This window comes from Sceloporus occidentalis, unplaced genomic scaffold (genome assembly GCF_023333645.1).
Source record: "Sceloporus occidentalis isolate IW3139 unplaced genomic scaffold, rSceOcc1.0.p SCAF_145, whole genome shotgun sequence".
Lineage (NCBI taxonomy): Eukaryota > Metazoa > Chordata > Lepidosauria > Squamata > Phrynosomatidae > Sceloporus > Sceloporus occidentalis.
The window spans coordinates 162,198-276,426 of NW_028317125.1; the positions used below are offsets into that span (position 1 = coordinate 162,198).

Sequence of the window (114,229 nt, forward strand, 5' to 3'; positions counted from 1 at the left end):
CCACATAGTCAATTCTTGGTTTGCAAATGCAACACAAATCGTCTCCTGCATGTGTGTTGCACCCAGGCCTTTCTAGGATTAATCAAATTGTGAAACCTGGTCCTGTCCTGGTTTATAGTATTTCAGAATTGTGGCTTCTGCCTTTGACTGCTTTATGGACTCCAATGTTGTTTGCTGTAGCTCCGTCCATTCCCATAGTGCATCTTTGTTTGTCAGCTGATGTAGAGGTTCACACGTGTTACAAATGACTGCAAAACTTTACCATGCCCAGGAAGTGCTAGACCCCACGCACATCTATAGGTGAGGGCATTTTGTTTGCCTTGACTTTTTTCTGGGTCCTCTTTTAATCCCTGAAATGCTAAGAAATATCCAATGTATGGTACTTCCGTAAACTTAAATCTCAATTTTCTGAAAAATTTAGTTTGATATTGTGTTTCCTACATATTTCTAAAAATTGTCAATTTCCATCATGATCCTATATTGCAGACTCCATATGTTCACTTTCTATCACCAGTATATAATCTACTGTTTTATTCATGGAAGTCCCTCCAGAGCTTGGTTGAGCTTCTACTGAAACAGTTCAGGAGCTGAACTTATTCCCATGGACATTTAAAGCCACCTATATTGCCCAAATGGTACAACTAATGTAACTCTATATGATAACAATCCATTTTTGACGTCACAGATAGAATTTATTTTAGCCTTTGAAATATCATCAATTGTAGACAGCTGTTTATCCAATCTGTGCTTTGTTTTAATAGTGCTCTTTTGTTAATTTTGTATGTTCAATGCTATTATTAATTTTCAGTTGTATAATCTACCTTCCACATGTTCATCTCCCTCAAACACATCTGAGAATCTTGCTTGTAAGGTATGAAAAGCAATTGGCCCTGTGTGACAATCCATTGCCATAATGTTGAGAAACTGCAGTTGTATTAAAGTCATTGCCAGGACAGCTTTTATTCCAAGCAGAGGAACATGATCACCCTATATTACCACTCTAAATTCAATCCTAAAACTTTTGTTGTTACGTAGGCTTAAGAATTCTTTTTTTGTACATCATTAGGACTTGATCTGTAGATTGCATGTCTGGTCTTATTCAGCAGATGTGATGGAATAACCTTGCAGTTTGCTCCACAGTCCAGTTGAAAATGAATGGGCTTTTTATCCAGCATCATAGCGGCAAAGAGCTGGGTTGCTCTGTTTGCAACTGGTAATGTGGATTCAACAACATCGTCACAACTCTTTTTCTGTGTCCTCTGAGACTGCGTGTACTTTCATGCATTTAATGTTTTCAGCTTACACAGTGTAGAAAAATGATTGATTTGCCACAACCCCTGCATGTCTGTCCATAAGCTGGGCATTTCTCTCATGTCCTTTCCCACAGTTTTTACACAGCAGTAGATATCCTGGACTCTAACTTGCATTAATGTGTACCTTTCTTATGGTTTTGGAACATCTTCTGTGATATAATCAGTAAGCATACTTCAGCATTCTCTGCTGTACACTAGTCTGCTACTTAGGCTTCACAGTGTTCTGGAGGCCTCTTTGTGTCAAGCTATGTATTGCTGAAATACATTTCTTTTGCAGTTTGGAAATTCAGCATTACTCATGTACTGCTGCCACCATGTATGGGTTCCTCCTATGCGTAGATTGATGCATTCTCCGTTTAAGGTTAGACAGACTTATTTATTATGCAGAGCTTCAAAACACATGACCACCATGCTCCTTAGCTCTATGTCTAATGGCTGAGGCTCACGCTGAACTCTATAGCACCCTCTGCAGGTTGCCTGTATAACATTGCTACAAGGTGAACCGTCTCCCTATCCCAAACGTGTTTCAGTTGCCTGAAGCAAACTCTGGTCACTCCAGATTTAAAAGAAAATTAATTGTAATCTACTTTAATGGTACTTTTCATCGAAGAAACAAAAATATGGACTAATTTTACAAGGCACAGAAGACACTCTACTGAAGAAACCACCTATCAGTATTTAACGCAGAAAATTAAGTATTTCTGTATTTAGATTGTTTTTGTGATTTCCACATCTTCTAGTGTTTGGGCACTCAATTTTTCTTCTGATTTCTTTTATAACAACCATAATCTAATATGTGTGTGTGTATATATAATATATATATTTCTCCTACTACCTCTGCTTCAGGTATCATATCAATATCATATCCAGTTGAACGTTAGCCCTCGCCGGCCCGTTCGGAGCTCTAGCTTTTTTTTTTTTTTTTTTTACTTAACACTGTTGAAGCTGCAATATTTTATGTTTCCTTGAATTTGCTTTTTACTAAAGGTGGTTATCTGCATGGTGCATGTACTTGAAGTAACTAGTTTCTTTCAAACATCCTACATAATGTAAAGTTAGATTATGGATGGTAGTCATGACCATGTAAAATTGGATGCTTCCTGGAAATGTCAATAAAGTTTACTGCTCACTCCTGGTTTTCATTTTAGGTTTAGTATTAGGTGTTACCTTTATAATGCTTTAACTGTTTTGTCTCCCATATAAAACAGTGAAACAAGACTGATCCTAAAGCTCACATGATCCTCTTTGACCAGATGACAACGCCCTCAATAGTTTTGGTCTGAACACTTTCGGCGGCCTCCCACCATTTTGTATTATATATATCAGGGGCGTCCAACCTGCGGCCCTCCAGCTGCTGCAGGACTACATCTCCCATAATGCTCTTTCAGCTAAGGTGCTGGCTGAGGAGTATGGGAGATGTAGTTCTGGAGCAGCTGGAGTGCCGCAGGTTGGACACCCCTGTTATATATTATGTATACTGATATGTTGCTGTGACATACGGGAATAGTGGATGATAATAATAATCCATTGTATTAACAACTAACCATTCAAGTATCAACTAAATGAAAATGCAGACGCAAACAAAGTGAGGTAATCTCAGTGTAGCCTCTTAACGGAAGAGAGGAAATTGAAACATTTAATTTGCTTTAGTTTAATGAGCTGTACATTAGCTTCTAGAGAAGAAGTAAAGACTATTCATTGGCTACTATGTCATTGATACAGAAATAGTGCTTGACAGAAATCTAAGAAATACTCATGAATAAAAAAATAATTACATTACAGTTTTCCCTGCTTAAAGGGACAGGATGGTTAAATATATATACATATATATATGTACAGTGGATGTAAAAAGTCTACACACTCCTGTTAAAATGCCAGGTTCTTGTGATTTTAAAGAATGAGACAAAGATAAATCATGTCAGAACTTTTTCCACTTTTTAATGTGCCCTATAACATGAACAATTAAACTGAAATCTTTGAGGGGGGTTAAAAAAAACCTCACAATAACCTGGTTGCATAAGTGTGCACACTCTTAAACTAATACTTTGTTGAAGCACCTTTTGATTTTATTACAGCAATCAGTCTTTTTGGATGTCATGCTGAAAGGTGAACGTCCTCTCCATAACTTCTAACTGACGCCTGAACACATTTTCCCACGTGCTTTTGGGGGACTTGATGTTTGTGTTTGTAAACTTCAGCCGGACTTAGATGTTTCTCTTTGAAAAAAAAGGCTTCTGTCTTGCCACCCCCTCTGGTGTGACTACCCCCTTTTTACACCAACAAGGATTACTCCCTGCTATTGAGATCAGAGTGCCAGGTTGACAGCCTACTCTGACAGCGAGGGTCACAATTTGTAGTCCTGAGCTGTGAGATTGAATGTAACAATGCTCAAAACAATGCGCCTTTACAATCAAATGTCAATGTAATTTCAGAGGTTGCCAAGGGATCCTTGATTAGGATCATATTATAATGTGGAGTTAGTCAATGTACAGTTGTGCTCAAAAGTGTGCATAAACTGGCAGAAATTGTGAAATGTTGGCATTGATTTTGCAAATATGACTGATCATGTAAAAGAAAATCAATTCTCCAGAGTTATGAAAACCTTTGATCACAACTGTATGTTCCTGTATGCTGCAATTACAATGTCATGGGATTGCAATCAGTAAAATAATAAACAAAAAATTCTAATTGCCGTACAGTAGAACCCTACTGGTGATGTAATCTGTGATATCACATGGGGTTTTCCTGTGCCAGTTGAGATGCCAGGGTAGATAGTTAAAAAGTAAATAAAAAGGTGCCACTACATAATGAGTGCTGGGGTGGTATGAGGGGGTCAATAGGGAAGGGAGTGACAGTCTACAGCAGATCCATCTACATACATGTCATTGCTTCTACAGCCAATCACGTGCAAAGATACAGTCAGACGACAAAGACCCGTGATCGTAACCTAAATATTGGATTGTGAGCTGAATTTTTTTTAATTATTATTATTTTACCTGACTCAGTTTTATTTTATTGAGAGACTGGTATAGAAATGAAATAGCATCAGATTAGAAGTGGTAGAGGTTAATACGGTAAGGCAATTTAAACATGCATGTGATCGGCATAAAGCTATCCTGAATCTTAGACAAGACTGTACTTAGAAACAGAATGTGACAGCATATAAGATCTATGGTCTATGGTGGGGGTTCGTTAGTGAGGAATTAGGGTTTGGTAGGGGTTAAAAAAAGAAATAAAAAAAATAATAAAAGGAAAAAAATTGAAAACATAATTTTTTTTTAATTATGTACAAATATAGGGTGTTTTTAAAATCAGGGCAAGTAATGAAAATAGTCTTGGTATTTTTCCCATTTCCACTAGATGGGGATAATTTATATACCTGAATATTTTTTTAAATGTCTTACGTATGAATATGGTTTAAAAGACGAACAAGACTTAGTTGAAAAAATATATAATTTGTGTAGGTAGACTAAATGAGAAAGAAGGAAATAATGGTTAAAAAAAGATAAAAATTGCCATATACCGTATTGGCTCGGATATAGGCCGCACCCGCATATAGGCCGCACCCTAAAAGTTTGGTGCTTTTTTAAAGAAAAAGCTTTGTAATAGATATGCTGCCACTCTGTCCCCCCCACGACCGAGATATTCTGCCACTCTGCCCTCCCCCCCGTGATATGCTGCCACTCTGCCCTCCTCCTCCCCGAGATATGCTGCCACTCTGTCCCCCCCTCGAGATATGCTGCCACTCTGCCGCCCCCTCGAGATATGCTGCCACTCTGTCCTCCCCCCCTCGAGATATGCTGCCACTCTGTCCCCCTCCCTCGAGATATGCTGCCACTCTGCCGCCCCTTCGAGATATGCTGCCACTCTGTCCCCCTCCCTCGAGATATGCTGCCACTCTGCCGCCCCCTCGAGATATGCTGCCACTCTGTCCCCCCCCATCGAGATATGCTGCCACTCTGTCGCCCCCCCCCCCGACTTACCAGAGCAGACTCCCGATTGTCTTGCGGGGCCGGCGGGGGACATCTACGTAATACGCGTATACAACTTCCGGTGCCGGCACTCAGCGGAAGTGTCTGCTCTGGTAAGTCTCGGGGGCAGAGGTAAAACGCATTGTGTGGATGTTCACCAGCTGCGTCGATGCGCGGAAACGACCTCCGCTGCCGGCACGTCTGCACGAAGTGCTTTAACAATCTCCCTTGCCGGGACTCCCCTTGTGGGCATTCCCGGCAAGGGAGATTGTTAAAACACATCCTGTAGACGTGCTGGCAGCAGAGGTTGTTTACGCGTGCATCGCCACAGCCGGTGAACGTCTGCACGATGCGCGTAGACAATCTCCGTGGTGGCACGGTACATAAATGGTGCTACTGCTCAGTGCTGCCGCCTACTTCATAGAAGAAATCCTACACGAAATTACAAAGTGTTTTTCAATTTTAGGTTAGTTACATATTTGTCCTAAGGGCTGAGATCTGAACTTTCAAAGTAGCAGGCTTTAGGCCCGAGTGAAAGCCCTGCTGGAGAAAGTACAAGATGAGATGGACAGTGAGCCGTACAGTCTGATGGGAATGGCACCAAGGGGAGAAAACCTTCCGGTGTTTGATTAAGGTTAAAGGTTTCCTGCTGGAAAACACAGTTTGGATAACAGGGGATGAAAGACCTCGTCAGGATGTGCCTCTCAATAGCCAAGCAGTCAGTTTCCATGAGGCCGGATTTAGATGCAGGAGGGGACCCTGAGACAGAAGATACTCCCTGTCTGGCAGATGAAGAGGGCCATCTATCGCAAGCTCCAAGGTTGAGAAAGAGCACCGAGCCCCAGTGGCTGACTGGTAGGGGAGAGAGAGAACTTCTCCACTATCTTGTTCTGATTGGAGGCTGGTCTATGTCAAGCCAATCCCATCTGTCTGCGATGGAGCAAAAAACTTCCTAATGATGACTCTACTTCCCGCGAAAGACCGACTGTCAACTAAGGTAATGGGCTTGTACATTGGAGGATCCCCAAACACGAACAGCCGACAGGTGCAACAAGTGAACTTCTGCCCATGTGCAGATCCACAGCATGAGGGATTTCAAATGCTTGCTTCTTGTTTCACCTTGTTTGTTCACAAAGGCCACCACAGTCGTGTTGTCCAATAGACTGCGGATGGCTTTGTATTGAAGAGTGCCAGAAGGACCAGACCCCCTACACAAACTTGTTTCCCGCAGAGGCCTCACAACCGCTCCAGCTGCTTACTGACCACGCTTCGCAATTTTCCTCCAAATTCTGGAGATCCTTCTGTAAATTATTACAATACCTATGATGTTTTACTCTCCATCTACAGTCAGACTGGTGCTCAATATAATGAATGCTTTTACAAAAGAAACGCCATTCTTTTTATTATGTTGGTACCACCCCACCCCCATTTGCCAACACTTATCCCACCTGTAGCTGTACCTGAGCCAAAGAAAATATGTTCCCTGAAAAAAGCTCTACGATCAGCCAGAGCCAATATATTACTGACTGAACAAGCAGATAAACAAAGACGTGCAAATCCCGTCATCCAGTGTGGCTGTCCACACAATATATGCATTTAGTGATACCTTCCCTAAAGTTAGGAACTCTATATAGATCCTTTTCCAATTACTCACATTATCAATCTTGTAACATTGTTTTGCCTTGCCATCATCCCTAAAAGTCCATCCGGTCTTTCATACTTCATTGCCAAACCTGTAGCGACCAGTCGTTTTACCAGACGTACCTCAATGCCACCTTTACTTGTCATCCGGTCTTTCATACTTCATTGCCAAACCTGTAGCGACCAGTCATTTTACCAGACGTACCTCAATACCACCTTTACTTGTCAAAATTGGAGGTCACCAAGAATACATTGTACATGACATCCTTGACTCCCGTTTTTGTTGATGGCTGACTATAAGCTGATAGACTGGAAAGCTTACAGGCCCATTCTTGGAAAAATGATTCCAGACATCACCCTACCAAACCTGGTCCCATCGGCTTCCAGAGGCTGCCATTAGGGGGGGACTACGGTCAAATGCACTCTTCCTGCGCTGAATGGAGAATCAGTCACGTCTCCACCCTTCTCCTGCTCGCAGACACAGAAGCCAGCAGGGTTACAATGGTGACGCAGCTATGCTGATGGAAGCCAGCAAGGAGATGTTTTTCCAAATTTTATTGAGAAAAATGCAAATCAATTTATAACTTATTTGAAATGCATTATTCTGGATTTTTTGGTTGTTGTTCTGTCTCTCACTGTTCAAATAAACCTACCATTAAAATTATAGACTGATCATATCTTTGTCAGTGGGCAAAAGTACAAAATCAGCAGGGGACTAAATAATTTTTCCCTTCACTGTATGTGCCGAAATTTGTTGATAAGCCAAGCAAAACTATATTCTTTCTGGATCCTGAGGAGGACTTGAGACAATGGAACAGTGAGGAGGAAAAGCAAGTAGTTCTAGGGCATACGCCAAACAAATTAGACATAGAGTCCATGGATCTGAAGTAATCTTGGCCCATTTTTGGAGAATTGCCACAGAATCTTTAGGAAAACATAGGAAAATGAATTGGGTGCCAAAAACAGACATTTCTCCACCAGGACTCAGGTTCCTAGGAAAATCAAGTCAATAACCACCAAGAAAAGAAGAGGACAGTGAACAGTCATTCTGGATAGACAACACAGTCCAGCCACGGTCTTCCATTCAAATTCGTGCTTAAACTGATGAAAAGTTATAAAGGGCTTTGGTGCAATTCTAGTTGGATGTTGTAGAGTAGAGAGGCATTGGACATCAGTTTTATAAGTAGCTGCTTTGAGTTATTTACTTTGAAAATTAAAGGTGCATCCAGTGAGAAACCAATTAATGGCATGCCTTCAACCCAAAGGCTTGGAAATGCAAAATGTGAAAAAGAATCCAGGGCATTGCATATCTTTTAAGTGTCAGAGCTCATAATGTCATCACTGGGCGTCTGCATTTTGTTCTCGGGGGGATTCTATAATGAAAGTTCTATTATTAAACCTGAGAGCTAGATCCTGAAAGAGTCCTCTGCATGTGGCTTCTTAGAGTAACTTAGTGAATAGATGCTGGGCTGATATGAAGCCAAATGGAGTAAGCCTGGAATTGCGGATGTATCCTTATGATTGAAGGAACCACTATACACAAAACCTCTGAGATTCTCTTCTTAAGTGGTAGGCAAATCCAAGGTGGCCAGATAGCAAAAAGTTTGAGCAGACTTTATGGACTCTGTCTTGAACCTGTAACAACAAAGGAATTGAATTAGGAATCTCAGGTCATCTATTAGTTTGAGGCTTATAGAATGGCAAAGACCAGAGAACAGATGCTATTTTGCTTCTGAGATGATGGTACAGGAACCAATATCACATTCTATATATAGCCTTTTATGGGGCATACTTTTCTAGGAAGTTTCATTAGTACCTTTAAAGCCCACACGATTTGGGGGAAGACCAGCAAGCTCCACATTCTTGCCCCTGGAAATGACCTCAAGAACCCATCCATCTGAGGTGACAACGGCATAATCCTGCAGGAAGCCCCTAGCCCCCTCAATGATGCCCCCACCATTAGGTCCTCCAGGCAGTAGTGTTTACCTTAACCCTGGTTTTCTGAAACATGGAATAAGGCTTGTCCCAAACCCAGAGCGAAGAAGTGGATGCATCTTGAGACTTAGTGGCCCTAAATGGAATGAACCGATTGTGCAGGAGCAGCTTTGTTAGGGTCAAAAATTGTCAACACCCCTGTGGCCCTCTCAAGAAGCCAAATTCTTAACTGATTGGGAAACCAGGGCATGCTACAATACACAGCTTAAACATAGCAACTGCTCCTTCAATTATCTTTGGTGCTCCTTTAGCTTTATTGTCCATAAGACACAATAAGTAAGAGGAATTTTAAGGGTGAGTGGCCAATCTCCTGTTAGCTCTGGCCACGGGAGCACTGATCCTGGGTGTGCTACATAATTCAAAAAGTTCACCCTCCTAGCGGTTGCAAACCTCTGGAGTAAACCACTGCTCCGTAGTGTACAAAGAGCTCCATATCCTGACAGAGTCCTGTATAAATAAGTTCACAGTCGGTAACTGCAATGTATCTGTATTTCATTGCTGGAATAATCCAACAACTTGCTTCTAGCACCTGGAAGGTGGTGGCTTCCTTCAATTCTCCTTCCTCTTCAGATGGAAACTAGCTCCAAAGCTGATTAACAAAAATATTTTCACAAAGGATTACTAAAGTAGGGGCCTGCAAGCTTTGCTCCAAAAAAAAGAAGTTAGGGCTTAAGTAGACAAACATTTCCATTCTTTTATATCAGTGTATGTTTCTTGTATCACTCTGAGACAAATAGAGTATAGCTTTCTGCCAGAGTCGGATAATGTAGCTTTGCAGTTTCAGAAAGCCAGGAAAATTAAGGTATGTCTGAGGAAAGTCAACAAAGCATGACAAATAAGTGTAGACCAGCAACGCGATATACAGGAGACAAAGAGGAAACCAGGAACCTACTTTGGCACATTACAACAGAAAGCACATGGAAAAACTCACAAGTTCATCAGCAAGACTACAAATTCGTCCAGAAACACTTTGCCCTATATGCATTCCCTACACAGGTGGTGGTAATGTCAGCCTGGTAATTCTCTGCAATTCGGAGGTCTTCAAGGACTAGTGCCTTCTGTCACCGGCCAAGTCTACTTAGAAACCATAATGCATATCCTCATGTATAGTCATTATATGCATTCGGGAGCAGGTCTTCCACCCGAGTGGGAGCTAGCAAGCCAAGGTACATGAAAGCTCGCTCAAGGGCTGCTATTTTAATAATTAAAAAAATAAAAAAAAAAACACCTCACGAAACACCCAAGGATTAGATACAGGCTCCTTTTATCGACCTGATCTCCCAAGAGCTATGGTCTCTTCTTGCGGGGGATGACATGAAAATAGAGAGTGGTGGCAGGCACCTACATGTACCCTCAGATAGTATACATATAAGTAACTATTTTCAGTATTGCAATGGACACTCTGCTCCCACTAACATCAATGGGAATGCTATAGATCATTTGCATTAAGAGTAAACAAGTATGCTGTTTTCAGGACAGGAGAAAAGCAGGAAAGTCCAATGCCAGTGACAAAATGTACATTAATAAAAAATAAAAAAAAAGGCATTTTGAAAGCCTGTCCATTTAACATAACCATCGTTTGCAGTTTAATGTATAGAAGTAAACAGGAAAAAGTATTTGAAAAAGTGAAAGTGTAATAAAATCAAGAAAAAAATACTAAAATTACGTAGCATGTCTGTTGTAATTGTTTGAAGAGGCGGTTTCATTATATTTAATTTACTCAGCACTTCCTACACTATATACTTAAGGGCTATGACATACATTAGGTAGAGAGGACCCCGACTGCAAACTTACACTCTAGGAGCAAATTTCTCCACAAAAGGCATCTTCATTATTTTCAAAATTGTAAGTTTGATAATTATCTTTTGCTTCATCAGAGTACTATTTGTGGGGGTTTTTTGGTCCCATTTTATAATAGATGGGATCTTCAGGCACTTAGAACAGACTGGCTAGATCATATTTTCTTTCACTGCTTCTTTAACATATCTTTTATTTATATAGCACCAACAATTTACACAGCGCTTAATAAAATACATATATTCAAGGCGTATGACATATGCTGTGTTTCATGAGGTCCGTTTTGTGCATGGGGGACCCTGCAGAATGTCTTCTTCCAACCGCCAGCTAAATACCCTACTGGGGAACATATTGTGCCACCCGTGATGTACTCTCCTCCATTGCTTCCTATTGATTTCAGTGGGAGGGCTTCCCTACGACTGACTGCTTTAAAATTGGATCACGGAAGTAGTAATGTCTATGTTAGGTTAGTGCTTAATTTTTTGGAAGAATGCATATTAAAGAAGAATTTAATACGCATTGGTTTATATTAGGAGTTCCGGGAGAATTAGTCTAAGCATTTAGAAAGGATATATTGGGAGACACTAGTATGGCTCACACTAATGACTAGAAATAATCAAGCATTTCTCTTAAAATCTTTTCAATTCCTTTGGCACTGAAAGAGGATACATAATATTACAAAAACAGGTTAAAAATTACAAGCCAAGCTATTTCCCAGGAAAGCACCACCCTTTACCTGTTTAAGTCCCAATCTCCAGACCAGCAAAGATTTCCCCCTCTCTCTCTATCTTCCTTCGATCACAAATCATTTAAATAAATTTTTAACCAGTTTGACCAAGTTGGCCGTCTTTAAGCTTAGATATCACAAAATCCCGGCTGAAGATCGGAGCCTGAGTACCTTCATACAACGCTACTTATTGTTTACGTGGAGTGTGGGTTTAAGGGGCAAGAGAATCACCATATACAAAACAGCAGGAAAATAAAGACAACAGTCAGGTAGGCTTAGTTATTTATTAATATTATTCAGATGCGTTCTGGCCAGTGTGATTAAATAGAAACGGCTAGGTCTATCAAAGATGGGGCATCCCAGATCTCCTACACACTCTGGCAGGCACACACTATTCTTTTCCCACAAAGTCAAAATACGGCACCCCTAAAAGATAGATGTGCAATCAAAAAATGCACTCTAGGATTAGTCCTCTTGCAAAAAGTAAGGAAGAGTACTGTTGAGGGTGTAATAACGTGAATATAATTCTTCCTTCCTGAACAGGACCTCCCCAATGTAACGTACAGAGAATGTCAGCTAAGAAAAAATGCCCCCCAGATTGATTTTATTATTATTAGGCTATGAAACTTGGATCTAAAAGGAAGCTCTGGTTTTGCCAAACGGGCCGATTCCCATAATTAAAAGGCGAGGGTTTTGTGTTTTTGGTTTTTTTTTTTACGAAAAGGAAAGAACAGGAAAAAAAGTGGCATGGTTTCTTGCAACGTAAAAAATAAAAAAAATATATATATCAAAGTGTATAGATTATATCTATAGGTACACGTATCAATCTCTGAGCAGCCACAGGAATGCAAACTTGCACAGAAAAATTGATTACCTATAAAATATTGGATGTTGCCTACATAGACACCAATACCTGGGGACTATAGTGAATATACAAAATAAACAGGAAGAAAAAGTGGCATATTTGAGTGGGGGGGGCAACTCATATTCATTTTTCTACTACTGAATGCAGCCCCTACAATGATGGAATGGGAAAATAAAAAAACAAACAAAAAAAAAAAAGCTTTTTTCACACAATGTTTTCTTCCACACAAAGGGGGGGGAAGTTTAAATTCAAGGGCTTTAATGCAACAGAAAGAAAAAACCCTGCCAACCCACAAATAAAAATAAGCCTTAGACCTATACAACGGCATATCAAACATATCTAACATTTATATCCACAAACATGTAGGAAAGAAAATAATAAAAAAAAAAAAAAAAAAAAAAAGGATTAAAACGAACATTTGTAAGGGAGGCGAGGATTTCATAGTTTATTAACTTTAATTTTTCAATCCTTCATCTCCCACTGCCTTAAATAGCAACGTGATTTTGCAAAGAGAAAGAAAGGTGAATTGTCAGAAAATGGAACAGCAGAATACAATGATGCAAGGGATAGGAGGAAAATTTAAGAGAGTGTCCCCGATTTACCTATTCTTTTACTATGCAATGATTCAATGCACACTGAACAGAGAAATTGGGGGAGCTGCACAAGAGACTTTGAAAACCAAATTCTGTAATAATGCAGCATTTTATCTAAAGAGGAGGTTTAATGTAGCAACTCTCCCCACCACCATGTTAGTTAAACCTTCACAAATATGTCCAATGAAAATTATGCATAACAAGTTTTAGAAGAGATACTGAACTTATATTTCTTGATTGCAATATCCTTCTTCATGTCTCAAATGCCATCACTTCACAGTCCTTAGAAAAGGCCAGGATGGGTAATAAACTTTGTATGTATATATTTATATATTTATATATCTGCATCTATAACTGTTACTTCCAACAAATGCTTTTTCCGACCAGGCTTGTGCCAACAAGGTCGGATGTGGACCTGATTTGTGTAACCATGCAGGGGAGGTAAAAAAACAAAAAAAACAAACCCATCAACACTCAATCCTGTTACACCATCAGAACTGTGCTGTGAAATGGGAGAGCTTGGTGACACTTCCAATGGAACTGAAAGGGGGCAAAGCACTGTCTTTTTTAAGGGGCATAACATTATGAAGCAGGAAAAAAATGCATGTTTATAGATGTGAAGAACACATCTTTTAAACCATAGGAGAGGAGGATAAACAGCCGTCTGCCTTCTTCCTGCACACTTTTTCCTCGGAAACGCCACACCAGTAAATCTGCTGCCCAGATACCCATCTTGCGACAAACTGGTGGTAGAAAAAGAAGCAGGACTGGGAGAGTGGTAGAATAGGACCATCCTTCATTGCACAGTTATAGATGGAGGACAGTGCATTGAGGTGGCCCATTTGTTACTCTCACGTTCTATAGGTCTGCTTAGGTTATTCGTGTGTCTGATTATTCTGTCATTTCTGGGTCCTGCATTCATTATTTCCACGTTGATGACTGAGTAATAGAACGAGAAGGAATCATATCTAGGAGGTATTCCCGTTGACGGTCCACAGCTGACGACTTGTGCACAGTGAGGCCAGGATTCACAAAGGTTAAAGTTCCTCCTAGGAAATGGAGGGTAATACTTGTTAGTGATAGCTTTCAAAATTAGAACGTAAACAACCTGTAAATGTTATCTGCAAAGGGGGGAACCAAACTATATCCAATACAACAGACATTTGAGTACATAAAAGCATTATGGGCCGTCTATCCATTGTACAGCGCTAAGAAATACGATGGCACTATATAAAATAACCATGTTTCAGTTTAAACCGCAATGCGACAAGCTTATAGACAGGACTCTAATACAAGAGCAAGGAACTATCAAGGTCTGAGCCTAAAAGAAGGAAAAATTAGTACATCGGAAAATTAAAAGCCTCTATATAATATTTGTTGCAAAAGTGTCTCATGAACGGGAACTTTGTAATTCTTATGAATCCTCACACAAGCTATGTATTGAAACGATGCTGGAACATACGCTAGTTCCAAGTGTGACCAGTCCGCTTTTTAGATGCTGCACTTATACTGTTCTTTATAACTAACCCTCGTTGTTGCAGTTTAGAAAAATACTAAGAGCTAGCAGAGAGGAGACAAATGGGGCGAGGTATTGATCTCAGGCACTTCGTTGTCCAGGGACAGGTGGTTCTGATGTGCTTAATCAGTAAAAGCAGTGGTTACATGTTTCAATTCACACAAAAGACCTTAGCGGATAAACCAGACATAGGAAAAAGGCCCAATTCTCAAAAAAAGTTTTTTGGTATTTTTGAGGATAGGAGGATAGGATTCATTACCTGCATTAATCTGGGTCTTTTTCCAGTTTCCTGATGCCATGTTGCCCTTGTTCATAGAACGTTCTCCAGGTTTAACCGACCGATTGGCATGGGTGGCAGCATTCTGCACCTTGGTCGTAGGGGGGAAAGTGTGCAAAACACCTCGGGTGGTCCCTGATAATCCACGTGAGATTGGTGTTGTACTCTAGGAGAGAAGAGTTTAAAAGAAATATTTTTTTGTGTGCTTACCAAAGATCATAGCAAGAGAAAAATGCTTGTTTACCACATAGGCGGGGGGGGGGGGGACAAAGATGTGGGGGAAATACATCAGGGATGTACAAAAAGTACACTGGTCTATAGTGCTTTCTCTACACAATACAAATTCATCTGCAAACATCTAGCTACAGCTTATTCTCAGAACAGTTTTAGCTGCCCCTCTGCTCACCTGTTTCAAAGAGTGGTGCTGCACAGTGTGCTCCGCCTTGGTTTGCGCAGGGGATGAGCTCTGCTGCAATATCCGCTGCTCGATCTCCTGCTCCTGCTGTAGAGCCTTGACAAAGGCCGCCTTCAGTCGGTTTGTGTGTTCTGCTTTCAATGCCTTCTTCTGGTTGGTGGTCATGCACACCTCACACATGATGGTCCCGTTCTTCTCCTGCCTCCAGCGGCTAGTGAAGTCAGTCTTGCACTGGGCACAGCTGTAAGGCTCACGGGAGGAAGGTGCCGGCACCGTTTTACCTGTCAGGGTGAGGCTTTCATTAAGCACAGGCTGAACAACACAAGTTCTACTAAACAAAACAAGTAGTAATTACATATTTTTACAGCCTTCATGAGCTAAAGGTGTGATGGAAATACAAGACCTATTAGCAGAAAGACTTTAAAAGTGCCTAATAAAGATTTTAACTATTTAAGATGCACCCTCCCTCTGTTACTCCTAAATGTCATTGTGCATTTCATGTCCTCTGTTCAAGGTCACCTTGGGTCTCCAGCAGATTCTGCACCACCTCTTCCAGCCCCACCAGGTAGATGAACTCATTGTTAGCCGCACTTGGCAGAAAGTTTAGTTCAGGCGCCGGAGGCTTCGGGGGAGGGATTTCAAGCAAGGTCTTTTCCAACTGCTTGCGAAGGGCTAGCTTAGCAGCAGCTTGCCGGCTGGCAGGGGAATCGTTTGATGAAACGCTAGCAGAGATGCTGTTGCCTGTCGACCCTTTCAAAGACGTTGGGGATGCCTATGTAAGGAATGCATTAAACTCAGGTAAGGTATTGGTATAGAACATCTATTAGGTATAAGAAATGCATTAACACACGAGACTGGCATCAGCAATGACTCCAGCAGCACACCTTTCAGATAGACAAGACTGGATTTGGACATCAAGGAAAGGGGCAGTATACACACATCCTGTTGTGCACGCAAGACAACTCGAAAGACTTCGAATTAGGGAAAACAGTGTGCTTTAATGCAGTGTAACAGTAGCACTTTCATTAGACATTTTCTAACCCTTACAGGCACTATTTTCACTCACCTGCGGTATGTTGACTAAAAGGCTTGTGTTTGGTACATTGGCCACACGGATTAAACCTTGCTGGATTATTCTTTGACCTTGCATCTGGACACTGGGTACAGATGCCCGAGGGGCCAGCAGTAGTGGAGGAGGTCCAGTGCTTGGGTGTTGTCTGATATTGTGAATCTGGTGGGGAGATACAGAGATGGGCTGATGGTAGGAGGGAGGGTGCAGTGGAAAGAGGAAATCATGAATGGGAAAAGGAGTAATCAGAATGAGGGTAGTGCCAGCTTCAGTTTTTGTCTATATTGTTAAACACATCATGCTGCAGACAAGAGAGGACTAACACTAAATTTAAAAATCTTGTGTAATGAAATATCAAAGCCCGTATAAACAATATTATGAGGTCTCCAAACAGAAAAATGCATGACAGAAACCATAAGTCACACTTTGGAGGTGGAGGGTGAAATGATCACCCACATGAGTGTGACTGCCCTCAAACAATGGGGACAAAACGTCTTGTGACCAAGCTGAATGTGTGTGCCACATACAATTCAACATTCCTGCTATATTCAGGTTGTCCTTACTCATTAACACTGAAGAACTGCTTGTCTGCTGCCAATATAGGAAAGGACACAGTTTCATAACCAAACAATATAATTACATAGGTACTGTGTATGTATATATATACATACATACATACACACACACACAGTACCTATGTAACAGCAGATCAACTACTTCTGTGCAACGATAACAATTTGTTCAATTTTCATAGGCTATGCACAGGGTTCCTAACAAAACTGTAGCTTTATTAACTGCAAATTGCGGCAACCCCCATGTTTTAAGAGTAAAGCTTTGCAGTGCCTATAAACTCAGGCTTAAATTCTCTACCCTCGTCAAAAGTTCTTGGCCCGTAGCACGTACGGTGTTCATTTTAAATGTAATGCATCGGATATATCTAGTATATGCATGACTTATTTTGCCACCATGACATAAGGAGGAAAGGGATAAGAAGTTTACCTGTGCTCCTCTAACAAGAGTTGGCATTACAATCTGCGTTGACTGCTTGGAAGGTGCCTGCTGTACTCCTCGGACCAAGGGGGGAGGAATAACTGTGCCTGAAATCCGTGAGGTTACCTTGATACAGGACAGAAAAATATGTAAGACCTATAATACAAACAAAACACCTACAGGATTTCCCTTTGTGCAAAAGAAACAGTTACTGCTTACCTTCTGAGGGGCAGTCTCCTTCTGGATCTGGCTTTGTCGAAGTTTCTTCAGCAGAACCAGTTTCGCTTCCTCTAACCGTAACTCCTCCTTAAGTTGCTTAATTATTCTGTCCCGCTCCTCTGGACTGCTCCTCTGCAATAACTAGGAGAGGCGATAAAAAATTAAATGTAAAAAGATCATAAACAGAAGCCTGGTAATGTAGCCGACAATAGCTCTACATCCAATATGCCAAGTTGCCAGTAGGTCTCCTAATCTTCTTTCTAGTATACGGCCACATCGACTAAATCTAAAAACAGAACACTTGCCAAATACCGTTTAACAAACTTACCAAGAAAGTCTCTGATTTGGGCTCTTTGGCTGACTTGGTCAAACCGTTCATCCGAGGACTGGAGGGCTCGTTATCAGATAATACAATGACATCTGGAGATGGGACCCTTTTTTCTCTCTTAATCTCACTAAAGAAAAAAAAATTGAACACTCTAAACCACAGGAAAAAAAAAAAAAAGTGACATGACTAAAATGTGAGAATGAAATCAAGCCAGGCCTTCCATTTGCCTTTCAGTGCAGATCTTGGTATTCCCAGCTTTCACATGCCGCGGAAATCATAATGGGAGCATAATGTATAGACGCCACTGCTACAGACATCTCTACTCATAGTACATTTAGCAGGCTCCATGAAAATCTCCCAAACATTTTACGCATTTGATCTGTGCTCTCAACAGTTTGGAGGCTGTGGGTACTGCTACTATCCAACATGACGCAGGAAACCTTAAAGTCAAACAAAGCTTTGAGCTGTTCATTCATTTAGATTACCTACCGCTTGTATCGCTTTGTCAGTTTGCTTTAAGCGGATGTATTTTGTTTACAGGTTTGGCACATGGTATTGCTTATTGTATGTACTGCTCAACAGCAGGACAGAAAAGTTTGTTTCATGTACAGAACAGTAAAATGTATTTGGAAGAGTGACAGAAGTTTTAAAGTATTTGAGTACTGTGATTTGTTCCTGTCTGGTGGTCCGCATGAAATGAGGCGCACTTAACAGGGGGAATTTGCATAGACAGATGGCCAGAAAAGCACTTGCTCATACTGCTGCTTTGTTGGCATTAGGGCTGCAACAACGAATCGATAAAATTGATAATAATCGATTATGAAAATCGTTGTTAACGATTTTCATAATCGATTAGTTGAATCGATTTTTATCGATTTATAAAATTATGTTTTTCAGAGCAAACGCTCTGAAAAACTCCCGTCCTTCTATAATCCGATCTCAAACCGAGATCGGATTATAACTGTAGAATCCAGACCCCCCGCAGAGCTGCAGGAGACCTGGATCCTCTCTGCCACCCGGTGAGGGTCTGTGCAAAACACACAGACATCCTCCGCTTCTCCCCTTCCGCTTCTCCCCTCCACTTCCGCCGGGGCTTCTATTACTGAACCCGGCGTCACGTGACCTTCCGGTGCGGCTTCCATCATGGAAGCCCCAACGGAAGCGGAGGGGAGAAGCGGCTGTCTGCGCGCATCACACAGACCCCTACCGGCTGCCGGAGAGGATCCAGGTCCCGTGCAGCGCCTGCAGGGGATTTGGATTTTAGTGCGCGATGTGCGCAACCTCCGGTACTTCATCTCGCTGCCACTTCCACCTGCCCCACCAGGGGTTAATATATCAACAGAAGAAAAACAGGACAAGTAAGCAGCACTGGGTAAGTATTATCTTTATTTTTATGCTCATTTGCCCTGTGTTTCTTCTGTTGATATATTAACCCCTGGTGGGGCAGGTAGAATTTTTGCGGGATCTATTAATTATGTGCATTTGTGGGTTTTTTTTATGTCTATAATATTTGATTTATTGTCCATATATTTATATATATTTATATTGTATTGTGTATTTTTTTTGTCTATATTTAATAAATATAAAAAACAATTTTAGTGATGTCAGTTTTTCTTATATCGGGGGGGGCATAAGACATATCAGGGGGCACAGTGGCATAAAGGGGCTATAAGGCATATCAGTGGGGACAGTGGCATAAAGGGGCTATAAGGTGTATCAGGGGGGACAGTGGCATGAAGGCGCTATAAAGTGTATCAGGGGGGACAGTGGCATGAAGGCGCTATAAAGTGTATCAGGGGGGACAGTGGCATGAAGGCGCTATAAGGTGTATCAGGGGGGACAGTGGCATAAAGGCGCTATAAGGTGTATCAGGGGGGACAGTGGCATAAAGGGGCTATAAGGCATATCAGGGGGGACAGTGGCATATCGGGGTAAAAGGCATATCGGGGCATGGTGGCATATCAAGGGTAAAGGTATATAGGGGGCTATAAGGCATATCAGGAGGGCACAGTGGTATATATGGGGCTATAAGGCATATCAGGGGGCACAGTGGCATATTAGGGGACAAAGTGGCATATCAGTGGCATATAGGGGGCTATAAGGCATATCAGGAGGGGTATAATGCATATCAGGGGACAGAGTGGCATATAGGAGGTATCCCCTTATACCTCCTATATGCCACTCTGTCCCCTGATATGCCTTATACCCCTCCTGATATGCATTTCTGGGACAGAGAGGCAAGCTGGGGGTGAGATGTGCATAACTGGGCAAAAATAGTTTACATGAATATTTACTAGTAAAGCTTTTTTTGGTATTTTTTGAGTTCTTGTTAAAATATAGCTTTAATTATTATGTCAGTAAAATAAGAAGGCGAATCGTGAAATGCCATTGTAAATTATACGTTTTTATTTAAAATAAACGAAAAATTTGCATATTTTTTTTTACCCGATTAATCGAAAAAATAATCGGCCAACTAATCGATTATGAAAATAATCGTTAGTTGCAGCCCTAGTTGGCATACTGTAACACCTAGCAAAAGGGGCAGTCTGGCATAGGAAGAATCTACCCCACTTCAAGTTGCATGTGTTTGGAAATCAGGACCTAGGAGACTCCTTTCATACATTGTACTTGCATGTGAACCTTGTCACCAGCAATAACACGTACGGCAGGTAAGGATACAGAAGTTACCAAAAACTCATCCAGTTACTAGAAACCAAAACTTTAACAGCAAACTTAGTTAACTAGGGCTGCAACAACAGATAATGAAAATCGTTGCCAACAATTCGATTTTATCAAATATAAGATGTGTTTTTCTATAGCAAATGCTCCGAAAAATACCCTTCGTTTTATAAATCGGGTATAAGGCATATCAGAGGGCACAGTCGCATATCTGGGGGTATGTGGCATATGTGGGGAGGACAGAGTGGCGTATCTGGGGGTATGTGGCATATCAGGGTATATAAGGCATACGTGGGAGGCAGTGTGGCAAGCCTGCGCTCAGGTGTGAATAACTTGAGGGGCAGGTTGGGAAATAAAAACAAATGCATTTTTCCCGAAGTTTTTTTTATTCTATTTGTTTTTAACATCCAGTTTGTTCTTTAAATTATCTTAAATCTATGAAAAATTTACATTTTATTTTCCGATTAATCGAAAACATAATCAGCCAGCTAATAGATCAAAAGGTGCAAGAACAATGATGCTAACTATGATGCTGCCACTAGATGGCGCACAAAGCCAGTAAATCTCACATTCTTAGCATTGCCAGCAGCTGCCAGAGACAGAGCAAATGTGTAAACCTGTACGGGTGCACTCAAAAGGGGGGGGTGCACTCACTTTTTTGCCAAGGTTTGAGGGGACAGCAAATTCACACTGTTATACAGGCTGTACACTCACTACTTTACATTGTAGCAGAGTGTCATTTCTTCAGTGTTGTCACATGAAAAGATATAAAATTTACAAAAATGTGAGGGGTGTACTCACTTTTGTGAGATACTGTACATCTAGACAGGGATCCATCAGCATCATATGCAGTTCGTTGCCTGTCAAACAAACCTCAGCACATGTGATATACACCTTACCGATGAGTCATTTGCTGCCACCGATTGGCTAGCTGCTATGTATTCACATTTAGGTGACAATCCTATACAAAGTTAAAGAGCTGGGAACAGGCCCTGCTGGAGGACAAAGTGTCAAACCCTGCGAATCACCCCAAAACAGGGTTCCCCTCTTCCTTTACACCCATTGGTAAGCTGGAAGCGTCTGGTTTTATACATGGCGGGTGCGTGTACAGTACCAGCTAGAATTACATGACTTATCCAAGGTCAGTTTCTAGCAAGATGAAACATTTCTCAGGTGACAAAATCCAGATGAAATTCTGCAGCCTTAGCTACCTGGATACACTAGTTACTAGGGCAGCAGGCGTTTAACAAAAGTAAGATAGAAGAGCAGATTAAAAGTGCTGTGCATATTTTGATCTGGCTGCAGTGTTCCCACGCGCATTTGCCCCTTTCCATACCACCCAGCACTACGCCATGCAGGTGAGGTGCTCAGGCCAACACATCGCCTTCCGTAAGATACACAGGCATCCATCCAGCTCCAGCACTGGCTCGACAAACACTGCACGCAGGTCCATGTACACGTGTAACTACTGATTTCAATAGGAGAACTTTCCTGTCACCAACAGGTCCTTTGTCTGCGCCATTACTGGGAGGCAGAAGCTTCCAGGAGTAAAGCAGCAGACTATGCGCACCGACAGAGCGGGCCATCGAGTGCTAAAGCATGCAACATGTGCAACGACAAGCGCTGGCTGGAGTGGGGTAGAGCTCGCCGCCACTGGACGCAAGCCCCTCAGTTCCAGTGAAGGGCGACATTAATGCCACAGCATACAGTCATTTTAGAAAACAGTATGCTTCCAACTATGCAACATTAGTTTGGGGAAGGCCCTTTCCTGATCCAGCAATGTCCATAAAATATGTGGTTTGAGCAGCTAGGAGTGGAGGAACATGTGTGGCTTTTAAACATGTCGTCCATCAGCACCTGAACTCACAAAGGCTTTTAGCTGGATGGGCGCAAATTCCCACAGACAAACGCTAAAGTCCTGTGTATAGCCTTCCTGGAAGAGGGCAGGCTGCTAATGTCCAACAAGCACATACAGGTGTGATGGCCATGTGTCCACACACTTTGAGAACATTTTAATCACAAGAGCCAAGCAGATGGCGAGATTACATTGTCTTGTTATAACGTTTAAGCAAACAGTTCTTAAAACAGATTCATAGCTAATGCCACAACTGCCCTAATAACAGCTAGCATTAACAATGCTAAACCACCCAAAGCTTGATTATTCAGTATGCCAATGAAGAGATTTCCACAAAAAAAAAAAAAAAAAAAAAGCTGAAACATTTCATTTTCAGATCAACACAAAATCTCACATGCTGACATTTTAAGATGCATTAGATCATGACATGTAATAAAATGTGAAGTACAAAATATGAGTGACAGGATATATTATATATACAGTATATATAAAATATATAGGTATATGCGTGCTTGCCTTTTAGTATTTTAAGTCTTATCGGGATTATAGGCCATTATCCGTTAAATTAGAGGTAAATCAGACCAAAATACTCTACTTAAGGCCAAGCATTGGGTTTGGCTCACCAAAAGGGTTAGGCACAACTAGTAAACTAAGAAGCATATGCACGTCAGTTTATTTAAATTACCGGTAAATCCATCATGATGAACAATACTATAGGGAATTTTGCCTACGGAAACATCACAAGCCTACAAGCCTTCACACACACACCATGGGGCAAATGTAAAAACTCCAAGAAACGTCCATATTACCGTAGCCCTTTCATAATCTCATTCTGGGTCTAGCGGGAAAATTAATACCACGCCAGTTATCTTAAAATACTTTATATAATCAACATTGAACAATTATTAAATCCGTTTACCTGGTCAACGCCTTCATTTTATTTATAACCCTTGTAGTGCCATACCTACAGTCATCAACAGTTCAGAACAAACAAGTCGGCGACAGGCTGCACACACTAGTAAGAGCTTTGTATGTAAAATAGTCTGGCCTCACAGGGAACACTAAATTAGTCCCATAAAAGCAGAGTATACAGGATTTTGATGCTTATGGGATATGAGCGGTTTTTAATATTTTTAAACACAGGTTGGATTTGATGTGACCGGTCTAACTTTGCAAGACTCAAGACATCCAGGAGAAGAGAAAGTGGATCACTACTTGTACACAAACATTAAGGACACTCAACAAAACAGCCACAGGGTGGCAGTGTGGTAACAGAAAAGGGACAGACACCAAGAGCTCATATCTACTTTCTGTTAAGGGGTAAAATATTTAGTGTATTAATCCATCCAATGGGAGACCAATATATTTTATATACAAAACAAAAAAAAATAAATATCAAGTTTTATGTATTGTATTAAGCGCTGCATAAATTTTGCCTATACTGTACTTACCACCTAATGCCCAGACTCTACACCTGCATATTTGAGGAGATTCTTAGAATTTAGCATGATTCAGTGTGTGATATATATGGTTTGTTGACACTGCATTCCATGTTGGGAGTCTGCATCAGATGACATCAGTGACTAACTCACCTGCCTTTTTCACTTTCTGTATCGAACCTTGGATTCTACTCACACAAAACAATAAATAATGACTGGGTGTATCAAGTCAAACTCTGACCCAGCATCACTTTAACTCTCCCTAAACAAAGCCACGTATGCATGAGACTTTTACAAGATTCACCTTTTTGAGGTGCTCATGTCCATCGGCTCATCTCCAGTCTGTACCTCCACTTTGATCGTGGCCTTCACTTCTCCTCCTTTCAGTAATCCAGGTACTTTGCCAGGTCCAGGGTCTGCCTTCACAAGGAGTTCCCCATCTCCGCTCATATCCAACAGTCCTTTTTCTAGTTTCAGCTTTTTACTGTCTACATCATTCTGGGTCACCTCTCTCTCCAGTGCTCGCTTTTGACTCCGTGTCCGACATGCTTCGTCTGTCATTGTGCCAATCTATCGGGAAGGAAAACATTTGCGTTAATGTGGACAACAGTGGACAGTTAGATGTTACCATTGTCAGGCTACAATTCTACACGTCACTGTGTAGGATTTATCCTATAGTTTCAACAACAACAAAAAATTACACAGGCGGTTAACCCTATACAAAAAATGTATCTGACAGTTTTACTACACTCACTCCAAAATATGAGCATTTACTGCAGTTTTGAAAGCAAAGAGCGGACCCCAGGTGGTATTGCGTCGTGACATCACAAGTCCCCACGTGACCCTACTCTTTATTTCCCAGGATGCTGTTGGAGACACAAAAGCACTTTCTGGAAAACCGGCCTGAACTGGTTCTAGACAACGAGCTGTGAGTGGCGTTAACCCCTTGCAGTGACACCAACACGACACCAACACCCGCCTGCTCCTGCTCTCCCCCACTGCACCCCCCCTTCCCCCAGGGCCAGCCTGCTGCTTCTGGCATTCCTGTACAGAGTCCAAGGGAGCATCACCCTTAAAGGGACAGTAACACGTTTCTGCAAAGCACAGGCAATGGAAGAATACTTCTAGACATTTTAGCCTTTGACTGCTGCTGTCAAAAGACGGACAACCATGAACTACCGTCACATAAGAGGGATGTTGTACAGCAGCCATCATTCAGGTGAATGCTATGTAAAATGGGTAAGATATACCTCATCAAGGCTTTTTGTAATGCAAAAGACCCTTGGACTTTCAAATCTCAAAATCCACATTAGAAGTGCGCTTGACGACGAATTAAATGGTAAACAAAAAAAAAAATCCATTTCACCAAGTGCACTGCATGCATACAGTAGAGCGGTATGAATGCCACATAACTTCTTGTGTTATAAGCCATATATCATTACAAGGGAGACACCCTCACTCTACACACAAAGTAACTACGCAATGAGCAGCTATTAGCAAAGATTAAAAGGAGCATTCATTCGGAAACCTTAAGAGATCTCCTTGTTTAAAAAGAGCAAATGGAACAGGATGTCCCCACCACAAATCAAAAGGGAAGACCCCTTGAATTGGAAGGTCGTTGACTTGGGTGTAATTGGTGCTTCAATAGGTACTTCACATAGAGTAGCCCTTACTTTCCTTTAACCAAGTTAATATCTTTTACATCCATGAATATATTGGGGTGTAGAGACCACCTGTCTGCAAATTCACCCCATACTTGACGTAAATTTCCTGTGGGGTATTTTGAATATGGTGACCTAGAACCTGACAAAAGTTCCCAGGTGCTCCATATGAGGTGATACACCACTTTTATAGAAAGCATCAGAACTGCAGTTTGGTTACTAAAATAGCTTCATATCGGTCCGGTAAGGAGTTAATTTCCTTGCATCATGCAACTGTGCATTGAATTGTATTAATGATGGTTACCACACCCCTCCCCGGGGAGAGGGGCGCATCTTGGCACAGTCCAACGTCATTATGTTGTCTTACAACAAGCAATATTAGTGACTCACGCTGAGGGGGCACCAAATGCATTCTGTACAGAAAGGACTAAATCATATTAAAGAGATAAAACACCAGCAGAGGTGTACTGATCCTGAAGAGCTTCATGAGCAAAATCAGAAAGATATACGAAAAGCTGCTACGAGCATTAATTCATCCTACATTACAGCTCGGAGGGGCTTGACAATGGTCAGTGCGACAACGTAGAAGGGATGAAACCAAATACCTTAGGTCACCGGTCATCATTAAATTATATATCTATATATCTGTCCACATTACCAAATACATCCTCTAGACTAGATCTGGCTTCTACATAGAATTTGAAAGCAGATAAGAACCATTAGGACCATCACGTTGTTGCTGATGATAGACTCAGATCTTAATCAGTCCTCCGTCTGTCTACATGTAGGTCCACAATAGCTTTCCCAAGTATGTTTAAGCTCCCCTACAGTTTAACTTCTACCACTTCTGATGGGAAACTGTCCCATTTATCTACAACTTCCTGGGTAAAGTGAAAATAACCAAGCAGTAGTGTTGCCAACCAATAAACATGTCAACAAACTCAGGATTTTCACACAACATAACCATAACCAAAAACAATTGTCAAGCAGATCCCCCTCTAAAGCATCGTGTTTGTGGGTGCTACACATTCCATTCCACAGGAAGAAACTTTGCAAAGTCCAAGGCGATATTCCTGGGCATTTAGTGTACACGTGTGCTTTCAGAATACCTGAATCTCGGTAAAGCATAAAAGGTTTCAAAGTGATAAATGATTGCTTTAAAGAGCCAAAGACACATCCAGAAGTCTATTATAATGCTTGTGCCAGCTCGACGCCGATGAATTTAGAGATTCCTAGCTCAAGCATACCCACGAGCACTACTGGCATATCGGATACCGATTCCATCGATAACCGTGTACACAGAAACACAAGTGACAGTTTAAGGGACGCCACTGTATTCCTCCACAGGGACCAATATATACTTCCTAAATATATCGGACCATCCATAGGCATTTTGAAAAGGGTTATTGGCTGTAGGGCTCATTTATAACTAGACTGTCACCTCTAACTGATTCAGAACCCCACCCCCACAACTTGGGCTCTCCCAAACATTAAGCAAGAGAATAGCCAAACAGAGTGGGGGGGGGGGGGGGGGGGGGGGGAGTCATAATGGTACAGCATCCATAAGTGAGTATATAGCATATATACACACACAAAAAAAAAAAAGCTAAAAATGATTTAGTTAGCTCTGTGTGTAGGTACATAGCTTTATGACGTGTTAAGTGGGCAAGGGAAATACAGTATACTTATGTAATAAAAACTGACGCTAAACCACATTTTGTATATTCAAATTACCGGAGACTAGAAAGGCAGTACAGATACCTACATAAACTAATAGAAACCAAAAGAAAAAAAAAACATTGAGAATATCAGGAAGGAAGCAGCAGGAGGAATTAAAATAATGAATTAGTGAAAGATACAGAATGAGGAGAAAAGCTTCACACATAACCCACGTTGTAAGAGGAATGTGCTGAGTGTAGCCAGCAGCGGGAGCAGCGCAAGGAGGAGCGATCCAGCAACACACACTAGCTCCTGAAGATCAAGCTGCTTACAAGATCTGCAGGAACACGAGGGGTTAAGCTCTGCCATTTTGGTGTCATTCACCGATATGTCCGTTAAGGGTGTTACAGAGCAAAATGGCAGTCGTTAACCATTCCCTGCAGCAGCCAAGTGAAAGAGGAAGTGGATTGCTTTCATACTGTAAAAGTTAATGTATTGTTCAACCACATGTACTATTTTTAAAGCAATTCCCAAAGAGGGATGATTAAGAGAATAGGCCGTTAACTGCAAAAAAAAGTTTACAAAACAAAAGCATAAACCCGCACAGTCTGCGGCAAAAAACATTACCGGATCCAGAATAAAAAAGTTAAGAGTAGAAAATCACGGTGTATGTAAAGTTACAGCTACAACAAAAGCGCTATTTATTAGGATTTATTTTGCTATAACTACTGAATGGAAATATATTCATAGCTGCAAATACTCTTATGCCCTCAAACCTGCCTGTACTATTTAATCCGTGTTCATTTATTGCAGAGAGGTATTTCTGCGCTACGTTACGAGACAACTACACACAAATGATTGTATTAGTCGACTGATAAATTGTCTGTGTATCCCAACAATACCATAATGATAACTGCCCAGATGCCACATGCCAATTATCACCGGGGTATTCTCCAAGTTCTCTACTTTTGGACCAAATCGCCAGAGTCCTGCTCAATACAAAGAAAACCTGTGCATAACGGCCGATGGGACCAGGGTAGCACAGGATCCACAAACCAATAGCCAGCGTGACCATCAGCCTTTTAAAAGCATCTTTTGTAACCAAACAGCCAAGACTATGAATAGGACTTTCTGAACAGACCCATAATAATTGTAACTATTTTAACAGGATTGCACAGTGGTTTTGTTAGGTTTAAATACACATATCTTGGGGGGGGGGGGTGAGTTAAGACAGATGATCACACAAGGGTAACAGTAACAAACAGCAGCAATCACATTCTAGCAAATTGGTCTCAACGTCATCTCCGGCAATATATATATATATTTTTATTTTTTTTCGTTACCCCATACACTAAACAAATCCTCCAAAACATGAACAGTAGAAAGTTAAAAAGGGAAAACTTTCTATAGGTCTGTACACTGGGTTTTGGAGAGTACAGCCAATGCCCAAAGTCTAATAAAACGGTCACCATACCAACGAATAAAATCGGACCATTATATTCAGAATTTCCACCCCAATCTCTTCCAAAAAGCCCTGAGGTTTTTGACCAAATAAATCTGTAGATGAACAAGTTATGAACAGTAATCTTGGGTTTGGTGACTGACAAAGAAAAACATAAACCAACACAATTATACTCCACATGTATGAATTCCTTCCAAAACAAGATTTGCAGGTGTGGCTTGTGGATCTAAGAAGTGGGTAGTCCCAGACGGTTTTACAAGTCCAGCTGCCGAGAGGAAGAGAAACTTCAGGTACGTGATGGAAGCGGATGCTGTTTATGCCAGGATGCAGATGGATCCACACACCAACCCAAAAAGAATTTCAATGCCCTAACAGGGTGGTGGTTATGGGGGAAGGGAGTATGTATACATCAGAAAGCTTTACCCCAAGGAAGTTAGAGAAGCACATTAAATGGCAACTGTGCCAACTCCATGTGGGTTTCCATTGATTGGTACAGTAATATTACATTGTGAGACGTATCCAGGCTGTCGACTTTCACCTACCTTGCCTGATGCACAAGGATGAAGCCATTTAAAGCTGTGCCTGCAATGCATATTCCACACAAAGTAAGAGAGAATCCAAGGATCAAGTCGCGAGTTCCATATAAAGGTCTATAGGTCTGTCACCACACACTTATCGTGCAAAGTGGCTCCCTGACAATGGCAAACCTAGCCTGCTTTCATCTATAGAAGAGACAATTCATTGGCACAAACTATGTATCCCGATCATTCAATACATCCCTACCAAATATCAGCATACAGCCCTTGAACTTCACTCATCTGATGAGCTGTAATTGCCATTTACCTTCAGTAATACACTGGCTAGGAGTGATGGGCAGCAGGGACCAATACATGTATGCAATCTAATGATGTATGTGGATTATAAACAGCCTACTGGATATAGTGCAGTCTGTGGCCTAGTGGATTAGTGTTTAACAGAATCATTTGAATAGAAAGTATTTCATTGACTTAAAATAAAACTAGGATGGTTAAAAGGCTACTACAGACAGTGGATTTTATCTATGTTCTCACTAATGACAGAAGATTATATTTCATATATATTTATCTTCAACACAAAGTAAATGTGTGCACAGAGCAAGGTTGGGGGGGTTCCTGGGCATCTGCGGCACATTTGGGGGCAGCTCACCCTACTGCTTTATAAACCCCAATCATCTATCCGCATCACTCCAAGAAATTAGAGTTCAACTTGATTACGCTCTATACACAGCAAGCCACCAAGCAGCGGTATAAAATGTTGGTGGTAGATCACAACAGGGGGTGCTGAAGCATACCAACAGCATTGTACCAAGACATCTGGCTCTCCTAGCCAGAAGAATAGTTTAACCCTTTTTCCCCCAGCGGCATTCCTTAAAGTCATCAATGGCCATACAGACCTTTAGCCCATCCCCCACAGCCCCATCAATCGCCATCACCATGGCCTTTGAAAGAAGCGCGAGTTCATCTGCTTAATTAGCCACATCATACCCAACTATAAGTAATAACACAACTGAAAGAGTCAAAGTACACTCATATTCCGTAGCACTGTACAATGGGTAGAAAGGACTTGGCAAGTAGTATATAAACATAAATTTGACAGGTGAGGGCGGCTTACTCTTACTATCTACAATCCTGTGTATAACACTAGCGGTAAAAGTGCCACTTTCTTGGATGGACCAAGTATTGTCCAAAGGCAGGAGAGGGGCTAGGAAAAGGGGAGATAAATAAAGATGCGGGGAAGTATGTTAACACCCAAGTCCGTACCCCATATATAAAGATAGACAGGTTCAATGCACACAATATCTAGAGCACCCCCCCCCCCCCCATGTACTACAGACATTACTAGTTTACTGTGAATTTATAATAGTGAGGGAGTGCGTACGTTATTTCATTTGTGTACTTAGAGAGATTCATGCTATGGTTTACACCTTCCTCAAATATAAATAAAAACACACAAAATATAGTCTAGTATTGTCATAAAGTTATGAATCAGCATACAACCAAAACACACCCTGCCCGAGGTTTTTAACTCACAAAAAGAGGTCTCAGTAGGACCCGGCTCTTGGGTTTCTCCATAGTATAAAGCACTGTATAGAGGCTACAACGTATATATATAGAAACATTGTTTCACCCGAGAGGTCAACAATATTCCATAACTGAGGAAGGGGTGCCCACTCTTTAAAATGTATTTGTATATATTTAAAACATTTTTTGTCCACAAACTCAGATATCCTCAGTGATCGTTAATTTTGCTGGAACGATTAAGAACTTTTAACCAGCACCGAGACAATACACAGCGTACTAGAGTCTAGGAACAGAAAATCCCAGGAATAATATTTAGGGGAACATGAAGGGGACCAGAAAGTTGCCTGAATTACACAGATATGCAGCCACAGAGAAACACAACCTGTGTTCATACAGACAGACAGACATACATACATACATACATCCGCAATGATTTCCATGACATGGACCCAAGCGTCTTCCTGCAGTCTCTGCTCCAAGTGGAAACCGTGAAGCTTCCACTCTAACATGAGACTACACAAAAAGAGCTTCTAATGGCCTGATGCTGCCACGTGACAAGTAAGATGAACTAACCATCATTGATCATATGCCAGAAATTGAGTTTGTGTGTATAAATATCCCCGCTACAAGACAATGATTCCAAGTATAAAGACGTGTCCCCCAGACGTGTACCAAGTAAGCAAGTCGGGGCCCCTTAGGGCAAGGGGTAAATCATCCTTTCCCCACCTTGATAATCCATTCCTAGTTTTGACATCCGGGTACATCCAATCTGTAAGTAGCATATACACCACTGGATAGGCTCAACAGATACAGTTGTCCAACTTTACATCAAAGGCTTGTCACCCATTACACAAAAGGTGAATTAATGCTTTCAAAAGGAAAGTGTTACAGTCAATAATGGGCATCCTTAAAAATAATATGATATAGTGATGCTTGCTCTTATACCGGCATCAGCGGGGCAAACTAATTAATGCCGAGCACAAGGATTGCTTCCCTGGAGACAGGACTTGGGGTTAAACCCTAGCAGCTCCCATCTGGCACAATGACACTGTTGCCTGATAGAGGAGCTGATAGTCTTCCTAAAAGTCTCCCAAGTCTGCAGTGTCGGCATACAAACAGTTTGTGGACCACAACTCCCAGCCTGTAGTCAGAAAAAATAAAAATGTTAGCGTGAGTATGTATGCGTGATCAAATGTTTTTAAGTAGTTTTTTCAGTCTGTTGAACAATAGGCTGTGCCTGCTTCTGTGTCACATGACAATTGGGGTTCCCAGCAAAAAAGGCGTGACAGATATACACACACTTGCTACCATCAGTAGCATATACTGATATCGGCCAGCATTTTCTTATTTAACTTTGTATAGATAGTAGAAGAAGCTGGCGATCAGTCACCTGAACCAGGAATTTTAGTTTCACATGATGCAAGAGGCAGCCATAAAGAGTTTAAAGCCAACCACTTACATGACTGCATGGTCCAGCATGAAAGGCAGTAGGGGTTAACCAAGCTATTCAACCTCCTCTACTGAATTAAGCACTTTTACAACTAAATAAAACATTCAAAACCCGATTCCTGGTACTGTTTTATGCCCTCCACAGAAATTCATTTCAAACCGTCTCACGCCTTTTTTGCCGGGAACCCCAATTGTCATGTGACACAGACGCAGACACAGACAGGCTATGGTAACAGACTGAAAAATCTTCTTAAAAACGTATTTGATCTTCAGGTTTATATGCTTTCATTGTACAGTTGTACGTAATGTTTTGTCCTAACAGAACAGCACCTTTAAAAGAAGAAGGTGCTGGGCAGATGAAATAGGACATCATATCAATCACTTTCTGTTGTATAGACTCCTCGATACAGAAGATATGGGCCACCAGGTAAATGCGACTCGACAGCTGAATTTCTAGAACAATTTATATTGCCATGTAAATAGTGAGCGGCTGCTTTCACCAAAGGAGGCACAATGGCGCCGGGACAAGCATGTTACATGCTTAAGAGCTCAAACATAATTTGCTAGCAGATAAAAGCAAATTGGCTAATCTAGCCTGTCCATCCGCCATATAAAATCACCGCGTAGACTTTGACCTAGTTACCTGCTCAGGCTAACATAATATTTATACCAGACATTTGATTTAGAGCTACATTCTAGCAATTATTAAAACGAGACCTCCAAATGCCAATCACCACTAGTGCTGGGACAAAAATTCTCAAACATTTGGGTTATGCGTATCACCCCGCAAAGGATCATACAGTGCCACAAAAGAAGAAAGCCGTGAGCTCGATTAGAAATGGGAGTCTGAAAAGTTCACCGGGATAGTTCAGATTTACCAATGAATGCATACCCAAGTACGTTGCTGATGCTTGGTACCAGCAAAGGGGCAAATGCATTTACAAGGGACGCCGCATTCTCAACTCCAACTACATTTCCTTATTGGAGGAAACATTAGCTGCGCGCTCAGGTATCTTAACCACACAGAACTTTTAAGATGTTGTTAACCTATCTGTGTCTGCTTTTGTGTTCCCGGCAAAAGCTTAACGAGACAGTTTTAGGTTATTAGAGAATGACTTTCCATGGAGGTTATTGAACAGTAACAGGAATGAGGTTTTGAACGCTGCATTTAGTTGTAAAACTGCTTCATTTCGCAGAGTAGGATGGATAGCTCCTTTAACCCCTTCCCATGCATTCATGAAAACGATTGGCTTCTAAACTCTTTAAGACGGCCTCCTACATAATTGACAAATCTAGTTTAAAACCTGTAAAGAGACACAGGCGAATATGCCTCCCTATCATCATCTAATATACAGGAGAGTATATGACAGTGTAGTATAGAGGGTGCATAAGCAATATGCAAACTGTGGGTCACACTGTATAAGGTACATTTCTTACATAGACCAATATCCGAGAGTAACGGAAGACTTTCTACCCCATGGCTGACATGTAATGCAAAGATTCATCCTCCAGGACATTTAAAGACATGAGTGATGAGCATAAGCCTCCCCAAACTGGAACGTGCATCTTTCGCATTCATGTCACCACGATTAACTGGCCTTCACAGCAGACCTCAGCGATGCTTGGGTGTCACGGTTCCTGAAAACTTTACCGACACTAACTCCAAAGCGGTTACACTCAGGCTCCAAAAGAGGAAACCCTGCCATGCAATTAAAAACTCCCTAGCATCATACGCTTCTAGTATGGACAGCGTATTTGGACACAATCTTTAAGACTACAAGAAACACGCCTCTAATTAGACGCTATATCATGTCATCCCAACCCTGTCTCGGTGAAGCATTTAACCCATTCATCGACAGACACTTCATATTGCTATGAATGGAAGACATCTAACCTATTTCTTCTTGAAGGGTTAACAGAGTATACAAGATACTATTATAGTTAAGGTTACCCAGCATCCCTTGCCCTCGCACAGGCCAGACCCAGCGTGTCCAGGAAGTGACACAGTACAGCCAGACAAGAGTAGGGGAGGGGGATGGGCAGAAGAATGGGGGTGGGGTACAGAAAGTACCCAGCAGCAGCTGGATTTAAGGGGAGGGAGGGAGTCTGCAATATGGATGACAGTGACGTTAGCTACACAAAATGATCATAACCGGCTCTGGCAGTGAAAGAGTTAACAGCTCGTAGCAATGTTTCCTGTGACCTACTGCAGCCACCGAGGGTGTATTTACAGATTTACAAAGCCATTTAAAGATGTTACCCGGTTCATGGAGGAGGTCAGCTTCCCCAAACACGACAATCCACAGACTAGGAGCAGAGGCAAATGACTGCATGTTCCCGACATCCCCACATGCTTTCTGTGACCATCATTCCAACACACTAGGAATGAGTGTAGACTGAAACCTACATTGTTCTGCATGCATTTCTTTGATTACATGACATCATGTACATGACATCAGCTTTGTTACTGGTGACAGTGGGAGTCAGCTAAACGTATCCATAAGCAATAACAGCTGGTGTCAGATGCATTGGTAGGCATATTACTTTGAATAGTTTTGCGTTTTTTGGGGGTTTTTTTTTTTATTAGTTCAACCCACCAACCATCAAGTGTTATCCAACATGGGAAACCCAAAATAAATGCCAAGACATCGCAAGCCTTGCACCATAACATGGCAATAAGGCATGGACACAAAATGTGCATTTGTAGAGATGTCACAGGTTGGCAATGCACATTTTAAAAGCAGGACAATGTGTAGGCAACATTACAGAATACGTTACACCAACATTAATCCAACACACATCAGCATCTTCCTAGAGATGCTGGCATTTGCAGGGCGACATCCATCGTGGTTCAGACGCATTACTACTACTTGTATATTATGCAAAAATGTGTAATCTGCATTCACACACTTTTGAACTTGGGAAGCTTTTAGAAGCACTACCAATGCAGGTTTGTTTTGGGAAACATCATTAACATATAAAAGGGAACATATACATGTAAACCAGAAGGCAGATGGTTTAACGTGCGCATGCCCCTCCCCCACCATTTGAACCCACTACACTTTCCTGTTCTGCTGCAGGTGTGCTCATCCATGCAATGGGTTAAACAGACATCGCTTTGTTGGAAATTGAGGCTAATCCCCAAGCGGCCACCATCACCACCCAGTCTGGCTCACCCCCCCCCCCCCCCAGCTTTATGACTCCTAATATCTCAGGAGAGAGTCAACCAAGAACCCCCCTCCATTGTTACTAAGCAACTACCTGAAAGGGACCTAGCAAGCAAAATGGTGTGCACCACGCTAGTGATGCCCGACATGTGGCCCTTATATAGGTCACATTTAAGTGTCTAAAGTCCCACTCCACTCACTCCTGAATCACAACACAGAAGTAATCCTTGAAAGAGCAACCCTACAGTTTTAAGAGTAAGAAGCTGCCTAACACTAAACTCTACGGGACCGCGCTTAGTGAAAAGCACAAAAGGCATTGACTGGCAATGAAACCTAATTCACCTAATTTAATTCTCACAAAAAAAAAAAAAAAAAAAAAAGATATGGGAACAGCTATGATGCTCCAAAAATAAGTAAATAACCAGTATAAGGGAGCATTTACAAAGTAACTGGCAGCAGAGATTCCAAAGGAGACTAAAGACAAAAACTGAATGAGACATTTATATCCAGCAAAAATAAAAAAAAAGTATCCAAAAATGTCGAAGCAAGAAGTATTATGGGACGAATGGCTTTCCTGCTGCAACTTTCTTCTATATCCAGTATTTTCTGCATCATGCACATTGTTAACTAGTTCACATAAGGCTTATCCCACGGCAGCCACATTAAGCAGCCCAGTTTTGACGCAAGCGCCACGACATTGCTTTTTAAATAAAGGGAGGGTTCAGATTCTCCACCACCGAGATACAAAACCTGCTAAGTATTGTTATCAATTCAGAACCTCTTCGTGGTTACAGATGCCTCAACTGTTGCAACGAAACCTGAATGAAAAGGTGACGGTGTTGTGAACCTCTGACTGACAGCACCGCACAACGTTACATCAAACATAGGAAGATACAACCCTTCAGAGCCACTAATCCTTAGATCGGGTGTAAGCGGAGGTCAGATTGTGCAAATCCACCCGAAAACTGATCGTTCTCAGCATGGAGAACTTACTAGTTAAATACTTTAACACAGAAATTACCTTAAAACATCTTTATTTGCAGGGGGGGGGGTAAAATTACCTTTCAACAGCCTAGGTCATCAAAATACTGTTTCTCAGCATAACTTGTATCTCAAGATATTTTTGTAGTATAGCTTTAGATGGTTGGCTTGTCAACTTACTTCTTAGCCAAAGGCTAGTAATGCAGCACATATTATACAATTTCATTACTTAGTACTGAAAGTTTTTAATCTATGTCCCTTTGAGTGCCCACTCTGAAATAACACAATGTACTCAATATACACATACATATACATACACAGCCGTCCTGCAAAGTTAACTTCGACAATTAACTCATGGAACTGCGGGCAAAATCCACTTTGATGCTTTAAAACAATGCCGGCTTTATGGCATCTACCAGGAACAAGAATGTTATTAAGAGCTGCTGTCAGATAGATCTACAAAGTTGGATCTGACAGCAAAATCAGGTCAGAACATTTAGGTCAAGAAAATTAACCATAAAGTGCACAAAACAATATGGCTAAACTTCTAACAAGTGTCAGTGGAAGAAGGAAGAGCTGTGTGATGGTAGACAGTCAGGACGCGCATGTCACCGTGGAACCGGCTGCGGCTACCCTTGGGCCTGAAACACCTAACAGCAGGAAGAACAAAAAAAAAAGGGGAGGGGGCGTAGAAAGACAGAGGCAGAGGATTCAGCATACAGGGTTAACAGGCACAGGAGGGAGCAAGCAAAATTAACCCCTACACATATTGTGATCTAAGAATACTGATCTCATACTACTCCCATTTATTCTTACCCCCAATAGGAGTAGCAAGTGACCCAGCGTAGGGAGGCATTACACCGGGGATGTCTCATGCCCTGGAAGCCTCTCGTTAACCCACTGTTACAGCGCTCTCGGCATCGTTCACCATGCCATGAGCTTTGCTGGGAAAGGGAATGCGGGTGAGGGAGACTCCATGTAACCTTTACTATTTTGCCCTTACAGTTTCTAATGAACTGATCTTAGGAAGCATTGCGCTCTGGTGTCATGAAAGGGTTAACGTGAAACAACACAGCCTGGCCTCTGCCCCTCGGCTAATGGTGATGTCTGAAGCCGGAGCCATTTTAACCCACTCCTGGATAATAAAACTTATTTCATGGAGGTCAGGCGGGGAGGGCTGGTGAGAAATAAGAGGAGACGCTTCAAAACTCCCTGGGCACTTCCCACCTCCCCTAGAGGCATCTTCTCCTTCCACAACACCCCCACCTACACACAATATCCCATCACCCACCCACTTTAACCCTTCCCGGGCTGCAACGTACTCCCCTCTCTCACCCCCGGGTGTTATAGGTCCGGATCAACGAAGATTCACTGTAACCCCCCTCCCCCTACAAAGACCCGTAACAGGGCAACAGGAAGACGGCATAAATGTACAACTGGGGGCTATCAGGCAAACGCCACCGACTTAACGAAAATACTACCCAAAAGGTTACATTTATACCAACCGGGATCCCGTACAAAACACCTGAAATTCTAAAGTAAAACACCGAACGCAAATAATGTGCGGTAGACAAACAATTAGGGGTCTCATACCTCATCCTCCACTTCCCTTCCCCCACCTACGAGGAGGAGCATCTGACTCATTAAATAAAATAATAATACTACAACTTTTTTGATTGACGCGCAAAGCAGACCCGGAATCTCAAAGTTTGCGCCCCTTTTCAAGTGTCCCGGACTTACGATGGGATTGGGGAGGCAGCCTGGGCCTGGCCGGGTTGAGGCCTCTTTCGCCGGGTCCCAGCACACACGGATCCCCGGTAGTCCTGGCCTCTGCTCACGTTGCCAAATAATGCGCCTCTTACACATGGAGGCTCCAGCCGCCTCCTGCAGCGCATGCGCAGCCGGCCCTTTAATCCTCCGTATACCCCCGAACAGGACTAAAAGGGTCTTAAAGGAGACAGCAGTTTGAGTGTGTAAGCAGAGTGTGAGTGTGCCAGGGAAATCATGTGGGCAGAGCCTCACTCCTCCCACCCAACCGGGAAAGATCATCGCGGCTCTGTGGGAAGGGGGAATAGTTACATTGTACCATGAGAAGATCAGAAAGAGCCACACAAGAACGATTCATGAAAAAGAATCACCCCGGTCATGTTTGCATGGCCCACTTCCAATTTACATATATTACAGACATTATGAAATACATAGGTGAGCATGAATGGTTCGCTGCTTGGTGTGCCTGCAGTTCATTCATCTTAACACTGATATGGTCTACAACACAATCCTCCTTCCTACAAGCTCACTCACAGATTTCAGTTGGACGCTTATGTGTAAACAATAATCCTCTCGGTTTCCATACTGGAAGGTCCCAGACGCCAAAGCAGATCACCTAACCCACAAGTCCCCCCCCCCCCACAGCACCTGTCCCCAAGGTGGCTCATTCACCACTGAGAGCTGCGACATCTCATCACACCAAGCCATCAGATCTACCAAGCTCAGCTTACACTAGCCAAACGAACGTCTGTGTCAATCATTAGACGAGACTGGGCCCACCGCCGCAGATCGCTTGAGCCGTTCTTCATGTTCAAGAAGAGGGCAACTAAACTGCCAATATCCGAAAAAGAACCAACTGGTAACAACCGGCAGAGCTAGGCAAGGTCGGTGTAAGCCAGGCTACAACGTGTCATGGCTTTCATATAGATCAAACAATGTCTTGAACTTTGTTTCCAACACCTTAAGTTGCATTACACCGAGTTTCAAGGTCAAAGACAAGTTTAAAATAATAATAAAAGTGGTGATGCCGACTAAATACATTTTTAAAACCAACCGCAAAATTCTTCGTGACCAAATGTTATTGTGACATTGGAAAGACATTTTAGCTTCCCAAACGACAAAACAGTTACCCCTGACACAGATACAGAACCCAATGTAACACAAGCTGCCTGATACATCACATTTAACAGCAAACACGGCCACGTGCTTACATGATGTCATAGAAATAACGTCCAATAGAAATAATGTCATAAAAAAAAGACATAGAAACAATCAGATCTGAAAAAGATTAACCCCAGCATACAGGCTACAAGGAGGACTTGTAACACGCATCACTCACTTATACGCAGCATATTACGAAAGGATTCTCTACCTACGACACATTCTAGAGGACAGGTCAGAACCAATACTTTGAAGCGGCCCATCTTGAAACATTAAATGGTATTTTGGAGATTCAGAAAGTGGCCAAATGGAGTAGTCCACGGTGAAAGCATCTTGGTTGTTGTACCAAGGAGAGTCAAGGCGATGCCTTTACTGTGCAACAGAGCAGAATTAGATTGCAAGCTTTCAGGGCAACTTAAGGCTCTGCTTCGGAACGTGCCGGCAGAGTCCCAAGTTGTCTTGAAAGCTTGAATTTGAACATTGTCTCAAATGGTCAATAATGTAGTCCTGTGATTCCATGGCTAACATAGCAGCGCTCTCCATGTGTCTCTGGTCCTGATGCTGTGCATCCCTAACATTACGCGGTGCAATACATAGAAGGAGATGAACACCGGGGAACAGCCCCCTTACACGCGACTTTAAAGATGGGATGCGAGACACATGACGGAGGTGAGGGTTCCGATATCATGTAAAAAAATAAAAATAAATAAAAACGATCAAAGAAGTTTGAGAAGCATCCTATAACATGTTCCAAGAATTCACAAGGGCCAACCCCATATAAAACTTTACAAACTTCCTCAATGACCCACAGGAAGAGGAAAGCCCAAACCGACTACACACGAATCACAGTGTCCATTAAAGTGGCTTTAACCCTTTCGAGACCAGAGAGGCTATTCCAAAGTGGCATACAACTCTCTCTCTCAGGTGAAGAAGGGTTAAAAGGAATGGTGCTCAGTGGCACACAAAAGGGGAGCGCTTCCATATGGCTCATGGCATAGGTGGGTGGGACAGAGTAAAGTAAGAGGCTGTTTAGGGCTGGGCCTTGCAGGAAGTACGTCTCCCACTTTGCCTCGCACAGTCAGCTGGCAGGGAACATCCTCTGTGACTATTTGTGCAGAAGCCACCTAGCTGTACTATAAGCACATTAACCCTTCTGACAGACGTCACTGGCTGCGGCCATTTTGTGAGCATCCGGCAATGCCAAACAACCTTTAACCCATTCATTGCCAGACGATGTTAAAACACCGGGGAGAAAAAAGCTCGTGCTTTGCCCCGATCCAGCAGTCATACCCTCAGAAGAGAAGCGCATGACTACTGCACTCTAATACACCGGCTACCACAATAACGCCTTGGAAATGGGTCCGACGACCTACTTTTGGAGGCGAGCCTCGGGTTTGGCGGTCATAGTTAAGTCCCATCTACTGAAGTAATACTAGGTGGAATCATACTAAGTGCAGAGTTACTGGTGAGCGCGAACGCACACATACAACACATAGTGTATGATTTACACCAGCACGCACATAAGGAAAAGCCCAAATCCCACACAATCCGATCTAATGGCATCACTTCCCGCTTATGATCTCAAAGAGTAACTTCATTATGAGATAAGACAACCAGCCCTGTCACCAAAACACACATAGCAAGAGTCCTGAGCAATGTCTGCAGTCATGTTTAGGGATCCCAACCTATGGATGCATAGGAAAGAGAGGGGGGGCTTCTAGATTGTAAGCTCCCAAGATCAGGGCCCTCTTCTCCTTTTGTACCAGTTTGTTAACTTGTGCAAGACTTCTCTAACTTCTTTATCGACTGTCGTAACAGCGCTACGGAATCTGCTGGTGCTATATAAATAAATGGAATTTCCGCTATTACTAAACAAGTCAATATCTTCCAAAAATAACTACGGGGAAGTCTTCCATTACATATAACTTTTTTTTTTTAGGGGAAAGTTTAATTGTCATATGAGGCACAAACATGGACCAATGGGCTTCTTAGAATTTTCACTGTAAAAGGATAAAAAAGTTTTACAAAGATTTGTTTTGCTTAACTTTGTGTATAGGGGAATAGCACTGTTAAAGGTGCAGTCCCACTTAGACAAAACATTGATTGCACTGCTCATCGCAATAAGACTATGGTGACAATCTGGTCCACATCTAAAAAAAAACACAATTGGAAATACTTTAAGTTTATTAAGGCTAACATTAAATCCTTTATGACAGGGGTCGTCAAACCAGAGCATATTCATTACAACGCAGCCTCGCCTCCCCCAAAAAGGGACTGCGAACACTTCAAACCAACTCTCAGACAAGTAGCAAAGCGAGCAGCATAGCCACTTTTGCAGCTCCTGGTGTAAATGAGACAAGGTCCCGGAGATCCGCACTAGCGAGGGGGTCCCGAGTACCATAAGCGTCTGGGGAAAGCGTCAAAACTATAATCAATCTGGGAACCGCATTTTCACCCTATTTATATATACATAAAATATTTTATATTTATATAACGACAACAATATTGTGTAGTTACCACACAATAACAAAAACACAGGAACATAAAGGCAAGTTAAATGGCACGGCAGTCTGCGAGGTGCCCGGCAGCAGTTACCCCATAATCACAATTTTTAAATTGCTTTCACACTGTGGCTTTTAATTTATTTTTTGTTATTTACAGTTATTGCCGCTTTCGGGAAACGCGGTCCTGTGCCCTCACAGACCATCAGGAGAGGGGCAGATAAGGCTGGGACCATATTTAATGCCATACCCTACAAACAATGACAGGGGCGATAATTACCTAGAAATAACAAGAGTGGGGGAGGGGATCAGCACACAAAACACCCATCGGCAACCAGCGTGTGTGCTATATAGACATACATACACACTAGATATATAGATATATATATATAGATATATATATATATATATGCGTGCCCGTGATAACCTTGCCTGGACACGTACACTTGTACAATTAAATTGCATGATACGGTCAAGTACACAGCGCTGGAACAAAGTATTACACACGTGTTTGTGTTAAAGCACAAAACTCAACAGACATACCGTTATAAGACGGCCTTATAACATTTTCACTCACTCACACACACACACATTTACAAACACAAGTCCGGGCCCTGATCCTCACCTCTGCCGGAGGAATCGGCTCCTCCCCCGGGTCTGACCGTAAGGACTCCGTCGTGAAGTCCGAGGCCTATCCAGCTAATAAGGCCTTGAGTGCCGGCGCCTACGGTGCCGCTCACAGCTCGGGTGCGGTGGGCTGAACTTCGCCCAGCGAGCGGGAAGCGGGATTCGGTGGCCCTGATATTACCGCTTTAAAGCCGGCTTCGTGGTTGCTAGGCAGACTGTAGCACCGGCTCCACGCTTCCGTGTAACCGCTCTTTGATTGACAAACGCACCGATCAACCAAAGGACCAGCGCAATGAAGGGAACACGGTGGTTTTTTCCAACTGTAATGATTCATGGACCAATGAGAAAATTCAAAGCTAGGGCTCTGTTCCAATCAAAATTATAAATAGGCGGGGTTTCAAAGCTGTTCAACGCGGTAGGCGGTCCACGGAGAGGGATGTCAATCATGAGCGAATGCTGCGCCCTCTTTGGTGACGTCGGAACCGAGGCGGAGACTATCTGGGGGATCAAGAGGGGTTCTTAAAGTGGCGATCAGGGGCTGTCCCATAATGCAACCTGAGGGTGTTATGACGTAACATGGGTGATGCTAATTTGGACAGAGTCCAAAACTCAGACATTTTGATTGTGTAGACGGTGATTTAACCCTTGGCGTGCCGTATATAGACCAACACACTGCAGCCATGAAGTTTAATAAAAATTAACAATTTGTTGCTCAGTTCTGGCTATTCTTAGGACAGCTTTTTTTTTTTTTTTTAAATTGTAACACTTTATTAATAACACCCTAGGCGCAGGCTGTGTTTGCCTCCAGCTGTCATTAGGAATTCAGCGCAGCTGTACAGCGTACAGTGTTTTTGAAAGCATAGATTTGATCCGTATGATGAAAAAAATGACGTTCCCTCTAACAAATGTGCGCTAACCCAAACATGATTAATAAAGCATTAACCCAATAGCCATGGACGTCCTTAAGGTGGGATAGTTGCCCCCTCCCTCCGCCCCGGACAACCCGTTTATGGAGGGGGCTAATAATTTGCCCCTCGTCAGAAAATTGTCTAGATAGCTGCCCAATAGTGTTCCTTTGTCTTCACCCCATTGCGTTAGATCTTAAAACCTGTTGGCATTGATTATGAAGAATGACTAACGTGACCTTGTTAATGGCAGGCTGGCTACAACACCTAAAGACCCACACATACTGTGGCATTAAAGCCTATTTTATGGGGTTAGGCGTAGCGAGGAACCTGGATCTTACTGGTGGGAGACTGGGAATGGTTCACAGGTTGTTGAGCCCATGATGAGTAATAAGACGAGGGCTGGAATGCGTGGCAATTATCCCCCAGATCCTCCTAATCTCGGGATTTTAGGCCATCTCTAGATTGTAAGATTCCGAACGGGGCCTTCTTCACCTAATTTGTCTTAGTCTGTCTGTTCTCGTCTTGTATTAAGCGCTGCGTAAATTGTTGGCGCTATATAAATAAAATATTTTTTATGTATTTTTGGCATGCACTTGCATTATCACATTTGTCCACTGGGGTGTCTAGAGTAACAATGGTTTTAGACAGCGTTTACTCCCTAACTGTATCATTTCTATGCTCCTTTTATGGACTTTCTATGCTGGAGTGTTTGTCAAAGGTGTTTAGTTGGGCTAGATTTTTAAAATTCCAAGTGCTTATTTGATGTCTTGAGCATTTCATAAGCTTTGCAGCTCAGTACAGTCCATGTTTAAGTATGCAATGCATATGTATCATCGCTCACCTTACATACCTCCCAGCCTTTTTGAATGACAATAGGGACTTTTTGCCATGTCATTAGCTACTTATGTAAATGACTAGGATAGTTATCAGTGTTCTTGTTATTATTGTATGTTTTATATAGCGCCATTATATTCCACATCTTTTTATATCTTTGTGGTGTATAACATTACAATTTGACTATAAAGGTAAGGTAGGTCCTGCTCAATCGAGCTTACTAATGTATTTTTATATGCATATTATTGTGACCTTTAACCCTTACAGAGCCAACCATTTACATGGTTTGAATGATGGGACTAAAATGGCAACCTGGCCCTTTGTCCCTCACTTGGTAATTGACATATGCACAGTACACAAGATGGCAGTGCACCTTGTCGACCACCGGAGGTGACGGTATGCTGTACCGCGACGTACCGTCACAAAAAAACCCTTGTAAGCGCACATAAGAAGAGGTTTCATTCTTCAATCATGCTAAAAGAAATACATTGTAGGTACAAAATACACATTTACAAGTGTGCCAACCTCATAAAGCCTTGTCTCAGCCACCAGAAAGGTGTCCCTCTGGCCATTTGAAATGTTCCAAGGAATGTAAGTGTATATAATAAATATACATTGCTTATTTGAATTAAAAAAAAAAATTGTGGACTACAACTCCCATAATCCGCACCCCATAATTATGATGCGAGTGATGGGAGCTGTAGCCCTCAAAAGAAGGTGCACCATAAGTAACTAAATAGTGGTATGCATGTAGACTTGTATTTTCTACCTACAGTCTATTTCTTTAGCATGATTGGGAATTTAAGCACTTTGTATGTGCACCTACGAGGCTTTTTTTGCGATGGGATGGTACACCACAGTACGGCATACTGCCACCTCAAGTGAACAGCAAGGGATCCATCTCTTTCTCCAGAGGTCGACTGGACTGCCTTCCACTGGAGTTGGGGAAATTATAGATCTCCCACCTAAGCGGCCCAAACTTAAGGGAGCGTGAGGTCTGTTCCTAGCTCTGTTTCACAGCTCCCCTGCTATGTGTACTGGTAGTTAATGCTGATCCCGATGTATGAGGTCATATCTCAGAGGTCAGCACTAAAGCCGTGCACACGACAATGGAGCACCGAAACAGAGGTCTGTAGGAACAGACCTTGCACTCCTACCACAGGAATTAGGACAGAAAAGAAGAGGAATAACGAGATAACGAGAATAAGAGATAACGAGAAGGAGAGATAGAGAAAGGAAGGAGAAATGGGAGCCAAAAAGATAAAGGAGATACACAGAAAGTGTATAAAGGCAATCCTGAATGTGTGTGTATATGGACAGGTATTTGCATGTGTGTTTGTCTCTGGGCATGTTTTTATATGTGTCTGTGAACATAAGCATGTGTGAGTATGTAAGTGTAAGTGTGAATGCTTGGATATATGTGTTAGTCTATTTAAATATGAATGTCTGTACGTGAATGTGTTAGTGTGTGTCCGGGTACATTAGCGTGCATGCCTGGATTCCCCAGTTCCAGGCCTGATGGCGGCCCTGTCAGGGAAGGAAAAATAAATTGTTCCTCCTGAAAAAGAACAATTGGAATGTGCCTAGAAGCAACTCCAGCCCTGGAGGGCTTCAAACAGGCAAGGATTCCGCTGCAGCTGGGATATCCAAAAAATGTTGTGATGTTTGAGAACTGCAGTTGTGTTAATGTTGCTAATAGTTGTTAATTAGTTCAGATAAGGATAAGTGAGGAGAACACTGAGAACTTCAGGACAGGGAATTCATTAGTTATGCTAGTTTGCCCAGCCTTTGGCACACATCACAGCTTCCAAGATCCACATTAGTGCCCCATACCTGAAAGTGTAGCTTTTTAGGAGGACAGTACCTCTTTTGGACTCGAAGCTCTCCAGGCCAATTTCCTCGCCTGATGTCTCTCTTTTCAAGGAGCACGGAATGTAAGAAGATAAAGGGTTATATGAAAGGCAGCCGTCCCTGAAATTATTGTTCAGGGGTCTCATATTACACCCCTGCTACTCCTCATCTGGGAAGCCCCTTGAGTGGCATCTCATGAAGACCTTATAATCAGACCCCAACTGAAAAAGCATCCAGATGCAAACACAAATCAATATTTATTTTCAAAAGACTTATTACTGGAAAGTAATTGGGAAAAGAGGGCAACAGAAAGAAAAATAGGGGGTATAATGCTTTAAGACATGGGTGCTGACATATTCAGTGATAAAGCTATAGGACTACTCCACCTGTATAACAGCAGTGATGGCAGGTGGGGTGGTGAGTAAGGATAGGAGTAGTAGTAGTAGAAGTAGACAAAAAAAAGGGGGAGCGCACCCTTTACCCCAAAAGAAAGGAGGCCTGCCGACTCACAACAAACTCTAACTCAGTAATACCATGTCTTTTGATAACACTCCACCTGCCCTTCTGCTGTAAGGGTCTGCTCTTCCATTACCCAGATCTGCTCCACCCTGTGGATCCATTCCCTGAATGGGGGGGGGGTCACCCCAGTGCAAGGAGATCAGAGCCTTAGCCACATAGAGGAGGCGACAAATCACAGATTTCTTGTATCGGGCAATTGGCATTGTGTTTACATGTAAGAAAAAAACTCTGTTGTGAACGGTGTAGGTGATTCAGCGAATTTGGAAAGGAGTGAATGTATATGTGACAAAATCCAATAATCTTTGGGCATAGCTACCAAGTATGCAGAAAGGAGCCGAGGAGTCTCCGCAGCTCCAGCTACAGTTTGTCAGGGCTGGAGGCATATTTTCAAGCAGTTCAAAAGGCTCTAATCTAAGTGAGGATGTGATGATGGTGTGATTTATGTGATAGAGTGTTAGTGTGTGTTTGCATGCTTGTGTGTTAGCATGAGTAGAGTTCTCCAACAAAATATGTAAGAAAGGTTTTTAACAATTACAACTTCCATTTTCTTTGTTATTTTTGTTTGATTTGTTCCCAAGGGGTAGATGTATAGGGATAGATTCATACTTTCCTCTGTTTCTGGTTCTGTGGCATGCCTGCCTACATTTGAAATGGCCAATAAGGAACACCTTTTTTTCTTTTGTTTGCTGCAGTTGTGGCTAGAGGGAATGGCTTTACTGGGTTAAATGTGAATTTTACAACATTGTTAGCTATGTATATAACCAATTAAGGCCCTAGAAGAAGAATACCACTGCATATACACAGATTATTGTGACTTTCAGTGCTGTAGAACACTGGGATAAACTGATAGACTGCAAACGTTATGTGCTCTTAGAAAAAATGAACATCAAGGGAGAAAAGAGGCAAAGAAGCATTTGGGTTCCAAAGAGGGACAATGATCTACTAAGTAGGCGTTGTTAAGCTATGTATTGGAGAACTCCTGCGTTAGGTGTTAACCCAATGATGAGGAATTTGGTCATCAGAAACGTACAGACTGACTTCACTATACACTACTGTGCAGGATTCCTGCCGAGTATTGTGTTGTACTTTGGTTTATGTCATCAGCACAACACATTTAAGGAACAAATGACTCTGCGCTGCTGATTATCTGCTTATTACATCACCCAGTAGCAACGTTAGAAAGGACAACACAACTAATGCAGTAGAACAGGTCCTGGGCTTAGGAGCATCAGAGTGACAATGTCCACAAGTCGGGCAGTGGAAGATCAATGCGTTACATAACAGGCCATAGCCTTCCAATTGTGCCTTCTTTTGTTCCTAAATATCATTAATGCATTAAAGTATAGAATATTGTTTCAAAAATTATTCCTTGCCTTATATCATGACAATTTTGTTGCACCCTCTCTGGTTCTGTGAAACTGACACTTTTTTTTTATAGTTTAGCAATATTAGTAGTACATATTCACATTAACAAATTAAATTCATCATGATTGAAGTCAGGACAGTTACAAATCGTATTGTGATATTCTAGAGCATATTTAAGAACTTTTTGTTCAAACTCAAAATAATGGCCACCATCTACGACCCTCAAGTCAGTGGAGTTCAGAGGAAATGTTTTTGTTAACTTAACAAGCTCTAGAGAAACCATCTGAAGTCGTAGGTATCTCTGGAGAGGTCACAGGGTAGAGGAAAGATACAATGAGCAAGGTCAACAGAAAACTAGAATCCCCAATTAAACCTAGACAGGGTTGCATGAAGCCCTCAAGTAAAATCATGAATACAGTTGGAACAAATCCTTGTTTGTTTTTAGCATTTGCAAGTTAGTAGAATAATTACCAAAATGATATTGTCACAGCATCTACTTGAACAGACTAAACCCGTGTTTACTTATGTTTAAAGGGTTTTATGGGTTTTTGAAAATTAGCATTTCCAGATAGCACAGACAGATACTGGTTGTATATCCATTACAATACACAAACATATGTAATATTAGATATTTACTGAAGTGCAATTAAATGACCTCGGAATGGAAATAGTATGGGAAGTTGTGCCTCTTAAAGATGAGTATCGTGAACACCCCCTTTGATTCCATTGAACTGGAATTATAAAAATGGCCCAAATCCTTCCTATAGGCACAATGCAAGGCACCGGCCAACTAGGTATTGTAATAAGCGCCTGCACAATATCCTATCTTGGATAATGAGCTAAAATTTCAAGTATCATCAGTTATTTCTTATTTCTTGAAGGTAACTATTATATAATTGTCTATTAAGCACGGTTTATGGTTTATTCGTCAGTGCTAAAGGTTTTAAAAAGTTAGCAACATTATTAGAAGACCATTTCCTGTTAAAGAATGGCATTGTGAGAGTGTCCACACCTTCTCGGTGAAGACAACAATGTCATACTGAGTAGTGACACCTGCTGGTCGAGGGTGGACAGCCGCTTGGGTTCATTTAGGTAACAAAAATTCATCAATTGACCACATTTCAGAAAATCATTTAAATGATACAAAACCAATAGTTCTGATAGATATTGAGCATCTTTGGTCTGAAGACCCAAAGATTCTCTGGTGAGTGGTCTACTTACCACAGGCCATTGGTCACCTGCCTGAACCAATATTTAAAAAGGACAGATAAAACGTTTTGGGACTGTTATTTGATTTATATGCTCTTGAAACGTAAAAAAAAAAAAAAGCAATATACTATTACTCTATTTTTTGAGCCTGGAGATTTTAAAGATGTCGTTCCACTTAGACTATTACTTGCACTCTCTAGGCTTAATCACATGGAAAGCAACATTTTACATTATTGTATTTTATTTAGAGAGCTACAGCTGATTTCATAGCAGTAAAGACAGAAGTCAAAATTAATTACATTAAAAATCAATATACAAAATATACAATAATATTAACATACTGTAAGACATACTGGTATAGAATGAAAAGAGGGCCGCACTCTTGCAAGCTTACAATGAAAAAAAAATATATATATCCGTTTTCATGGCAGCAATCTATCAGTGCCTGCTTTTGTCACATTATAACATTATCATTGGCAAAAATTACAAAGGAGATGAAATTAAAAAATGATTTCTGGTCACTTAGCAGTACTAGGCTAAGAGTGGTTTTATAGAGCGTATCAGGGGTAGCACTGACAGAAAGTGGATAAATAGTCTGTTTAGGCCCCCCTTTGGTCGTAGATGCCCTTTTAATGTTTGCAGGGGCTCATAAAAACTGACATTAATCTCTCCTAAACTTATACCAAAATTATTTTATTTTATTTTGCGACCATAAATATTGTACTCCTTAGTTAATGCACAATTATTATTTTTTCTTGCATAAATTGGAGCTAGAATAAACCTTTTCTGCTCATGGTCCCTCCAAACCCCAAAGATATCCCAAACCCTGCCACCGATACATGGCTATTTTCTTGGTTGACTTTCTCAAATGTCTCCTTTATTTGGTTTTGCAACCAAAAAACATACATAAACATTTACCAAGCCCTGCTTCCTGGGTACTGTATATGATAGTCAAGCACGGAGGTCTCATGCATTGGAGAGAGAAAAAAAGCTCTCCATCTGTGTAATGGCGATTTTAAAAGAGAAATTGTTACATAGTTTACAATAGGAACAAACTGTGGATTAATATATGTCCTAGCATGTCTAAGCCCAAAGGCAAAATGCGTTTAAAATATAAATAGGGCTGCTTTTAATAAAATTTAAAAAAAATAGTTAACTGTTAGAATCAATATAAAATCCCAACAGCCCGCGTAGCCATTTATTTTAAATACCTCCTTTGAACAATTGATCTAAAGCATTGAATATTAAACCGCATATCGGAGGCACAAATATACATAAACTGACGAGAAATTCAACAATCTGTGCTATTTACTAAAGCTTTTTGGGTGACCTAATGGCCTCTCTGAACACTGCTGCTTGCGAAATATGCATTATTCATGGCGGTAATGTTTTTATAGAGGCTTGTACTATATAGTTTTTCTATAGCGGTTCAGTTTGGCGCTCTTGTCTATATTTGTGGTATGTAGAGGTTAGGTGTTTAATGCGTATTCATATTTGTAAAGATCATGTTTGAACACTAGGTGGCAGCAGCAAGCAACAAGACCAGCCGGATTCCTGCTGTATCTAGCCAAATGTACTTCTCTTTCACATACACGCCAAAGGCTTTGTTGGCTCTCTATCACGGTAATTGTAGGCCACACTTGGAGTTGCAGTTGGTGGGATAATACAAGTTAGGCCTTACCTGCGTGACTGATGTAAGCATACGAGGATGTGGCAGGTGTACTGCTGCTGGTGGTGGTCAATTTACTAGACGTTGAAACCCTTAATGTTATTTTTGGCTTCAAAAGCCTTATTTCTTAGAATAATCTTCGTTACGTATTTACATTATTTGCTCACATTACAAACCTTTGCCGAAACTGCCGCTTCAAAACAACGTAAAAAGTCTTCTGCATGGCCGCCTTGCATTTCAGGCCTGTGCCCTTTCCGACAGATCTCGTTGACAGGGACTCAGTTTTGAGATGGATCTTTTCCTATAATCTTCTACAATAGCACAAAGACAAATCAATGGGGCAACTGCGGGTCTTGACTCCTTTCCGCTCCTGGTAAATTTCTGTCAACCTCCCCGTTCTTGGTCGGAGGCACCCCCCCCCCCCAAAAAAAACCCAAAAACTGCTTACCTCGGCAGCATTAAAGTGGGAAAAGAACATGTAAGAATAGCAACAAAATCAACCTACTGGTGGTATGTGAAAAGCTTTAACCAAGTTAACGCTCAATATAAAACTTTTAGATCTGGGGCCACCTGAAAACAGCGCGGCGGCTAGAATGTTGCTATAGCAAGACAGGCATTATATATACACGTTTCCAAAAAACATCTTCAATGCCAGCAGCAAAGCAACTTCAGCTCTTCCGCAGAAACAGAGCGCCCTTTATCTTTTATTTTTTGGCAGAACCACTTTAGGTTTGCTGTGCAGACACCTATGTGTTTCAAATGCGGTCGCTGCCGCCCCTGACTCCTTTCGCTCCCAAGAGGCCCATCCTAGGGAACCTTGGAATTACCAGAATTCACTCCCCAGTGAAGAGGGCTACATAAAACCATACATATTCTTTCTACATACATCAGGAAAAACACATGGGAAACAATATATGGCGAGGGGGTATTTATATATATATATATATATATATATATATATAATATATATAATATATAGAGAGGTTTCTTTCCTGGCCTATGTAGAAGAGTAGAGGGGGTCTGGTTGATGCCAGCGACAATAGCTGACCCAGGTCAGGTTCCTGTGCAGATTTTCAATTATGCGGGCCAAACATGCAAGAGAAATATTAAGATCTCTCTCTAAAGCCGCGTCTGGTCGGAGTAAAGAAAAATACTGTAAAATAGTCTTTTATGAACATGAAAAAGTAACAATTACTAAAAACGGTAGGTTTGGAACAAACCAGTGCTTTAACATGTAACTAATATGTATCCAATTTGTTAAAATCTAATTGCTATTAAAGGGATACTCGTAAACCAATGGATTATATCTGATTATATCTGTGCCAATAAAAGCAGCTGTCTTTACTTGCCACAGTAGTTGCTTGATTATTCTTCCCATTAACTTAATAGACCGCATTGAGCAGCCACAGGGCTAGAGTCAGAAAGTGTATCTATTACACCCTGCAATAGCCCATAATTCATTTACGGGCTTAAGTAAAAACATAGAACGGGTGAGACACAAAATGCAAAACTTATCAAGATTTGATGCACTTTTAACCGTTTCATTACCATTTACTAGTAGGCAACTAAAGCCTACTGAGAGTATTAAGGACAAAGGTGCATATTTCTTGTAGGTTTTTCCTTTTTTTATGGTCCTACAGCCATTAATTAAGCCCGACATATAATACATCGCACCCAATCCCAAAAATTCCCTTATTTAATATTTTATTAACACTGAATAACAAAATCCATAGGAAGGATGCCGAGTACCAGAAACAGATGTAATGGGTAATAAGACAGTATTATTTCTTTGCTCACCTGTTTATACCCACCTGTACTTTATAAGCTCCCTCTATAAATTATAGTCAAAGGCTTTGTGGAAGTCTTCACTGCCTTATTGCTGCAATATAATTAAAGGAATACTAATGTTTATATAGAAATATTTCCATTTTTGTATAGGAAAGCCGCTTCCTGGCAGAGGTGGCCTAGTGTTTAGGAGATACTTGTTCTGTGGTCACAATGAGACATGGAAGCCCTAAAGCTAAAGGGATTTAACTCCCTGTTACCTGGATGATATTACTGGCAACCCCAATGAGAGCATCTGAATACATTTTACGTTTTCTCACTTTGAAACGTGGGAGGGTTCAGTTCAAGTTTTTGTTTTGTAGGATTTTTTTTTTTTTTTTACATAAACACCGGTATTCCTTTAAAACATTATCACTCAGTCCTGGGGCTTTCATTTTTTCTTTTGCATGACCAAAGACAAAACAATTTATGAATTTTAGAGACGTATCCAACCACCACCAGCTTCAACGCTGCTTTTAAAATAGGAAGTCATAAAGTATTACCCAATGCATTGTCTGAATAGATTAGATATTTCCCTAATGTCTACAAAAACAAAAAATGACCCCCCCCAACAATGAGTTAATGGTAGATGTCGCCCTGTGATTTCGCACGTACCAAGTGGAGAATCACAAGGAACTGAAGCTCAAAGGATTTACAGAACAACTGAAGAGTTAAAAGGAAACCAACAAGAATTGCGAACATATAAGGGCTTCAAAAGTGACTTTAAAAATGATTCAGGTTACAATAAGTACATGAGTATTTTCATGATAAATAGAAAAGGTTTTTTTTTTTAAAAAATATTTCCTAATAATTAAAAAAAAGACAGACCCTTAATCTATTTACGCTACCGAGTATCCCACAGTGTTTTAGGGACAACTAATTAACCCTTTCTCTGCCACCAGCTGCTCTGGCAGCTAGGAAGCCAAGTGATACTTCTGCATATAATGAATCCCGTCTGAAGAGTCATTTCTCCAAACTACAAAACTATATCCAAACTGCAAAAAAAGTTTCTACCCCCCTGCAAATATTCCATTTGAATCCACACCAGAGAAGAGAGCAGGGGGGGCCAGGACAATATCAACCCCCCCCCCCTTTATAAAAACCGCATGTGTGCACAGAAAAGGCTAAACGTTGATAAAATTTAAGTATTTTATATATATATATTTATATTTTATGGATATAAAATCTAAAAAAATGCCCTTCTCACAAATCTATCGGGGAGGGGAGACAGAATGTTAAAGGCAGATATTAAATATGGCGCGACGTACTAATCCGGGATTTCCTCCTTCCAATTTCCTTAAATCCTTGTCCATGTTAATGCGGAGGTGCAAGCTTTTGAAAACGCACCACAAACTTAAAGATGGACATGGTGCCACGTTTGGGTGGGAGAGTACTGGAATTACGCGTCTCAGTTCCCAACGTCAGAGTGTTTAGAGCAGAAATGCCTTCTTAGCCGCACGTACGGAACGAAGTCTGCAGCTCATTATCCCGAGTACAGTATCCCTTCCTCCAAGGCTTGCATTAACCCAATCACACCAATGGTGGAAAACACAGAGGACTGGAGCAGTTTTAGGCTCTCTCTGTACTTCTGGATGCTTAACGGGGTGCAGACATTTCAGGGCTGGATCTGTCCATTAGGATATTAGCAAGGGTTTCACAAAAGGTTGGCCAAGCTTGTAGTGGGTCCGTTCTGAGCTTGAAACTGTACAGGAGGGGAGCCGTCCGTCCACTGCAAGAAATAACAAAATTACATATTTTGCACAATATAACCAAAAACTAAGTAACTGTTTACCTAAATCTACCAACTATGTACCATGTCGCTTCCTAGGCCTATGCTGTTTTTGTACTGAATAAATGCATTCATTAAACAGAATTGGATGCGGTCAATTAGTCGTTTCCTTATCTTCCCACGGTACCCATCCACTGGTGTGACAAAATTCTTGTTTTTTTGTACTTCCCATTTTATTTTCCCCTGCATCTGGAAACATTTCAAACCATCGATTGCGGGTTTTGTCTGACGGTAAGAACCACCGATCTAGACAGTATTACACTCTACAAAGTCTTATATGTTAAAAGGATCTCATTTTTTTCTCTCAAAACTGGTAAATTCTCTCCAGCTGGTAATTACACAAATACTATATGGCTCTACAAACAGGATAGATGCAGCAGGTTCTGGAATCATTACAATGAACTAAGAGACTGCTTCCAAATGCATGCGAGCGCAAAGTCGGCAACCTTGTAACTTTATGTCGCAAGCGGCTATATTTACCAAAACAGGTTTTTATTGTGCTGCGATTTCACGACCTGTGAGAAGTCCCTGACCACACACTCTAGAGGCTTATGGAGGCCGGGCAGAGCTTAGACTTATGCCTGAAGCACAAGAGGGTCTTTATACAATTCTATGAAATTACAAACCCGAGTTGTGTCAAATATAGATTTTTTTGCATTTAATCTAATTAACAAAAACTTGACAAAATCAACTCAGTCCACGTGTTCACGGACAAAAAGTACAAACGCTCAGATTTTGGGTGTCTACATAGGGCACTAAAGAAAGAATCAAAAGGAAAGACACATAGTTAAGTATGAGGAGATTGTCAGACACGCACCGTTATTAGATTGTGTTCAGGAAGACTGCATGCCTCAATGTGATCCTGGAGCAACTGCTGCGAGAAGTTCTGATGCATCTGGGCTGCCTCATGGGCATCAATCGTGTTCCCACAGGCCTTGTTTAGATCTGCGCATAAAGACGGAGCAGGTGTTTAAAAACCAAACACACAGTATTGCAGACAAAAAGCACAATCACACCTTTGCCGACTCAGGCAAAAAATATAAAGGGAATACGATTGCTCAGTTGGTAGCCATTACCATTCAACTCCCTTCACACAAATAGGTCATTGACTACTTGGCTGCAACAACATCAGGCAAACTGTTCAGCGCTTCCGACAATGAGGCAGACAGACAGCAAGCGTCACAAGTTTACACCATATGTCAGAAACACAAAAATGTATATATATATATATATAAGGCAGTGCTTTAAAAAAACACAACATAGGCAGCACATGCAAAAGCTACAAAACCTGATAGCTGGAGATCTGCTAATAAAAAATGCAAAGACGGAATAAGCGTGACTTTCTTTACCTCTTAGAAGAGCAGAGGACCACAGCTGCACAGACATATCTGGAATCTTGCTGGCCAACTGCATAGCTGGGACGACCATATTGTTGCTCTCCTGATAAAAGATTAAACAGGTTTGTCACCACCTTAGTGTCTTAAAAATATAAAGCAAAAAACATTTTCGCAAATGGGTGATTGTCTAAGTAATACTATTCGCAACCTTTTAGAGGTGTACACATGGACTACAACTTGGAAAGCCCCTTTCATTCCCTTTGCTGCTACACAGGGGATCAGGCCGACGACAGGCAGCCTGGGCTCTCGCCGCCGGCAGAAGCCATCATTGCCGTCTTCCTGCTGACTGATCGTTGTGTAACGGCACCCACCACAGGCCCCGGTACACTGTTATTCAAGGAATGCTCAATCACTTCATTGGGCATTTCCTTCAGGTAGGTGTCACTGCTGATGCCCATTGGAAGTTCACGTGAGGACAGGAGAGCCCTCGCATTGCTCCCCCTGCTGGCTGCTCACAGTTATTGCAATTGGTGATGCAGTAATGCGGTAATTCTGAAATGCTTTCAATTATAGACATGTTCATATTAAAAATATATAATACTTGATAGACCAGGTGACCTGGCTGTAGGAGAAGGCAGTTTATCCACAGAAGGGCTAAAAAGGACCCGAACATACAGCCAAAGTCATTAAGAACTCCAGTGTAAAGAAGGGGTCCTGGAAGCGATGGCATGGCCCCACAGAGCCCTGATCTCAACCTCAGAGTCTGACTAATATTACATGGCGGGAGAAGCTACAAAGTCTGCCTCAATCCACAAAACACTTGTGGTTAATTTTCTTTGTAACAACCTTCCTGCCAAGTTCATTTAAAAGCTGTGTGCAAGAAGTAATGATTTGTGTTTTCAAGGCAAGGGGTGGTCACACCAAATATTCATTTGATTTAGATTTTTCTTCTGTTTACACATTTTTGTCAAACCATTAAAATAAACTATTAACGTGTTAATGTTTGAAAGCATTCTTACGCTACAGCATTTTTCCCATGCCTCCCTAGAACTTTTGCACAGTACTGTATGCATACAGTATATAATATATTCACACACACTATATTGTACAATGCACTGCAACATGTATATGGACTTACAGGAAGACCCAGCTTAAATCATCTTACATATTATATAGCATACATGTTTCACACTTTGTTTATTCATACCCTGTGATTTCCCAGAACGTAGAAAATATGGCCTAGAAGCACCAAAGAGCAGGCCGTCAGCCGGTTCAAATCCTCTGCATTAGACATTTTTAAAGTTTCACGTAAAAATCGCCTACAGGAAAAACAGAACAGCGAAATCAGTTATTTCAGTTGCAAGATCTTAATTATAACCATATCATATGTCACCGTTCCCAAGCAGTCTTTATAGTTTCAATGCGGTCTTCTCTAATTACTCACTTTGCTTCGTTATATCTGCCTTGGAAGAAGGAAAAGAGTCCACGAATATAGAAAGCAGCTGCACGTAGACAGTGAGAACTGCATGAAGAATATAAGGTATACATGATTAAGATATGAAAGCATTGTTTTCCTTTTGTTTTGACATGATAATGCACGGTCACTTTAGGGGCACACTCCAGCCATCAAATGCATTGTTGTTCATTATAGCCAAGCAGTCCTCCTCGCAAAAGCACTGAGGGATTCTGTAGAATCCTCCCATATGCATTTGCTACCCCCAACCCAGCTGTTTTCTGTGCAGAACCTGCATGTGATATACTTACTGCCAGCTAGTTACCCACCCCCTAATGATGGAATTTGGGTAGCCCCCCACAAGCATGCGCAGAAAGCGTTCCCACAAATTTACTGCCACTGATTGTCGGCTTCATGCAGTGGCGTTCGCTAAAGCCAAGTATTTTACTTAGCTTTAGTAAAAGGCGTATTACAATATTCAAAGTTACATAACATGCATCCTATGTTGATGATCCTGCCTCTACACTGCGGTGTTCCTTTAAGACAACAGATGCGCAAACACTTGAACAGGACATATGTTCGTAATGTTCCTTATTATGGTTAATACATTGAAATTGCTCTTACCTGACTGGGAAATTGTGATCGGGGTTAATTCTTTCCAGTAAACTATAAAGCTGTAATAGAAAGGCAAACCAGAAAATAAGTTAAAAGGAGAAAAAGAAATATATAGCATACCAATATAAACTAACCCATTACAATTGGATTTTATACCATAGAAGAGTCACACCGTATTAGATCCTTGGCTTATTTGCGGTAGATGTTGCTTTATCGAGAGTGACAACATACAAATTGGTATTTATTATTAGTCAGATTCGAAACGTGTTTTTAAAAATAATACAACATTTTTTAAAAGGAGTTATCCTTTTTTGTATTTGATGTTCTCAGTCAGCTGCATGTTAGCCATTTCCATGTTCTCCAGCTCTGTTATCCCAATCTAATAGACAAACAGCTTGACTCCTTACTGTAAAAAGCTGGAGATTCTGGCTAAAGAAAGGATATGGAGGAACAGGCTTCACACAAGGAGAAACCAGCGTCATAATTAGAGGTAAATTAGGTAATATAAATAAGGAAGATTAGAAACTAGGATATTTTGAATCCAGTTATTATACACGCCACTTGACTCTACCTCTAACAGAATTTAGATTCCCTAAACAGCGAGCCTTTGTCGTTCATCTGTAGGAAAGGTTCATACACACGACTTTAACCTCACTGCAACTCACGTCCACCGTATCAGCCCCTGCTTTAAACAAGGAACGTGACGATTGTGGCCAAAGCTTATTGTCCATAACGAAAATAAGTCATGCCTACCTCCTGATGTCTGTTGCCTTCACGAATGTAAACGCTTGCCAGATTTGTCACTATAAACGTCCATAGCTCTTGGTGTGTGGTTAGCTGGAAAGAGGTGAAAATAGTTTGTTTTTGGATGTCCAAACAATGTAGTTTCCTGTGGATTGTTAGCATTGTGCAAACGCTCCTATTCCATTACTGATGATTGAGAGAATGCCAATATCCATAGACTCCTTTTTTGATGTGACTTTTCCTGTTCTCAGACACTATTACCCATTCCCAGCCTATACATGATGTGCCAGGAAGCAACCACTAGAGAAAGATAAGATGTGGGCAGGATATAATACGTACCTACAATACCAACATATGTGGCCAGTTGTCAATTTGATAATGTAAGCTCAATAACAACTATAAGACTCAAGCCTTATAGTAAAACATGCAGCATTGACAGTCTCAGTATCAGAGCTGTAAGATGTGCATGGGTGCTCTATTCTGCATTAATCATTTTAATATGGTGCATGCCTTCAAACTCTGCAAGGGCTCATGGACTGCAGCATGACCTCAGACGGAATAAAAGAAACAATTGTAACAAGGAGACAGGCAGATTATAAAGAAGAGGATAACAAACTACAGTCTAACATTAAAATAAGATGCACGTCCAAATCCACTTGCCAAAGCACTGGGCATTGTTAAAGCCAGACGTAGGAGCAGGTACATTTCTAACACCAGCCAAATAAGATACTTACCCTGAGAGCCGTTGTGAACTGAGCCTCTGCATTATCCATGCAGTTCACAGAGATGCAGTACAAACCCTTTGGATAGAAAGAAAAAAAACAAAAAAAAACACAAAAACGCTGTCACCGTTTTAACTGTGATACAAACATTCAGATAGCAACAAAAAACAGCATCTCTCACCGTAAAGCACTTTTAACTACTAGAGAAAATGAGCCTGGAACTTAAGTAAATGCCAATAAATTTAATACTTTTTCGTATTGCTGCTATTAATAGACCACCTTTATGAAGGTGGCATCGTTTTCAGGCCTTACCAGTAATGTATGGAGCTGGGCAGCGTGGTTAGAAAACAATCGCGGGGACTGCTGACACAGCTGGCAGACTTGGTATATCTAGAAAAGTAAAGGAACGATGCTGGTAAAAGCTCTCGTGGCCACCGTACAGCTTGGGTACATACAAATAAAAGAGCTAACCTCTTGCAACGCTGTGGCTTTGTGCCCTGTGACCAGACGGCACATAATGATGTGCTCCAGCAAGATGACTTGGAAGGATGACAGGATCGGGCTGCTGTCCAGCACTAAACAAGAAACACAAATTACACACGAAACATACGGGATTCTGCATCCACCAGGTCGGTCGCCTATAAAATGACTAAAGCGTCCTATGTCCCAATAATCACGAGGTAGTAAGGTACTCACTCTTGAGCTTCTCCAGCTGCATGAGGGCTTTGTCTGTGTATTTTTGGGCCTTCTCCAGATACCCTGCCTGCATGGAGTGCATGACTGTTACCTGCCAGGGAGGGAGGACACAAGTATTTATGGCTAAAGCATTTCATTAAGAGAATATCAATTAGGAGAAAAATGTACTCTTAAGGATAGGTTAGATTTGGTGCATTTAACATACTGCAAACTGGGATAAGAAAAACAAATCTAAATACTGTTATTGTGAGACAGACAACATAACTTAATGCAGAGCTTGTATCTTGGTCCAATCTTCTAGACAAAAATCACGAGTCCTTATCGTACAGTCTTGTGGTAAACAGAATAGCTGTCTTCATCAGCCAGAGGGCTTATAAAAGCTCCGTTAGCACCAACAGCTCAGTGTGGAGTTTCAGCAAGACAGTCACCCGAATTCGCATGTGACTGTCAATAATGGCAGTCTCCAGGTCTGCAGATAGCAGGCAGAAAGGTCCAAGAGCCGTGGAGCGTTCTATCACTTGCTCTAAAAGTTGCATTCAGAAGGACTTGGCAGTGGACACAGAGGTAACCATTGCAAGACTATATTTATTTAGTATTTTTTGCACCCACTGCATAACAGATATAGACATTATAGCAATGAGCAGACTAAACCATAAAGTTATGCCGGAGAGAAATAGAATAGTAGCAGCCACACAGAAACAGGCAATAGCTTTGCATTTCGCTGAAGGAACAAGACTGACAAAGGAACGGCCGGTCAGTCCATTGCTAGTGAGAAAAAGCAAAATGTCATCGGTTAGATGCACATTCTCACCAGGTACACGAGAACACACATGTGTTCCTTGGGCAGCCAATGGAACAGATCAGCTGGATTGCTCGGCAAAATCTCATCGTCATGGAGAGTTGAAATGGTCTGGATGCACTGCTGAAGCTGCTTGAGGCATGGCTTTACACTCTTCACCTGCATCATGTACAAGAAGACATTCACATTTAACAGATCAAGTTTGTGGGTAGAGGAATAATACACATCTGACAGAAAGAAAAAAAAATCTAGGTTTTATTTCCCTTGCTCAAAGCATATATTTAAAAGAAAAACCATTTGTGTAGCAGAGATATAAAGGGGCAGTCATGGCAGAACTTCTAAAACCATACACACGGTCGCAGTGAAATATTTTGATACAAAGCACTGTATGTTAAATACAACATACCTGTCCAGCATCCAGGTAATGTGTCACTTGCAGAACCAGAAAGAACACTCGTAAGGACTCCTTCTGAATAGGGTTACCTTGCCAGTTCTCCACAATCTGCCCGCAAAGCGTAAGTAAAGGATGCACTTCTTGCAGCTTCCGCTCCATCAGCAAAAGCTAAAATAGACAGTGGCTCACATGGGAATGTTTGAGATTACAGACACACGCACGAGTCAGATCAAGAGCCCAGTTATTTGTACAGTCTTACAAAACAGTAACCACTACACACATAGGGACGCCTGAAGATCTCACCACTCTTTTTTACAGTTTATCCCCTCTTAGAGAGACCACAGAAGTCCCACCTTGATACATTATGCAATTCTGCTGTAGCATTAAAAATGAGACAGTGTGCCATCATGCAGTAGCAGGTCACCCAACAGCTTTGCGTTAAGACAGACCTGCCCCGCTCAAGGCACGGAAAACACTTGCCACTTCTACCAGGCCAAAAGGACGGGGCTGGTTCACTGCAGAAGCATAACCAGATCATATGGCCTGAACAGTTAACCTTTGTAATTTAGAGATAGTCTACTGCCCCATGCACATGTTTCGGGACAGCACATAGGCAAGTAGCTTACGTGCTGCTGAGTAGGAGATGCGCCCAACCAAACATATCTGCACCAAATGTATAGAAAGAATCCTGATGAATCCATCAATGCACTTGGGTGCACAAGAAAACATAATATGAATATAACATATGAATAAAGTTGACACTATTATCTTAAGCATCAACCTGCAGATGATGGCTGGGGTGTACCTTTAAGCAGAGACAAATAATGTTAGAGCATATAGCTCTTTAACGACATATGACCCACAACATCTGGCAAAACACAAAATCTATGAAACAGTCCGCCATCACACTTACCATTCCTTTGCTGAGCAGGAACAATGCCCTGAAAGACACAAAACAGAAAATGTTTTCAAAGTTGAAGTCCTATGAAAGAGGGGAAAAAAAACATTCTCTCCTTGAGCATTAAATACAGTGGTGTATACAGAAGTGTGGAATAAAATATACTGTATTTTATTCCAGCCGGAGGATGCTATTGTCAGCCATGTGATGGTTTGGGTGACTATACCTGTTCAAACACCATTGCGAGATGATGCTTTTATGAAAACATGAAGAAAAAAAAAAACATACATGCAGCTGTCAAATATTACGCAAAGACTAGCAGAGTTTTAAATACGTAAGCAGTTTCTTATGTAACAAAGCCTCCAGCAGAAACGATCCCTTGGGAAAAGTGCATATTCTCATGAAATGTGAACACACGTCTGATGAAAGAGTAGGCAGACGTTACAGAACAAGACATTTCACTTGTAACGATCATGCCCATAGCTAAATATGGCCAGCTTCTGACATGTTACATAGAGGTATTTAGACCCTGTACTCGTTACAAACTCACTACTGATAAACAAGACAATTAATGCAATATAAAAGCACACGATGACCACACATTTTGATTAAATGCCCACAGCCAGTAAACACTGGATGCAAAAACCCAGAAGCTCAAATACATACAACCTATAATTCACATGGCATAAGTGGGACAACTGTCTTCAGGGCAGAAAGTATAGAACGTATCAAGGAAGACTAAAGCAACTTGCTTGGAGGAGAGAAGAGAGACATACATAATATACAAAGGTGTTTAATATAGTACAACGGGGAGATTTATTACAAAGGAACAGAAGTGTTACAACTAAAGGACAATCGGAAATTACAGGGTCAGAGGCTGTGAAGTAAGAAGTCTCCCTTTCCAAAGCGAGAAGGCAGGTTAGAGAATTATTAATGGCAGTTTACACATAACGCCAAAGCTCATTCATACCTTGTATATTCCGAGCCCACCACTCTTGCATATTCAGCCCCAACTCCCAGCAGGTCACATGCTGACACCAAGTCTTTCTCAAGGGTGTGCAATTGCTGCAAGACAAAAAAAACAGTATATACACAGGGATGGATTATAGAGCTATAACTTTGACAAGATAATCAAATTAAAAATGAATAAAAATATGATGGGTCACCAAAGAGAAATGTAATTCGTTTGGCCCATTAAATAACAGAGGATGGGATTGCAGTTGAGAACTACATAGAGAGACAAAGCATCCCGTTGCCAGTGTGGGGAGACCCCAATCACGACACTTACTGCGAGCTGGAAGAGCAGCCGGCAATGCCAGTACGGAGTCTGCTGAGAGATCTGAATAGCTTTACGGAGAAGCGGCTTTGCAGCATCCACGGAGTTCTGCAACACAACGAGGGGACAAAGAGATGTCACACACAAGTAAAATGATTCAACAATACCAGAATAGGTCATCGACTTAAAGGCATGCCTACCCTAGGACTTTTATGAATTACATCATTGCTTCGCTAAACCCCAGACCCAAATACTACATCTTTAAAGATTTAATGATTGGTTTTCCTCCTTCCAAAATAAATAAATAAATAAAATATATATATATATATATATACATACATACATACACACACACAATATAATTATTGTTCCAATACATTTCCTTGTTCCTATTTTGTTTGACTACCTGCTCAAACCCAGATAATAAAGTTTATTCTCCCATAGAGTTTCATGATTTCATGTGACCAGCTCTGTGAGCCATGATAAGGAGTCAGGGTTTTAGTCTGGTACACTGGCCTAAGATACGGATGTCTCAAAACATTTTATGCTAAAACTGTTAAAAAGATAACAGCACAATATTTATTTTTAGAGAATGGTAGGACTTCACCTTTCAGAAATACAAGTCAACTAATGCAAACGTTAGAATTTCCTAGTTATTATTAGAATCTAGAACCGCATCAGCTAACTTACCTCTTGACAATACAACTCTGACAGAAGACTTGCTGCTTCAAACTTTACATCCTCAAATTGCGGTATCTGGAGACAAAGGTGTTAAGAGGCAAACTCTCCAAAGCGTCACGATGAGAAGACTTCCTGAGCAGGGAGTAAGAAGAAGAGCCTGCCACATTTCACTACAACTACATTACTAAAACGTAGTAATGTAGTCGTAGTGAATAGTATAAAATGTCCTACCAATAATATGGTAGGATGGTACACTAGCATCTTTAAGGAACGCAATACCAAGAATCCCAGGGACAGATTTTGCCAGGTTAAAACATACACGAAGATCAACCACAAGATGTGGCTTGAAGAAGAAAAACGTAGAACGCATAAAAAGGGGACAAAAATGGCACCTGAGCCTTAATCCTCCAGAGAATTAAATGCACTTGGTTCCATTTTGGAAACACTGTTCTGTCACTCCAGCTCACGATCACCGCAAGAAGGCGACAGAACAGAGACAAAGGTTCTGCCATTGTTTAATTGTATGTGTGCACTTGTGATTGGCTGTAGCAGTGATCACATGCATGGAAGAGCAGGGGATCCGCTGTAGGCTGACACAAAGTGGTCAACTACAAGGGTAACCGCAGGATCACAGCGATGTGAGAGCGGTTTTTACAGAAGACGTGCCAGGTACGTCATTGGTCTTCTAGGGGCATCTTTGTATGAAGTACCAGGTACATCATTGGTCATGGAGGGGTTATCATTGGACACTGAAAAGGATACTTGCTGCGATATCATCCACTGAAAGAAAGCAAAAAAAAACAGAAGAGCACAAAACGAAGTTATATTAAACATTAGAAATATTTACAGTATAATAAAATGTAATTTACTTCGAACAGAGAGCAAAATGTGTCAGTCTCAAAGAGGATAAAATACACATTCTATATAAAAGACTGGATGTCCCAGAGTTCGCACATTACATAATCCTCGGAAGGTTTGCGGTGTTACCACAAAGCAGAATTTGACACGACATTACATTTAGACGCTGGATTAATCATTGTAAAGTATGCAACCTTCATGTGATCAAAGATTTTTTTCACACTATATAAAGACATTTCACTGTCCAGTAGTGACTGGTATAGACAGCTGTCACTGACACACACACACACACTGACTGACACACACACACACTGACTGACACACACACACACTGTGTGTAGAGAACGCTTCATGATAATCCTTACAACTATAACGTATGTGACCTCCATGATATGAACTGGACACCTGTGTTCTCTAAGGCGTTTAACCTAAATGAAGAGTTGTCAGGCAAGTTTGCCGGATAGTTACGTTTTAACTCGCTCATTCACTTTTGATTATGAGGGACCATCATTAGCAAGAAGGGCTGAGCTGGCCCTGCATAATGCATAATTCAATGAGCAAGAACTTTCACTGATACACCTAGTACAGGGCCAGCCAGGTTCTTGGCACAGAAGCTCTCTAGAGGACCTCCACAACGTATTATGAAGCCAGGGAGCCGGAATACAACTCTCCATTTAGTGAATAGACCCCTAAAGACAACAGGGTTTTTTGTTTTTTTTTTATGAAGTCTGGTGATGGTTGACAAATTTCTCAATCCAAGACGTTTATTAAACTCTCGCTTCGTGATCAGAAGAAAACAAAATGATGCTGAGATCCTGTGCTATGGAGAAACTGAAAGTGGCTACTACATAAAACACTTCTCAGACACAAAAAATGGCCAGCTTCCTCACATATGGGCACAGCTGGCAGAAACCAACCCAGGGCATGATCTCTACATGTCCAATGCACCTAAGTGGACATCTTTGCCATGGCTCCTATCTCACAGAATGGGGAGGGGGGGGGGGGAGTGACATTTAGCCACCCGCATACAAAACCCCTCAATAACTCACTTATTCCTATATTTAGCACAGATAACCAGAAACAGCTTTCTGCCATTTCAGGTGGTGGGTTGGATGCCACCTCACCATTTTATCGCCCTCCCCAACATTCCAGATATCTGCTCTCCATCCCTCCTTGGCACTTCCTCCCCTAAGTCCTCGCTTCTCCCCTCAAACTTGCTCGCAGCAACGGCGCCAAATCACACACTGCCCTTCCGGGAGAGCCCCCTTGTCCACGGCCTTACCGCCTTCTCGAGGTGCTGCCGGGCCAGCTCGCTGTTCTTCGTGTGGTGGTAAAGCACCGAGCCCAGCTGCAGGTGAGTGCGGGCCTCGATACGCTGCGACGGTTTGAACTGGAAGACGGCCTGCAAGCAGTGCACACACAACCTGATCTTAGGCGGGCTGGAGGTACGAAAATGCTCGGCGAATCCAAGCAAGGCTAAGTACCACGACTCCGAGGCCTCAGCCTGAGGAGCAACCACTGCCGCAGCCGCCATCACTGACACCAACAACAAGGCCCCATGCCCTCCTCCCGCAACAAACCCTGCGAGAGCTCCGCGCAGGGGAGCCTGGGAGTTGTAGTTCTCAGATGTGACCCAGCACAGGATTACACTGACGCACATACACTCAGGTGTGATGCGCGTTTAACCCCTTCTTCACTGAGGGTGATACTTTTTCAGGGACAGATTCTTTTGATACCATTTTAGATGTATAGTCCAACATTTAGTATGAATAATACCCTAATAATCAATTTTTATTTTTTTTTAAATATTTTACTATGAAAATGGCCCCCAAATCAGTTCAGCTGATTAGAATACCACAAAATATATTCATGTAAGTTTCCTGAATTTGAAAAAAACGTGACTTTGTTTTTAGTTTTGGGGTTTTAAAAAAAAAAAATTACGAGGCACAAAATGGACATTTGGGACTGTTCAGCAGTTCAAAATACCCCCATAAAAGTATTCATTTTTGGAGAGCAGGCAAGCCAGGGTATTTGATTAGGGGCATTCGGACACTTTTTGTTATACCTGGGAACTTTTTGGCGCCGGGTTATTTGCATACCTGGGAACTCTCCGGGTTTGACCCAGAGATTGTCAGGTGAGCGCTGCTCCATCGGTTCCCCGGGTCAAGACCCAAATCCTCCGGGTCGCGGGGTCTTGACACGCCCCGCTCCCCGCCCATTTTTTCCTTTAAATGGGGGTGTCCTGGCCGTGTCCCGCAAGGGAAGGCTCCAGGTAGCCGGAGCCGAGAAGTTCCCAGGTATGGGTTGCCATGACTACCAGCGGATGTCGCGGGACACATCTCCATTAAAGGGGGAAATGGGCGAGGAATGAGGCGTGTCAGGACCCCCGACTTGGAGGATTCTCGCATCGACCCGGAGAACCAGAGAAACGGTGCTTCTCCCGGATTCTCCGGACGAATCCTGGAGAGTTCCCGGGAATGCTTACCACTCAAACAGTTGGTCGCCAATCCCTGGGAAAGGGAGCGTAACTTAATTTCCGTTGCTTTTTTCACCAAGTTGTGCATGTTTTGTTTTTTTTTAGGATTGTTTTGGAAGTTACAGGGCACAACAGACCCTTTTCCAAACTTGAAATGTCGGAGAGTGTCTGCTCCTGGATAACTTTTTTCTATTTTTTTACCCTTTTATTATGTTTGATGACCAGGAGGGCCTGGATGAATGGCTATGTTATGTTCAGATGTATTCAGCCGCACACACATCATTACACATCTAACGAGACCCCCTTGTGCATGCATGGAATGTTTTTCCATTTATCTCAATCAATTCTGTAGAGAGGATGGGATGCTGCAGCATTTTTGAATACAATACATATGAAAATACCCAAAAAGTAAATTTTTTTTTATATGCATTGCTTGGTTAGGAGACTCCCAAAGACTTCCGATTTCGTCTTTAGGTTTTGTCTTTTTTTGGAGAATCTATCCCATTATAACTTTTTGGTGGCAGTAAACATTTTATACATATGTGTAGACAATTTATATCAACACAAAATGGTTTAATCTGCAACAAAGCTACCAAATCATTGTGATCCCTGTCTACAGATCTTGAGTATGTGCTACAGTGGGAGAGAGCATTTTATTCTTCCGCAATAAATGGAATGGAGTCGTTACACGATAAATCTATTCTGATCCTAAGTGCGTGCCAAGCGAGTTTACAGCCATTCTGAAGTATTTTAAGTATTAATTATGTTCACATGACATCATGAGAGTTACTTTACGTTGCCTTTTTATTATTTAGGTTTCCATGTAAACATCTTCTCTGCATTGTATTATCATGGACATGCTGTGGAAAATAATGTACGACAAAGTATTATGTTGAACGTGATTTACAAATTAGCTAACTTTACTGTGTTTTATTCAGTATGCAGCAAGTCCCATACATTGGTTATGGCTGATCAAACATCACCTGGAACTTGTAAGAGGGCTGTAAAATCTAATAATACATCCAACAACTCTATGTCAGAGGGAACACAGAGATTCATTTAAACAAAAACACACAAAAAAGAACTTATACCGAACACTGCCTAGCAAGACAAAGAATGCAGTTAGAGCATCCCATGGGGGAACTACATGACCCAGGATCCCCTGCGCCGGAACGCGCGTCTGTTTTGTTACTGTATGGGAGGAGCAAGGGAGAGAGCGATACCAAGATGGAGAGCAGGAAGGTTCCAGGTACTAGACGCTATGGGCTTTACAAGATGCTCTTTCTCTCTTAAATCAGCACTTTATCATAGTGGATATTCTTATGGGAGGAGGTGTGAGGGCAGGGGCAGACTGCAGGGATAGAATGTATTTATGCATGCATCCATATGTGGTTTATGCCCATGCATGTCTCTATAAACTGTGGTGTGTGTATAATCACATATATAAAATACTACAATGTACACACACACACACACACCCACCCACCCACACCCCCCACCCACACCCCCCCCTACCTACAATGAATGGCAATTCGGTTTCCGGGCTAGTTTAAATGCTGTAAGGGATGTTTTGATAATGTATAGTTGCCAAACCCTGCAATATGGCAAATGTTAATCAACCATAGGATGTACCGGTTGCCTCAGTTAAACATAATGTTATGTGCACAGGCACCTTGGCATTATTATTATTACTATTGATTTATAGCACATTTGTACAATGAGTAAACGGGGCATAACATGTAGTGATTACAGATACCGCTACTAGAGAATATTAGTATTTGTGTTCTTCAAAACAAACAAAAATAAAATAGAGAAGGACCAGACCAACAAGCTGCTGCCCTGTTGCTGCAGATGCACTCTTTGTGGCCACTGATTGGCAACAGACAGGTAGCATTCTCTGAGCCAGCGCTGGAGCGGCCTGGAGATCAGTATGATGTAGGGTGATCTGGGAATCGGTTTGGTCCAACACACTAAATAGCGAAGCAGGAAGGGGCCAAATGGACACGTTGGGATTCTGCAGAATCATCTAAACTCCTTTTTTTGGTGGAACCTCATGATTTTCTTATAATCCAATTTCAGGTATAGGAGGGCGGCGGTTTGCCCCTACCCCACCTAAGCCGGTAAAAAACAGTGCATATATACTTTACCAAGAGGAATTGATAGAGAAAAAGAAGAAGGAGATAGAGGCCAAAACACAGCAACAGACCAAGCAACCTCAACAGAGCGTCCCAACTCAAAGAGCTAATAAGTAAGTATGGTTCTTTTCTCCAACGTTGGCTTTCTTGTCTCTTTACTGGTATGTTTCTAAAGAGGAGGATAGCATCATGATTAACTTGTTGCAGTTTGTCTTAACTAAAGGATAGCTTCATTTTTTATTGCAGTATAGCAAAGGGGTCTATTCACAATCATATTGGGTTTGACCCTTTATAATGTCAGTGGGTTGAAATATGAACTCTCCTGCAAACTTCCAGGATTGTAAGACGACCCCAGTAGATTCGATTATTAGCTCACACATTGGGATCTAGCCAGTAACGGGAGAGTTTGTCGGATAGGTATGGTTTTAACTCTGGAGCACCAGCAAGGTTCTTCATACAGAATGGCCAGTCTGGCCCTGCATAGTCCATGTTATGCAGGTGAAGATACTTTGGAGAACTCTTACTAATCTAACTATACATTATACAGGGTCAACAAAACTTTTTCTACAATAGACGTTTATTTGGGATGAGCCTTCACAATGTATATCAGCTGAAACGGAATTCCTCTGTCTGAATAGGCCCCTTTGACTGGCTCTGCATGGACACCTAATGAGTCTAACCGACATATATGGCCTGAGAAATTAGGTCAAGGTTACAAACGTTAGGTACCATGTTTTTACAATTTTCAAAGTTCAGCAAGTCTTTGAACGTGCAGCCAATCATTCACTAACCGGCCTCTCATACATGCTTTTGATTGAAGTGCCCAACCTATAATAAATGATAGAAAAATCTGTGAGACATAAATTAGACCGAAGGAACATCATGTTCCGCTAAAGAGACAGATCAGTTCTTAACAGGATATCCTTGAGGCATTGAGTGCTTATCGCTGTCAGCTGTTCCCTGTTTATTGTTTAGTATGTTCAGAGTTCTCCATAAAAAGTTGGGAACTGGCATGTTTTCCAGAATCCAGAGTTCCAAGGCATGGATGCATTTTTTTCCTCCTATAATATTCTAAACTGATTTATTTGAATCAATTCTGCAGCCCTACAGCTCCTTCTGCCACATCAAACAAATTTGCCAACGATGGCAGTTTTTTGCAGCAGTTTCTCAAGTTACAGAAAGAAAAGGCAGGCACTGGTGAGTATTAGTCGATATAACTAGAACTATATACCTATGTGTGGTGAATGTTCCTTCCTGTATATTTTTTTTGCTACTGTTAGCTGACTAATAAACTGCTTATTCTTTATGTAGGGAAAACCATGTTTTTTTTCCAGGACACGGTAAGCTACTCATAGATAGCTAGTTTAACGCAAACAGTTGATCCCATCAGATAAATAATGAACATAGATTTCCTTTTAAATTCCCTTAATTATCAAATTACATTCTGAAAGGAAAACTCATTTTTATGAATAAAAACAATAGATGTGGTTGGACATACATGTAGATAGCACAACCTCCGCCCTTACCCACGGAGCCAAGATTCTTAGTAAGCCCACTTATAAGGGAAACTCACCAGGGTAGGCCCACCATAATGCAAACCTAGTTGAATATACTATTTTGTTTCTCATTGACCAACGTAGCCCACGTCCCAGGGCTGTCAAAACATAATGGTATGCCAACACGTGCAAAGCCTTAAAGCAGATTTGTTGTATTGACCACAAGCTGTGTTTTTTGCGGTTTTCTACACTAAATAACTGTGTAAAATTAAAATAGTAAATAAAGATTTATTAGGAACCCACTTTAGCTGTTTGCCACAGGACCAGTTACCCAAGGTTCTTGTCATCAGGAGCCGCATGATAACAGTGGAGGTTAAGTTGCTGATTGTTGTTTATTGGGTAAGGCAACCTTTGTAAGGATGGGGAAAAAGAGAGAGAACTTCAGGAGAGTGTATTGAGGAAACAAGCTGTAATACATTGAGATACGGGGGTCTCTGCTTCAGTCAGCATCACTTTTAAATTAAATCAATTACACTGATTGGCAAGGCAAAAGTACAAATGGTTTTAATAAATTTAGTTAATCTAAAATCTGTGACAGCGATAGTTTCCTTCAGTTGTCACAGTATAAACACATTTAAGATCTATTTTTTTCCCATAATAATCCCATTCTGTTCCACAGAAACTTCTTCATCTTCATCTGGCAACTCTGGGACATCCCAGAAGAAGCCCATCCTAATAGGAAAGCGACATGGACTTTCCGGAGAGAGCATGTTGAACCAAATGAAGACCTACTCCCACACTAAGCAAACTCCAAAAGTGAACCGTCTCAGTGTCTTTAAATCTCCCGAGGAAGACGAAGACGACGAGGAAGATTATGAGCAGTGGTTGGAAATTAAAAGTAAGTTGCAAAAGGTGAGAGGAGGGCATGTACGCTGTATGACTAAAACTATGTGGACACCTGACCATCACTGTTAGGTGAGCTTGGACCTTCCATTCCAAAACCATGGCATTAATATGGAGTTGTCCCCCTCCTCGTGGCTATAACAGTCTCCACTTTTCTGGGAGAGCTTTCCACAAGGCTTTTGAAGTGGTTATTTTTGGCATGGCATGCTGCTTTATAAATACCCAAGTGTTGTTTTTTTTTTAGCTCTTTTGCAATGGTTAGCTGAGATCTTTCCTAACTGAGGGTGGTAAGGGAAAGGAGAGAGAATTAATGTGAATGACTTTAAAGTATATTGGACATGGGGCAGGGAAGGGTTCTGGGTGGATATGATTATCCAAGCTAATTTATCTAAGCCATTGTAGTCCTGCAGCGAGGAGCCTCTGTTTCATTGAATTCTTCCTTTTTATGTAGATAGGGCGATGACCATATTGGGACTGATTGACCTTGACTTAGCTTGAGTTCTACCCTTGGGCTTGATAAATGGTGGTAGAATTTAGAAGCCAGGCACACATTTTCAAAAGACAGCCATTTTTTATAATATGAAAGATCTCAAGTCAGATAATTCAGAATAAAGTGCTGAACAATACACTGAAGAAGACTAAATGACTTAAGTCAAAATAACTAACTAGCAATTAAAGAAAAAAAGGTTAAAAATAACATTAACTCCATTAACTCGACTGTGATTGATTATAGGGTCTGTGGGAATTTGTGCTCATTCGGCCAAAAGAGCATTTGTGACACCAGACACTCATACATTATGTTCATTATGGTTAAGGTCAGGGCTCTGTACAGGCCACTCGAGTTCCTCTACACCAAACTTCATTAAACCACTTCTTTGTAGACCATGCTTTGTGCACAGGAGCGCAGTCACACAGAAACAGGAACGGGCCTTCCCCAAACTGATGCCACAAAGACAAATGCATACAACTTCACTGAAACTAAGAGGCCTAGCCCAAACCCCGAAAACAGCCCAAAACCATTATCCTTCTTCAACCAAAGTTTACAGTAGCCACTATGCATTCCAATAGGCAGAATTTTCTGGTATCCGTCAAACCCAGGTTCATCAGACTTCTAGATGAGCTTTTCAGTACGACCCATTCTACTCCCAATGTTTGTCAATGGAGATGGCTGACTATGTGCTTGTTAGCAGCAGGTGTGGCTGAAACACCTACGTTCAATACTTAGGAGAGCTGTCCACATACTTTTGGTCATATGGTGTAGGTCAGATACTGAAATAATACAACATGTAGGGTTATATTGTTTTTCGGTGACGGCTGTACTAAATAAATTCACAACTACTCAACAAAGATAGAATTCGGCGTTAGGTAGAGATCACAGTTACCGGGTTAATTTCGATTTACTGATGAATAGTGTTTTAAAAACGAAAACTAATGCGGTGCTAAATGTCCTTGTGATGTCAGGATTTCAGGACTAATTAGCAAAGTATACATCTTCACCCCATCTAGGCTTGGGGAGGAAATTTGTTTTTAACGTGGATGATGTAATAGTGTTGCTTTATTTTTACTTTTTTTTTTTTTGTAAATTCTTAACTTCCATGAAGTCATTTAATTTCATTTATAAGCCAGAGTATGCTTGTATGCACGTTAGTAAGAGCGAGCACGTTCAAAAGCACCCCATTGGCAAAGCAATTTCTTGAATTAGAGCTTTTTGTTTTACTTAAGTGCATACAATCTGTTCATACATTTTACACTTATGTCAGATGCACAAATAAGCAAAGGGTTAATGAACATAACATATACTATACTTTTTCTCATTCTATGCAATCCATGTGAGGACAAACTATCCAAATAGATATGTGTTGTGTTGATGTGTAATTTGTGATTTTAGCTTCTTTGATGATTTCCTCCTCTTACATGTCCATAGTTTTAGCTGAAGACACTCATGTCACATTACTGTGGTTAAATGTAAATTAATATATAGATGAGTAGTTCTTGTACTTGCGCACAACCCTCTCGGCAGCATAGTGCTACTGGTTACATGGTTACTCGTGAAATATATATTATTTATTATTATTGTTTTATATAGCGTCATCAAATTCTGTAGCACTGTACAATGGGTGGACAGGACAAAACAAGTAGCATGTAACATAACAAATTGACTTCCAGAGACAACAGGTCAATTTATGGCGTGCATCAATTTGTAAGACACATATGTTGGTAGAAAAATAAATATTTAGGCCGAAGTGTAAGTTTTGAAGGAAAGCTGGCCCCACGAGTTGACAATCTTAGCATGTGTTGCTGTCTGACTCCTGCTTCCTTCCCTTCCTCTCCTCTGCCTCGGCCCTGTTCCTAGCAGTTAAATGCCTGTTGACTGTTTGCTGTGTGAATTGAATCCCAGTACTGACAGACTGCTTAAAGTTTTACCCCCAGAGGACTCTGAAACCCGCAAGGTTGTTGAGAAGTTAGCTCGCTTTGTAGCCGAAGGGGGCAGGGAACTGGAAAAAATGGCGCTCGAAGACCATAAGGACAACCCAGCATTTGGGTAAGCCATCTGCTTTGCTTATTGTGTGTTTACACTGAACTTGTCCACAAAAAATCTTGACATGGTTGAATGAAGTGCTGACATATTGTCAGTAAATATTATCTACATTTTTTTTTTTTTTTTTTTAGATTTCTACATGATCACAACAGCCGGGAGTTCCTTTATTACAGAAAGAAACTGGCAGAGTTTATAAAGGAACGCCAGGATCCTGAAAAAATGGCCGCCAACAAACGTGAGCATGAAACCAGTACAAACATGAGATGTTGAACCTTTGCTTTCGTAGTCGTATTCAGTCGTTCGTGCTTTAGGCAGGACAGCTGGCATCCAGTGTCTACAATCAGTAAATTAAGTGAATGTTCAAAGGCATTAAAACTGGGACTACGGGTGGCTTACACAATGTCGCTTTCAATTGTTCTTCTGAGCATATACCCATCTTTATACCAGGGGCATCCAAGTACATCTCCATCCTCCTTAGCCAGCCCCTTAGCATTATGGGAGATGTAGTCCTGCAGCAGCTGGAGGGCCGCAGGTTGGATGCCCCTGCTTTATACGATTGCTGGCAAACAGTTCACATGTACTGTCTGATCTTTCCTGCTTTAAACTAAAGTATGCAGTTTTTGTGATCATAGAACTAGATTATTACTAGATTATCCACTTTAGACCTGGGCTAAATTCTTGTTATTTGCTGGTGTCTTTAATATTGTGATAGCATCAGTAATTGTAAGCACTTATTAAGCCTCCAAACGTTTGTCTCCAGATGATGAAGATGTTAAGATGTTTGCTGAGAGGCTGGCAAAATCCGTGGCAGAAGGTGGTCCAGAGGTAGAAGCAATAATCATACAAAACAACAGAGAAAACCCAGCTTTCAGGTACCTGTGTGTTATCTTATACTAAAGTTCCATTTCAAAAGCAACCTATAATACAAAAGCCACCATAAACCATTCCCTTTGCTTTAAATACTTATACTATTGTGCCTTCACTGACATCACCAGGGCATCCCCGGATCTGGAAAGATCTCTGTTGGATTTTTGGACAATTTAATCCACTCTGCAGGATTTAACACTTTTGTAACTTAATCCAACAATGGGAACATTATTCTTGGTCCTGTTGAATACAATAGTGCCTTAACATTCTATTACGTTATACTCTAATTGTATAAAATATTGTTTCATTCATTATTTTTGGCATGTAGATGTCGGTTGAGACATAAGCACGCGCTAGTAGATTGTTGCCTCAGAAACTGAAAATGTTTTAAGTGATTAAAACAAGAAAAGAATAACCTGAAAGAGCTGCCAAGGTTTATTTGCTTAACATACTATAGTGTATTTAAAGTTTTGTGTAAGTAGAACAACACCTTTAACTAAACATAACAATAATCGGATCACAGAAAATTAAGCCACTGTGAAACAAGCCATTCCAATTTTAATCAGATTTAAATAAAACATTAGTTACCCTTTTTTATACATTTATTCATATATATTTTTGTTCTATTCAGGTTTTTATATGAACCAAACAGCAAAGGTCATAGGCATTATAAAATTAAGCTGGAAGAGTATAAACGGGCCTTGAAAAACGCAGCCAATCCTTCATCGGTGCCTGAGCTCAAACACAGGATCAGGTCGGAGCCAAGTATTGCTACAGCTCCACCGGCCTCCTCCTCCTTCGTCACCCCCTCTCCAACACCTACCATTTCCTCACCACCTCCAGCCACGGAGCAGACGGCAATTAAAAGAAAGAGGAAGAGCCGTTGGGGTCCAGAAGAGGAGAAGGTGGAGCTGCCTCTTGCAGCTGCGGTCAGTGAGCCTCCAGACACCAGCTTACTAACAGGTAGGGACTGTTAGTTACATACAAACCAGCACTTGATGAGTGCCTAATGACAGCCCGGACTCCCCCCCCCTGTCATCTCTGGCTTCCTGCTGCCAAATCACGTAAACTGGCGTTCTGGTATTCTGTTATAACATGAGTGCCAGATGGTTCAATTGGTCATACCCTTCCAGTAGGTGTCCATGCTGAGGAGACTCTGCTAGGGTCTTGAATTGCAGGCACACATTGCGATCACTAATGCAAGACTATGGAGCCATGCTTGCTGATCACAGTGTGATCAGTGCAGGAGAGACAAGAGCGAGAAACAAAAATTCTCCCTCTTCCAAGAAATGGGGAAAAAAGTAAAAATAAGACTCCTATATAGGAAACTCTAACCTATATATATATATATATATATAAACCCCTTCACGATCCCTAAAATATATCTAATATGTAAGGGATGGATGTTGCCCTCTAGAACATGAAATATCTATGTGAGGGATGTTGTTGAACATAAATCGGGTAATTATTCAGCAGTGCTGCCTACTGCATAGAAGAAGTTCTAAGTAGTATATGTTTTTTTACATACTAGAATTCATCATTATTTTTTTTTTTTGTGTCTAGTTTGACCTATTTAACAATCTCTCTTCGTTTTCTGTTTTTTAGCTCAGGATCTGAAAGGTTTGGGGTATGAGAAAGGAAAGCCAGTGGGATTGGTGGGTGTCACTGAGCTTTCGGAAGCCCAGAAAAAACAGCTAAAGGAACAACAGGAGGTAGGTGGAAATAATTAATTGTATTATTATTTTATATTTATTTATTTCGTGACAGACCCGTCGGGGACCGTAAATGACATTTTTAAGAATCATCAGCGCGGCCTTCTAGGACAAACTGTGTGATTTATTTGCAAGTGCACAAATCAAATACCCCAAAACAATATCTCAAAACAAGAGCCTAGCTCCCAATTGGAGCCCTCTCTGCCTATACTTTGCCAGGCTGACCAGTGTAACCACTCACTTCGCTTCCCTGCCCGGCCTATCTATGCCAGGCGCTGGGAACCTGCCCGGACAGTAGACAGGACAATGGCTCTTTTAACATTTTATAGTGTTGCTGTTTAGCTATAATTTTCTTCTTTCTCATTTTGTGCACACACATATTATATATATTTTTTTTCAGGACAAACAGGGCCTTCTTTAGATACCATTATTTTTATCGTATCATCTAATTTACTATAAAAAAAAATAATGATGATTTCTTCTTAAAAAAGGACCTTTTCTCACTTTTATTTGAAAAATCTTTTACTCATCTGCAAGAACTAATGAAGGAACCTGCTCAATAGATTCTACTATTTGTTTAGAAATAAGTTTTCGGTTTTTTGCTTTTTTCTGCAAGTTATTGGGCAACAATTACAAGTAGTTTTGCTGTTTCAAAACCGTTTTTTCATGAAAAATCTGGTCATTCTGTCTCATGTGCTACTTCGGGTATATTTGAAGCCGGCCAATGCAATACCCCCATCAAACCATGTATTTTTTTAAACTAGACAGAAATGTTTTTTGTATTTTTTTTTTCTTCACACTCGTACATCAGGTATGAATTTACCGCTCCTGGTATATGTCACTGTCACAGTAACATCTCCTGAGTGAAGCGATACCCCACATGCATGGGTTTGTTGGGTTATTTGGGAGGTGAAAGACCACCTTTGTGAGGTGTGCATTTTTTGGCATTTGGACATCTGGCCAGTCTGTGCCCACGTCCCATATTTGGGACATCTTTGAAGCCGGCCAATTCAATTTACCCCATCAAATCATACATTTTTTTTAAACTAGGCACCCCCAAAAAATGTCAATATTTTAACTCTTTCTATGCGACAAGTTTTGTTAAGATATAGCGCTAATTGTAGGACTTGCTCATAAAATAAAAACATTTTTTTGTCCATTATATATATATATATTTTATTTATTTTTTGACTTTTTTGTGATAGTGGCAGAGTCCACAATTTTGTCCACAAAGCACATTGTATACAGAGACTTTTCTATGAGACTTACCCTCTATAGATACTATAAGGTTGGCAAAGGTGAGTCAATGTACTTGATGTATAGTCCCCTTAATAATGCCGATTTGGCTTGCACCATTGTGCACACTATAAGGAGACTGACTCTTGTGAACTTTGTTAACCACGTATTCTCAACATAATGGTTTACCTGCCCCTTATTCTCCCCAATCAGATGCAGCAGATGTATGACATGATCATGAAACACAAACGGGCCATGCAAGACATGCAGCTCATGTGGGAGAAAGCACTGAAACAGCACCAGCATGATTATGACAGCGACGAAGAGGTGGACAATGATCTGGGAACTTGGGAACATCAACTGAGACGCATGGAAATGGATAAGACCAGGGGTAAGTGAATCCCCATCCTTAGGACTTATTATTGTAACTAGAAAAAAAGTGGTTGCAGCTACCCTGACACAGCGACCATTAGCATATAATACTACATCACTGCTATCTTTGCCAAAAAATGGATGATCAAGCTATCTGCTGACAGCCTGCTGAGCTCTCCTTCAGTAGGAGCCAATGTCGCTGACTCCATGCTGAAAGAAACTGACTCTATTTGCACTATTAAACTTAAACAGCAATTCTGAAAAAAAAGTTTTTGCTCACTTTGGTATGTTTGTTAAAAATGGGAGAGGGCTGGCAACAGAATGGAGGTGCAAGTCCAGGTAAGTTGTTCAATAATAAAGGGCAACAGGCTCGGCATGCACTATCCAGTCCTATCCAAACATATTGACAAAAGTGAAACCATCAAAAGACAGGAAATGCAATATATTTTTTTTAAAGTCTCACGTAGTAGCCCCAGGAGTTAAATGTGGGTCCTGGGGCTACTACTGGAGACTAAAAAAAAAAAAAAAAAAAATTATTGCATTTCCTATCTTTTGATGGTTTCACCTTTGTCAATCTGTTTGGATAGGACTGGATGGCTTTGGTGCACTGGTTGAATAATAGTAAAAATTGTGTTGAAGTGTGAATATACATTAAGTTGAGGTTATGAAACCTGCTTAATTTTTAATTGTGCTTAATCTTACTTTGACAGAATGGGCAGAGCAGCTCACTGAGATGGGTCGTGGCAAGCATTTCATTGGAGACTTCCTTCCACCAGACGAGCTTGAAAAGTTCATGGAAACGTTCAAAGCTCTCAAGGTAGAGTGGGATAAATGTTAAGACCTAGCGGAGTTTCCCAAGAACAGATTTGCCCTCAGTGATGTTATGGATTATTGTGATCAAGAAGAATGAGCCAAAAACAACAGGGTTTTGGGACATGTTTACCAGGGGCATCTAAACCCTCCCCATGATGCAGTATTTCAGTATCTCCACAGATCTTTGCTCCTATAGAGCGAGAGAAACTCTGCTTTAGAAACACCATCCTACCAGAGTTTTATATTTCCCAATTTAGCTTGTAATTGCATAATCCACTTTTGTGACTTCTTGTTATCAAGTATATACATTGAAAATATATCACCTTGTTTTCTTGCTTAGTAACATTGTTTAAAGTTAGTTCTGCATTTTGGATTATTGTCTTTTATTGCATGTCGTGTGTGTGTGTGTGTGTATGTATATATATATATATATATTATATACACCTTAAACATCTGCAAATGTATCTACCCACAGGAGGGCCGTGAGCCAGATTATTCCGAGTACAAGGAGTTTAAGATAACTGTTGAGAATATTGGATACCAGATGCTCATGAAGATGGGTTGGAAGGAAGGAGACGGTTTGGGGTCTGATGGCCAAGGAATCAAGAACCCTGTTAACAAGTAAAACTAGTTTTCTTATAGTGATTATTTGATTCACATGTCTGGTTTAAGCCGATATTTCACAAAGCCAGAAGAGGGCAGTATAAAGTAACAAAGCACTATTAACATTCAGATGGGACGATGGTGGTTGACACAATGCTATTCTTGTGTGTCACCTCGTGTGAAATTGGCTGCTGCAGCCTAGCCTTGTATGTGCTATAAACAGGTTCCTTTCTATAACGGGCACCACCTAGTTGGAAACCCTTCTGTACTATTAAATTGTGCAGTCATTATAAGGAAGGTTATTAATTGTTTCCAATCCTACCCCATTCCTTCTTTCAGTAAATTCCATAGTCCCTGTGCGTCTATCAATAAAATGGAGAAGCAAGACAGCTTCAAGACAGCAAGCAATTTTAATGTAAATACATTTGGTTTGGATCTAGGAGACAGCTTTTTCTTCCCCAATCATGCCACACATACTGACTTTGACACTACAGTATACATACACTGACTCTAGTACTGTACATATACACACATACACACTGACTCTGATATTACAGTATACACTCACATACAGTACTCCTCCATCCTCCCCTTCTCACCTTGTGGAGACCTGCCACCTCACCCAAGACCTTATGCTTTCCGGCGGCGGCTCTGTAAAAGGATTGCCGTAAGGGCTCAGCAGTGTCACATTATGTGGGCCCCACTGGGCACTTCATGGCACCCATTTCACCGGGCCCCCACAGGAAAGCATAAGGTGCGGAATTCATGGTGGCAGCCCCGGCTGGATTTTACCCCATTGTCCTGCAAAACACTGGGCGACAGGACGTGGTTTATAGTCATCGTGGTGACCTGGCTTCCGGGGTTTGTGGAGCCTTGCTATACACACCTTGGAAGTAATATATTTATTTGCGTTAATATTACTTTTTTGGGATGTTTGCTGTTATCTGTGTACGATTCAAAGAACAGCTGAAACTTCCATCAGATCTAAGTATGATCTTCCTTACAATTTCCTGTTATAAGGGGCTCAACATCTGTGGATGGTGCAGGATTTGGCATTGACCGCCCAGCAGAACTGACAAAAAGAGATGATGAGTATGAGGCGTTCCGGAAAAGAATGATGTTGGCATACCGATTCCGACCTAATCCACTGGTATTTACAAGCTATGATTGTATTTGTTGCTTTCTTACAGCATTTATTTTGAAAATCACTTTTTTTTCACCGCGTACGTCAGGTGGACTCCAACCTCAGCTCTGTGTGTACATCAGATGTCAGGCGCACACCTATTCTAGCCTTCATCTTTCGGAAATATCTTAGAGGCATTCAGAGTGCTATGTAATACCCATTAGAGGGATGAAGTCAAAAATCACATTTAGGCAAGGTTTCCACTTGGTTGTTTTTTTTGCTAAAAACGCCCATAAAAACGCCAATTCAGCCAGACGGTGTTTTTTAATGAAAAAACGTTGCAGCCAGATGTTAGCTGTTCTTCAATAGGAAATCGCAGAATGCCATATCCACTTGGCGTTTTTTTGTTTGGCGTTTTTTTGTTTGGCGTTTTTTCAGTCCTCTTTGGCGTTTTTCTGCTTTTCTGGGCTCTGTGGCAGTTTTTCAAAATCGCAGCATGTTGACACTCTGGCGTTTTTTGCAAGGAAATCTTGGCGTTTTTCTCCAATAGAAGTCTATGGGAGAGAAAAAACGCCATGAAAAAGCCATGTGGGTTTTTTGCCTTGGCGTTTTTTATGGCGTTTTTTTCCACAGTTACAATGCAGAGGATGGACCCAGTATCTGTGTGTCCTACGAGAAATAGGCTGGAAACAAACAGTTTCACACAAAACAAAGTTCATATTGAATTTTACACCATTTGGAACAAACATGCCATTACAAACAAACATACGCGACACATCAACTGGATCCTGCGTGCCAAAAGCAACAGCAAACAATTTGCACCATCATTTGGGGCCAATCTTCCTAGAGGAGCAGACATTCGGAATAAAGCAGGCCTTACAAACCACAGAAAAGAGACAAAAGGGTCCGCCGGGGCGTTTAAGTAGAACTCTACCAAGAAAATGACATCAGGAGGGGGCAGATACTTGCCATTTATCCTAATCCCTTTTAGCTGGGTGACAATTCCAACGTGTAAAGGCTGGAAAAACTGCCTAAGGTGAAAAAAGCTATTTCCACAGAAAGGCTAAAACTCCAGAAAAAACGCAGGAGAATACGGTGGCAGTTTTCCTGGCGTTTTTCATCAAGAAAAAAAACGCAGGACAAAAACCCAAGTGGAAACCTAGCCTTACTGTTACTGTTTATAATAGTTCTTCTATGAATTACGTTTATTGGTGTAACTTTCCAGGTCTTTTTTTTTTTTTTGCTTGCAGAATAACCCACGACGTCCGTATTATTGAAGAGTTGATCTTACTGGTTTCATAAACTGTGATCTCTGAAGACTTGTCTGTAATGTGCTATTCCCAGGCAGCAAGCACCATTTATTTTTCAATGTATGCAAGGAAATTAGTTTGTCCCCAAGAAGGAACCTTACCATAGTGCTCCCTCTCACTGTTTACTCTTGCAGAGGAAATAGTTGGTTTAATAAATATATTTTTAACTCAACCCTACAATTTGTCTCATAGTTTCGGGGGGTCTCGCTGTTAAGGACAGCATATAGTAATGAAATGTGAAAACACATAAAGGTCACTAAAAAGAAAATGCACATTTTTTTTGTACCCGCAATATCTACTATAATTTATTGGTAAATAAATGACTGTGAACGTGTTATTAAATTATTTTAACATCTGCTGCCTATACCCTGTGCTATCAAGTCTGCATAAAAGTCTTTACACTTGCCACAAAATAAAATTAAACACATCAAAAAAAATATAGATTAAAGTGCATATGATGACTGGGAGTGTCACTTTAAGCAATCAGCAAGAGACTACATCTAAGACAGTCTCAATGCACTCTTTCTAATGGACTCTTATAGCAACAATGATGGTGATTGCCTGGTTGTAGATATCAATCCACAGTGTTAGAAGGCCTTCATAACCGAGAAGACCACAGAGTCATTGAAAAAAATGTCTCAGAAAAGATAATCATCCAGGCTTATGACATCCTAAAGTTATCAATGATGGGGGAATATGCCAGGGTGACTTGGCCCTATACAGTTGTTCTCACTGCACCCCCTTTATTGCAGACCTTCTTCAACCACAGGGCCTACCTCCACCTTTCCAGAACAGTATTAATGCTGGACTTGGTATACTTTAGCAATGCTATGATCACCACCATGAAATCATAAACCCTTTCCTTTATCCCTTTTTTGTCTAGTGTAGAATCTGTTATAGGGAGAAGTACTTGGTCATCTGGTCAACAACCCGAGGCAGTCATAAGCCTATGGTGCGATTGAGGCCCTAGGAAAGTCCATCCTAGGTGTGTTACTTGTGGGGTACACCAAGACACATACTCAATTACATTGATGAGAGCGCTATGGATCCTGCACTATTTTTCTACCAGATCTTGCCTTATGATATTCAGAATCCCATTCAGAGATAAGGGGCTAGATTTTTTTTGCTTTTGTTTCACATTTTTATAATTTGATTGAATGATGTTTACAGAAGGAATACTTCTGTTGAATGAACACACTCCTTTTGGTTTTATGGAGTGGTTGCTGGAGTTCTGGGTTAACCTCCCCTTTAAGACAACTTTTGTTCTGATAGCGGGTCCAATTCTCCTGTCTGGTATTGGGGCTAGGGAGGAGAGGCAGCAGTGGTCCTAACATAATTGGGGTTTGGAACAGGACTCTGCCATGTTTTCACGGTTATTGGAGCAGGCTCCATGACTAGTGTTACAACTATAGGGTATTAGTACACAAAAAAAACAGACACATGAAGGTGTGGACAATTAACTGTAATATTTGCATTTTTGCTGTATCATGAATAATATGCACCAATCAACCATAACATTATGACCATTGACAGGTGTATTGAATAACACTGATAATCTTGTTATCATGGCACCTGTCAGTGGGTGGGATATATTAGGCAGCGAGTGAACATTTCATCCTCAAAGTTGATAGAAGCAGAAAAAATAGGCAAGTGTATCTGAGCGACTTTGATAAGGGCCAAATTGCGATGGCTAGACGACTGGGTCCTAGCATCTCCAAAACTGCAGCTCTTGTGGGGTGTTCCCGGTCTCCAGTGGTCAGTACCCATCAAAAGCGGTCCAAGGAAGAAAAAGCATTGAACCGGAGACAGGCTCATGGACGGCCGATGCTCATTTATGCACATGGGGGGTGAAGACTGGCTTGTGTGATCAAAAGATGAGCTACTGTGGCTCAAATTGCTGAAACAGTTAATGCTGGTTCTGATAGAAAGGTGTCAGAACACACAGTGCATTGCAGTTTGTTGTGTATGGGGACCAGTCAGGGTGCCCATGTTAACCCCTGTCCATTGCTGAAAGCAACTACAATGGGCATGTGAGCGTACTGGAACATGGAGCAATGGAAGAAGGTGGTCTGCTCTGATGAATCATGTTTTCATTTACAACACATGGATGGCCGGGTGTGTGTGCATCGCTTACCTGGAGAACACATGGCACCAGGATGTATCCGTCGAGCCCCCACCTTGCAACTTACAGGTCTTAAAGGATCTGCTGCTAACGGTTTCGTGCCAGATATCACCGCACACCTTCAGAGGTCTAGTGGAGTCCATGCCTCGGCGGGTCAGGGCTGCTTTGGCAGCAAAAGGAGGACCTACACAGTATTAGGTAGCTCGTCATAATATTATGGCTGATTGGTGTATCATCTTGGTTTCCTTTTTGTAATCTGTATTGGTCATTATCTGATCACTGCAGTATTTGGGATAATGGAGACAAAGATTGTAATATTGTGATGGATAGTTTGTGACCTGATTTCTTATAAAATTATAGTTTCAAAAGTGTCTTCTGTTGAAAACCTTGACAACATTCCTATTACAATAGAAACCCATGGAATGGCCCAGTCAGCAGGAACAATTAATTGGTTGCTATGGTGATAAGACAACTTTTCAATCTTTGCCCTACAATCCATTTTCATCCATGACCTAAACCGTAATGGTGTTTGTACCTCAGATAAGTTTGTGTAGGAGGCTGGGCTATACTAGTTTTAAAATCCCCTTCACTCATTCATTTGTGATTCATGAAAACTTTGACCTGAAGATTGTGCAGATAGTGATGTCATAGAAACTGCTGATATTTCAAAGCAGCACAATTATTTGCTGTTTCGTGAAAGAAAATAAATTGTTACTAAAAACAGGTAATTGCTTCCATGTCTGCTTTCGGAATTCTGTGAATGTCTGGTAAGAAGGTGTTAATAAAAGCATGGATCAAGTGAGCTATCAAAGAAGCACCCGGTAGCTCTTATTGCTAGGAATAACATCTCTCATAGCTGATCTAGGTCAGAGCAGAGTCCTGTGTGTGTCTGCCACATATTGTGATAAGGTAGGGGGCAGAGTCCAAATACAACTCATCAAAAACAGCACCTAAGCCACCCCATTCAGCAGCCCATTATCTATTTCTTTTAAGAACGCCGGAAGGCTGGATTTCTGAATTCTGATGCACCTAGGCCATTTTTTCCAGGAGACAAATACATTTCTTGTGTTACTTACTGTCCCGTGTAAAGCGCTGGCTTGCAGTACATGGGATGTGTAACTGAGTAGCTTATTCCCTTCTGTGAGTTTAAGCACCTGACATACTGCAGAGATGTGTTTAATGGCTAATGTGGTCACCCTGACTCCTGTTATTGTGTCGCATAATTGTTGTGTGAGCTACCTCACTGATCCCTGAAAACATTAATGGCTGACCGAAAACAGTGGTGAAGTGCCCCAGGGACCACAAGGTGAAGGTTGTCTTGAGCCGATTGGCACCAGTTTGTGGCACCACCTTTGTCCTGAGACTCCGCAAAGCTTGTCTATTTACATCCCTGTTATATTACATCACACATAAAGATTGATACAGTAACTTGTTAATATGTAAACTGTCTAACAGTGTCTTAATGCCGTCATAATGCAGGTCTGCAGTCCTCTGTATTTGTGTCACTGACCTGCTTTGTTTTGGCAATTATATTCATAAAGGTGGTCAACAATCGCACTGAACATGTTACTCGCCACAGCATGGTTGCGGTTAACAGTTCTGTGGGAAGCTGTTCCTCAGGCATATATTCAGCTTAACATACAAGTGCCACAAGGATTTAGCGTTAGTTGCAAAATGTGCCACATACTTACATAAGATTCATTCTTCTCATGGAGCAGCTGGTTGGCTAAATATCCCTGACCAAGGTGTCCATAGCTTTGAGAAATCAAACAAGGTATGGTGCCAGCTTCTGTAACCCCTTCCAGCATAGTCACGACTCAATTTTGCAGGGACCTAAGGGCCATCTGTAAAAATGGCTGGCGGTCACTCATGGTTCTCATTCTCAATGCCACCCTTAAAGGTGATATTTAAGTTCTATTTCCCACCGAATCATGAAGGACAGTTTGGCAGAGGACTAAGTGTTGACGTTATTTTTTTTTTATCAACTTGCCAATGCACAAGTTAAAAGCTATGAGAGGCACATTGCTTGCGTACTACGGGACACCTGACACCCACTAAGCATTCTTTATTAAGGGGCAGTCATGCCTTATTTTCCACCTAAAGTGCCAATAAGTTTTATTTCCGTCACTGTCCGTTGAGGATCCAACAACCCTTTATGGACACAGCCACGGTACCGTTGGAAACTCCAATGAAACCTAGTGGAGAACTGGACAGAGTTACTACATTGATGTCTTGGAATTTGCCTGTCTGGCTTCTGGGTGAAAAATGAATCCAAAGTATTGAGTTCTTTCGTAGATTCTACTGAAATGTGTCCAGCTCTTTTTTTAGAATCCCCTGGGGCAATCTGAACATGCAGAGGTTAACATGCCCAAATGTGTTCTTTTATCAGCAATCTGTGTTGCAACATCAGCTAGCATGCTAAGGAAGCAGTGAACTTTGTATAGGGAAACTCGAGCCCTTCGCTTCGCTGCTGGGTCTCTCCTCCTCCTCTACCTGTAGACACTCTCTTCGTCGTGAACAAGAATAACCTGTCCTGGGATTCCCAGCTCAGCAGGCTTTCATGCGGTGAGGTCCAGGTCACCTGTGTATCCCAGGAGTTGGCAAACAGAAAGCACTGCAGACATGCGTCTCCCGGAGCCGATGGGCCCTCTGCTGCTTTCCCTCACTGCTATTCCTGTTTCCTATGTGGTGAATTCTATGTCTACCATGTCAGAGTAAGTATGTCGTTGTATAATTCATACTAACCAATAACCATTGGTATATGAAGGGCCAACACCAGCCAGTTTACCCAGCAAGTACTGAGTTGACCCTGTGTAATGCATAATTCAATGGGTGAGGAGACTGGAGAAATCTCACTAATTTAACTATACATCATACAGGGCCAGCCAAGAGCTTCCTGCAGCGGAAGCTTATTGGGAATTGGTCCTTATAACGTATAGGAGCCGAAACACAACTCTCCTGTCAACTCTCCCTTTAGGGAATATACTTTGAAGAGGATACCTTAGGAATGAAGAATGTAAAGAATGAGATGTTCCAGGAAAGCATGCCACTGTAATGCAACAGTGCTCACAAAATGAATACAAACCTTTTTTTTGTCCCCACAGCATTCATTTTTAGTAATTTATGAGACATAAAAATCCCTTTGTCTACTTTGTCTATTTGACCCCTAATTAAATCCTTGCAAATGTCGTTTATCCCTAGCATTGTATAGGTTAAAATGTGTTATGTATCAAGTATTATTACAAGAAATAGAAATATTTTAATATTATGGTTTTTATGATTTAGAAAGTTAGACTTTTTTTCTGAACCACTGTAGTTTTAACACTTACCATGCCAGAAGGCACCTCAAGTCTATGTGTTAAAGGGCCCTGCGGGAGGTAAAGGATCGCACAGAAAAATATTTTATGCAGTAACACATCAAATTTTTTTTCCCCCGTTGAATATCTAAAACTAGTAACCATTTAGTAACTGGGATTTTGTGAATTAAAGTGAATGAAAGGAAGTGCCACCTACCAGAACTAACATAGACAAAAATACTATATATACTATATTTTTATTACATTATATATATATATATAACAAATATCTGTTAAAATATCATAAAAACAGTTAGTTAATATGATTCCAAAGCATAGCATGTGTTACATAGTCCTGTGGCACAACAAGGGTTAAAGATTTCAGCTACCTGATGTGCTAAAGTATTTTATTGAGATAATGGAGGATGGGATATGTTGGTTATTAACTGTTTTTGAGATGATGTTCGCGTTAAGGATCTAAATTCATGAAATTGGTGCAATCACCATAGCAACTAATAGAATTTTCCTGCTGATTGCTCCACTTTGCAGCAGAATTGCTCTTTATACACAACTCCGATAGTGTGGAAGAAAGTGGCCACCTTTCACAGAGTGATGCGCTGAATCATAAACAGTTAATAAACCAAGCCTGAATTTTCTGTGTATAACATATTCTGATGAATAAAACATTGTGGCAAAATATTCGCTCGGTAGGTTCCAGTTAAACATGTATGCTTCCCAGAAGAAGCTGCAATAATTCAGGGTTTGGACCAGAGAGCTAAATCCCTGAGTTTTAACCCTATTTATGCTCACCATATCCGTGTTTCTTTGCCACACTTCATTAACCCATTTGGCACACAAAGTGGACAAAACTATGCAGAATTTAGAAGCTGCACAGAAAATGTTAAGAACCAGCTCTTTATTTTTAGACCCCAGGAAGGGTTGCCCCCCTGTATCGGACACCAGTATCCATGATAAGACTTGTAGAAGACATTGTTTCTTATGGGGCATTTAGTCAAGTGTCCTTCACATAGAATGTTGCTACCTACCCCTGGTTGTACGCAGGCCATCAATATGCAATAGCACAAACAGATATATATATATATATATATATATATATATATATATATATATATATAAACATTTACCAACATTCATACAATGCCAGGATATAATATAGAAATATCCATTAAATGGCGGTAATAGCGGGGCCGCTAAACCAAAAGCTTCTAGGTGCACTGAGTTGAGTTACCTACTTATCTTATGCATTATGAAGTGCTAGACAGTGGGTGTATCCTTCACCGAGAACCTAATAAACCCTGCATAATGCATTGTTTAATCTGTGAATAAGTCACACATCTAACCGTGAACTACGCGACATGGCCTGCAATGAGGGAAAAATTCCCCGGAGTTTGCACTTTCTAATACAAATGTGCCAATGAACACATATTTTCCAACTCATCTGCAGTCGCTGTTTAGCTTTAATAGCCTATTAACAATTCTATTATTCCAATAAATAATATATCAGCATATTTGTTTTATTTATTCACGTTTTGCATTTTTCTCCTGTTAAATAATTCATGATAAACAGCAATAAGATGCACATAAAGCGTTGTTTCATTTAGCCAAAACACTGACTACTATGTTAAGCCAATAAACCTTTGCAGATCTGTTATTATTTCCTCCGAAGATTTAAAGAAATAAACCCTTAAGGAGGTGTTTCAGTTTCTATGGCAACAGCCTATCAGTGCTTGCGTTTTGTGTCATGTGGCTATTACGTGTTCCTGGCAAAATACGAATGAGGCAAAATCTTATACAACTTAATGATTATTTCTGGGAAGGGTCTGGGTATGAATCAGTATCTGGAATAATGTTTCTAATGCTGCATTTAATTACAAAAGTATAGACAGGGCCTATAAAATAAAACATTTTGGGAAATCTGCATGCAAAACCCAATATATTGATACTAATGATAGAAACGATTAAGAAAATAAAGGATTGTATAATGTACAGGTGGGAATATGGGAATATATATTTGAAATATCAGGTCACAACCTAAAACTAGAGGTTCAGAGGCTTAGAAGTAATGTAAGGAGTTTACCAAGAGGGTGGTAGATAAGTGGAAAAGCCTCCCATCTCTATCTATCTATCTATACGGTGTATATATATATATATATATATATATATATATATATATATATATAGTATATGTGTGTGCTTGGTGGGGGTTTCTTAAACATACTACTGGCATTTTGTACTTAAATGGGACCATACACTGCTTTTTACCCTTTAAGACCAGATTGATGGATCTAAGAGGAACATATATATATATATATATATATATATATATATATATATATGTGATATTGATTGATACAGCGGTATTCCTACGAGGCTCTTACATCAAACATAGTCCCAAGGATCCATACCAGATGTTTCTAGAGCCATAAGAAGTTTGATTATGTCGTGAAAAGACTTAAGTGAATTACGGAACTGTGACCTCCTGAGGACACATTATCACCCTCTGCAGTAGGATTTAACTAGCGATAACGTTTTATGGTGGGGAATAATTTTAGCTTCATTTATTGCAAGACGTTGCAGGCCTGCAGCGAGGCACACGATCCAGCATTCAATGACGGGGCATCGGAGAGATTTTACGGCTGGCACGCAGATATTAAAGTAATTTAGCAAAAGGGTCACTGTGGTGCGGCGGTTTCATGCTAGCCTGTGGGGTGTTAAAAAAAGGAACATCTGTTTACAATGCAAAATAATTAGAACTACATATCTTGTATATATAATTCCCAAATGTCCTACTGTATAATAAGTATTTGTTGTTGAGTGACCTTGTCTCTACTCTCTTTTTCTCAGCCCCATCTCCATAGCAGGAACTGGTATCTTAGTGCTTCTTGGGTTGCTGGTCTTGTTGGTCATCTTTATGCAAGGAGATCCACCTAGTGATCCCCTGTTCTATGGTAAGTTAAGACCCCTTTATTTTATTCCGTGTAGACAGGGCCCTCCATAACATATAGGCAAATTCGGAAGCAGCCTATGGCACAGAGCAGATCATAAACCTGTAAGACTTGAAGCCCAACATGTAGGGTTTACCAGGGCTGTCTTTAACGCAGGGCAAAAGGGGCAGTTGTCTGGGGTCCAGTCCTTCCTGGGTGGCCCAAAGCAGCTCTTGAGCCCATAACAACATCTGTGGCTACACTGGGGAGGAAAGAGAAGTGTGGCACAGTAAAGTAGAGGACAAAGTAATTCTGGGGGTGATGATGAGAGGGGAGGATGGGGAGGACCACACAGGGCACCAGAACAGCTAAGGCTGGCATATCCGTTTCAATTCACTAAGTGACATTCATTTGCTATATGATCGGCATAGTATTGTTCTCTTTCCTGTGTCACAAGGGTCAGAAAGAAATGCTTGCCCAAGGTCCAATCGATGTTAAAGGCGGCCCTGGGTCTAACTACCATCTTTGGTCTGTTAATTAGTGTTACTATTATTTATATACACATACTGTATTTAGATATTATTTTCTACTGTATAACCGTATAAAATGTTACATTTCCTGAATACATAAATGACATAGTTACCTCTTTGCCATATGAAATCTTATAATATAATGTCTACAAAATTATGAATCAAATTATTATTAATTATTAATGTACATAAAATGACTCCATTAGTGTTTTTTAATGACCATAGAAGACACAATAAATCAGGACATATTGTAAATAATTAAGAACTAGTCCAGGACTACAATATCGTTTTCTTGTGTAATCTAAAGTAAATTTCTATGGATTGTGTACTAATTGTATACATTTCATATTTTTTGTTTTTTAGTTTTTGCTATCTTCTCCTTTACTAGTGTCATTGACCTGATAATATGGCTGGAAGAAGATGGATACATCAGTGGGTTCATGGAGTTCTACATGAAAGAGGTGAAGCAACAATGCAAAAGAAATAGCTATAAACCTGCCTAATTAAAAGCTAAACTTTTATACTGTTTGTTTGTGAAATATATTTTACTGTTTAAGGCAAAATACCTCTTCGTCATGTTATGGTGGGTAAAGGTGATGGAAAACTCTTCCACTTAAAAATAAGGGGTAGTAGAAGCATTATTAAACACTCATCTACAGACACCAGACAAGCCAGAATGCTTGTTTTTCCCTCAGAAACCGCAATGGATTCTGGGTAGGGACCTCTTAGCCCGAGTTTTGTCTAAAGGCTGTCCTGTACAGCAGGCAATTACTTTCAAGGGATCCATGTATAAAGTGGATATAGAGGCAAAAGGTGATCATCGTTGACCTTATTTGCATGCGCCTACCCAGAATCCCTTGTGGTTGTGGCAGCACCATGAGATTTCTGAGGGAAAAACAAGCCTTGTGGCTTGTCTGGTGTCTGTAGATGAGTCAAAAAATATAGCTAAATATATAATAACTGAAAATTGTGATTAAAGGAAATGTATTGCACTTACCTTAAAGAGACACACCAGCAATCAGGTTCATGCATGTTCACACCAGCACTGTCTCAGGTTAGAGTTTAAAGGGGTCTAACAAGACCCCTGCCTATCAGAAAGTGGTCTCATTGATTTCAATGGGAGCATTTTCCTGCCAGTGATTGGCAAATTGGAAGCAGAGGCAGACTGTGTAGGACATGGTGCACTGCAGCTGTGGAATCTAGCAAAGATTTTTATTAAAAAGTACTTAAAAAGTACTTTCATGTGCATTCTTCGTTGGTGGGGCTATTTGAAACATTAAACCGTCCCTTTAATTAAAAAAGTTTAGGTAAATTTTAATTTACGTAAAAATAATTAGCTGTATATACTTTACTTTTCCTCCAGGGGGAGCCATACCTCCGCACTTCACACGGAATCCTCATCTGTCTTTGGGACGGGACTGTGCATTACCTGCTGTACCTGATTATGCTGGCAGCTATAGCTCATGGGTAAAAAGTAGTGGGAAGATTAAAGAAACATTTGTAATTTGTTCACCTTTTTGTGTTGCTGTTAGAAACAATGTAAGGAAAAAGCCATTTCAGCTTGCTTATTAGGATCCCCTATTGTGTTCATGTCTCTATGTAACAAAAAACATAAATAGCAGCAAAAAAGAATTAGTATGACTTATGCCAAAATAATAAAATACGGTAGTTAAGAATTTTATTGTAGCATCTCTGTATGCTTTAATATAATTAAAGTCACACCCCACCCATCATAATCACTTTGATGCATATGATGGCTCCCAGTTAGGACCCCTACTGCAAAAGCATGGGGGGGATTCTCCAGAATCTCCCCGTATGCATTTGCCCTTTTTCCTGCTCTCCAGCTACAGTTATTTGGCATGCAGGAGATATGTTACTGCCCGTCAGATCCTGTTCTGGCTCCACAAGCGTTCCGGCTCCACAAGCGTTCGGGCAGGGGTCTAAAGAGGCCAGGATGAGTAAAAGTATGCCTGGGATTTGCTTTGAAGACTGGGACTTGGTTTGAACCATTTCTTGTTATAACTTAGGGCTGCTGGTTCATTGTCAGTTGAGAAATAGGCATCTATGCAACATTTGACTACTGTAACCTATGGCTTGTACAGGTCTGGGATGAAGGAGACCCGACCACCTTCACACCATGTTTGTTCTTCTCTTTTAACCCATTAAGGACAATGGGTGGTCCCTAAACCCATTGAAAACAATGCATTTTGTCATTAAGGGGTTAACCTTCCCTACACTGCACAAACTCTCCACCTCCATCCAATGGAGGATAGGTCCACCTGGTGTTTTTGTTCCTCATGGTCCTATGGATTCAGACTGTACGGATGACTTATCATAGGAGTGAGTCGCATGTAGACATTCTGCCTCCTGCATAATTAAATGACTCTCATCACACGGCTTGTACTAAATGGCAGTGAATGGTGTTGTTTCACATGATATCATGTTTTAACTTCCCTGGGCTTTAAAGGTGTTCTGCCACCTTATCTGCCAAATTTAACACTTTTAGAATTAAATGCAGCATTAGAAACATCGTTCATAGTACTGTAAATGCCCAAACCTTTCTTTTAGTCATGCCAGATCTTGCTTCTTTATACAGTATAATAGCATTTTTATTCCTTTTTGATTTATTAAAAATGGCTAAACTTCCAGCCATTGCTGCCTCTGACTAAATGAGGCTTGAGCGCGAACATAATGTGTCCCTGTTTCTAAAAGGACACTCTAGCCACTATATGCACTTTAATTATGTATGATAGCTGAATCCCTTATATACATTTGCATCTTAATAAAATATCATGTAAATTGTAAGATGACTTAAAAGTAATCTGATCAAACAACACCAGTGTGTGTGGATAGATATATAGATAGATAGATAGATAGATAGATAGATAGATAGACAGATGTACACAGATATACACATATACATACATACATACATACATACAATTACATAATTGCTGTGTTGAGACGCAGTGGTTTTCTTAAGTTCCACTTTTCCATTAAGTTTCTTCATTTCAGTGTAGCAAGTTGGGGTTTCGTCAAGGGGCAGAGTTGTAAACTGAATTTTCAACCTCTGTTAAAATCAATTAAGGTTCAAAAGGGTCAACGAATCAAGTCCATTTTCCCCCCAAATATGTGTATTTTCAAATCATTTTTTCACAATTCAATGATATTGGCCAATAATAAAAAAAAATGTTAAACAATCAGTAGTGATATTAGAATGGTTTCCAAGGTAACTGCTCAGCATTTTTTTTTTTACATTGCCTAGACTCGCTCATTCTAAATATCCCCTGCTGTCTATCTTTGTACATCTATTTATATGCAACCTACAGGAGCCAACTTAACTAGGCTTGAAGCTGGTACACTTGCAACAGTTGTGATGTGAAGCTCCATTATGTTTTTGCGGAAGGGTTAACATCATCTGTTTTTTTGTGTTTAGGAAGAATTACAAGGCAGTGGGGCAGTTCTGGCTGGGCTCTCTAATCATGAGTATGCTGGTTTTCCTGCCTGGGAATGTGGTTGGTAAGGCACTGAAATGTACCTGTTAATTACCCCCATAGTTCATGCTATGATGTACTGTCAATATATCAAAGGCAGAGTCAGATGCTTATCTCTTCCCTTATTTTCTTTTTCTGGCTTTGCATAAAATGTAGAAAGACGCAAATATCTAAAAGCACATGTAGTAAATACAAAAAATAATTATTGATTGCATTCACTTCTTGATTTTTTTTTTAGCATTTATAGGCTATTAAATACTGGATGAGCTTTTGCAGCTATTCACACTGCGTGAAAAAATAGTACAATATTTGACTTTGATAAATCCCTTTTAGAGAGACGCAGGTCTGTCCTCGTCTCTTTTAGTTTGATGAACAGAAGACACTGGGTTTATATTTTTGACTCCAAAAAAATCCATGTATAAGTCAGATGGGATCCATAGCGATCATACAATGGCTTGTACATTAGGATTGACTTTTGATGCTGATATGTCCAACTGTGATAGGTAAAATCATGATATAAGGCACGATATAAGGATTATAGGCTCCCCTCGCTTAATGACATACAATATGCTCTGCTATATGCCCTGGTCTAATAAATTATGGAACACATTTAAGTGTAAGATATTTTTATTACAGGAAAATATGGCACTGAAATCCGCCCAGCTTTCTTCCTAAATGCTCCCTATCTGATGCTCCCTTTCTGGGCAGGGATGAGGATCTTTCGAGAAAAACACTCCCTCGCTAAAACCCCAGCTGAAAAGGTAACATAAAGGGAGAAAAGATAAAAAAAAAGGGAGATTTTGTCTTATAGCTGGACATTAAAAAGGGTTGGTGATTCCTCTCATTCTGACCATTTTTGTGGTCACCACGCAGGTGGAGATGGCACACAGAGAGGGAATTTTGCAACGGCCGCTGGATATAGCGCTGATCCTGTTCCTGCTGGCTGCTATTGTATTTACTGTCTTCAGAGGAATGGTAAGCGTGAGATGTTTAATACACCATGACCCCTGTCTCAGAGGCTGGATTGCCACTAACTAGCCACACAGGTATTAATTGTTTCTCCCAAATCCACTTTATATGCTATTCCTCTTAATGTGGTGTCCATTATCTCTATGTAGTAACAAAAATGGAGTAGCAGATAGGAATCCACTGCCTTATTTAGTCTTCTCCTTTATTATCTGAAAGTACTCTCTTCATACGCTCTCTTCAGTTGATCTACAACATTAGGCCATAATGTTTCCATTACCTGGGACTGATGAGTTAGAATCAGCTCACATATGCTTGTTAATTGGTCTCTTCATCTCAAGGAAAAGGAAAGATCTGGGAAAACAAAGGTTGTTTTTAATGTAGCCTAGCCAATAGCATCGCTGGCTTCCCTCTCTGTCCACCCATAGGTATATAGCTCGTATTCAGCCGCCGTGCAGTCCCCTTGTTACATCCCAGTTAGAATGTGTTATTTCTTGTACAGGTAGTGCTATTACCAGGCACATCTGCACTTTATCATAGTATTACTAGCACAGAGACACAGTGTTTTATATGCATACTGCATACTCTGTGACTGCCTTCCTGTTCACCCACACACTCCCCGTCACATCTATACATTTATTCCCACTTAGTAGGCATCAGGATATTTATAGTCTGTAGGACACATTTCCAATGTGTTTCTCTCTCTGTGTCTTTACGATGAGATGGATCAGCGGGCACCCTGCGTGTGATGGGAGAGAGGCCTCCGTATGTGTTGGCTCTTGTATGTTGTTATTTAAATTAAGAGCTCATTGGGACTCATCTAAGATTCCCGGGACATTGCACCCGGAGAGAAGTGAAGTGGTGGGCCGCACTCACATTTTTATAAGATCTCCTCAATTCTTCTCTAGCCTGCACCTTTATACATTTGTCATTAACGTGTGCCATTTCACATGCACTTGGAATGAATCTGCTGATGTACAACACTTGAACGGTATCAGGATGCCTAACTTTTTTAGTATTTATGGCATCAGAAGTTGCCCCCTTACAGATTAGCAGGGGAAGGAATCTTCAGCCAGTGTGGCAAGTGCAATCACATATGATACACCATTGACTCTTCATAGGGTCCTACACAATGGCCACTCATGCCAAAATAGGTTGACGCAATGGACTCTGTAATTAGAGCCCATAGAAGGGAGATAGCATCCGCTTTTAGTGAAGAGGCCCAAGAGCAGGCAATCAATTGAGCTAACTTAAAATGAACCCTAAGTACTAGCACTTGCCAAGTTCTATAATACATATGGTGGTCCAAATAAGCACCAAAGGTTGCCAGTGTCCATAGGAAAATCACCTTAAATGTCTTCCATGAGTTGCTTAGCATGAGGAACGCAGATCAACAAGTGTAGCTGCTTAACCAAGTCCCTATTGAAACTAATGAAGACTCGGCTTGGGGGAACTCGGCAAATGGCACTGACCAAAATTCTTCTGTGTTTTACCCTTGCTAAAATGTCCACTGTAGCCTTACGGACAAAATAGCTAGTAAATCCAATGCCCAAGGTCTAAGGTTTAATAGGCTCCTTGTTATCCTGAGTGCAAACTGCCATGTTGTTTGTCTGCAGCTTGCACTTGACTGTCCTTCGGACTCCTGCTTCACCTATATCTACCAGTACGAACCATACCTAAGGGACCCAGTGGCTTATCCAAAGGTTCAGGCAAGTGCACTTTATGTACTGTATATTTATATTATACTTAAGTATACATAGTGAGACCAGCATGACTATAAAAGGGATTAAACATTGTGAAATATATTTTGTTTGCGTATATACATATATATAATGCAATCGGGGCAATTGTTTACTGTCATGCTTCTATAGCAGCACATTAAGGTTCCCAGTTAGTGATGTATTTACCAAAGTAGCCAGTTACAAGGCTAAGGGCAGCTCCTGTGGTAAGTACACCACTGTCGGCAGAGTAGCGGCACACGCTCATAGCAATTGCCAAATAATAATTGCTTTTTCTTTGAGTATGATTAGAGTACATAGGATTAATGTGAGTACCCTTGGACTTACATTTTTGGGCAAAGGCTTATGAGGTGGGGTTGACAGCATTCATCTGTAGCACGAATATGTTGGCATATATTATTTTTGTGGCATACACTGTATCAGTATTAATTTGGTGTTTGTCATATCTATCCAGATGTTGGTCTCTATGTTCTATCTGCTCCCATTTCAATGCTTGGCCATCTATGGTCTGCTGACCCCTGGTTGTTCTTGGATGTTGGACTGGACTCTAATATATGCTGGTGCTATTGCACAAGTAAGTAGAATATTCCTTTACTGTAACACAAGTCATCTGTTATTTGATTTCACTCATATAAGAACCTTCATACATTTGGTGTATAGTACCATAGTTTCTAATCTTGTTTGTGTTACTTAATGAGTCCTCTATATTTTGGAAAATATAACTTTACATTTTTTTCAGGCCCAGTTTGCGCACATAGGATCCTCCCTCTATCACCGGACACCTTACACCTACCGTGTCCCCCATGATTCCTGGTGGGTGTTTATGATCTCCAATGTTCTGTATGCCCTGGGACCCCAGCTCCTGGCCTACCGATGTCTACGTAATCCAAAATACTTTCTACAGAGGACATCACAGTCAGCAGAGGATGGAAAGAAGCAAGATTAGGAAGGAAACATTGAGAGACTTAAAATACCTGTGCATTTTGAGGGACTGAAACATTCTGGGGTAATCCCACAGGTACCGGAGCCACATCATGTGCGTTTGGCTTAATGGCATGATTTGCTTCGTTATACACTGTGGAACCTTTTGTGAAGGATAATAGTCTAAAAGATGGCTGTACACATGACTGGACCATCTGTCAGAGACTGGAGTGAGAGGTGGTGAAGTATGTTCATGTTTTGTTCCTAGTAACACAATGATTAGTGGATCTGAAGACCGTTCAGAGAAGTGAATCCTTTTAATAGACCTGTTTCTTACATGTAGTACATTGTTCTAAACTCATTGGGTTTCTAGTTAAGATATTCTTCTGTTCTTTTATTGATAATTATTCTGGATCTAGATCCACTGACTGTCAGTTTATACTTTGTTCCCCTTGTATTACTTCTTTCCACTAACAATCAGTTACCCAGATTCTAATATGCACAGTTGCACACCCCTGCCGAATCCTTTATTTAAGACTTTACACGAACCAATACAACCAGTAACATTACCTTTCCTCAAAAAACCTACTGCTGTTAAATAAAAGGTGTGTTTATCTCAATGCCGTTTCTTTTGTACGAAGCACAAATCTTGGATCGTGCCACTCATTTTTGCCACACAAGCATATCTATAATTCAGTAACTTTTAATAACAACGTTATGAAATCTGATAAAATGTAATGTAACACTTTTAGTGATCAGCTATTCATTTTGAGATTTCATAATATAACCCTACTCTCAGCAATTTTGAATGGTCCTGTTGTAGTGCAAGAGACTAATAGCATGTGACAGACACACTCCATAGTATACCTAAAGTGTCTAGCCTCAGGTTTCCATTTTCCTGGTAAGTTGTCTTTTCGGTGGCGTTATCTGATCAAATAAAAGTTGACATTAGAGTTATTTGACAGGAAATGTTTTTTTCTAGAGCTACTTCAGAGCTGAAGGATAAAGCAGCTCTGTGACAGAGGGCCCGGTCATTGCACACAAATGATAGGTTCTTTGTGTTCAGTCGGCACGTGTGTGATCTTTGCGAAGCCAACCAGAGCTGCAGATGTTTTAAAAAGGTGTGAATGTTTACACACATAATTCATTGCTTAGTTGGTAGGAAAGCACACAGAGAAAGCTGTACTCATGTTATTTGGCAGCCTTCACAGCTCAAAAAGAGAACCCTAGAACGGGATGTGCATTCCTGAACGTAATCAGTTCAGGGCTTCACAGAAAATATTTGAACAGAAGCATGTTATAAAATAATGTTATGACATACTGAACAAAATTCTGAAGGCTATATGAATTACATTAAATTTACACTACTCAAAATTGCATTACATGTACTAGACACCACCCTGAGTTGATATGATCAGTAATGGTAATGGCTACCCTCAGGGCTGTCTTTATTCGGTTTGAGGACCTATCGTGACTTGACTTCTGAAGAACCATGCATTGATTGCATTCCCACCTTTGTCTGTGTCTCTAACCAGCCCAAGAACAGTGCTGAAAATGAGTTTAAAGCTTTTGCTCATGATGACTGAGACCGTGCGCCAGGTACCACTGTCAGTCCTAGTCAACAAGAACGGGCTGGCCAGGGCGCAAATGTTTACAGGGCGGTCCAGGTCGGCATGGCCCTTTGTGCACAATTTTGGAGCTGCACAGTGAGCCTGGAGCGATGCTGGTCACATAACACGAAGTTACACGATCCTGTGTGAAAGCGAGGCTGCTTGCACAGCGTGCGAGTAGCCAGAGAGAAAGCTGCCAGTGACTTAAGGGAGTGAGTCGGTGAGAGGGTAAGGGATGGAGCATGTATGTATGTATGTATGTTTGAGTGAGAATGTATGGAAGAGTGTGTGTTAACATGAACCTGTATGTGTCCAGTGTTAGTGTATGACCATGCATGTGTAAGTATTTGTGTGTAAGCATGGATGTGTATGTTTAAGTGTTTGTGCTCTAGCATACATGTGAATATGTGTGTTTGCATGAATAGGTATGTATACATGTTTGTCAATATGTATGTGTGTTTGCGTGTTAGGATGGATATGTGTATGTGTGTTAGCCTTAGAGGGAGTGTGTTTTAGCGTGAGTATTTAAGTGTGTGTTAGTGAGTATTAGTAAGTGTATGTTAGTATAAACGTGTATGTCTGTTAGCGTGAATGTGTGTACATACAGTATCTCACAAAAGTGAGTACACCCTCACATTTTTGTAAATATTTTATTATATCTTTTCATGTGACAACACTGAAGAAATGACACTCTGCTACAATGTAAAGTAGTGAGTGTACAGCCTGTATAACAGTGTAAATTTGCTGTCCCCTCAAAATAACTCAACACACAGCCATTAATGTCTAAACCCTGGCAACAAAAGTGAGTACAGGTGAGCATATGGAGCCATCCTGACCATAAAGCCCAAACCAACTGCTACATTTTGTTTTATATAAAGGCCACCCTGTTACCATCCAAACTACCATTAGGTTTGGTACTAACCTGGCCTCCTCCTAAATATCTGTACTGTACATTGTGTTTTGGAATACACAGATCAATAAGATGTCCTTAATTGCATGGGAGTGAAAACAAATTCCGTGTAAACATTCCAAAACATCACTGAAACTGAGAATCAGGTAGCTTATTTCTGTTATGGAAAAATAACATTACTGCGAGTAGGTTGGAATATATGCTCTACCAAAACAATACCTCACATACATTATTATGAAAGTTGATTTACCATATAAATATGTAACAGACAGAATACAGCTAACTGAATTAATGAATACGTACATGCATATTAATGGTTATCTAAAAGAATATACATTTTATTTTAAAGTAACCTGTCATAGCTATTAGCAGTCAGTGTAATTGTTTCAGAGATATTTATTTCACATCATGGAAGATGCGATCTATGTCTCAAGAGCGAGGAATATCTAATCAGTTTCCACCCCTGAAGTTCTTTACGTCCCCCCCACTCCTTGCAAATACTGAGCCTATCCCAAACCATCAGCAATTTAAAAATAAACTAACTGGTAGAAATAATCTTAAAATGGCTGGTCCCATGGCAACCAGAAGGCTAGTTTCAATATACACTGCTTGTTTAAAATGTAAGCAATATAGAGAGTGTGTATAGAACCATAAAATGCATAATCTGGGAAAAGTGACAGGTCTCCCTTTTGCTAGAACATGTTGATTGACAGTATGGTAGACAATGCCTTGCAAATATGTCCTATTGTCTTTATAGGAGAATGCATTGTTGGACAGGCAAGCTACCTCTGGGATATGGCAAACTTTCTGCAGATCAAATCTGTCTACATCAATATTAGGATCCCAGTCGATGGGTATGTTACGTGTGACTGCAGGGGCTCACGCTGACTGTAGGGAAGAACTTCTTGACAGAATAAACATATGCAGCATACAAACCAAAAACCAAATGTATATGTCATTTATGATAACAGAAGTAAATTAGACTAAGATTGTTGTTTAATGTTTATTTTCCATAACTGAATAGTTCCATCCCAAAGCCCTGGAATCCAGTGCTGGAGCTGATTGGCAATGCGTATGCTACCTGAGCACAGATGGTGTTCACTTAAGGGTTTTTTACATAAGATTCTTCATGGCAGTTTCTACCTAGTCCGACTTGATATATAGGTATTTCTATAGTAAATAACCGCACATCATGTCGTGAGATAAGATTGACTTCCTTGTGTCTATTGCAGGAGTTACTATTACCTTCTCTTTTCCTCTGCTTGTGTTGGGACTCACCGAACACTGCCCATTGGACTGTGAGTTGGAGCAGATGTGTACATGTGTACCTTCTTGGTCTCTGTGTCTAGAGGGATACCATCTGCACTCCAATGATGAGTCCCAGGAGAAGCCAAAACAGGCATCCGGGGCTGTTTCTTATCTCGTGCAGAGGAAATTTGCCACACGTTATTGTTGAAAACTTCCCTTGAAGACCTTACTAGTCCAACTTTTTACCAATTTGTCTTCTGTGACGGCAACAAGCTAACTTCCCTGAAGGACATGCCACTGAAGTGCTGACTGTTCTTGGCTGAGCTAGTCTAATGTGTGTATTTTTATTTTACTTGTTATGTACTTGTTAGGAAATAGTTGTGCTTTGAAACTTCATTGCATGGGAATATATCCTTTAATACATTTTAAAGGGCAGTTTATATTTACTATGAATCACTAGCCTCTGGTAACAGGAGTAGGCCTGCTCTTGTGCGTAAGGATGCATTGTGCAATGTTGATTTCATGATTAAAAAAACTGTTAGGGATGATGTTAATATAGATGTATTTAGCTAGACAAGTGTTACAATTTAGAGGAATATGTTCAACAGTATTTAAGTAATCCCTCAGTCAGCCTCTGTTGCTTAACTCATTTCTCTCTATGTCCTCTCCTTATCTTCATGCCCATTGAATCCTTCTTCTAAACTCCCATTGTCTCTTGTTTATAGGTATTATCAGGTAAGGGAAACAGGGGGTCAATATCCTACCTCTAGTATTTTGCACACAGAAACAAAATTATTGCTAAAATCAAGGGAAGGAATCTGGTGCAGTTATAAAAAGAAAAGTGTGTAAAATATTAATAAAGCAGGGAAAATTAAATATTGGAAACAATGAATGTGGGCAAATGTAATGGGTTATATCACTAGGGTTGCCACCCGGTTTCACTGGATCAGTACCGGTTTAAAGAGGTGAGTCCCCGCATGTTGTGTCATGTGACCCTGTGGTAATAGTAGTAGCTCTCAATATGTGTGAGTTGCATTGAAGAGTAATTTAAGTTAGGGTAATTGAATTTCATGAGGGTGTTTTACTTTGTGTGTGATAGTGCTAATGTCATGATGTGTTTGTGTGAGTCCCTGTGTGTGTATTAGTGTTAGTGTCTGGGTATATATCAGTGTCTGTATGTAATAGTATTAGTGTGTCTGTGTGTGTGTGTGTGTGAGAGAGAGAGAGTGTCTGTGTCATGTAACATAGGGAGAGCTTACTTTGGTTTGAGTGATGGGACCTTTAGCCGAAGGAGTCACTGTCCTGTGAATACCCACAGAGGTAGTATGGTGCCTATGGAGCTGGGACCTCCTCTGAGGAGCACAGACAGGTATCAGATGTAGGACCTCACAAAACTGTGCTGGAGACTGATGGCACAATACTGAAAAACGCTGTGGTGACTGGATCAGACGTCAGACCGAAGTCAACAATTGTTAGCCAGTCCAAAATATAGGGCAGAGGACAAGCTGGGGTCAGCAGCAGGTGAACTGTCCGTAATGCTGGGTCAGAGGGCAAGGCTGGGTACAGTAGCGGGTAATCAATTGGTTATGCTAGGTCAGGAGACAAGCTGCTATCAACAATGGGTAAACAGGGAAAACAGGAAACTGGTGCAGCAGTTAGGACACAGGGTTAGGATCAGAGGCTGGGACAACAGAACACTGAGTTGCAGTGAGCACACTAGGACAAGTGAGGGTATAAGTGAGGGAGTCAGGAACTAAAATAATGTCCCAGAACCCAGAAAAAGCTCCTGCCAAAAACAGGATGCTGGCATAGTGCCAGTTGCAGAGCAGATAAGAAGGGAATTCACCGCTCAAGGACATCGAGGGACCCCTGCCCTTTTAGTTCAGACAGAAATTGGAGGGTATTTTACATTCGCAAATGAAATTCATTGTCACTCACCATCATTCACTCTCACATGCTCTTTCCCACATTCTCACTCGCACTCTCTCACACTCTCAATCACTATTTCATTCATGTTCTCTTACACTCTAATTCACTCTCTCTCACGCTCAAGTCATAGATGATGAGTAGACATCTGAATGACACCAGAAAAAAAGTATAACAAAGGCTCCAATCCCTGTGGATCCCTAAGGCTTCCTTTGGACATATATAGAACCTGCAAAGCTGGCGCTTAAATAAGGTGAAGCTATAACTATGCATTATCCAGAGTCAATTAAAATCTTTTTGCATTAAAATATTGCTGGAGTTGGCCATTTATACTGCAAATAACAACTTTGAGGTAGATGTATAACTTTTCTCATAAACTGCTATAAATGCTAGCATCTGAAGCCCTTTTGACTGTGCGCTGCGCTAGAAGTAGCTTGGTGCAGTGTGATATTGCAGTCTATGCAGGAGTAATAGGTACAGTACTGCAGCACAGGACCTGAATTTATCTCCCCCTCCATCCCAGCGCATACTCTGCAGAAGGGAAGAGAGGGTCTCTGGGCTTTGGTGCAGCTCACACACTACATCTTATGCATGGTTTAGCTGCATGTTCATAGGAAAGGTCCTGGAAAGCTGAGCTAAATGTTTACAGGAGACACAAGGTAATTATAAGCTGTCCTAAACCTCATTTTTTGTATTTACAAATACATCTTTCCTTCCTTCCTTCCTTCCTTCCTTCCTTCCTTCCCTAAACTGCATGTTTCTCTCACCTTTCTTACCATAATTTCTGTCTACTCAGATTTAGCTCTGTTTCTCTTCCCCACAGTTCTACGTTTCATACTTTAATTATCTCTCACATTCATTTTTAGAATCCCTCATGCATGCTGCTCCTTTATTCACTGTACTAACCATCACACACATTTATAATTTATTTTGCCTTTCTTTCAAATATTTTTGGTTAATTTCTTTCATTCTTTTTTACTCTTTGTATTTCTGTCTGTCTTCCTTTCTTTTAGATGTCTCCCTCCTTTATGTCCTGTGTCCTCTCCACCTTTGTTCTTACCTCTCTCCTTCCTGCAGACTGTGACAGGGGCCAAAGAAAAATTGTTCATGTGCATGGTGAGAATTTGTTCTCTTTTTAGCAGTCTCTGATTTATCCTGTCCATTTTGTTACAGCTCTTTAATGCTGACCATCCAATATTAGAAACTGGTACTCTCAGTTTTATACTGCAAAGATCTTTCCACCTAAGAGTGATATTCGTCATAATCTCTTACACCTGTTTAAGTGTACCCAAGTTCTCTACCTATCCGCTTCAATATGTTTTTGTTTCTCACTCTCCTCTCTTTTTCAGAGGATGAAGCTGGAGATGTGATTGTACAAACAGCTCCAGGTATAGTGACAACACACCGAGGTGGTGCCATAGTTCTCCCATGTCGGTACCACTACGAGGACTCTGGAGAAGACTTTGGGCCAATACGCATTAAATGGTCCAAGATTAGTGATCCTATAACCTTCACAGATGTCTTTGTGTCATTGGGAAAAGAGAGAAAGAGTTTTGGCCCCTATAAAAACCGTGTTTCTCTGCAGGAGGATGAACCAGGAGATGCATCATTGATCATTCAAAATGTTACCCTTCAAGATTATGGCAGATATGAGTGCGAGGTGACCAATGAGTTAGAAGATGACACAGGAACTGTGAAATTAGACTTGAAAGGTACAAAATCTTACTCTAGTATTTTTATTGTCCCCCTTTCTTGTTCTCTGTCTCCCACACCACTTTCTATTTCTATTCTTTCTAAACATCTCTGTTTCCTTCACTCCTAGGAGTGATCTTTCCTTACCACCCCCGACTAGGCCGATACAGCATGAACTTCCATCAAGCTGAGCAGGCCTGTAAAGATCAAGATGGAATCTTGGCCTCTTATGATCAGCTTCATGAGGCGTGGCTGGAGGGTCTAGACTGGTGTAATGCAGGTTGGTTAGAAGATGGTTCTGTGCAGTACCCCATCTCTAAACCCAGAGAAGAGTGTGGCAAAAAGGACAATCCAACAGGAGTAAGAAACTATGGTTACCGGCACAAGGAAGATGAGCGTTATGACGCATTCTGCTTCACATCTAATCTCAATGGTAAGGAGGATTCATTCCCTATTGTGGTAAGTCAATTTATTTTTGGCCCATGTAAGTATAAATTATTGTAGAAAGAGAAGCCACACAATTACAGGACCCCACTGTCACATTACACACACAAGGTCACTGTAATAACTAAAGTGTAAAATCCTGATTAACAGATACATGATTTTTTTAATAGGATGTCTTTTAAATGATTTACCACATTTGCTTGATTATAAGACAATTTTTCCATGAAAAATCATCTTAAAAAAGACCTTGTCTTATAATTGAGGTCATTTTTTCTTTAGACAGGTCCGTGGCACTGTTGCACAGCCAACTAATCGTGGCATTTTCACCACAATCAGTGGTAACTTTAGCCTTTCATAGAAGCCTCATGAGTGAGCCTATCCTAGAAATCATTTTTAAAAAAGTCAGCTGTACCACCCAATGGCTGTGACTGGCTGAAGGACAGTTTAAAGTGACAGGTCAGTGATATCACTGACTTATCAATCACGCCCTCAAACCCGCAAATCAGGGGAGGGGTGTTCCAGGATGCCTCTGGATTGAGGCAGACCCGAAACGCCCCAAAAAGGGGTTGCCATTGCTGGGTCATCATATAACCGAGCAAATACAATATTTAAAGCATTGTCTAACCTTTCCTCATAGCCTCCGTGTTGAAGATGAAAATTCACTCCCAGAGCCCAGAGCTTCCACTCTCCTAATGGTGTGATGGAGATTAGGGATGGGGCAGGCAGGCCCCAGCTAGACTTAATGGGTAGAGAAAGTATTTAGAGAGTGGGCATAGTCACCACTCTGCACAGTGATTGAACCTCCCTGAAGTGCTTTACAAACAAAGTTCTAAAGTGCCCAATTTATAAATTTCCATTTTTTAGGTAAAGTCTACTTTCTGAAGACCTATCGTAAGATGAGTTTTCCAGAGGCAACAAAGGCCTGTGAGGACAATGGAGACACCATAGCTAAAGTAGGACAACTTTATGCAGCTTGGAAACTACAGTTAATGGACAGATGTGAAGCCGGTTGGCTTGGGGATGGGAGTGTCCGCTACCCTATTGTTAACCCAAGGATGAGGTGTGGGGGTCTTAAACCTGGTGTCAGGACCCTTGGATTCCCTAGCAGGAAATACAAACTTTTCGGTGTTTACTGCTTTAAGGAAGATGCAAACAAAGATCCACGTGAGAAAATCACAGAAGGAATCAATCGGTGGAAATCCATCCTTGAGTAGACAACCTGGCAGGGCATGAATAATTTGACAGTATCTTATTAGGATATATATAATTTTATATCATTCTAATATTAATATTACAGTTGGTAAGAACATTTCCAGAAAGGTAAATATGAAGAGAAAGACAGTTTGTATAGAATTTTAATAGAAGTAAATTTTCCACACATTGGTCACAATTACAATTTCTAGCAACTGTCCGCAGCTCTGCACATATATAGAGTTCTAGTACCCATAAGAGAACTTCCCACAGTTAGCTGTTTGGAGCCTGGGCATGTTTCTGTGCATAAGGGACTAGCACCTAATTTTAAAGGGGTGGGAATTAGGCAGGAGTTGGTGAGTCCAGGGCAGAGAATGGGCATGTTTCTAAACCAGACCCCTAGATAGCTACGCTTTGCCCAGAGACTTCAGATGAAACCTGGCATGTTCTAAGGTATTATATTATTATAGCAACTAAGTAGAAATAGAATAAGAGAATGTAGACTAAACGTTATCCAGTCACCAACCTTAATAGCAAACACCAACCCTGTACTGCAAGCAACTATTAATATTTCTTTTTCTGCAGTGGCCTAGAATAGCCACATTCACATTAAAACTTCCATAGCTGCAAAGTGTCACAAATGTGTGGGTGCTGTCCCAACAACAAGACGCAACAAACTGGGCATTACACATCCATAAAAAGGTGGATAAAAAGGCATGTATGGTACATTATGTGCATGACCCTATAGCCTGCATATTATGAGATTACCGAGCATTGTGTCCTAGTAAAGCAACATACAAATGTTACATACTGACAGCAATATCTAAGTTGGAGCATCAAGCACTAAAATAAAGTTACTGATGAAACCCATAGTGCAGAGTCTGGCTCTCAATTGTTTAGTATTTTACATTGAACCCTACTAATTTTTCACTTTAGTCTAAAGGTCATTTATATACCACATGTTTTTAATTATAGTATAGTATGGATAAATATAGGAAGGGGCAGAACTATAAATGTGCTATGTGTTTAAAAGATACCACTTATAAATCAACAGATACATATAAACACATATTTCTTTAAATGTATCTAAATACATCTGCGTTTACATATTTATATCAATGGCACTTTCATTGAAAGTTCAAGCTAGGTATGGAGCCACGCGAGTTAATGTGGAGAGGAGGGTGGGTAAGAGTGTGTATATGTGTGTAAGTATGTTGCTAGAGTGAATGAGTATGTTAGGGTATGTTGAGTCCGTGGTTCTGTGTGACAGTAGAGTGCATGTTAATGTATGGTGATAGTGTGTGTGAGCGCATATTATTAGTGTGTGTTACTGTATGATGTTAGAGTGTGTATGTCTTTGCATGTGTATGAGTATATGGTGTTAATATGTGTGAGTGTATTATGTTAGCATGTGTGACCGTATGCTGTTAGCATGTTTGTGTGAGTATTACTGTAGTGTGTGTTTTTAGTATATGGTGTTAGCATGTGTGTTTGTGTATGACAAATACATATGTGTGTGTCAGTATATGATATTACAGTGTGTGTGTTTATGTTAGTGGATGGTGTTAGTGAATATCAGATTTAGGTAGTGGGCCTAGCGTTAGTGGAGCAAAGGGAACAAGAAAGAGATATAGTGTTTGCTTGTGTGTATGGTGCATGGTGATAGAGTGACTTGGGAGTTTGCGTGTTTTAGTTAATATGTTTTCCCCTGTCATGCTGAAACGAGCTTAAAGTCTAGAAGGAGCTGAGGAGCTAATAAAGAGAAGATGGTGGCAAAAGCCTAATCTGCCTTCCACGTTTTTCTCCAGGGATCCGGCTACGCTGCGACATGACTACAAAAAATAAAACCATGTCAAATGTACATTTCAAATAAAAATGCCACCAAAACAGTGCAAGATGATAAACAGGTTAAAAAAGGTGAAAAACATATTGTATATGTACCCTGTGTTCTAACATGCTGAATAAACGGAGACTTGTTATAAAAAAAAAAGGTGAAAAACATGGTAGCCCCTATCTCATTGCTTATATTCCAAAAATGATAACCATCACCTTTCTGTCATATGGCAGGCTAGTGAGGAATAAAATTTCATGCTACCCCGGCACTACATAGACTAATTTAGTATGTATTGTACTTCTTTGCTGGCACACATTACATTTAAGACAAATAGAGACACATTTTTAGACTTTGATCAGAGCCAATCTTAGTACTAGGCAGCACAGGCAGCTGGCCTGGGACACTTAAATCAGGGGGTACTGCAGCAGGTAAGACCTGAAGGCAGGTGCAGCAATTGTAGCACAAGAAAGTGCCACTGTAACTAAATCACTGGCAGAGGTGGGCTCCTGGAGTTACATGACTCCACGTTACTATCTAACAGCTCACATAGCTGCTCTAAATGGTGTGTTAGTGTGTGTATGAGGGTGTTAAAGTGTGTGTGAGCCAGGTGGGCTCTTGAGATTTGAGGTGCAGGCAAAATATTCTGTTACTCAGATCCCCATGATGATGTACACAAGGAGAAAATAATTGTACACTGATCCGCGAAACATTATGACCACTTGCCTAATATTATATAGGTTCCCCTTTTGCCGCCATAACAGCCCTGACCCGTCGAGGCATGGACTCCACAAGACCTCTGAAGGTATGCGGTGGTATCTGGCACCAAGACGTTAGCAGCAGATCCTGTAAGTTGCGAGGTGGGGCCTTCATAAATACATTCTGGTGCCATGTGTTCTCCAGGTAAGCGATGCACACGCACTCAGCCATCCATGTGATGTAAAAGAAAAGGTGCTTCATCAGACCAGGCATCCTTCTTTCATCGCTCCATGGTGCAGTTCTTATGCTCACGTGCCCATTGTAGAAGCTTTCGGCAGCGGACAGGTGTCAGCTAGAGCATCCTGACTCGTCTGTGGCTACGCAGCCCCATGCGCAACACTATGTGTTCTGACACCTTTCTTTCAGAACTTGCATTAACTTTTTCAGCGATTTCAGCTAGAGTAGCTTGTCTGTTGGATTTGACCACACAGGCCAGTCTTCGCCCCCCCATGTACATCAATGAACCCTGGCCGCTCATAACCCTGTTGCCGGTTCACCGCTTTTCCTTCTTTGGAGCACTTTTGTTTTTATAGGTACTAACCACTGCAGACTGGGAACACCTCACAAGAGCTGCAGTTTTGGAGATGCTCTGACCCAGTAATTTAGCCATCACAATTCCGCTCTTGTTAAAGTCGCTCAGATTCAATTTTTCCTGCTTTTAACACATCAGTTTTGAGGACAAAATGTTCACTTGCTGCCTAATATATCACACCCACTGACAGCTGCCATCCCACCCACCTGCCAGTGGTCATAATGGGGCTGATCGGTGTATGTTATCAGGTAGGCATATGTGGACTACACAGTTTTTCTGGATTGTTTTGTATTGTCTCACCTAAAATGTATTGTCTTTTCAAGAAATTAAAATTAATTTCTAATAAAAAAATCTACTGCCTCTCCAAATATTTAATTATCCTTGCTTGCCCCATAGGTAGATGCAGCAATTGATTAAATAACATTCAATCATTAACACTTGGTTCACAAACATTCTGATGGGCCCATAGCTGTATTTACTGCATCTTTTGTAGTCCTTTTAATCATTTGAGGAGAAACTTAAAATTAGAAAAGTACTTGATACAATCATTGTTCAGTATATACTGAACAATGCTGTCCTTAGTTGGTGGTAGAATTTGACAAGCTGCATCATTTGGTTACTCTTTATTGCCCTTCGTTAAGCAAGTAATTATCATTACCAGGTGCCTATTTATTATCACTACCATGTATGTTAGTGTATGTGTGTGTCATTGCATGGTGTCAGAGTGGGTGTGTGTTAGTATATGGTGATAGAGTGTGTATGTTAGTGTACGGTGTTAGAATTTGAGTCTAACTTTTGCAGATGGGGGGGGCAGAGCAATTTAAAACAATGGGTTGGTTAACCATGCATTGACATGCTGAGTTAGATGCACAGGTTATGCAATGCTGCCGGTATTAACTATATTAAGCACATTTCTCTTAGCACTCCAGCTATGGTATAAAAGGTACAGACAAATGTAATTAACATAAGTAATATATGCATGCTATGCATGTGTTTCAGAAATGTGCCTACTATAATTGTACTATAATTGTAAAACACAGACTGGTGCTTTTTGTACACTTCATATCCCACAAGTGTTCCTTTTGAGGGACTAAATCCCTATGTGCCTTTTCTGGGTGTCTGCCTTTTTTCTGGGAGCTCATAATGTTTGCTGGGTATAAGCATATCACATTATGTTCTACTATAGTATGTTCTACCATACTATAAAGAAATAGGTTTATAAATGAAACTGTGTTAATGTACGATAATTGTTTAAAAATATTGCTATGTAGTGTGGGGGGGCACAAAAATGTATTGTTGTCTGAGGTGCCACTTAGTCTAAGGCCACCCGTGTTATTGTTTAGAAATTCTGACTAAATTGTATCAGCTCCATTTAAGTAATTTTTGAGTAACTTCATACGTATTTCTTAGAGAAAAAAAAGAACAAAAGATGAACCTGAAAAATAAGCTGTAGCTACACCGCTGCCCTCCTCCTCTGTGATCCGACAATTCTTGCACCCGAATGGTTGCTTGAAGCAGTGGGAGATTGGGAGTGAGTGTGTATATGTTAGAATGATAGTGTATGTGTGTGTTAGTATAAATATGTATGTGTGCGGGAGCATGAATGTATATGTGTAAATGTGTGTTAACATGAGGTGTTAGAATGTGTGTTAGTGGAGATTCAGTACGTGTAAGTGTGTGCTAGTGTATTTATGTGTATGTGTGTATATGTGTGTGCGAGTGCATATGTCAGTTTCCAGGGGGAAGGGGCCACTTGGCTTTACCTGACCCCCCCCGGACCCAAAGGTGTCAGCCCTCCCCTGTGATGGATAGAGTGCAGATGTTCCCATTAGCTTTCATTGCAGCATTTTTTAGTGGTTGTCGTCTTGTTTCTACCTTGAGAATTTCAATGTCTCGCAATAGCAAAAGTTCTTATTGTGAATTAGTATCTTGTCAATTTTAATGTAATTAGAAAAAAAGTCTTATTTCCTGATAACTGTAATGCCCCTGCAGGGTATGTGAAGCATCAGAGAAGCAGTCACTCAGTCTGATACACTAACAGGTGAAACTAGAAACCACAAGGCCCTTGTGCGAAAATTGCCAGGTGGGCCCCAACTTCAACAACTGGGCTGTGCCATCATTGGCCCCCAAACAACTTTTCTGTGTTTTCTCTGCCCCCCTTCACACACACACAATTACACATCCATGCTCACACACACAGTTGCATTTCCATGCTTATACACAATGACAGATCCATGCTCACACACACAATTACACATCCATGCTCAAACTCATAATTACATTTCCATGTTTATACAAAATTACACATCCAGTTTCACACACACACACACACACACAAGTACACATCCATGCTCACACACACACATTTACACATCCATGCTCACATACATAAATAAATACAAACACATATACATACATCCTATTTCCTTCCCACTGCCACTTACCTTTCACCACAAACTGTGCAAGGAGCCTCTGTTTCATTGGAGGGTCACGTGACCCCGACATGTTCCTGTCTCCCCGTGCCAGTTCAAAGTAGTTTAAAAAGGGCCCGTCTGACCTGGACTGGTGCGGGCCAGGTCGAAAGGGCCCTTTCTAAACTATTTGAATCGGCATAAGAAGATGGGAGGGCGTCACGGGACACTAAATAAAAAGGGAAAAATATTAGAAACTAGGAGATTCTAAATGAGTGAGATCAGTAGTGCCTGCTGTGTTAATATAAACCCCTTTTTGAATCTATTATGATTTGTGACCATCTTTCTGATTAAAACTATTCCCTGTTCAAACCTCCCTGGAATGACACATTTGACTACACATTTGTGACCTCTACTTCCTACCTGCACAATGAAAAAGAGGCTACCATCAGGGCCAGACTAGGGATTAAAATCAGCCTGGCATACTTACACTATTGCAAGGTGTGACCGTACGCGTCCAGCACGCTAAAGGATAGGATCCGCCACATGAGCCAAAAAAGGTAAGTAGGAGGTGTCATCTGGTATTAATTATCCAGCCATTTCCTTGTCAGATACCAGGGGTGCGCTAAGGTGGGTTCCACAGGTGCATGCACCCAGGGGCCCAGCAACTGAGGCATTCCACAGGGTCACATAACGTGTGTTAGATGAACCTGTTGTATTAGAGCAGCAGTTCACACTCTGTGGCAGAGAGGGCTCTATACGAAGCGAGGTAAGGGGTACTGCCAGCTGCACTGGAGGAACAGGAGAGGGGAATGCAGTGGCAGAAGAGTTATTGTATGGTGCTGGAGTGTGTGCGTATGTGTATTAGTGTATGGTGTTATCATTTGTGAGCATATGGTATAAGAGTTTGTGTGTTACTCTGTGGCATTCGTATGAGTGTGTGTTAGTGTATGGTGTTAGCATGTATGTGTATGTTACTGTGTGGTGTTTTAGTGTAAGCGTACGCACAGTGTATGAGTGTATGCATATGTTAATGTATAGTGATTGCGTGTGTTACTGTATGGTGTTAGAGTGTCAGGGATAAACTTAAGGCTAGTGGCATGGAGGAGAAGAGGAATTGGAGAAAGAGAATGTGTGTGTTTATGTATGTATACATAAGTGTATTAGAGATAGATGGTGTTAGAGTGATTGTGTGTTATTGTAGGGTGAATGGCTGTTAGAGTGAATTTGTGTGTTTTCTACTATCCAAAATATGCAAATATGTGGCTAGATTGCAAGCTTCTTTGAGCAGGGCTCTCCTTACCTTTTGTTTCTGTAAGTCCAAATTGTTATTTGATGCACCACTTGTTATGGCTTGTTTACTCACTCTATGTCACTGTAGAATGTAATAGCTCCTCAGCATGCTCCAGACCTTAGTGCTAAGGGGACACTAATGTTATATTTTTGTGCAGC

At 41.0% G+C, this 114,229-nt stretch overlaps 4 protein-coding genes and 1 pseudogene across 4 annotated transcripts; 3 read left to right on the forward strand and 2 right to left on the reverse strand.

Moving 5' to 3' along the window:
• Window positions 1–13,823: 13,823 nt before the first annotated feature.
• LOC149280832 (transcriptional repressor p66-alpha-like) lies at window positions 13,824–24,250 on the reverse strand (annotated as a pseudogene).
• A 29,767-nt stretch (window positions 24,251–54,017) lies between these two features.
• Window positions 54,018–66,162, reverse strand: MAU2 (MAU2 sister chromatid cohesion factor). The gene is made up of 19 exons (XM_089500016.1): window positions 65,908–66,162; window positions 64,530–64,547; window positions 63,777–63,842; window positions 63,099–63,194; window positions 62,781–62,875; window positions 61,826–61,853; window positions 60,925–61,080; window positions 60,531–60,677; window positions 59,720–59,810; window positions 59,495–59,598; window positions 59,336–59,413; window positions 59,036–59,101; window positions 58,311–58,394; window positions 57,567–57,616; window positions 56,934–57,011; window positions 56,697–56,808; window positions 55,502–55,592; window positions 54,970–55,097; window positions 54,018–54,092 (listed from the first exon to the last, which is right to left on the reverse strand). The coding sequence occupies exons 1-19, from the start codon at window positions 66,157–66,159 to the stop codon at window positions 54,018–54,020; spliced, it is 1,815 nt and encodes a 604-aa protein (XP_089356142.1). The 5' UTR covers window positions 66,160–66,162.
• An 830-nt stretch (window positions 66,163–66,992) lies between these two features.
• Window positions 66,993–82,177, forward strand: LOC149280834 (SURP and G-patch domain-containing protein 1-like). Its single transcript, XM_089500021.1, has 14 exons — window positions 66,993–67,149; window positions 69,181–69,349; window positions 70,339–70,433; window positions 71,412–71,630; window positions 74,054–74,177; window positions 74,306–74,409; window positions 74,935–75,046; window positions 75,673–76,004; window positions 76,647–76,753; window positions 78,203–78,380; window positions 79,072–79,178; window positions 79,650–79,795; window positions 80,798–80,927; window positions 82,151–82,177. The coding sequence occupies exons 1-14, from the start codon at window positions 66,993–66,995 to the stop codon at window positions 82,175–82,177; spliced, it is 2,007 nt and encodes a 668-aa protein (XP_089356147.1).
• Window positions 82,178–86,954: 4,777 nt separating this feature from the next.
• LOC149280835 (transmembrane 6 superfamily member 2-like) lies at window positions 86,955–98,248 on the forward strand. The gene is made up of 10 exons (XM_089500012.1): window positions 86,955–87,046; window positions 90,494–90,597; window positions 91,467–91,564; window positions 92,467–92,570; window positions 94,540–94,622; window positions 95,234–95,358; window positions 95,471–95,572; window positions 97,180–97,272; window positions 97,757–97,876; window positions 98,042–98,248. The coding sequence occupies exons 1-10, from the start codon at window positions 86,955–86,957 to the stop codon at window positions 98,246–98,248; spliced, it is 1,128 nt and encodes a 375-aa protein (XP_089356138.1).
• A 6,682-nt stretch (window positions 98,249–104,930) lies between these two features.
• LOC149280836 (hyaluronan and proteoglycan link protein 4-like) lies at window positions 104,931–107,267 on the forward strand. Its single transcript, XM_089500022.1, has 4 exons — window positions 104,931–105,033; window positions 105,267–105,629; window positions 105,740–106,042; window positions 106,918–107,267. Exons 1-4 carry the CDS (start codon window positions 104,931–104,933, stop codon window positions 107,265–107,267), a joined length of 1,119 nt encoding a protein of 372 aa, XP_089356148.1.
• Window positions 107,268–114,229: the final 6,962 nt, after the last annotated feature.

Coding starts and splice junctions, on each gene's coding strand:
- MAU2 (XM_089500016.1), bottom strand. CDS start 66,159: ATGGCGGCTGCGGCAGTGGTTGCTCCTCAGGCTGAGGCCTCGGAGTCG. Junction 59,102..59,335: donor CCCAGCTCCATACATTACTG/GTAAGGCCTGAA, acceptor TTCTATCCAAAG/GGTTTGTACTGCATCTCTGT. Junction 56,809..56,933: donor GGCAGATATAACGAAGCAAA/GTGAGTAATTAG, acceptor TTTTTCCTGTAG/GCGATTTTTACGTGAAACTT.
- LOC149280834 (XM_089500021.1), top strand. CDS start 66,993: ATGAGGCGTGTCAGGACCCCCGACTTGGAGGATTCTCGCATCGACCCG. Junction 67,150..69,180: donor CAATCCCTGGGAAAGGGAGC/GTAACTTAATTT, acceptor ATCCAATTTCAG/GTATAGGAGGGCGGCGGTTT. Junction 76,754..78,202: donor AGCTAAAGGAACAACAGGAG/GTAGGTGGAAAT, acceptor CTCCCCAATCAG/ATGCAGCAGATGTATGACAT.
- LOC149280835 (XM_089500012.1), top strand. CDS start 86,955: ATGCGTCTCCCGGAGCCGATGGGCCCTCTGCTGCTTTCCCTCACTGCT. Junction 87,047..90,493: donor TCTATGTCTACCATGTCAGA/GTAAGTATGTCG, acceptor TCTTTTTCTCAG/CCCCATCTCCATAGCAGGAA. Junction 97,877..98,041: donor ATGCTGGTGCTATTGCACAA/GTAAGTAGAATA, acceptor CATTTTTTTCAG/GCCCAGTTTGCGCACATAGG.
- LOC149280836 (XM_089500022.1), top strand. CDS start 104,931: ATGTCTCCCTCCTTTATGTCCTGTGTCCTCTCCACCTTTGTTCTTACC. Junction 105,630..105,739: donor TGTGAAATTAGACTTGAAAG/GTACAAAATCTT, acceptor CTTCACTCCTAG/GAGTGATCTTTCCTTACCAC. Junction 106,043..106,917: donor CTTCACATCTAATCTCAATG/GTAAGGAGGATT, acceptor TCCATTTTTTAG/GTAAAGTCTACTTTCTGAAG.